General features: G+C 34.4%; 5 protein-coding genes across 15 annotated transcripts; 2 read left to right on the plus strand and 3 right to left on the minus strand.

The window, feature by feature from the left end:
• Positions 1 to 21,129: 21,129 nt before the first annotated feature.
• On the minus strand, positions 21,130 to 26,551 carry LOC114255975 (casein kinase 1-like protein 7). Its single transcript, XM_082868485.1, has 4 exons — positions 25,908 to 26,551; positions 23,976 to 24,060; positions 21,979 to 22,063; positions 21,130 to 21,332 (listed from the first exon to the last, which is right to left on the minus strand). The coding sequence occupies exons 1-4, from the start codon at positions 26,065 to 26,067 to the stop codon at positions 21,177 to 21,179; spliced, it is 486 nt and encodes a 161-aa protein (XP_082724611.1). The 5' UTR covers positions 26,068 to 26,551; the 3' UTR covers positions 21,130 to 21,176.
• A 32,227-nt stretch (positions 26,552 to 58,778) lies between these two features.
• Positions 58,779 to 92,362, plus strand: D2HGDH (FAD-linked oxidases family protein). 10 transcript variants are annotated; one of them, XR_014342949.1, is made up of 16 exons: positions 58,779 to 59,105; positions 67,668 to 68,041; positions 68,842 to 68,943; positions 70,331 to 70,378; positions 70,759 to 70,829; positions 72,295 to 72,413; positions 82,380 to 82,475; positions 82,632 to 82,741; positions 83,547 to 83,627; positions 84,525 to 84,625; positions 85,139 to 85,247; positions 89,895 to 90,000; positions 90,280 to 90,352; positions 90,452 to 90,577; positions 91,852 to 91,948; positions 92,016 to 92,362. XR_014342949.1 is itself a non-coding variant. In XM_028195518.2 (16 exons), the coding sequence occupies exons 1-15, from the start codon at positions 59,000 to 59,002 to the stop codon at positions 91,939 to 91,941; spliced, it is 1,725 nt and encodes a 574-aa protein (XP_028051319.2). In that variant the 5' UTR covers positions 58,779 to 58,999; the 3' UTR covers positions 91,942 to 91,948; positions 92,016 to 92,362. The 10 variants fall into 10 exon arrangements, 7 of the variants coding, with proteins under 7 accessions (XP_028051319.2, XP_028051317.2, XP_028051318.2 ...); XR_014342943.1 differs by having other exon boundaries at positions 92,026 to 92,362; XR_014342944.1 differs by having other exon boundaries at positions 92,057 to 92,362.
• A 5,097-nt stretch (positions 92,363 to 97,459) lies between these two features.
• LOC114255974 (putative ubiquitin-conjugating enzyme E2 16) lies at positions 97,460 to 101,280 on the plus strand. Its single transcript, XM_028195524.2, has 6 exons — positions 97,460 to 97,737; positions 97,887 to 97,990; positions 98,171 to 98,273; positions 98,374 to 98,437; positions 100,532 to 100,620; positions 100,891 to 101,280. The coding sequence occupies exons 1-6, from the start codon at positions 97,705 to 97,707 to the stop codon at positions 100,984 to 100,986; spliced, it is 489 nt and encodes a 162-aa protein (XP_028051325.2). The 5' UTR covers positions 97,460 to 97,704; the 3' UTR covers positions 100,987 to 101,280.
• Positions 101,281 to 102,287: 1,007 nt separating this feature from the next.
• On the minus strand, positions 102,288 to 111,390 carry FOLT1 (folate transporter 1). Of its 2 annotated transcripts, none has more exons than XM_028195523.2 (11): positions 111,007 to 111,390; positions 110,797 to 110,873; positions 109,957 to 110,033; positions 109,342 to 109,432; positions 108,293 to 108,386; positions 107,673 to 107,746; positions 107,353 to 107,460; positions 103,911 to 103,982; positions 103,797 to 103,817; positions 103,513 to 103,580; positions 102,288 to 102,644 (listed from the first exon to the last, which is right to left on the minus strand). In XM_028195523.2, exons 1-11 carry the CDS (start codon positions 111,122 to 111,124, stop codon positions 102,512 to 102,514), a joined length of 933 nt encoding a protein of 310 aa, XP_028051324.1. In that variant the 5' UTR covers positions 111,125 to 111,390; the 3' UTR covers positions 102,288 to 102,511. The 2 variants fall into 2 exon arrangements, with proteins under 2 accessions (XP_028051324.1, XP_028051323.1); XM_028195522.2 differs by having other exon boundaries at positions 107,353 to 107,463.
• A 1,088-nt stretch (positions 111,391 to 112,478) lies between these two features.
• LOC114255970 (Ribosomal protein L12 family protein) lies at positions 112,479 to 121,659 on the minus strand. Its single transcript, XM_028195515.2, has 2 exons — positions 120,715 to 121,659; positions 112,479 to 112,969 (listed from the first exon to the last, which is right to left on the minus strand). Exon 1 carries the CDS (start codon positions 121,349 to 121,351, stop codon positions 120,716 to 120,718), a length of 636 nt encoding a protein of 211 aa, XP_028051316.1. The 5' UTR covers positions 121,352 to 121,659; the 3' UTR covers positions 112,479 to 112,969; position 120,715.
• Between the last annotated feature and the right edge of the window lie 1,934 nt (positions 121,660 to 123,593).

Raw genomic sequence — 123,593 nt, forward strand, 5'->3', positions numbered from 1 at the left:
CCCTACCGACACTCCTACTATTCAACCGTCCTCTACTCCCTCGTGTAGACATCCTATAAAGCACAAAGTAAATTACACTTAGCGCAAAATACTATAGCCTTCTCCGAGGCACACTCCACTACTGTTAAGTCACAAGACACACTTAGTCTCAAAATTTACATCTCTACTGCATATTATCAGCTAAACATGTAAACACATAATCGAATCAAGTCCACAAAGATAGCCACTCATCCCGGAACTCTCAAGGAATTCCTATCAGAAACCACGTTGATCAGGCGTGTTTCCAAAAGGACCTCAAAGCAAGTTCACCGGCTATGAATACTATCCAGGAGACAGAATCTCATGCTCACATAAATGCAACACATAAGTCCTAACTTTCATGATATCTATATGCAACGTCCTCATAATACGTAGTAAACCCACTGTGGTAAAAACCACTTCCCACGAGCCCAAAGTATTCAAACCCGGCTCGCTCTGATACCAAGTTGTCACGCCCCACCTTTTATTACTCGAAGTCATTACCAAATTCTTTAACTTAATTCAATTTCAGAGATAACATGCGGAAATAAACTCATACATTCAATCCGTAGAAGTGATTAACAATACTCTCATTCGTATGCAAAGTAAATATTACATGAACTAACTTAATAAATTGCCCTTGGGCTTACATCATTAAAAGTACAAGAAGAAGGGTGTAACCCTTTACAACAATGGCATTCCGCCAACATAACTGAGGCCCCGTGGCCAACAAATAAGAAGATCCAAATCTTGTAGCACACCCTGCTAAACACCTGAAAAAGATTCAACAACGTGGGATGAACATATAGTCCAGTAGGGAACTCAACATGCTCCATAACAATAACAACATTACAGATAGCTATGATCATGAACACCCATTCTCATACTAGAATAATAATGTGACAGTTTATACAAAATATATATATGAATATATATATGAACTTTTCTTGAAAACAATCATTTAATTCACCGCTATAAGCGATTTATCCTTCCTTTTTCCTTTCATTAACCCCCGTTCCCAATCTTTTATAACATTAACAACTACCTAGAAAAATAGATTCACTAAGCCCATTACTCTTCCATTTGCCACACATACAACAGATGTGCCTTTTCAAAACATATTTGGCATTTCAATGCAATTCCAATTATATCATAATTATCCATGCACACCGCTATAGAAAAGATAACAACTCAACTACATACATAAAATCAATCAATGAGTCAACTCGTCCCTCCAACACTGTAACAAATACAATCCACAATGTTTCCAGATACACTGAAACAATAACAAAACAACACTGCACTACTCACCATAATAACAAAGATACACTTCTCACCACAATCTACCAGTTTACCAGGCGCTAGCTGGAAGGGTATGGTACCTTAGATTATCAGCGCGTCAGTTCTCCAGGCGCTAGCTGGAAGGGTATGATACCTCTGATTATTAGCGCTGAACACATAAGTGTGTGGAGTCCATCCCCTATCTTCTCACACACACTGGAGTACAACCCCTCTCTTCTCCCCAACCGGTATACAAATATAATGTAATTCAGCATTTCATTACATATGATGTTCAATCAACAATGGTGTAATACATACACAACAATTCAACACAACCTTATCATCCTCCACCGATGACCAAAATCTCCAGATGCATGCATATTATACATCAATTAACAGACCCAACTAACATGAGATTACAAAACTCAGCAACAACATGAACATGGTAGTTAAAGCTATACCCCACACAAGTGTGTTCAACACTCAAGATACAACATTCTAATTTTCTTATACTTGTTTCAAAATACCTTTCCCATTTCACAAAATGAATTCCACTTCCTTTGTTTTCACAAAATCATTCCCATGGACAAAAGCCATACTTCATTTGAATTCACTACATTCTTTTCAAAACCATTTCAAACTAATTATGCACATTAAGTCATAAACAATAAATTAGGGTCTTTCCTTCATCTTTCTCAATATTGACCATAAAGGCCTAATTATCATCAACAAACAACAATAACCACAATTAAGACTCATAATACCTAAGTATTTGCCCAAAGATCAAAACCCCTCAATTAATTTATTAAATCAAATAAGAAAATTTAGGGTTTCCTCTCCTTTCAACAACCACATGCTAATTAACACCCCAATTAGCCCAAATCATAACTAATGATAATAAACCAAAATTCAACAACCAACCCAAGGTTCAGTCCCATGATTTTCACAAATCCAACATGATACAATTTTTATGCAATACAAAAACTACCACATGTCTATCTATAGACGAAGCATTGAAAAGAAACAAGGAGAATCCCTACCTCGAACAAAGAACACAAATGGAGAAGATGACCCAAAATCCAAGTGCTCCAAATCCACTATTTCTCAGATTAGAATGAAGCCCAAGCCGTCCTCTATCTTATTAACAAAGGACCTAGGATAGATTCATACTAGAAGTAGATGAAAACTTAGAGAGAAGATGAGTTTAGAGAGAGAGAAGTCGGACCTAGGGTTTGGAAACTAGAAGAGGATGAAAAACTGATCAAAATCCCGTTGCTGCCTAATTAAACTGGACAGGCTCGCTCGAGCGAAGACTTGGTCGCTCAAGCGACCAGACACAGGAAAAACTCGCTCGATCGAAGAAAATCTCGCTCGAGCGAAGAAACACTGCTCTCAGGTCCATACTAAACGCAAACGCTCGCTCGAGCGAAGGGACCCTGGCTCGAGCCACTAGACACAAAACTCAACCCTCGATCGAGCGACCAAACTCTCGCTCGAGCGATCAATCCAAATTCTAGACAGTAACACCTGGTTTCTAAACCCAACCAAAACAAAACAAACCTGCCCAACACATCGGATAACTCAAAAGAGAAAATAAAGGATGACAACCACAATTATACATTGAGAGAACCCAAGGAACCTAAGCCCGGATACAACAACCAAAATGAAAAAGAGCGGGGTCGCTATACACATACTATACTATATCAATGTAATGTAATTACATTCTTTTCAAAACTCATCACCATCCCAAACATTCAATAGAATTAAATGTCCATTTTTCTCATGCAAGTAAAGTCTCGAGATCTTCATGTTAAATTGAAAGCCATGGTTGTCTAACTTGACTATACAAATTCTAACTATTAACACATTCATTTATCAAATGAATTTGTAGGTATAATTTTTTTATTTCATCATTAACACAAGACACATGACACACACAAAAAAAATATGCATTTTTATTGTGTTCAATCATATACCTACAAATCATACCTATAGCAAGCATGATGGATGATAATTTCTTAAATTTGTGCAGTCAAGTTAGACAACCAACCAAAAGAATTTGTTTATTCAGAAGAACAACAAAAATCAGTGAACTCAACACTATCATGAAGAGCCAAAAACAAAGGCATGAAATTTGTAGCGGCTAAGGATTTGCAGACCATCATTTAAAAACCAATGCTATGAAGCCACAATCTAACAAAAGCAAAGTTACTATTGAAGCAACACCATATATAACATTTTTTTTATTTGATATTTTGTGAGAAAAATCTAAAAAATAACAGAGTAACTACTGAAGCAACATTGCTAAACTCTAGTATTTTGTCGTTATTCATTACTAAAATATAGCAACAACCATATTACGTGAATAATCCGGGAAAACATAAACCAAAAGAAAAATATAAGAGACATTGCTTTTCATAATAGCTGGAAAAGAAAGCTGGAAGTTAAAGAGAGGCCAACATGAATATATCTCCAACTTTGGGTTGGTTACTTAGGTTGGTTTCAAGGTATAAATCACTCACAGTGAGTGTAGCTATATGCAAAATGCAATTCTATCCATTATCCCATCCATTAGAAAACAAAAAAGATTTTTAAAGTTCTAGGAAGTTCTAGAAAAACAAACCAAGCACCCTTGCTAGTGTTATTGCATTGACCCCACACAAAAAAATAAATAAATAAATAAAAATGAAGATGTAGAGGATGATCAAAGCCCTAACTCATTTTGACAAATTGATATGAAGAAGAGTTGCTGCAAACCTATAAAAATATAATGGATTGCAAATACCTATTTCAAAAATTCAAACTCATTTCCCATTTCAAAAATCAGATTCAATGTATAAATAAAATAAAACAGAAAAGGAAAAAATCAAGCGAATGAGGAGAGAAAGAGAAAGTTGAGATATTTATGAATTATGAATTTTGATTTTCTAATGCACTTTGATGAAAATGAGCTATACTAAGTATTTTCTGATTCTAGTATCTATGTTGATACGTATGTATTCATCATAAAATAAATAGGATTCCATAATGAAAAGGTTATTGATCTTGAGTCTTTATACCTTAATGATGTGGAGGTTTCCTTTTCTTTTTTGTGGTTCAAAATCTTAGTCAGTTAAATTTCCTAAATAGAATTATGGATTGTTAGCTTGTAATTGTTAGCCCCTGTGGCTCTGCTATGTGCATCACATTAATTTCAAGTTCTAAGATTGTGATGTCTCATGCAATTGGAGCCTAAATGCATATGTACTGCAATCCTCCATAATTAGCTACACGAAACATGAATTTATTGTTTTAAACTTGACATTCATGTTTGGACATTTTATTTTTTATTTGTAGTTTGATAAGTAATAATTCATGTTTTGATTTTGCTGCTAAAAGAAGAAAGTTCAACTAAAAATCAAACTTACATCATCCACAACATACTATTGCATAAGAACCAATGTAAGATGGAACCTGCATCACATAATGCACATTAGCCATATGCACTGGGGGGGGGGGAGAAAGACTAAAAGCAAACCAAATAAGATGTCTTCCTAAACATTATTAGCAAGCTTAGTGAACTACATGAATCTAGATGTTCTTTAGGCTCTTATGAAACAATCAATCTGAGTACCTTGCAAATTCATAAATTCACTAATTCCATAAACAAAATTGAAAAGATTTGTATTTTGAAAGATAAATCCAAAACTGTTCACTATCCAATCCAATTATGATAGACTATGAACAGAGATTTATGAAACTGATGAGAGGACCATGTGACAAGGGTTTGTTAAAAAATAAAAAAAGAAAACAAAGTTGCAATGTATATACATATATAATTTAATAAGTAACCAAAAACTAAGAGGGGAATAGGCATCTTTGCTAGGACACTAAAATAGAGTTGAGGCTGCAGAACTCCCACATATATGGATTTACTAGAAATTCTGAGTCAATATATCAAATAGCATTCCCGATCCGTTAGAAAGAAATACACTCATATGTGACATCAAACATAATTGAGAATATTGTGTGTATGGTTCTCAGATTTTTTTTTAAAAAAAAAAATAAAATAAAATAAAAAGAAAGAAGAAGAAGTTCAAAACTCACAAAAAAAACTTATCTTAATGATGTATATAAATATTGGCTTGTTAGTATTTTAGTATATAGTTAAACATCTAACTTTATTTCCTCATAAATTTATAATAGATTTATTTTTCACATGTATTATGGAGGGAATAGGACTAAATAAGGTCCAACAAAATCTCACATGTCTCTAGAATGAATCACATGTATATATATATATATATATATATTTCAAGAGAAACTTTAACCAATCAAATAGGCCATATAGGCCATATTGAATAGCTTCAGACCATGAAGCATTATAACAGCTCCTATAAAAATTTATATCAAGATTTGTTTTTAATTGTCTTAATCTATTTGTCTTGAATCATGTAGAGTGTTCATAAAAATTATTCAATTAGCTTCAAATCTCTCTCAATTTCAATTTCTTTCCAACTCTTGTTAAACAGTGGTATAGTGGGAGATATGACATTGCTATTGAACTTCCTATTGATTAAGCAAACTTCACCACGAAATGTAGATCCCCAACCATATGAAGAAGCTAACTCTTGCACTACAAATTAGTCCATAACAAGATAAAAAAAAAAAAAAAAAAAAAAAAATCTCCACAAAGCATCCGAAGAAAAAATAAAAATAAAAAAACTTCTAGAAAGATGCAGTCCTTTTCGTTTTGTTTTAGTTATATTTGTTGCCTTCTTCCAATAGGCCATCTGAAGAAGAATGGACATTGAAGGGCACCTAAACCATTCCACAAATCTACATATACTAAAATTGAGAACTAATTACAACAAAGATTAAGATAGAACACATAAACCACTAAATCAGTCTAAATCATTCTGTCTAAAAGCAAAATCGTCGAACAACCAGCAATTACAAATAAAATCATCTGTACCTCCACAAAAATCATCTACAATTTCAGCCAATAATATTGAAGGGTGGTTTGGGAATTAGAATTAGCTTCTCTTTTTTCTCTTTTTTTTATTTTTTTTTATTTAAGAACTGAAATGGCACAAAACCCTCAAACTCTAACATTTACTCAACAAATAATAACTCAAAGTGGTATACGAGTTGAAGTAATAACAAAACTATTTCTGGATAAACATCTTTGACAATTCCTGAGAAAAGGTTTACTACAAATCTGGGTTACCAATTTTCGTAAATAAATTACCAATGCAAGGTTGCAAGTAGTCAAGAAGTTGTTCTGATAATTGGCAAGTGAGAATAAGCAAATAGTGATCTTGAAAAGTATAAATGATTCACCAACCAAAGGATTGAAAGTCTAGAAAACAAAGAAAACAAGGCAAACGAAAAAATAAAATAAAATAAAAATAAAAACAAAAATAAATAAATAAATAAATAAAAAATAAAATCTAGGCTACCAATTTTCATAAATAATCACAAAATAAAGGGCAAGATAACTCCAAGATTTTTAGGATGAACTACAATCTACTGTTTAAATTAATTAGTTTAATTGTTTATACATCTCAATAAGTTAATTTTCATACAATCACATGTTTTAGATTCAACAAACACACTAAAATTTATATTCAACAAAATAATTTCTTTTATAAAATCAAAACCTAAAACTAATTTTTTAGGTCCTCAATCAAAACTTTATTTTTTCAATTGAAATCCCCAAATCAAAAACACTTTTTTTTTCAAATCTCCAAGTCTTAACCCTAGAGCAAATAGGTTCCAAACCTGGTTGAAGGAAGAGAGTTTTCTTTTTCGTCAAGTCCCTCCGCCATGATTTCGTTTCTCTCGTCTCTCTCCATTGTTCCCCTTCCGGCCGAATTCTTCCCTCTCTGTCGTTTCTTCTATCTGCTTCAACGCTCTCTCTCCTCTCTCTCTCTCTCTCTCTCAACAAAACTTTTCATTTTATTTTTCTTTTCATGAGTAACAATTTTTTTGGGACAAAATAATTTTTGTCACCAGTCACCAATTTTAGGCACGTTTAATTCTCGTATGGTGCCAAAACATTTGGCTTCTTTTTGTGAAGAAAAAATGTTCTTATTAAATTAAAAATTTCGTCTAAAAAAAATCAACATTCTAAAAGTTATGTTTGGTTTGATTTTTAAATTTTTTTTTTAAAATTGTCGTTTATCTTTAGTGATTTTTTTTTATATTATATTTGCGTCAATGTTTTGTACTTTTTAGTTGCACATAATTTAAATGCATTTAAAAAATATTTTAATACAGAATTTTACACAAAAGCCCAATCCAAACATTATTCAATTAATTTATGCACTGACTTCTTTTTCTTTTCTTTTTTTAAATTCTGGGTCATTATTGTGGGAAAAAATTAATAGCCTATTTTGTTTTTCATTGCCTCTCAATTTTCCCTCCAAAATTGGTCACAAAATTATTTCCTCACCAAAAGACAAAATTATTGACCACAAAAATAGTTTTTCTCACTAAATGTTATCAAAATATTAAAAATTATTGGTGACGAAAATATATTCGTCATTAATAATTTTATAATTGGTAACCAATTTTTTCCTCACCAAAAGTCTCAAAATTTTGGCGCCATCCAAAAAAATTAGCAGGAAAATTTTCGGTGACAAAAAACTAAAAATGTAACGCTCCAATTTTCATACCCAAAAGACAATACAATTATCATGGCCCTTTTTAAGGAAAACCAATCATACAATCCCACACTTACATTTCATAACGTAAATAGTTCCTCATGCGATAACACATTAATCCAACAACAAGTAAATAAGCAAATAAATACTCCCAAGGGTTTACAAGTTTTCAAGGCTTAAGCCCGGTTACACATAATGGTTATTCAAACCCACACATACAAAGCCCTTGGCTTACAATGCAGAGTCATGCAAAATGAGAGCATTGTACTCCCAACACACACACTTCAACGCCTTCAGTTAGGCGGAATCACCACATCTTTCCCTGCACAAAAATCCCGTAGGGTGAGCATAAAGCCCAGTAGAGAATTCTTAACAAAGTATATACATTTTACACGAGTCTCAAGAGATGAATGCATATGCCATGTCGTGCCTTTTTTGAAAATAAAACATATCTTCATCTTTTGAAAACTAACATGCTCAATGATGTCATGCAAATTCAACTGCTCAACATTTATCAAATTTTGTTCGAGGGGCGGTAAATACAACTCTGATAATCCCTAGGTCAATGTCTGCAAGTAGAACTATACAAGTACTACCAATTTGTCATTTTTACCGGTATCATCCGGAAGGCTCGACACCCATACTCTGTCATTTTTACCAGTATCAACTGGAAGGCTCGACACCTATCATTTGTCATTTTTACCAGTAATAACTAGAAAGCTCGACACCTAATATCTACACCACCTGTCAAGACTTACCACCGTATTTACCCCAAAACCATTTCATGAAAACTCATTTCTCAACATTCTTTTCTCAATGCAAGTTTTCAAATCAACTTTCAAAGTTCAATATAATCAAAAGAATTGATATGCCAATACAACAATAATCAATACATTACAACAATTCTTCCATTTCCAATTCTTCCACACAATACTACCATTGTGATTCAAAATTCTCATTTCTCCTTTCAATGTAATTTCACAAGATGAATAAATACTTTTATTTCAATTCATTCAAGGGATAACATAATTCCCACATTTCAAACATTTCCAACAACTTAGTCATTTCAAGACTATATCAACACTTTTAAATAACAATTTCCAAAACTTCAACAATTATCTTATTTCATGGAAAACCATCATTTTCATATAATAAATAAACAATTTTCAAACATCATTTATTTTGGCACACAAAATAAATATAACAACATATTCCAAAGATTTTCAACATCTTTCTTAAAAATCCCCAATTTCTAGGTTTTCTTACCAAAACCATTCATCTTCCAATATTTGAGAAGATCTCACCAAAACATCTTTCTTTCATCAACATAGTTCAAAAACCCCCAATTTCTATCTCAAAGGATCAAATAGTAAACCCATTTTCGAAATCGCTCTTTTTCTTGAATCAACAATTATTTTTCAAAACTAAACAAATGATGATTTCAAAAATCATCTTGATCTTGCAAAAACATATATATAACTCAAAGAAAATCCCTACCTCAAGCTTAGAAGAGAAGATGAGCAAAACAAAATTGAAACTCCAAAGTTGTCGAAACCAACTTCTACTTGAATCAAAACGAAGCTCTTGATAAGCTCTAGATAAGCTCTACACTTAATCTCAAAGGAGCAAGGCAAGGAGATGCTTCCAAGAGAGTAGATCTAAAGATCTTTGAACAAAAAGTGATTTTGGAGAGGGAGAGAGTGTGTGACGATTTGGAGAGGGAGAAAGAGAAGAAAAGTAAAGAAAATGTTAAGTGAGGGACCTATTTATAGTGCTAGGTCATAATGAAATAAAGTCCCAAAGTCAATCCCAAAGGATCAAGTCAAAATCCCGAAAAAGTAGGCCTAAAACGGACTAAAATCTGGAGAAAAAAAAAAGTCCGCAGGGGTCGACCCTTTCAGCACAGGGGTCGACCCTATGAAGGAATTTATGTTTGACATCATGCAAGAGGGTCGACCCTCTCCCAGATTGGTGTCTATCCTATTTTCCAGCAACCAACACACAAACATAAGAGGGTCGACCCTCTTTAGTCTGGTGTCTATCCTATTTTCCAACAACCAACACACAAACATAAGAGGGTCGACCCTCTCTTAGTCTAGTGTCTACCCTATTTTCCAGCAACCAAGACATAGACATAAGAGGGTCGACCCTCTCTAGTCTGGTGTCTACCTTATTTTCCAGTAACACTTCCAGAAACTTCACCAATAAGTAAGGGTCGACCCTTAGGAAGGTTGGTGTTGACCCTAACATCGAATTTCTAAGTTTCCAAGGAACTTTTGCCAAGAATAAGTGTGAACAACCAAACCCAACAAGTTTAAATCGGATTATACTCCTCCAAAACCAACCCATAACAACACCAAAGATTTCCAAAATAAAAATAAAAGATTCAAATACACTTTCCCAAAAGCTTTAAAGGACACAAATGCTACAAAAAATAATGACGAAAAATAATTTCGTCACCTAATTTTTTAATTATTTATGTAGATTGGTGACGAAATTTTATTTTTCTCTCTAAAAATGGTACATTTGGAGACGAAATATTATTTTCTTCATTAAAAGGTACGTATTTCGTGACAAAATTTATTTTCATCGTTAGTTTTCATCTCCAAAGACTCTTTTTATTGTATTGACTAGATCTGAGATCTTACAGAGTCTACCAACGCGAATCCAAAGAACATGAGGGATATCAAGCCGTTCTGAAGCTATTATGCTACAACTACCTCACTGAAATAAAAAAAGACCCCCAATCAGAATTTCATTAGCATCCCGGCTCAACTGATTACTGCTAACTCATGCTGAAAAACTAAACTCAACCCCACAAACTGAAATGACTGAACCACTCATTTGAATTTGAGAATCCCCATACATTGCACATAACACATAGCAGGAAAGAGAACAAGCACCCCTATGAGGGGCTAGGGTTACCATGTTCTAGCTTTAAAATGATCTAGGGTTTCACTATTCAAACAAACGGCATCATACATCCTAGAAATGGGAGAGCATCATATCCTAATTTTGAAAGGTACTATAGCTCATTATATACACAAGGTTGGCTATACTCTAGGGGTTGAAGTCAAGATGATGTTACCAACAAGTCCTTTGGGTCATAACCAATGAAAATCCTAAGAAATCAAAAGGGTCAATATAGCCTCTCTTCGAAGTTTGAGAACCTTCAGACCTTAAAAGATTATAACACAAGGCCTCCAAAGTAACGTACAGATCGGTATAGTGTCACAAAAAGTGTGCCTGTGCTCCCACCAGTATCTGGGCAACACAGGGACTTTAAGTGCACCAATGCATGCAATGCAATAAACATATAATTGAAAATAAAAGTCATATCATGGAGTTCGAGTCAAGGTTTCATAAAATCCCCAACAGAGTCGCCAAAAACTGTAACATGCCCGGGGGGTACCCGTGCGCATTAAACAGTTCAGACCCTTAGTCTCTTTCATCTAGTCTCACTAGTGCAATGTGAAACATAGATGAGAGTCTAGATTTGGCATCTTTTAAAAAATCCATTTTATTGCAAAATCTTTTGCCAGAAATGGACTGCGTCATCAGATCTCAGAATCACCACCTAATAATTTGGGAAATTAGGAAACCCATGACTCGTGCCAAGGTCACTGTTCGTCATAACCAAAGTTGTCTCGGTTCAGAACCTTAGATATGAGAGGGAAAAGTCATTAATTGAGCACCCCCGCTCACCCGATCAAAAGATCAACCTTTACTAAACTATGATATGAATTTTATTTACTTTATATGTTCATATTTTGATTATTTAATAAATCCAAAAAATTATTATGTGAAGCATACAAGTATAGACTATGTCATTTATCTTGGAATAATTTGATTTCATGTATTTTGAAAGAGTTTTGAAGATGTACAACCCAAATAAATTGAGTTTACAAACATGAAAAATCAATATTATTCCAGATTAAGCGACACAATCTCCATCTACTGGCATTCGTACAATTATATCAAGTAAGCAAGTAGCCACATGGTAGGATGCTTAAACATAAGAATAAAAACACATACAAATGGGATGCTAAAACGTAAAAACTTACATATTTACCGACGTCCCGCAAACAGCTACAAAACAAAGTTAGTAAAACATGCATGATCTTATATACAAAATCCTAATGCAATTCACTCATGAGATGCTACTAAAGATTCAGCTTCTAAGATATGGCATATGAATCATCTCAAAACATAAGGTAGCGCACATAATCACATAGGATATGATTAAATCCACAAATACAAACTTAGCCGAATTAAGATGCATGAAACATGAATGCAAAGCATGGATATAATGAAAAAAATAAAATAAAATAAACATGATGCATATCCACAAATAAGGAAAGCAAGTAAAAGAACGGAATAGAAAGAAGTGGGGTAAGAAATTATTACAACACTTTGAATAAATTATTACAAACCAAATAAGAGAGAAATGATGGAATATTACAATAAAATAAAACATAATCTCACAAAACACTCAAAATAAAAAGAAACAAAATAAAAGCTTCATGTTCTTTGGAACCGCCGGCGGAGATTGGTCAATATTGGGAGATTATGCCATATTGTCCAAAAGAAGTTAACTGGCCAACCAACTAGGCCAAGCAAAACCTGTCTTGTTGCAAACTCAAGGAAAGGAACACATAAGAAATATGTAGGTGGCTTAACTAACTACTATCGGTTAGCTTACAACACAACTAATATGAAACAAAAGCAAGAAAATAAGTAAAAAATAATAATAATAATTATGAGATAAACAAACCACTTGGACTATAACAACACACTATGAAATATAAAGTAAGAAAATAACTATGAGATAAACAAACCACTTGAATTATAACAAAACACTATGACATAAGAAACAAGAAAATAAATATGAGTTGGATTATGACAAAACACTATGAAATATAAAGTTAGAAAAAAAAATATGAAATAAACAAACCACTTGGATTATAACAAAACACTATGAAATATAAAGTAAGAAAATAAATATGAGATAAAAAATATAAGAAAATGAAAGACTAAAAATTCACCTTCCAAAGAAATATTGAAATTCTTAATTTCCAAACTTCCTCTTGATCACCCTCAAGTTTAGGAAATGCGTTCTCAATTCTCAATTCGAAACTAGAATGGAGCTATGGGTATATTTGGTGGAAAAGTGGCTAACTCCCTTATTTCTCCTAACTTTCAACAAGACTCACTCTTTTTTTTGATCAATCACTACTAAGATTTAGCTATTTCAAATTTTTTGGAGTTGTTTTGGATGTATAAAAGATGGAATTTCAGTGTGTATAAGCCATGGAATGTGTATATGAAAGATAGAAGTGTTTTTGGCTCAATACTTGAATTTTCTCTCTTTTTCTCTCTCTTTTTCTCACTCTTTTCTCTTCAATTTCATGGTCCTCCTTCTCTCTTACCATCTAATCATTCTATATAGACAATGAGGGAGAGTTAAGGTCAAAAAGAAGGTGAGAGACAAGAATATGATAGGAGGGCAAATTTTCAAAATGGTTGCATAGGATACTCCTTTATGGATGCAAACAAAACCTCTTTTTGACAATAAGAGATGATTAGATATTTATTTGGTGATATATGGGTCGGCCAATGGGGTAAGGGAGTGTCCCATACACACAAAAAAAATGCAAAAGAAAGCCTTCTTTGCCTGCTGGTTTGGAATGGTCAAATATTATTTGAGGGGAAATATAACATAAGGCAAAGCTTTGGTAGAGTAGTTAAGGTGTTGGGTGCTGAGTAGTAGGTTGGGTGTTCAAACCCCCTTCCAAGCATTCCTTAAATTCATTTTTTCATGTAAAGACGTGTCAGCGCCACATCATCAGCAAGGGCCAATCCAGTCATGCCACGTCAGCAAGATCGCCACATCAGCATTGACGGAATATTCTGCATATGGACGGAATATTCCCTGACTTTAACAAAATATTTCCTCACATAACAGAATATTCCCTGAGTTTTGAAAATTATAATTTGGCCCAGAAGTTTCAAATATTTGTGTTGTAACCCAAATTTTTCAGTGAAGCCCCCGGAAGTGCAGCGAAGGTTGATCCTAGCTAAACGAACCATTCTGGACGCAACCTTGAGGTCAGAATATTCCCTTGGAAAGGTAATTTGTGGCTGTTTAGGGTTGGAAATAGGGCTCAAATTCTAAGTTTTCTTATTGAGGATTCTGTGAGAAACACCTTCTTTTTTTGTCATCACAAGGTAATCAAAAGAAAGGGCCCAAGTCTTAAGGCCGGTCAAAATATTGTGTCTACAGCATATAGGCTCAATCTTCTATTTCCATACTCAAAATTGGCATTGCCTAGAAAAGCTTATGCCAATTATGTGTAGTACTAAGTTGCTGCCCATTCTCAAAAGCTATAACTCCATCTAGCTTTTAGTGGAATTGGTTATTCAACAATTGTTGATTTTTTCTGTTTATAGGAGACAAAGACTTTTTTATTTATTATTTTTATAAATAGACACAAAGATGGCATTAGCTCTTGTACATGGTTAGCATCTCCTTTCGATGCTTTTTCAATAAGTTTTTACTTATAACAAAAAAAGAAATTGATATGTCATTAACTCTAAACTTTATTTGGTGGCTGATGGTGGCCAATTTAGTTATATCTGGCAGCCCTTGATTCCTATCGTCTTCTTCCAGGTTCTTGTTCATCATGTAGACCAAATAGTTCTCATGTAGGCTCTTTCTGCTCATGTTGTTACTATAGCATCGCCTTCTACTGTTCAGTAAACCCATGGATCAAACTTTTTTTTATTAGCTGTGTAGGGTTTGAGCATGTTATTTTCTAGCTCATATCCTTGCTTTGAAGTGGAAATAGAATAATCCCTGGTAGTGATTGCAAGAAGTAGATACTCATAGACTTATGCCTATGCTTTCATGCTTGACATCTAGAGGTTTTACCATTTTGCTGAGCAATGATAACTAACAATAATCATCAATGCAACTCTAATTTTTTAGAGAAAAATGGGAATAAAAGGCTTATTTGATTTTCCATATTTGTCAATATAATATGATTGACTAGAAAATGTTTTTTGTGTAGAACTTTTTACATGAAAACAATGTTTTTCCTCACTTCTTTTTTTGGTGTTTGGTAGAAGCTTTGAAAACAATTTGCCTGCAACAAGACACTATGTGGTAGACATATATGCATTGTGTATATCTCACACAAAGAGCGTAGTTTATGTGCACATAATAGTCGGGAACTTATGTTGGGGCAAAAATAGGCTTTATGTAATTCTACACTAAGGTGTCTATAGATGGGGAGATTTAGGTTTGGACCCTTGCAAGTATGGCACAGATAGGCTTTTTTCACCTATGCGGTTACATATGCACTTAAATTTTTGCTTTTTTTTGTTCTTCGTGTTTGCCTTTTAAAATTATAAAAGAAAAATGAAAAAACTTTTGCCATTCATGATTAGCTCTTGTTAGTTACTTATTTTGTCCAAGACTCTTTATAAGACATCTTCTGAGCAAACCAACACTTGAAAATACTAAAAATTTGTGCCAGATAATGCTTTGTGATAAACAAATTGTGCACTAAAGATCGTTATCGTAGATTCCTAATTCACAAGTTCAGAACTCCTAGATCAATTATTAAACAATCTCACATCTCATTAATTGTCCTAACATCATTGTCATTTGTTTATTATCTATAAGTTGAAGTGATGAAAATGGTTGCTTGTTCAATAGTGCCCATTTGTTACATTACATGTTTGCATGATTGTTCATGAGGTATCCTTACTAATCATGATTTTATGGGCATGTGCATATTTTGTTGTTTATTGATCATTGTAGATGCCAATAATATTATGATGTGATGTTTGAGCATGGCCAGTATGAAAGTGCGACATATTGCTGCTGTTTTCTTATCTATCCTGCTGCAGTTTTTTCTTAGTTTAAAAGGTTTTAGATGAATATTGTGTATGGTTGTGCCTCACTTACAGCTATTTAGATCATGTTGGAAGAACATAATAGAAAAGCATTGAAGCTAAGACCTTCATCTGGAGAGTTCTTGATAGAATTAAATTTGTCACCTCATTCTAGCTTCGGTACACCCCATCACCTTGTTCCTTCTCATCTAAAATTATTGAAATTGGGAAGCTTGTTATGCCAACTACCTTGTTATCAAAGATGAAGCTAGGATTTTGTTTTAAGGAGGGCCAAGATGACTTGTTAGACAACTTTTAAGGAATTGATGTCTTTGCATTAGTGATACGCATTGATACATTGTTTTTTTCAATTTTTAAGGATTTTTCTCTTGAAATACAAATCATTTGAGAACGCTTTCCATATACATGAACAGGGAAAAAAAATGAGATGTTCCTAATATCAATAGAATAATTTCATAAAATAAGCTCCCAAATTATCATGTAATATTATTTATGGGGTACTTCCAACAAATGTTGAAATGAAAAACTTTACGAGTGAGATAATGATGACTCACCTCTGTTAGATAGTGAGACAATGATGACCTACTTCATATATTTTGCAATTACTCATTTATTGAAAGTAACACGTAAATAATATCACATGTGTACGAGCAAGAAATAATCTTCTCGTATAATCCTGTTGATCAAGTTCGCGCTCCTCCAAACGTCGTCGCTTTACTCCCTGAAAACACAAACGTGAGCTAGCCGGCGAGTGTGTGCCGGATACCTCTCCGATGCCTACGTTAGCAAAATAGACAAAAGCTCTGTGTATTCGAGAATCAAAGTTGTGTGTTACCTCTTCATAGGTGATGTTGTGAGCTTTTATAGGTTCCGTGTGGCACAATCCTAGTAGAACTCTTATTTCTCCATGCAAAGTCCTCTTAGGAATTACTCTCCTAAAAGATAATGCTTATCCTTCAACACTCCCTTCACTGCTTAAACCAAGTGAGATGGTCCTAGCTCGGTGGTATGTCCAAACGACTGGGCTAGCATTGCCATGGCACAATGACAATGTAACCAAGTTAACAATACTCATGTTACATTTATCCCGACACTTTATGTGTAACATGTACCTCGGCTTCGCCTGTAGACCGTGCTATCCATAGCGTACTTGGACCGACTACTCAATAGCAAGGTCCTGAGTAGAAGTCAAAAATACCTCGGTTCAAGATGGTTTGACCAAGCTAACTGTCACCGCGCCGACCGTGGTGACCGAGCTAACCACCAAGCTCTTTCGGACCGGGCTATCTGCAAGGCTCCTCTGGACCGGACTAATTACAAGGCCCCTTTTACTCAGCCCTTCCTACTGTGGCCCACAGAATGGCCCATTACCCAGCTCGGCCCAATTTATATATAAATTACCCTCTCAACATGGTACTCCTAAACTACCCAATATTTTTTTGTGAATGAAATAAGCAAAGCTTTGTTTTGTGAGAAAGAGGAAAAATAATTCAAAAAAATAAAGGAAACCAAATAAGAGAAAAGAGGTTGCATATATAAGTAGCAAACTAGTTTTCAGTTGTTTCCATGAAAAGTGTAAAGGCCATCACATTATATATGTTCTTTAGGACCTAATATATACAATACATAATGGATTTGTTGAACATCATGGGTGGCCATGGCCCCCGTTGGTCCCATTGTACCTTCCTCTTCATTAACACATTAAATGCCCTTGTTCCTCTGAATTTAAGTGTTTAATATTCTGTTTTAGGCTGCACTTTCATGTAGGAAATCAAATTTGCACAAAGATCGTCATTCTATTCTTCTTATTTTCCCTGGAACTATTCCTTTGTGTCAATCCTTATCTTCTAAAGCTTATAGCTTCTAGATGGAGACATCAAGATTAGACTGATGGGGTCTATCATTCTGGGAGGTGTTATCTCTAATAGGTGAATTGAAAAAGGCAAACGACCCATATGTAATATGACTAATATTGCATGTAAGTCCTGTTCGAAAATTTTCATTTCAGTTTCTGAGATTGGATGTTCACATGACACTTTGAGTTGAGAACATGGAAGCAAGGTCAAAGAGTAGAAGAAGAAATATGTCACAAGATGTGTGATCAATATAAGAAGAAATGCTCCTAATTTTAAGGTTTTCATTCTCTCTCTCTAGCCAATCTCTTTATCAAGACAATGTATTATAGTGCTTGATATGAAGCATATTTCAAGTTTTAGCTACATATAGATCTCATGGTGGAAAAAATACATTGGAGACTTCAAATTTTTTAGTTAGTGTTTTTACAAGTATAGCAGCCATAGACTATTGAGTTAAATAATAACTAAAAGCCCCATTATTAGTTTATGAGTTGTACTATAAAGTTTTATGTGTACTTCACATCACAATTTCCATAACCATTAAAACACTCGGCAGTTAATAAAGGTGGTTTTTGTTTTTTATTTTTTGAAGAAGTAATACACTAGTGGAGCCAAGTGAGTTTCTACTTTTGAACTTCTGCATATTGTGAGAGTAATGACACATTGATGGGCATCCCACCTTTTCATGGCATATGCTATTTCATGTTAAATAAAAGGAAAAACTGAACTACTGCAACATTATGTTGTGACATTTCTATTTGGCACTTGATGGTTCTTGGATCAGTGAGCTGAGAATTGGGTGTGGATTTTATGGTCTTTTGCAGTGTGCGTGACGCACATACTTATGCATTGAACATCTTTACTCAGAGCTAATGTTGCTAAACCCTTGTTTTTTGGAGCTTGGAACTGGGTTGAGCATCATGATGCAAAAAGAAATCCCTCCCTAGTCACAACATTTGCCTTCCTTTCATGTGGACACCTTTGTAGCTCCTACCAAGAGGTTGTCTGTTGTATATTAGTATTAATTTTTTTTTCCTTTATATACTTTTGTGCCATATGGAACAAAGTGTGTGTTATTTACCCACCAAGTGTTGGATTTTTTTTTTGTTTTTGTTTTTGCGCAGGTTAAATCTATTTGCGTATGTTGAATCGAGCCAGGTAAAATATAGCGACCCCGATCTTTTTCCCATTTGACTATTGTGTCCGGACATAGGTTCCGTAGATTCTGTCATTGTATAATGGTTGTTGTTGTCCCTTATTTTCTCATTTGGAATTATAGGGTGTGTTGGGCAGGTTTGTTTCAGGTTGGTTGGGTTTAGAAATCAAGTGTTGCTGTCCAGTATTTTGGATCTTCGCTCGAGCGAGCTGTTGTTTTTGGTTCTTCGCTCGAGCCGGGGTTTGGTAGCTCGAGCGAGAGATTGCGTCTGGTTTGGACCTGTAGCTTTGCATTCTTGGCTCGAGCGAGCTTTTCTTCGCTCGAGCGAGTTAGTTCGTTCTTCGCTCGAGCAATAGTTCCTTCGCTCGAGCGTGTGTCTGGTTACAGACCTGAGGGTTTGAGTTCTTCGCTCGATCGAGCTTTCTTTCGCTCGAGCGAGCTTTTGGGTTGTTGGCTCGAGCAAGGCTTCCTTGGCTCGAGCGTAGTTTCTCTGTGTCTGGTCGCTCGAGCGACCAAGTCTTCGCTCGAGCGAGCCTGTCCAGTATATATTTACAGCAGCGGGTTTTGATCAGTCCTTTTCATCTTCTTTTTGATTCCAAACCCTAGGTCCGACTTCTCCTTCTCCCTACTCACTTTCTTTCTTAGATTTGATCCACTTAGGGTGTGTTTCTACCCTAGATCCTTCATTAAAAAGATAGAGGGAGTTGAGGGCTTTCATTTAATCTGAACATTTGGCAATTTGGAGCACTTTGGTAATTGGGCACTCATCTTTGTCTTCACCATTTGTGTTGTTTTCTTCGAGGTAGGGATTTCCTACTCCATTATATAGGTTTTGTTCTAAGTTTTGGTATTTTAACATGTTGGGGATACTTTGATAAATTTTGGGAAAAACCCTAGTTGTATTATTGAATTAATTTGTATGAGTAATTCATGGAATTGGGAAAAGAGGGTTAAATTCATGGAATTCATTGATTAAATGGCGTAATTGGGTAATTGGTATCATTTGTTTGTTGACATAGTTATTTTCAGTTTAGAAATAACTGTTTTGGGCTATCGGTGGAGGATAGTCGTGATTGTTGTAGACATTGCATGTGGTTTAGGAATAACTGAAACTAATCACATTGGTTAAGTCATTAATGTTGACTATGGCATTGATACAGAAAATACGTGTATTGATTGAGCATTGCATTTGCATACATTGTTTTGTGTGTGGGAGGAGATAGGGGATGTACTCCACGGTTTAGGGGAAGATAGGGGATGGACCTCTAAACCGGATTTTGTTTGGGAGGAGATAGGGGATGGACTCCATTAGCATCACTTTTATGTGTGCTTATTTATATAGAAGTGTTTTATTGATACAGCACTAAAATGTGTATCAATCTGGAAGTATGAAGTGTTTGATTTGAGCTTGAGTCTCATTTGTTTGTTGATATTGGAAGGATGTGAATATTATATATGTGATTCACTGTTGTAAGTTTGGCCAGGTTCTGAGCCATGTTGATAAAATTGGAAAGTAAAACGTATCTTAGACAATAGTGTCATGAGATTGTAAAATGAAGTAATTGATTATCTTGGTTAACCATCTGTTGAATACTATTGCTTTATTCATTGCTTATAAGTGGTTTAGTATATTTCTACTGGGCTGTGGCTCACCCTTTATGGGAACATCATTTTCAGGTTCAGGTGATAAACTACCTCCAAGGACTTAGCTTGGGAGGGTTTGGCTTCTGGATTGGAGAAGACTACCTTTAGTTAATTGTCTTTAATTATTAGTACATGTAAACATTCAAGCCTAGGGCTTTTCTTTTGTTGAGTTAGAACTCATATTTTTGTATCCAAGTGTTGGCTTGGAAAGATGTAAGCCTGTAGGGCGTTTTATCCGATGTTACATGTAATACTTTATTTGGTAATACTCTGATGAATGAATTAATAAATTGTCTTCTTTAAATAATGCATGTCAATGATATATAATGGGTTAATTTTGAGGGCGTTACATAAAATGTGGCTATAGATTCCTTCCTTAAGACAAGTTAGGACAAGTGTCCCACTCACCTGGTTATTTATAATTTTTTATTAGTATTGTTTGCTTGATAGTTTAGAATGACTTTGATATCCTGCTTTTGGAGTAAAAATAAAAGAATTATATGTCCTTAGACCATTTTGAAATTCTAAAGCATAGCAGTTCACTATTTTAAGATCTAGGATTTACCACTGAATAATAAGAAAACAAACTTGTATTTAAGCTATCGAACTACGTGGGTTGCAGCTCTGCAAGTAATGAAATGTATATGCATTTAACTATCTGATGAATTTGAGTTTGTTGATACCTTCACGAGTAAACAAGTCATGAAACAGGCGCTTTAAGAATCCATAATCCGGTCGTTGATCAAATGTTAAAGAGTGGCAATAATGGAAGTAAGATGCAAAATCCACTGGATGCGACTTGCGTAAAACCTTTCAAAACAAATGCTGTGTCAGATATAACTCTTCTGCAAACGGTTCAAAATTAAAAAAGAAAGCCACCCCTGAAAGGAATACGTGAGTGTTTTTGTTCAAATGAAAGGCGTTCATGGTCTAACGAATAGGACAGAGGCCTTCTAATCATTTGGCATAGGCTCAACTCCCCTATTGGATGTAAATGCAATTCATTTACATGGTTTTTTTGGATTTCTATGTCGATAAAGACATTTTGAATGATTTAAAGTAGAGAAGCTTGATTAGTCCGCTTCTTTTATTTTTTAAAATATAAAAGTGATTATTTTTTTATGCTTGTTCCTTTAGTATAAAAGTTCTATTTGTTCATGAAAAGCTTCTTTCAAAAGGGCTTCTTCATTAAGCTCCTCATTATTGTTTCCAAAATAATATTTAATGTTTTTCTTCGTCTAATAGAATTTTTAAGGCTCTATCATACTTTTTTGACCTCATGTACGCCATTAAATTGTTATATAATACTCAAGAATAGCACTGGAGATGTAATTGAGTTGAAAAAAGATATATTCCAAGAAAATTTTCCAATTTATCAGATTTCCAGGGCCAAAATTTATTCTCCCTATTCAAATCACAAAGGGCACAAAACATATCACTCACATCACGAACATACCTCAATGGGAGTTGATAACTTCTTCTCACATATTTTGTCATATTTTTGCTTCTTTGTTGCAGCTCTTAGACCCTGCCATGGAAGGCTAAAAGCAGTAACCAATGAATCAGTCAGGTCATATATTACACATTTTGAAATTGTATAATCCAACCATTATCATCTCCTTTAAGTAATATGTTTTGGGTCTACAATTACAGCAACGTGGACAAGGATTCTCAAAAGCAAGCAACAAATTTAGGTTTAATACAAAAGGCAATGAACAGTGGGGCCATATTTTCAGTTGTGAACATAAGCCAAACAATGCATCAGGAACTCTTACACATATAATGGGAGGAAAGATGCATCAGGAACTCTTACACATATAACGGGAGGATAGAACAAAGAGATAGAGAGTTAAACAGTGCTCATGTGTCAGCTATCTGTCGTTTCAGATATATTGGCACAACAAAATATCCGTCTGTTTGTGGTGGGTATATATATGTACAATTACAAGTTCTTGTGATGGTCACTATTCCTAGTCAAAAATGTGGAGAAATCACCATACTTATTCTTTTTCCAGATTGCTCTACTAAGAAAGATGTTCACTCTTAAAACATCCATTATTTATAAAAGAAAACAGGGGAATGAGGCAGATTTATCCCAAACGAAGCAAGAGTTACCAGTCCCTAATGCATAAGCAGCAGGTACAAGGATGTCTTTCAAATAAGTGAGCCAATATAAAAATTAAGAATAAACAATCTATGGAACCTCCGACCCAAGTATTTAAACAAAAATAGATTGCATGGAACATAGACAACTAAACAAATAAACAACATACAATGTCCAAAACAAAAAGGATAGAACAACAAAGAACCATGAAATTTAAGCATGAACTTGGTTATCAGAATTATACCACTTTATCTAATTATATGATATTTATAACATCCTCCCTGTAAAACTGTTGATCATCTTTACATTAGTAGTTAACTATAATAATTTCATCATACAATATACCCAGCTTAATATAATTTATGTAGCCACTTTGTGCAAATAATGTTAAAAAGTTAGGCCTATACCTATCCCATCCTCCTAGACCCCCACATGCAAAAATCATATTAGAAGAAAAGAAACTTATTGGTTGAACTTCTCAAGAGAGTATTTACATTTCTACATGTATAATAGTGGATCAATAATCTTCATACAGTATAAAGGGCTCGTTTCACTTGAGGATCACATAGATCAAAATGAATGATTTTATCACCAAGCTAAATCCCAGCCCCCCTAAAAAAATCAAATATATGCAAACAAAGTCACATGCATCAACACAAATACATATTCTTAAGGCCAAAAAATCCACAAGAACCTAGACTTTTTCAACAAAACAAAACAGATTTGTTTTGTGTACTCAACAAAACATATTTTATATCTCCCAACTCCAGATAAATAAAGAAATTTCTATGCTTTAAGCGATGACAATAAGAAATCAAAGTCTTATTAAACAACTAGTCAAACAAAACAATACTTGGAGCCGTTGATACTTTAAAAAAATAAAAAAATAAATAAAGCATGAAACAATAAAATCAAAGAGAAACAGTCAAAACTAAACCCTAATTACTAAACAAATCGCTCTATAGTACACACGATGCGAAGTTATGAGGAAATTAAGCAAGCAAATTAAAATAAAATAAAATAAAATATAAAAAAACACCTAAATTAGAGTGAATTGAAGAGGAGAAAAACAGAAGAGATACTTACAGATTTGATGTCACCGTAAAAAATAACAATTTTGTATTGAATGGGCAATTTTATGTTTGTTGCCTTAATAACAATTTTATGTGGTTCAAATGAACAAAAATTTGTTAGAAAAACAAACTAGGGAATTCGGCATTCATATTGCAATAATAAAAAAAAAATATTCTAGTCCAAAAAACATATTTATTCTATCTCCAACTATGCTCATTACTCACAATCAAAGGATTTCAAGTTGAAAAGAACAATTAAAATTAAAAACAACCTACCTCGCAATAAAAACTTGTTGCTTTATTGTAGCAAGGAACTCTCTAACTCCTCCATTGTAGAAGTAAAGGGAAGGAAAGGCCAATCCTGCAAATATTTTCAGCTGTAACAGATGCCATTGAAGGTAAATAAAGTGCTAGTGAAAAAAAATCATCTAGCATAGACTAAGGATTCATCTGATGATCTATGTGCCATAGATGCTTCAACCACGTACAGGCAATTAGCATTAGGAGAAACCATCTTACATTAGTACAAGTGCAAAGGATAACACAATCAAAAACGGTAGATCATACTAAAACAAATATGATGCAAACATTGTAACCATAGCTTTACAAAAATGACAAAGACCCGAAGCAAGGTCAATTGACAAGATCATGAAAGAAAAATACAAAAAAGGATAGAACTCAATTCCCCTAAAGCTACTGACATAAAGAAATGACATGAGACATTCTAAACATCACTAGAGGTCCCATTCATCAAGAGGCAGCATTGGAGCTTAACTAAACCCAGCTTAAAAACAAACATGGAGCTCTCTTGAGATAGTTCAGTGAAAGTTTGCTCTGTTTCCAGTTTTAGTAAAGCATCCTGAGGTGGAGATTTAGCCTTTGGTCTACAGAATATAAGTACATTTGAGTGGTAAACTACTAAAAGGAACAATCAACCAAAAGAAATTGAGTCCAGCATGAAGACAAATTATATATTTTAAAAGCACGGTCAACCCTTTAATAATTACCTAATAAGTTCATAAACTTCAATAATTAATAAGTTTTAATTATTAAATGTTCTTTTATCAAGTATCCTAGTAAGAAAAGAAATCTATTTGACTAATTTTCACTCCACTTTCAAATGCAATTAATTATTAAATGTTTATCCCTCTTCTTAAAAGTATATGTTTGTAAAGAAAGAAGTATATCATTGCAAATCCTAAAAGCAATAGATTCATCATTGCTCTCTTCAAATCCATAACCCACATGCACTGACTCACATCCCCTATTACCTTTCCCTATGTGGCAATTAAGATCAACGGCTATAAAAAAAATCCCTCTTTGCTAGGTATCCTATGGACTAACCAATTCAAATCCTCCCAAAATTATCGTTCCATAGATTCATCTAATCCTATTTGGGGAACATAACTGCATAGGCATTAATTATATTTAGTGTCTCTTCTCCTAACACTAATTTCACTCATATTCTCTCCTTTTCTTTTTAACCAAACATTTCTTCTTTTAAATTTTTTACTTTTTATCTACAATTGTCTACACTCCATTTCCGCAATTCTCTTTTCCACTATTTTTTCATTTTTCCTAAATTTTTTCACCACCCATTTAGTTTCTCATAAACAAATAAAAGCAATTCCCCATCTAATCATGGCATCTACTAATTCCATCCATTTACATATATTCCGCACTTGTCAATGTATCCTACTCTTTTGAACTAGCACTTTAGTTGCACTTGTCCATTGAAGTGAATGAAAACTTGCTCACCATACCCAGGCACCAGTGTATAATTTTGATATAATATAACAGTGACCATGTAATCAACAAAGAGAGAGAGAGAGAGAATGTGAAAAAGGGGTTAAGAATTACCCGCAACCAAATTAGCTAATCCAACAGTGTTTAAAGCCAAACACCCGGGAATAGGGATAAGACTTAATTTTTGACAAACGCACAAGCATATTATTAGTTTTTTACCATTGTCGGGTATCAATTATGTAGTCCTATAACCCCAAACAAACACTAGCAAACAAACTTGCAAACCCGAAAAACCCAATTGGCAATGCGGTCAGTTTAAATTTGTATACCCAAAAAGACTCAAAATTTTCAACCCTAGTCACTAGATCCCCATAACCAATTCCAGTCACCACTACGAGGATATATACATACATATATATATACACATAATCAAAGTGATAAGAAAGGAGGAGGAGAGTATACCAGTGCAGATCCAGTCGCCGATACGGGGGAGCCATTTAGAATCGGTGGGGGTTCTGGTGTCGACGAGAAGGCGGGACTGCTTACATCTGTTGCAGAAGGACCTGAAGGCATAGTTGCGGTTCCTACATCCACCGCACTCCCAATCCCCTTCTCCTCCCATCTTCTCTGTAACCCTCTCTCTCTCTCTCTCTCTCCTAACTCAGGATTCAGGGCCACAGGATTTTGGCCTCTGCCTCCCCTTCCTCCACGACCACCTGACCCAGATCGACCTCCAATAGGTGTGTAAACCTTCGAATCAGCCATACCACCACCAACTCCATACGATTAAGTTGTTAGGGTAGAAGCTGTTAGAGTATAACAGAGAAGATTTAGGGCAGAAGCTGTTAGGGTTGAAGTTTCCTCTTGGGTAAGATCACAGGGATCAGAAACTCCCGATCCACACTAGACATGGAAGCCTTCATACGATTAAGCTCCTCTCTTCACTCCTCAAAGGGCTTCGACTGAGTAACTCGCCGAAACGGATCCCCCTGTGCAACCTCCACCGAAGCTAACCCCAACGATGCAACCCCTTTCTCTCTTTCATTCGTCGCGATAATATCACTCGTCAACCCTTCCATAGATTCAACAAAGGAAGAAGGGTTCAAATCGGCCTCACATACACAAAGGCTACTCACTGGATTTGCCTTTATTTTATTTTTTTTTTCTTCTGTTTTGCAGGTACAAAACGACGTCGTTTTCTGATTGGCGACCAAATTTTTTTGGTCGCCAAAAAATTTCATTTCCCCCCTCCTAGTTGTTCAAATTTCCCTCCCAAACTTTTGGCGACCAAAAGACCAAATTAGTCGCAGAAAAAGTACCTTCGCCGACAAACTTTTTTAGTCGCCAAATCTCAATCAACGGCGACTAAAATATTGGTTGTTGAAAATAAATTTTTGGCGACCAAAAATTTGGTCGCCAAAAAATATGTGACCTTCCGCGACCAAATTTGTAGTTAGTCGGGAAAAGTATACCACTTTCTGCGACCAACTCATTTTTTGGTCGCCAAAATATAATCTTCTGCGACCAATAATATTTGGTCGCCAAAAACAATGATCATTCGCGACTAATTAATATTTGGTCGCCAAATGTCATTTTTTTGCGACTAAAATTTTTTTGGTCGGCAAAAGTGGTCGCCAAATGTGTAAATTCTTGTAGTGTAATTACACGTAAAAGATGTGATCTAACTGTTATTAATCACACTTAAAAAATGTGATCTAAATATTTATTATCACACTCAAAACATGTGATGGAATCATCTTTTAATGACGCTTTGGAAGTGTAATTAAAAATGACCACTTTTAATCACACTCCCAAATATCACACTTTAATAAAACTTAAAAGGTGTGATTAAATAACATACATCACACAAAAAAAAGTATAATCTATTTATGATTTTGTAGTAGTGTCATTAAATGAAATACAAGATATTAAGCATACTAATCTGCATAATAAGTCAGTAAGTTTGTAGTGCAAAGTAAAGATTTCTTTATTATAATGAAGGCAATGAGCTTGAGGTGTGCATCTTGGTGCCAACATAGTTAGGATTTTGGTGCTACAGAGTGATGCTCTTTGCACTCTCCCCTTTATTGACGTACTTTTTCATACTTTGTATGTTTTTCCATCAATAAAGCTTTCTTTTGCTAATAAAAAAAATATGAGCTTGAGGTGTGGACTAACATATTTCAATTGGTTTCTGATGGAAAAATGATTCTTCTATAAGAACTGAGAAAGAAGGTTTGGTTTGAGGAAAAACAATAGAGGAATAAGCATAAAGTCTGTAGAAGGGGAAGGTGGCCAAAAGAATAAATAAACAAATAAAAAATCAATGCTCACCCAAAGATTTAAAAAAAAAATGCTATTTATTTATTTATATATCAGATGTTGTGGTGGGTTTAAGCCAAATGCATCTGACAGGAACAATCGAAATAACCACTAATGGACACTAGTACTACCAAAGGGTTAGAACTTAAAAGTCAAAATGAAAGTAAAATGTGAAAGGAAACAAGATGACCAGAGCGTTAATATTAAAGGTAATTATCAACTGGTCGTACTTTTGAGATTTAAATTCTATTGATAATAAATTTATCAATCTCTCTTGTTTTTATGAATAAATTTACATTGATAAATTTATCAGTCAGAACCTGTAGATAAATAAATCTAGTTAATAAGACTGATCGGTAAGTGTCCCTTAATTAAACCCCTGAAATTTCATTTGGGGATTACATATATGCCACAAAAGTCATCATCTCAAAAGTGAGATTATTGAGAAATTGGAATTATAAGGGGTGAAATATAGCATTTAACCCAATGTACATTTGGAGCAAGGAGAAAAAAAAGAGCCTTCATGAACCAAGACGCATCCCTTTCCTTCCCATATTCTCCACCCCTTTTCCATGACCAAACTCAAATTTTTCTATCTACTCTTCTTTTCTTAAGAGAGGAACCAATTCAAGCAAAAAAAAAGTATAGTAATCTGAAGGCTATAGGATTCAACAATTTGGTGAAAGAAGATTGCACTACTAAAACTTGTTTCCATATATAATGCACACACAAAATGCCTTGGAGACCCTAAGACATACTCCGCCAACATAATGACCTAAGATTGCATTTGGATTTATGGATTTAAAATGAAATTATTTGGGCCCTAATCATTCAAGAAGAATACCTCATATGAAAGTAGAGATATGAATTTCAGAGCTCTACCATGATGGATTACAATGCGTAACAATGTAAAAATAGTTATCTGAAATCCTTCGTACTGACGATTATAGTGGCACAAAGATATTTTAGTCTCTCAATTTATCTATATAATAGCCAACTCTCTTATATTTTAATACTAAAATTTAACTTCACTCAAATCAATGGCGGACCTAGAAATTTTATGTAAGGGGAGCACCACAAATCAAATCCCTAATTTTAGTACAAATCACAACAAATCAAAACTCCAAATTTCATATAACTCACCACAAATCAAGATTCCTAATTTTAAATCCCTAACAAATCACAACAAATCAAAAATCTTAATTTTCATATAAACCACAACAAATCAAGATTCTTAATTTTAGCATATCAAAATCTCTAATTTTAACATAAATAATCACAAATAAATCTTTTTCTAAATTTAATAAATCCAAACATATCATTTTAAACACAAATAACAATAAGTCAATACATTTATTTTTCATTTAAGAGTAAAATATTAGAGAGAGAGAGAGAGATTACTTTTAAACAATGGAGAGAAAATGTTTGGTTTGTATTTGAGAAATATGTTTTTGAGATAAAAAGTACGAAAATTTGTTTGGTTTGGTTTTTTTTCAAAAGATGTTTTGAAAAATTATTTTGAGAGAGAGTTTTGAAAAAAGTAATTGATTTGATGTGTCTGAGAGAGAGAGATTTGTTTAGAAAATTTGTAAACCAAACAAGTTTTGTAAAAAAAAAATTGAGAAAATTTGTTTAGTTTGATTACTTTTGAAAACTTATTCGTAGAGAATTTTTCTCAAAATTTTTTAAGAAACACAAACCAAACAAAGCCTGAGAATTGTAGTGTGGTCCCCTCTGTGGTGTGGTCCCGATTTACCGTGAGTCGAAGCAGTAGTGAGTCGAAGAGTCGAAAAGAAGACTACAGCAGTAGCAGAAAGCAAAGTATTGTGATATGAATAAAGAAATGGAGGACAGGATGTACATATATACATGTTAGAGTTAGAAATTGAGTGGAGAGGAAGGCTCACCCGTACGTGTTTGGTAAACACTTTTTCTTTTTGTATTTTTTTTTTTTAAAAGATAGAGCCATATTTGTTTTGTGTTTAAAAATAAATAATAAAAAAAAATCTGAAAGTCAAGGGGGGCCTACGTGATCCCCTGTCCCTTCTTAAGTCTGCCTCTGACTCAAAGCACTTCATTTAAAATCCATCTATTCAAACAGAACCAAAAGCTTTAGTAAGAAATTTTTGAGCTAGTTACATATATAAAAAGATAAACTTTAATTAGTCAAAAGCTAATAAATATTGGCTCTTGGATTAGAAAACTCTCTTTGCCAACTCCTTCAGGGTGCACAAAATCAATTACCAAATGCGTTAAATAATAAGAACTAAAGTAACGAAAAACGAACATTCAATTCGACTAATCTATATATTATATAAAGAAAATGAAGTTTTTAATCTATAAATTTTGTGGGAGTTTTAATATTTTAATATTAATCTTTTAATTTTTTGATTTAAAAAAAAATCTTAGTATTTGTTGACTTCTTCTAACTCACAAGCCTTTTTAACTTCTCACATACTTACTGACATACTATTTTCAACTTCTCCCATATACTATAGTTAGTGATGGAATTGTTAAATTATTTTTATAAAAAATCTAAAACAAATATAAATTCTTATTGAAAAATAACATATTGCAATTGCGGAAAAAAAAAAAGAAGAAAAAACTACACTATAAAAAATAATTTCTATATTAAAAAATAACGGGTTGCAATTGCAACAAAAAAAGAGAAAAAAATTACACTGTGCATTTCATTAAAATCTAAAAAAATAATTTCTATATTAAAAAAATATTTAAAACAAATATAAATTCTTATTAAAAAATAATAGGTTGCAATCGCGAATAAAAAGAAAAAAAATTACACTGTAAAAAATAATTTGTATATTAAAAAATATCTAAAACAAATATAAATTCTTATTAAAAAATAACAGGTTGCAATTGCCAAAAAAAAAATTACACTGTGCATTTCATTAATAATGCTTAAAAAATGTGTCAAGTATTTGTGTAAAGGCTTGATATGTGTTCGTTCTCAAATTATCAAGTAAATATAGATAAAACTAAAGAACTCAACTTTAATGGCTAACAAATATTAGAAGTCCAACCATTGAAGCCTAATAACTATTAATTAATAGAATTCAGCAATTAAAAGGTCTCAAACCACATCTCTTTATCTTCTCAAATGTTCCATTTTTTTGGTTCATGCATTCATTCTAATATTGATAGAGAATTTGACGTGTGGAAAAGTGAGAGACATTAAAATTATATATTGAGTTATGTTATTGTTGTGATGAAAAATAAAGATTGTCTTCCTCTTCTATGGCGATTTATTTGGCCATACCTTTAATTAAAATGTCAGGTGTGCTTCTACGTCATCATTGAACGTTGCTTTGATTTTTTTAGATAGTTTGTCTCACAATTGTTTGTGTTATGTATTTTGTGCTATGAAATTTTTTACATATGTGCTTGCTAAAGCTATTAGATAGACATAATGCAAGAAGTGCAAATTATTTAAATGTCATTCTCAGGATTAGAAGTACAAAAAACATATATAAAAAGTATATGTATAGCGATCCCAATTTTGCCCCGGCCTTCATTGTGTTCCAGACTTGGGTTCCGTGATTGAATATTGTATCCATGTCTTGTTTTTCCTCTTTGATACTTTGTATTTGAGTTTTAGAACTTGTTGGGCAAGTTTGGAGCAGGTTGGTTGTTAGTTGGGTTAGATTGTTGTTGCCCAGATTTTGGACTCTTCGCTCAAGCGAGGTGAGCTTTTTGTAATTTGCTCCTTCACTTGAGCGAAGTTTCTTGCGCTCGAGCGAGAATTAGGAGTTCTCAGGTTTTCTTCCAGATGCAGCTTTTCTGGAGAAGACGAAGTTCTGCGCTCGAGCGAGCCTTCTTGCGCTCGAGCGAGCCTTGTGTTAATTGTTTCTACGCTCGAGCGAGGGTGTGCGTCTGTTAAATACCTGAAGCTTTTCATTTTACACTCGAGCGACGCTTCTTGCGCTCGAGCGAGGACACTTGTTGTGTCTGGTCGCTCGAGCGACAACTCGTTCGCTCGAGCGAAGACCGCATATATCAATTCGCAGCAGAGATATTTTATATCACTTTTGATCTTCTTTTTCCCTAAGAACCCTAACCCGACTCTCTCTCTCTCTCTCTCTCTCTATAAATAAACCTTGATTTTGGGGTCTCTCAACCCTAGTCCCTTTGTTAAAAAGGTAGAGCACCTTGAGGGCTCCGTATTGATCCGAATAGATCGTGATGTCAGCTTGTTTGAAGTGTCTCCATCTTCTCAATGTTAGGAGAGCAAAGGAGAAGATGGAGACACTTCAAACAAGCCAACATATGGTTTTTAACCTAGGTATTGGTCATTTTGTGTAAATGGTGGAGTTTGAAGGTTTTGGGTGAAGCTAAGGTTTGAGTTTGAATTTTGAAAAAAGGGTTTTCTATATTTGGTTCCATGTATGTAGTTGAGGACTTGATTAAGATGTTGTATAAAAATAAATAGTAAGATTGGGTCTTGGGAATGATATTGGAAAAAAGGGAAGGTTTTGCCCTAATTTGTACCAAAGAATTATTTTGAACAAATAACGAAATTGGTGTGGGATAATGAAATTGGAAGGGTGTATAATTGAATGGTGTAGTTGGATTGGTTAAATCACTCATCTATGAAAATTTGATAAATTATCTGTTTGATGGATTGTATATCTATTTAGAAATATCTGTTTTGGGCTATCGGTGAATGATAGTTATGATTGTTGTAGAAACTGCATGAGGATTAGGTGAATTGAAACGAATCATTTGAATTATGTCATTGAATATGACAGTTGAATAAACTATTGAATATGTGACTTGGTTAGTCATTGTATATGACAACGCTTTTAAATACATTGTATATGTATCATTGTTGGGGAGGAGATAGGGGATGTACTCCATTGTTTGAGAGGAAATAAGAGATGAACTCCATTGAAAACTAAGTTGGCCGGAGTGTCCAGGGTGAATGTCCCGAAATCTTATATATATGGGTGTCGATTCCCTCGGATGTGAATTCCTTAAAATGGCAAGAAAATAGAAGTGTTAGATTAATGGATGTATTGAATTGTAAACCATTGAGTTGTAATCTCATTTTGGTTGATTAGATGATAATGAATTTGGTAAATAAGATTAATCCGAAATGGACGAATGGAAATGGATTGAGGTATGGTTATCTATATTGAATGGTCTTGGAAAGGATATGTGTTGGTTATGAATATTGCACATTTACTTGATGTTTATATCTTAGTTAATTCTCATATACTATTCTAACATATCTCTACTGGGCTTTGACTCACCCTACTTAGGAAACCATTTGCCACCTCCGAGAACATAGCTTGGGAGGATTTGGGGCTGAAGGCTCCATTTTGTTATTTTGTCTTGTGTTAATGTTTATTCAAGCCAAGGGCTTTATACGTATAGAGCTTAGGACTCTTTTGATGTAACCAAGTAATATCTTGGACAGATATAAGCCCGTAGGGCGTTTATTTTGTTGTAATTAATTAGTGTTACATGCTGTAGTTTCAGAATGAATATTTATGAAAGTATAATGCATGCAATCTCTTTTGTAATATAAATTCTGATGAATGAAAGTAATCTATTTCCTATTATGTTTAAGAATCTCTTGAGTTGAATTATCCTCTTTATTTCGAGGGCGCTACAATATGAATAGACAAGATTTTATGAAATTTGTTTGTGAGTCTCACTTCTTGAAAATCCTGTAATTTATTTATTTATTTTTTTTTTTTGTATTGTATTTTATTTTTAGTTTCTATACTTTTTTTTCATATAGTTTTCTTTTTTTTTTCTTTAAAAGTTTATTTTTAAAAATTAATTAATAAATAAATAAATCATTTTCTATTTCAAACAATTTCATTTTTATTTTTATTTTTATTTTATTTATTTATTTATTTATTTTAAAATAGATTTAGTTTTGGACAATTGCTTACTCTTTTTTTATATATTGTAATTTTATGCATTTTAAGTGTATGATGTTTTCACTAATACACTTAGAAATGCATTATGAAAGAAGTATCATGCCAAAATCAAGCAATAAGAAGAAAAATAAATAAAACAATACGATGAAAGTGGAGCAAAGATTAAAGATCAAAACTCCCAAAGCAAACAAGCAAACAAACAAGCAAGTACAATAAAATGTTTAACAATAGACATTTGAAAATTTGAAACAAATTTTTTTAACTTCCTTTTTGCTAAGAAAATTTTATTTGGTACTAGCTAAATAAAATGCTTTTAAAACATTTTTTTTTAATTTGAAATTAAAACTATAGTAAATTTATGTAAACATAATTGCTAACCACATTTTTTTACTTAATGTATAATATTTATTTTGACTACCTTTTTTAGGTTTATTTTTTTAAGTATTTATATATAAGTAAAAAAATGTCGTTATGCATAAATTTTTTCTTAATTTAGTTATAAATTTTGCTTGTACATTATTTTTAAATTTTGAATAAAAACAAACATAAAATAATTGATTGAAGATATGTTGCATTTGTTATATTTATTTTTCTATGTGCAAAAAAAAAATTAAATTTAAAAAATCCAATTCACATATATATAAATAATTGTAAACACAATGCGTGCATAGCACGGGTGAAACACTGGTAAGAAATGGATTTGGGATGTTCTAAATAAGTGTACTTTTTAACTTCTTATAAAAAAAAATGTGTACAAAAGTATAGAAAATGAATAAGAAAGTAGAGAGGAGATGTTAATAGATATTAATTAATGTGACCAAAGTAAGTACATATATGCAAAAAAATATATATTTTTTTAGTGCATACCAAACACCTACTTACTCATGTATGGCTTAGGAAGCAGTGAGAGCGGCTTGGGCAATGAAGTGGTGGAGGCTAGGGATTTCATACTTGATAAATTAATTAAATATTATAATATTAATTTAAATAGGTATTTAAATAATAGATTTGAGTGATTTCACCATGTTTATATAAATATATAAGACTAATCAATTTTTTTTGAAATACACTCGATTGGAAATGAACAATAAGAGTGAAATATTATAAATATAATATAAAGATAAAAAATAAATTTTAATTTGAAGATGAATATAGAAAAAAAAAAAGATAAATCCTTGAAAAAAAAAAACTTAACAAAAAATCAAGAGCGATGGTGGATTCCACAAATATAAGATAAAGATAAAAAAAAAAAAATCAAATTTAAATTTGATGATGAACTATAAGAATATAGAAAAATTAAATTAAATAAATTATAAAAAAATGAGGTAGAGAGAAATTCAGTAAACAACAAATGTAGATTAAAAAAAATCAAGTGTAAATTTAAAAATTTAAAAATAAAATAAAATAAACATAAAAAAAAATTAATATAACTCTAATAAAAGAAGAACATAAGAGGATAATAGTTTAAAATTTGGGCAAATTACAAACACCCCTCTCGAGGTTTGGTGAAAATACAGATTCTCCCCTAAGGTTTGAGAAATTACAAATTGCCCCCTGAGGATCAAATTTCCATAACAAATTAGGGGGGAATCTGTATGAAAATAAAAACCTCATGAGGTAATTTGTTATGGAAATATAAACCTCAGGGGGCGGGATGTAATTTCTTAAACCTTAGGGGGGAATCTGTATTTTCACCAAACCTCGAGAGGGTGTTTGTAATTTACCCTTAAAATTTTGATAAGAATGAAATGTCAACTATAATTTTTTAAATTTTGTAAAAAAAAAATTAAAAAATAAATAAATTCTAAAAAATAAGAACTTAGGTGTAGTAAGTTAAAAATTAAATAAGAGTTAAATGATACCTATAATTTTTTAAAATTTAAATTTCATGTGATTAAAAAATAGAGGAATTTTTTATAAGGTTCCTAATAATAGTAATTTAGTGGATAAAAGACACCAAAAAAAGAGGTGATGCATCAGGTCCCTCAACTATATCGCGCACATTTTTAATTATTTCATGGACCAAAATACCCTTCACAAATCAACACAGAAACTAAACTGGATTCTGACAACTGAGTTCTATTCCAAACATCCAACAATCTTCACGAGCAAGAGAACAACAAAATTAGGGTTTCAATATCATCTTCACCATCGACATTAGAGTTTCATTATCTTCTGTAAAAATCTTTCTTATTCCTTCATCACAAATTTCTCTTACCTCGTTTTCACTGTTCATCTTCATGTCAATTCATCTTCGTCACATTACATCTTCATCTCAGGGTATATCAGTTCGTAATTAGCGTTTTATCCTAACTCTGGTAAGTTTTTCTACAATCCAACGAGTTTCTTTTTTCTGGAAACACAGTTAATTGTATTTTATATTAACCTTCCATTAATTAGGGTTTCAATTTCATAATAAAAAGCTACATAAATTTGAAAAAAGTTATTTCTTAGTGTTTTGAACTTATTCTTGAACATGTTTGTGTGATTTTATCTGTAAATTTCTCTGGCATTAGAATTTCTTTGGTATTTGCTTGATGTATGTTTCTTCTTTGAATTTTCTCTGGCATGTTTATATTGGAAAAAGTTATTTCTCTATGTTTTGATCTTGTTCTTGAACATGTTTGTGTGATTTTGTCTGTAAATTTCTCTGCTCTGTAAATTTCTCTGGAATGTCTATTTTTCTTTAGAATGTGTAATTTTCTCAGGCATTTTCATTTTCTGTGCCTGCTAAATTTATGTTTCTTTTTTGAATTTTCTCTGACTATATTTTACATCTATATGTAATATTACTCTCTTGTTTGTGTCTAAGTTTCTCTGGCATTTATAATTTTCTCTAACCACATCACTTTTCTTCCTTGTGTGTCTCTATCATGTTTAATTTTCTCTAGTTGTGTATGTAAATTTCTCTGGCATTTTAATATTATGGACTGAAAATTTTCTCTAGAATGGAAATTTTTTCTAGAATGTGTAATTTTCTCTAGAATGTGTAATTTTCTTTGGCATTTTCATTTTCTGTGCTTGTTAGATTTATGTTTCTTTCTTGAATTTTCTCTAACTATATTTTACATCTATATGTAATTTGTAGCAATTTTTGAAAATTTTCGTTCATATTTATGTTGCTTTGGTTATTTTCTCGAAGAATGAAAATTAGTTGTGGTCACATATATTCCACATGAAAACAACTAGTATTCTCTTGTCAGTGTCTAAGTTTCTCTGGAATTTATAATTTTCTCTGGCCACATTAGTTTTCTCCCTTGTGTCTGTCTGCCATGTTCAAATTTCTCTAGTATGTTTATTTTGTTGAATTATTGGTTTCACTGTTGTGTAATTTTCTGTGGCATGTTTACGCTGCTTTGTTTATTTTATCTTACTAATTGTGGAATGGAAATTTTCTCTAGCTTGCCATGTTTACTTTTCTTTGTCATATTCATTTTATGTGCTTGCTAGATATATGTTTCTTTTTTGAATTTTCTCTGGCTATATTTTACTTCTATATGTAATTTTAACAATTATTAAAAATTTCTCTGGTATGTTTATGTTGCTTTGTTGATTTTCTTTAGGAATGGAAATTTTCTGTGGCTAGATGTATTCTACAAGAAAACAATTAGTACTCTGACATTTAAATTTTAGTGTCTAATTTTCTCTAACATTTATAATTTTCACTGGCCACCTTAGTTTTCTCTCTTATGTATAATTTTCTCTAACATGTCCAATTTTCTCTAGCATGTTCAATTTTCTCTGGGATTTAATTTTGACATCTTTATGTTTTTATCATTGTCTAGAAATAGCAAAACACCAGAAACACCGAGCAAGAAATAGAAACTCTCTCAGTCTTCTTATGATCTAAGATCAAAAAGCAGCAAAACACCACAAACTCCTTGTCAAAACACACAAGTCCAAGGTGATGAAGTAACTAGCATCAAGATGAATACCCCAACTTCAAAAGACTCAAGCTCAAGGGAGAAAAAACCTATTAAACTCCAAAGAAAAAGAGCTCATTACAACATTCAATACCGATCCAACCTCTCATCCGTTGTCTCCTTTTTTCAAACACTTAAATTTAATTCAAACCAATTTGAAGAGCTTCAAAAGACCCCATTCTAGTATTTGATCCAAGCTCTAACCACTGGAATGATGGATCCAAGGAAATCTAGAAAATCTGATAATGATGTAGTTGCAATAATCCAACGTTACAATTGAAAAACAAAAGCATTCACAGTGGGTAAAAAAAAAAAAATTGACCTTTACAACCAATGACATGACCTTGATTTTTGGTTTGCAAGGAGGTAAAGAAGCCATGTCATTAAGATACTCTAAAAAGCCAAAATCTACATTCCTAAGGAGAAGATTCCCAAAGGACACAAGGCTCACTGATCCTGTTCTTAAAAATGCCATGGTCAAAGCAATGAAAGGTAAGCAACCAACTGACTTCAAAGATGTAACAATCATTGTTACCTTGTACTTGTGTCTCACCCTATTTTTTGCAACAAGTGGGAATTTAATAAGGTGGGTTTTTATAAAATACGTAGAACCTCTGACCACAATTGTAACACATTAACTTATATGCCCTAATTAATTTTCTCTGATATCTGAATTATGTTGGTTGTTTCACAATTTTCTCTGGCCCATAAAATTATTTCTCTTTGCGTGTAATTTTCTCTGGCCCATAACCTATGTGCCTTGACTGATTGAGATCAATTTTATCTAAAATTTCAATTTATGTTGCTTCTTTGATTAACATTGTTTATTTCTGCCATTGTAATGAATTTTCTCTGGAATCTAAATTTCTCTGACCACAATTATAGTGACATTATTTTATCTGCCTTGATTAATTTTCTCTGATATCTAAATTATGTTGTTTGTTTGTTTCATAATTTTCTCTGGCCCATAAAATTAATTGTCCTTGTGTGTAATTTTCTCTAGCCAATAAAATTTTCTCTGAAATTTGTATCCCATTAGTATGATTTAGATGAATTTTATTTGGCCCATAACTTATGTGCCTTGACTGATTGAGATCAATTTTCTTTGAAATTTCAATTTATGTTGCTTTTTGATTACCACTGTTTATTTTTGCTTTTGTAATGAATTTTCTCTAGAATCCAAATTTCTCTAATACAATTATAGTAACATTAACTTATATGCCCTGATTGATTTTCTCTGATATCTAAATTATGTTGCTTGTTTCATTATTTTCTCTGATTCATAAAATTATCTCCTTGTCTGTAATTTTCTCTGGCCCATACAATTTTCTCTGAAGTTTTTTTCCCATTAGTATGATTTAGATGAATTTTATCTGCCTTATTTGAATTTTTTCTCTCAGTGAATTTTGTAACATTTTTCTCTAATAAAAGAGGCTCTTGTTACAGATAGATAACAAGGAGCTAGTTAAAAACCCATCAGAGGAGTTTTGTCTTAGTAAAAAGAAAAAGAAAGAATCAAAAAAGGCAATTGTCAAATTCAATGAGACATTAGAAGATTCATCTAAAGAAGAATGAGGGAATGAAGAAAGGAGAAGGCAATACAAAAGAACAAGAAGCAAGCAGTGCAGAAGCGGAAGCCAAAGAAGAAAGTGAAGAAGTAGAAGTAGAAGACAAAGAAGAAAATGAACAGAAAGAAGAATACAATGAAGAAGAAGATGAAGGCACTGAATCTAAATATGAAGAAGAAAACAATGTGAAAAGTGATGAAGAAGAACATAATGAGCCAATGGACCAACATCATGATAGCATTTGTGGCTCAACAATGCATCAGTCTCAAGAATTTGAGGAATCAAAAGATGCTCAAATTGCCGAACTACATCAAAGACTGAAGGCACTTTCTAAATCCAAAATAGAAGAAGAGAAAATTAGAATGAATTACTTGCAGAAAAGGACATTGTAATAAGAACCATGACATCACATAACTCAGAACTTCAAGAAAGAGACAGAACAAACTAAATGAAACTAAGGATGTTGGAGGTTCAAAAACAAAATGATACAAAAACAATTCAATGGTTAAGGTATTCAATTTCAGAGCTTGAAATTGAAAATGCTAGATTGCATGAACAAATTCAAGAACTATCCGTCCAACTAGCAACACAACCTTACCAAACACCAACACAAGTTCAACCCCATGGTCAATGAAAATCTTGAGCCACAAAAAGTTATGTCCTTGTGTCAACATAACTCAGAGAAATTTCTATTTATTACAATTTTCTCTGTCAATGGTAATTTTCTCTGGAAGTTAAATTTCTCAAACCTCATTAGTTTGAAAAGTTATGTCCTTGTGTCAACATAACTCAGAGAAATTTTGATTTATTACAATTTTGTATGTCAAAGGTAATTTTCTTTAGAAGTTGAATTTCTCTGACCACATTAGTTTGAAAAGTTATGTCCTTGTGTCAACATAACTCAAAGAAATTTCTATTTATTACAATTTTCTCTGTCAATGGTAATTTTCTCTGGAAGTTAAATTTCTCTGACCACATTAGTTTCTACTGCTTATTTCTATTGATTTCTACTGCTTATTTGATTTTTGAGGCTTGTTTAATTTTCACTGTGTATAGTTGGAATAAAAGTGAAACAACAACCAACAACCTAGTAAGAACAAGTGGCACACAAAGAACAACCAAAACAAAAGACAAAAGTCTATGGTAACTAAAAAATATTGAATCAATTAAATGTACATATTGAAATATGATATGTTACTTCAGAGAAATTTAACTTTTAATGATATTTTCACTGTTTACAGTGAAAAAAGATCCTACATCAATGATAAAGAATTTAAAGGCAAAAAAAAGGAAAGAAAAGCAGCAAGATCCAGAATTTCAATATCCCAAAGTTGTGAAGGTGACTAGAGGTTCAAAACAAGCTACAAAACAAACAGAGCAAACCACCAAAGATAAAGAAGTACTTGATACCGATGAGTACATCTTGCCTCAACCAACAAGCATTAGAAAATCTTGGGTTTTTCTACAAACTTATTGGTTTCAAAATTGGTAAAAGAACATGTAAAAGATATCTTGCAACACATATCAAATGTGTCTGGACTCGAGTAAGTACAACAAATAAAATAGAAGATAACAAACAACAATTTACCAACTTATATTGCATTAACAACTACTAAATCCCTTCTTTGTCATCTTGTAGGGCTTTAATCTGGACAAGTGAGTTGAATCTCATTACCTTTGAAGATATTGGAAACCAAATACAGGAAAAAGAAATTGCCAACAATATAAGTTTTTTATCAAAATTTCTCTGTAATGTTCCATCAGCCTTTATAAACCAATGTTACAATTATAAATGATACTTTTTAAGTCATTGATGGCTATAGAGAAATCCTATTTGCTAACCAAAGAAGAAAAGGACAACAACCAACTTCATTTTTTTTCACATGCATGAGCTTGGTATGTTACTACTCTTTTATTTGATTTTCTCTGGAATTTACTTACTACTTTCTCTTGTTAAGATATTTCTTGAAGCTAGTTATGTCACTAGTCTAATTTTCTCTAACTAGTTGTGTGCATTTAAAATTTCTCTGTGTGTATATTTCTTAAATTCTTGTCATTTCAACTTTCTCATAATCATTTTTTGATTTTCTTTGACCGCAGAACTTCATCAAGATGACAGAAAATCAAACTTTCCGAGTCTCATTATTTGACAAGCATCTTGAAACAACATGGAGGAACTACAGGTTCCTACATTTCTCAATGAATACCCGGGGCAATGAGAAGTCAATAGATGGAAATCACTGGAGCTTGCTAGTCTTGGACAAACAAGACAATTTATGGAGGTACTACAACTCATTAAGGCCAAAGAGGGATGATACACAAGACAAATATATCAAAGATGCAAAACAATTGATAACAAGTACAAATTTCTCTGATCCATGACAATGTTTATGTGATGATAATTTTCATAGAATCCCATTAATTTGTGTGTAAATTTTTCTATTTTTTAAAAATTATTTTTGTGCAGCAAGATTATGTGGAGAATTTTTTGAAAGCTTGCCTTGAAAGAGAGGCACAATCATAACCCTCTTTCAAATTGATAGACTCACAAAACACAAATTATGATTTTGAATATGTCAACAATGCTCCACAACAACATAGTGATTCGTAAGTTTCATACAACATATATAAATAAGATAATCCAATTTGAATGTTTCTTAAAACTAGCTATACCTATAATTTGTATGCAGTGTGGATTGCGGCCTCTTTGTATGCTACATAATGAGACAATATAGCAACCATGAACCTATCAGATCAAAATTGTAAACACAAGATGTAAGGTTGATGAGGGCAAAAATCATAGAGAGATTTGTGACCGAAGTTGGCCGGTCATGGACAGAACCAATTCAAATACCACCAGAAAAAGAATCAAAAGTATAATAGTGAAAGCACACTAGTGAAAGGAAGACAATGCAAACAATGTAATTAGAAACAACTTTTCAATTTGTTTTTTCATACATTGAAGGAATGATGATGTTTGACATATATGTATATATCTTTTTTTGACTAATGTAAATTTCATAGCTATCAATGGTTAAATATATTTTTTATTATAATGCATGCTAAGTGGTGATTGTCAACACAATCCACACAGAGAAAATTGTCTGCTGAAATTTCTCTAATATGATGTTATCAAAAATTCACAGAGAAATTTAACTCGTATCGTGCCAAGAGGGTACCTATATGATCAGGTAATTTGTAATGCACTGTGTTGGTACAAAACAATCATCAATTCAAAAAACACAAAGCACACAGTAATTTTCTCTGCTATTGACAAATTTCTCTAGATGAATTTGAAGCTTCAAAACACAATGCACAGAGAATTTTCTCTGCTAGTGGCAAATTTTTCTGGATGAATTTGACTAGTTTTATAGACACACTACATATAGTATGTTTCAACAAACACAATGCACACTATAATTTTCTATGTTATTGGCAAATTTCTGTGGATGAATTTGACCTCACAAAACACAATGAACATTTCAACAAACACAATGCCCATAGTAAATTTTCTCTTCTATTGGCAAATTTATCTGGATGAATTTGACTGGTATGAAATTACTAGAAATTCACAGAAAAATTCAACTCATAACGTGCCAAGAGGGTGCCTATATGATCATGTAATCTGTAATGCATTATGTTGATACAAAACAATCATCAAATTCAAAAAACACAATGCACACAGTAATTTTCTCTACTATTGGTAAATTTCTCTGGATGAATTTGACCTCACAAAACACAATGCACAAAGAATTTTTTCTACTAGTGGCAAATTTCTCTGGATGAATTTGACTGGTATTATAAACACACTACCATAGTATGTATCAACAAACACAATGCACATTGTAATTTTCTCTGCTAGTGGCAAATTTCTCTGGATGAATTTGACTGGTATTATAAACACACTACCATAATATGTATCAACAAACACAATGCACATTGTAATTTTCTCTGCTAGTGGCAAATTTCTCTAGATGAATTTAACTGGTATTATAAACACACTACCATAGTATGTATCAACAAACACAATACACATTGTAATTTTTTTTGTTATTGGCAAATTTCTCTAGATAAATTTGACCTTACAAAACATAATGCACATTTCAACAAAAACAATACAATAGTAAATTTTTCTACTTTTGGCAAATTCCTCTAGATGAATTTGATTGGTATTATAAAGGCACTCCCAATGTATATTTCTAAAAACACAATACAAAAAGTAATTTTCATTGCTATTGAAAAATTTCTCTGGATAAATTTGATTGGTATTATTATATATGCACCGTCCAAAAAATACATTTCACAAAACAAAATACACAAAGTAATTATCAAATGTATTATTCAACCAATAAAATGTATTACCCTCAACTATTTAACAAAGGTTTCTTGTATGTACTCTTATTATGGCGACCAATACTCTCACATCGACTACACTTAATCACCCTTTTAAACTCTCCAATAGAAGCAATTATGTTCTTCTTTGGCCTCCCAACTGGTCTCTTACTCAATGGAGGTAAAATCATAGCATCAACAATGTTACATACAGGTTTTTCAACAGTTGAAACTGAACCAATTGAAAACGAGTATGCTTAACGATACATATCAACATGAAAAAATGGTTCAACAAATAAATTCAAATTCTTTCCACTCCTAAAAATTGCAGCAACAGTATGTTGACATGGATACCCATTTATTTCCCATTTTCGACATGAACAAGTTCTCAACCCAAGATCAACCATAACTGAAGGAAAACAATGTACTTCAAAGACATTATCAGATGATAAACTCAACATTACATGTCCTCCCATCCATGAAAGCCTTCTCCAATACACTATCCATACGAGGACAGAGAACTTTATTCCATTTACTCGAGAGCAGGCTCCTATCAGACCTCATATTTATGATTTGTAACCGTATCATGTCCACCAAATTTGTTATTAGCAAGTTTCGACTTCTCGTATCCATGAATTGAATGACTCAGCAATATTTGAATACATCTCACCATAATGTTATAGCGATCCCGGGTTTACCCTTGTTGTACAGTGATCCGGACATGTGTCCGTGGATGTTGGTTGTTGTTTATTATCGTGTTTGCATCCTTTGTACTTTGTATATTGAGTTATGGGATGTGTTGGGCAGGTTTGTTACAGGTTGGTTGTATTTGGGAGCCTAGTGTTGCTGCCCAGAATTTTGGACCTTCGCTCGAGCGAGGAGTTGGTCGCTCGAGCGAGAGTGGGGTTCGAGTATGGTGGGTCGAGCCAAAGTGGCTCGCTCGAGCGAGCGGTTGCACCTGGTTCTGGACCTGAGAGCTGTCTTTCTTGGCTCGAGCGAGCTTTCTTCGCTCGAGCGGTCTGGATTTTTCTTCGCTCGATCGAGAACTTCTTGGCTCGAGCGAGAGTTTTCTGTGTCTGGTCGCTCGAGCGACCAAGCCTTCGCTCGAGCGAGCGTGTTTTATATCAGCGGACAGCAGCGTCTAAAACATCACTTTCTCACTTTCTTTTTGATCCAAAACCCTTAATCCGAGCCTCTCTCTCCCTAAAATTGCACTCTCTCTAAGGTTTGATCTCCATAGGGTGTGAATCTAGCCTAGGGCCTTTATTAAAAAGATAGAGGGCGTTGAGAGCTTCGATTTAATCTGAAAAAGTTTGGATTTGGAGCAAGTTGATCTTGGAGTCTTCATCTCCTTTTGGGCTAAAACTTCAAGGTAGGGATATCCTACTCCTCTCTATGGGTTTTGTCTTTAAATTTTGGTATTTTGAGATGTTGGGCTTGGTTTGGTAATTTTGTGAAAGTTTGGGGCTTTTGTGTAATTTTACAAAAGTTGGGGTTTTATTCATAATAAACCTAGATGCATGTTTGGCATAGAAAAATGGAATGGTTGTTGAATCATTGATGAAAATGGGACCTAAGGGTTGAAATGTTAATTATGGGAATCGACCTAATTACATTATTTAATTAATTGGGATAATTAATTGAGAAGAATGAAGAAATGAAATGTTGATTGAATATCCATTGTGCATTTATTTTCTGTTTAGAAATAACTGCTTTGGGCTATCGGTGGAGGATAGTCGTGATTGTTGTAGACAATGCATGATGATTAGGCAAACTGAAACTAATCAATGAAATGAGTCATGGAACTTGACGGTTGATAGAATACATTAACTGTATGTATTGGGTGATTGTATATAGAACCAATGTGTTTATATACGTTATGTGTAGAGGAGGAGATAGGGGATGTACTCCGCGGTTTAGGGGAAGATAGGGGATGTACCTCTAAACCGGATAGTGATGGGAGAAGATAGGGGATGAACTCCGTAGATACAGCTCATATGCTTGTCTAAAGAAGTGAAGATAGAGCTTATATGCTTATCTTTGTGATGTATGTGGATATAGCTTATTTGCTTATCTGAGAATGTGGATATTGTTGTTATACATATCTGTTGAGCATGTGGGTAGTGCTTATATGCCTATCTGTTGAAAAAAGGGAAATGAAAAGTAATTGGGACTTGTAAGTCGTTTGACATAAATATATGATTTATGTGATTGTATCAGTGTTGGCCATCTATCAATTGCTAATATTTTAGGCATTGTTCATGGTTGGTTTAGTGTATTTCTACTGGGCTGTGGCTCACCCTATATGGGAATATCATTTTCAGGTGCAGGTAGCATGCCACCTCCAAGGACATAGCTGGGAGGCTAAAGGCAGGCATACTTTTGTTGCTTAACTTGTGATGTATTACATGTAACTTCAAGCCTAGGGCTTAATGTGTAAACGAGTTAGTACTCTCTTTGTTGTAACCAAGTGTTAACTTGGAAAGCTGTAAGCCCGTAGGGCATTTTGTTATGATGTTAACATGTAATACTTATGTAATGGAACTCTAAGGAATAAAGGAATGTGGTTAGTTTATTTGCAAATGCATGCCTTATTTGATAGGTTTAATGTTATTATTTTGAGGGCGTTACAATGTTTCCCCTCAAAATATGCATCACTCCAATTTGCATATGGAAAACTTCTCAAGAAAACACTCACAATGTCTCCTCCCTCACTTTTTAATTCATTTAACTTGAAATGGAATGATGCCTTTGTTGGCGCATATGCACATTCTGAAAACTTGGACACAATCGTCTCCTTAACCAAATTTGTGTTTCCACATGATAACATATCCCTCAAATTTCTCTTTAGAAGTTCAAGACAAAATCCATGATAGCAATTAGGGAAAAACCTAGCAATTCCTTCCACAATACCACAATATCGATATGATATGAAACTTATCACCCTCTCCGATCCCACTACTTCACATAAATGTTCAAGGAACCAACACCAATTGTCTTTATTCTCAGCATTAACAATGGCAAAAGCAATAGGAAAAAAAACCTACAAAACAAATAGGAACAAACATATTAGATATACAAATGCAGAGAAAATTAGAACAATAAGCAACCAGAGAAATTTGACACTGCCAACATCCAAAAAAACTTCACAGTGGCCAAATCCGGAGAAAATTCACACAATGGCAACCTCCAGAGAAAATTCACTTAGTGAACAGCTCCAGAGAAAATTCACTTAGTGACCAACTACAGAGAAAATTCGCACAATGACAATATCCAGAAAAAATTCACGCATTGGCAACATCTAGAGAAAATTCACTTAGTGACCAACTACAGAGAAAATTCACACAATGACAATATCCAGAGAAAATTCACACAATGACAATATCCAGAGAAAATTAACTTAGTGACCAATTACAGATAAAATTCACACAATGACAACATCTAGAGAAAATTCACACACTAACCAAAATCCAGAGAAAATTCACACAGTGGCCAAAACCAGAGAAAATTCAAAGTGTCAGAGAAAAATCACAAAACATAACCACAAATGTAACGCCCTCAAAATAATAATATTAACCCATCAATATAGACATGCGTTGATATATATAAGTTTCACTTTCTTCTATTCATCAGAGTTTCATCACCAAAAGTATTACATGTTAACAACAAAAGCAAATGCCCTAAAGGCTTACAGCTTTCCAAGTTAACACTTGGTTGCAACAAAAGAGTGCTAACTCATTTACACATTAAGCCCTTAGCTTGAATATACACGTAATACATCAAAGAAATAAAACAACAAAAGTCCGCCTGCCTCTAGCCTCCCAAGCTACGTCCTTGGAGGTGGCATGCTACCTGTACCTGAAAATGATATTCCCATATAGAGTGAGCCACAGCCCAGTAGAAACACACTAAACCAAATATGAACAATGACTAAAAGATTAGCAGTTGATAGATGGCAAACACTGATATTTTCCCCTTAACACACTTTATAGTTTCATGACATACAAGTCCATGTTACAATCCCTTTTCCAATTCTGTTCAATTCTAAATTTATAACCATGGCTCAGAACCTGGCCAAACAACCCATATAAGGCAATATCTCATATTAAGCACTTTCCCAACTCATATTAGATAAGCGTACTAGCTATATCAACACATCAACAGATAAGCATACAAGCTATATCATCACTTCCATAGATATGCATAAGAGCACTATCACACTTCCAATGACAAGCATATGAGCTCTGTCAACACATTAATAGATAAGCATATGAGCTCTATCTATGGAGTCCATCCCCTATCTCCTCCCAACAACATCCGGTTTAGAGGTCCATCCCCTATCTTCCCCTAAACCGTGGAGTACATCCCCTATCTTCTCCAACACAACACAATGCATATAAACAATAATTATACACATCATCACACAACACATAAATTTAATGTATTCTTTCAACTGTCATACTCAATGACACATTCCAGTGATTAGTTCCAGTTTGCCTAATCATCATGCATTGTCTACAACAATCAAGACTATCCTCCACCGATAGCCCAAAGCAGTTATTTCTATACAGAAAATAAATGCAACAATGGATATATAATCAACATTTCAACTACGTGAGTGATAAATGATCCAACTACACCCTTTAACCCCTTCCCTTTCCAATTTTCACATTTTCAAATCAATCCCTCATCTCCAACAATTAATTATACAAATTAATCAATCAATGTAATTAGGGCATTTTCCATAATTAACATTACAACCCTTAGGTTCCATTTTCATTAATGTTTCAACATTAATTTCACTTTTCCATGCCAAACATGCATTTAGGTTTTATATAAATAAAAACCCCAACTTTTGTAAAATTACACAAAGGCCCAAACTCTCTCAAAATTACCCAACAACCCCCAACATATCAAAATGCCAAAAATTTAAAGACAAAGCTCATAGTAAGGAGTAGGTTATCCCTACCTCGAAGTTAGAGCTCGGATGGAGAAGAGATCAAAACCAAAATGCTCCAAAGCCCAAGATTTTCGGATCAAAACGACGCCCTCGACGATCAACACGACTTTTACAAAGGCCGAAAAGAATGAGGACACTCTAACTAGATCAAACCCTAGAGAGAAGGGAGTTTCTAGAGAGAGAGGCTCTCAAAAATGGTTTTTAGAAAAAGTAGGAGAGAGAAAGAAAAGCAAAAAGTGATTTTAAATCACCCAGCGGATAACTCATATACGTATGACCCGCTCGAGCAGAGAACACAACGCTCGAGCACCAAGAACAAAAATCTGAACACACTCGAGCGCAATAAGGCCCGCTCGAGCGCCAAGACACAAGAATAAAACACTTCCGCTCAAGCGCGAAAACCAGTCCGCTCGAGCGTAGATTTCCACCTCCCAGAACTTATACCCATAAAGTACTACCCGCTCGAGCGCCACCAAACCCGCTCGAGCGCCACCGCTCGAGCGTAAACAAACCCGCTCGAGCGTAAAAATCACATTTGCAGAAGTTTTGCAGGAACACGAAAATACTGGAGGTGTGCAATACCCGCTCGAGCACAAGAAGACCCGCTCGAGCGGATCGCCTAAAAACTGAACAACAAGGAATTGAAACCAATGCCTAACCAACCTGTAACAACCCTGCTCAAAACATCCTAAAACTCAATCGAGTGGAATTAAAGGACGGCAACAAGATGGAAACCACTACCAACTTCACGGAACCGAGTCCGGAATACAACAGAATAGTAAAGGGACAACTGGGATCGCTATAACAAAAATAGAAAATTCACTCAATTCCCACATGTATAGAAAATTCACATACTTAGATAAAATTAGATATATTTATAATTACCTTCATTCCCATCTTTTCTCGTCGCAGCAAGCATAACTCCTTTGTATCGTTTTTTTAAAAATGTTCCATCAAGAAACAGCAATGATCGACAATATTTGAAACCAGCAATGTATGCATGAAAAGCCATAAACATTCTTTTAAAACGCTTGTTATCGTCAAAATCTAACTCAAAACGACTACCTAGATTATTCTTCAATGCCTCATCAAAATACCACCGTAATTGATCGAATGACAAATAAGAATCCCCATATGTACTACATTTTGCTTTTTTAACCTCCAACTAACCACAGTTTTAACTGATTGAGACCCCATATGTGTCTTTCATTTCTTTGACAACATCCACTGGATAAGTTAAAGGTTTTGCACTTACCTCTTCAAGTATCAGCCTAGAAACTATGCTGGAAGTCATCCTAACATGTTTACTAGTACGAACCGCTACACCACACATATGTTCATTATTCAAAGTTCTTATGTAAAAGAACCCATTTATTTTTTCAACTGAAGCATGTGCACGCCACATACATCCCCTTGATTCCTTATATGCACATTTTGCCGTATCCCCCAGCTTGTCATTTTTAATATACATAAACTGAAAACCAACCTCAATAGCATACTTGCATAAAACAGTACGAAACTCATCCACACCACCTTCAAACTTTTGTCCAACACTCGTAATATTATTTCGCCAACTAGTTGACAATAACACATTTTCTTGGTGAGAACAAAACTTAGAGAGCAAATTCCTTTCAATATCCACCAGCCTATTACATTCACCATGCACAACATCTACCCAATTAGACCCTACTTCATCCTCTTGACTAGAAGTACTACACCTAATAACTAAAATATTAATTATATCAACACCACGTGCACAAACAACCCTTAACATATTCAGAAAATCAATATTATTTTGAACCATACAATTCGGATGGCCCACAATAGAATATGAAATACACATTGTCTCAGGTTTCAAATTCTTCCATGTTTTACACAAAATGCCAACCAATTCCTCAAAATTCAATTCACATGAAACATTAATGACAATAGTATCATTCCCATATTCGCACAGCAACAACACTGCACTGTCCATCGAAATTGAAAGAAAAAATAAGAAAAATAATTTGTTCAATATAAAAACACTTCACAAGAACAACATAACAATCCGAAGAAATTTCTAATAATTATAATTTTCTTTGGATTATAATAACAACCTTATAATTTTCGTTGGACTCAAATAAAAGTCCAGAGACATTTACAAACTTATATTCACCTTCAAGATAACAAAAACAAAATCACAGAAAACTTAATGAATCTAGAGATAATCACAGAGAAATTTACTGCTAACTATTAAACACAATCATAGACAAAAATCATATAGAAGATCTGTTATGAAATTGTAAGCTTCTCTGTGATTTTCACTGAACTACAAGCTTACAATTTTTCTTGTGTGATTGTGCAATATTGCACTCATATCAAAATCCAAAGAAGTTTACAAGCTTATATACACCTTTAAGATAACAAAAAACACTGCACTGTCCATCTAAACTGAAAGAAAAAACAAAAAAAAAAAAAACTTTTGCTCAGAGAAGCAAAAACTTATATTCACTTTGAACTACAAACTTATAATTTTCTCTGAATTACAAACTGCAAGTGAATAACAAACTTATAATTTTTTTTGAACTACAAACTAAAAATGAATAACAAACTTATAATTTTCTCTGAACTACAAATAAAAGTCCAGAGAAATTTAAGAATTTATATTCACTTTAAAGATCACAAAAACAAAAATACATTAACATCAAATTGACAAAAATGCTAATTATTCCACACAAACACAGAGAAACTCATAGAGAAGATCTATTATGCTCACAAAACATTCAATTAAGAAAAAATAAAAAATAACAAACTTATAATAGCATGTCCATAACAAATTACAAACTTACAATTTTCTCTATGATTTTTACTGAACTACAAACTTACAATTTTCTTTGAGATTCTATCAGCGTTAAAAACTTATAATAATATGTCCATATGAACATATAATTTTCTCTGTGATTTTCATTGGATTATAATAGCAAACTTCCAATTTTCTCTGGACTATACCAACAAAAGTGCAGAAAAAACAGAGAACAAAACTTAGAGAACAAAAAATGATAAAAAATTTACACTTATCTCTGGTTTAAAGAAATTTCTCTGGTTTGAAAAAATAGAGAACAAAACTTATCATTGATAAGCATGTTGATAAAAACAAAGCACGAAAAATGAACTCTAAACATCAAAATCAACTTCACTGTCAACTCTCTTTGAAATTTATCAAAAAATAGAGAATGAAAAATGAACTCTAAACATCAAAATCAATTTCACTGTCAACTCTCTTTGAAATTTATCAAAAAATAGAGAATGAAAAATGAACTCTAAAAATCAAAATCAACTCTATTAAGCTGGCCCCTCTCTAAAATTGATCAATAACAAAGAATGAAAAATCAACTCCAAAAGTCATAAACAATTTCACTGAGCTAGCCTCTCTTTTAAATTGATCAAACCTGAAAACAAAAACCTAATGCAAAAATACACTCGAAAAACTAATATGAAATCGGAATCTTTACATAAAATTCAAAACAAAAATCGAAATCTATATGGAATCTCCATCGAAAACATACCTGATTCAACTCCACTGAAAAACCTACACGATCAACACACTGTAACACCTATACGATCATAGCAATCTCTATCGTCAAGTCCATTGCAACACTTGCAAAATCCCTACGAAATCTCCACCATGAAGTCAGTTTCCAAAATCTCCACCGTGAAGTCAGTAATAGAATATTCAGTTTGCCAAAATCCAAACAAACTTATGTTATAAAGAAGGGTAAATTAGATATTTTATAACGTAAAATAAGGTTGAGGGATCTTAGCCATCAAAAAATATTATTGTGGACCTCTCCTCCTATCAAAAATTGGGCAGGGATCTTAGACCAATTTTTCCTAAAAAATAAGCATTTATGATATCTTGTTATACAAATTTTAACTCTATTTTGTATCTACTACTAATAATTTTTGTATTCTAAAGCTACTTAATTAAAAAAAAAATTTCAAGGAATTACCTTTTTATTTATTAATTTTGTTTGTATCAATAACCTATAAATTTCAAAAACTTTTGTATTCTGAAACTAGTAGCATCACTTTTCTTTTTAAAATCTTAGTTCACTACAACATATAAAACTTTTCGCAACAAATTATTTGGTCTCTAAAACTATTATTTTGGTCTCTAAATGCTTTTAGTGACAAAAATAAATTTGTCACTAAAAACGGTGCTGAAAGTGCATCCAAGAAAATCAAAATTGACTTTTAGCAATGAAATTTAGGCAGTTAGCAACTAAATTTATATAGTCACAAATGTTTGATTTTGCCGAACTAAATCTTTGGTTGCTAAAATTTCGTCACAAAATGTCCCAATTTGGTCGCAAAAATAAAATAATGGCAATTTTTACCACAATTATATTTGGTCGCTAAAAGATAATTGGACTTTCTCTACCATACATTTTCGTCGCTAAAAGTCAAAGTTGGGAATTTTGTAACCGTTTAATTTCATAGCTAAAAATGCACAAAAATTAAATGTCATCCAATCATATAAAAAAAGAAAAAAATTGACATCCACACATCAAAGGCATTCTATTCCTAAACAATAATGAGTATATAGAAAAAAAAAATTTATAAAAATTAAAATTCAAAATTTTCAAATTCACTTTAACATCAAAGTTAAAACTAAAATTGGTCTAATTCCCAACTTAGTTGGTCCTGGAATAAATAATTTTTAAAGCCCAAAACATATGGTCACTAAAGTTCAATCATGACCAAATTAATTTGTCTCTAAATGTTGTCAAAGAACTTAAACAGTAAACAATGACCCATTTTTATAAAATTATCACAAGTTTTATTTTTGTCCCTAAAAATTGTTTTTAGAAACTGAATTCAACTAGTCCCTAAAAATTAGTCTCTAAATCACTAGTTTCTTATAGTTAGTTTCATTTTAATTTTATTTTATGTCAATAATCTATAAATTTTAGCAATTTTTGTATTCTGAAACTAAATAAAAAAAAATCACTTTTCTTTTTAAAATCTTAGTTAGTTTTATTTTTACTTTGTGTTATATGATAATATAATCATTCATTTTAAATAATAAGGTCTTAAGCATAAAATGCACATGACTTGAATGTTTCTTTGGCAATGACATGTGTTATATATATGAATATAAAATTGAACAATCATAAAAAAAAATTCTTACCTATAATTTTTGTCTGAATACATAAAATATATTTATTAAATTAAGTTTTAAATTTTTTATTATAAATATGCAATGTGTTTATAATTTCAACACAACATAGTTGAATAATAATTTTGTTTATAAGAAATTAATCAAATTTTTATTGAAATATTTACATATTGAAATCAATCTGTTTAAAAATTACGTGATATTCAATAACGTAGTTGAAATTAACTATTAAATAATAATTAAGTAAAAAATATGTATCTTGAGTTTTTATTCTTCAAATGGGTCCAAAAGACCTTGTCTACAATGGGTTTTTGTTATATATATAACAACTATTATGAGTTGGAAACAAAATAGTTTATTTGTATATTTATTAAGGAATTTGAGATCCATTCGCTTGAAAATACTCTTTTATGCAGAAGACTTTTTACTGCAAAAGAGAAACCTATCATTTAAAAACCTATTTAATTAGTGTACTCATTACATATATGCGAAGAAACAAATTTAAACCCATGAAGCTCTCAAATAAAAAAAATAAAAATGAAAGCAAAAATATTGTAAAGTTATATAATTAAGTTTAGTTATATTTGGATTTAAATAGAGTGTCCTCCTTATATATTACAACAAAATGGAACACATAAATTAATATAATTGAAGAAAAAATAAAGCGAAAAATAAATGGAATTAAACAAAAAAAATTCTTCAAACTTGTGAATGTGTTCCAAATATTCTTCTCGATTGGTAAAATTTTTCTCAAAAAAAATGTATGAACTCGAATTGCATAGCAAAACATCACTCTTTGTATTAGTCTTTTAGCCCTTTATTGCCATTGCTACTTTTTTCTTATACGTTGTACCTGTAAAATTTTTAAAAAATGAATAATAGATTTTGGAGGCACAATTACATCTACTATCTTGTTATAATTTCAACGAATAACTTAGATTATGAAAAAAAAAAAAAACTAAATATACCAAATAAACTAAAACTAAAACAAAGAAAAAAAATTACAAAATAAAAAATATAGCAAAATAACACAATATGAGATTTCAAACATATGTTTCTTTTCATATAAAATGTCAAAAATCTTGCATAATTGGTCAAATCACCTATTAATTCATCTGCAAGATTCCTTCTCTTCTCTAATCATTTTGCTCAATTTCATATTGATATGGAAGTTGGGTTTTGAGATGTATAGGTTTGTTTTTTTTGTAAAATTTCTTTGGATAAAATATAAATCTGATGAAAGAATTTGAATTAGAGTCAAACTGATCTAATCTTTGGACTTATAATTAATATAATCCCATATTTTTTTTTTTATAATCCATTTAGTTCTTTTTAATGTGTAATGACTCATTTGCCATTATAATTTTCTTAATTGTTGCTGTTTGTTGGAATGTTACATTGAAGTGCTACATTTGAGAAGTGTTACATTTAGAAAAAGTACACTAAAGAGTTTTTAGTAGTCCTTCTAGATGTACATCATACCTGTTACATTAGAGTATTACATTGAACTGTTACATTTAAAAATTAACAAAAAATACACTAAGGAGTTGTTTTGAAGTTTTACATTGGAGTATTACATTTTGAAAAAATAAGGAGTTTTTTTTCCCCAATTTCACATCATACTCACTACATTAGAGTGTTATATTTGATAAATGGTAAAAAAGTCTTAATATGATATAAAATAAATCTAAAAATATCTCATGGAATAACTTTTGAAAACAATAGGACCTGCGGGATCATAAGAAGAAAACAATAGGACTTGTGAGTATGCAAGATTTTGAGACAGAATTTTTGGATAAATTTTTCTAAATTGGGAATAAATACATTTATCGAGGTTCATTTAATATATTAATTGTTCCTATCATTTTGAAAATTACATCTTGCATCTTTAAATTTTTAATTACATAACAAATGTCTCATTTTATTAATAAATTATAAAATAAATTAACAAGTTTTGGTAATGTTAGAAATATATGTTTAATTAACAATTCAAACAATTTTATTAGTGTATAGATAAAAATTAATTATATTAAATAAAATCTAATAAAAAGGCATTTTCAATTTCTAAAATTACAAAAATAATTTGTATTTTAAATAAATTTAAAAAATATTTATAATTTACTAAATATTATTATTATTATTTTTTTTTTTTTTGAGAACGACACTCAATAAATTAAGAATCCTTTGATTATGATTCAGTTTCATATAATGACTCAAAAATCCGAATTAAATGTAATTGAGCTAAATCGAAACTGAATCATTTGTGTGATTTGATTTAAAAAAATTTAAGGCTTAACTTTTTCTTTTCTTTTTTAGCTTAAAGGTAGGTTGGAAATTTGACTTTGACCCAATGGTGACCTCCCTTGGCCCGACCTTATAGATGCTGTTCTTCGCCATTTCCCCCTATACGTTTGGATGTGGTATTGATTTCTAGATCCCCGATGGGTTTCATGGCAAGGTACCCCCACCTAGTTTCCCTGATCCAACACTGCATGAGGGAAGTAAAATCTAACCTCTCCCCATTGCCATCCCTACTTAGAGGGTTCATTTTGATTCTTATTTTTATAAAAAAAAATAATAAATCTATATGTACAGAATTTAAATACCAAATAGGACAATGAATGATTGAAATTAATTTAACAGTCATTCTAGAAATACATAAATCAAATTAAACGCTCTGAATACAATAATGCAAAGATCGTGTCCCATTCTTTGTTTGGTTTCAGTGCCATAAACTTATTACTAGTTTACGTGCCCATAAACTTATTATTGGTTTACTTTCCAACGAAACCAATTGGATTCATCTATAAAGATGGGGAGGAGAGGGTCGATTTGAGGTGGGAAAAGTAGCACCCGAACCAAGTGGCAATATTTGAGGCGGGCAAAGTAGCACTTGAACCAAGGGGTAATATTCAACCAATTTCATTAATCTAATTCCTTGCTGGATCGGGTTATATTCTTCGTGACCACTAATCGGGGATTCTATTTGTACCTAAAAAATCATTAAGTACACTTAATTTCTGAATGCACTCTATTAAAATTATTTAGATTTGTAATTTATTCTCAATACATCTTTTTTTTTTTTTTCTAAATTACCTTTTAAAGTACACTCAAATAATAAACGAATAAAAAATCTCAAATTACACCATTTTGAGATAGTTTCATTCATCACAAGGTATATCAATTGACAAGAGTATATCAATTGACCTTAACATTGAAATTAAAGCATGCGTAGAGGCTTTGGAATGGTGCCAGTTAAGGAGCATAAGGTGTATGGTTTTGGTTTCCCGTGTTTTAGTCGGTAATGGCAGAGGATTGACACTATCAAATGGTTTGCTGGACATGTAATATTTGTAAGGTTGTGAAATGTGTGTATTAGTAAGGTTGATAGGCGCACTGTTAATTTTGCGCACACTGCGGCTAAGGCAGCTTCCCTTTGGAGATTGTTAGTGGCTGGTTATTGTGTTCAACATAATTATATAAATATATCTGGCGCTTTGCATTCGTGAAAAATAAATAAATAAATAAATAGTATATCTAAATTGAAAGCAATGATATTGATAGTAATGGTAAGTTTTGGTGGGATGGATTAGAGTTTTAGAGTGAGAAAAAAGATAATAAAAAGAGTTGAAATTGAAGAATATGCACAAATAGTTTGAATGTATCATTAAAAAAAAAAAAAAATTACGTATGTATTATCCTTAGTCAATTTATATTCAAAATATGGGTATTTACACACAAATTATAATTTATAAACTTATACTCCATTAAGTTTTAATTAAGATTTTTTGAACCTTCAAATCTCATTAAATTTTTAATAATCAGAATTGCCCTTCAAATATTGATTATTTATTATTTATAATTATATATAAATGCACATAATGATTTGACATTTATTATGATTTTTAAAATTTTAAAACATCAACTTTCAAATTGAAAAAATTGAAAAAAAATATACGTACAACAAAAAAAAAGTAATTTGGAAAAAATTGAATTATTTTTTTGTGTAAAACTAAAAATTTTGTGTCTAAAGAGCATGATGATGAAAAAAAAAAAAAAAACTTTAAGAATGAAAATTTTGATAATATTCTCAATTTTAAAATTAAATTTTATTAGATAATTGAATCAAACTAATAAATAGAATGGCAAAAATATTTAATCTCATGCTCTGATTTTTTTTTTTTTTGTTAGTAAAACAATTATCTATAACATTACTATACAAAATTAATAATATTTTTAATTTTAAAATTTAAAAAAATTAATAACATTCTTAATTTTATTAAATAAGATTTATTAATTCAAAAAAATCTTAGATAAGACTTGAGTTAATATAATATTTGTAAATAATAAATATGATAAAAATTAAAATTTAGTTTAGTGTGATATTATAATTTAAATGCAAACAGAATCCCCACGTAGAAATTAAAATATTCTATTAAAAGTTTTATCAAATGTCTCATATGGGTATAAATATTTTACCAAAAGTTTTACCAAATGTCTCACATGGGTATGGGACCCACACAATGTGAGTCCATGTGGGTCCCACACATTTGATAAAATTTTTGATAGAATTTTTAAGACCTCTAACATTTTTGACTAAAAGAGTACCTGGAAATCGGTTTGAATACTGATAACTAGGATTCGATGATCGATAGTCAAAGAGGTTTCTTGAGTAGTGCCTGAGCAGACTAGGAGTAGCTCTGCACTTCTCCATCTCCCTCACTTGTCTCGCACTGTTGTTGAATTTGCTTGTAATAATTAGATGAATCCAATAACGAACCTGATCGGATCAGTGGTGATTCTATTTGCATTTAAATAAGAGTAATGTTAGGGACACCAAATTTTCTACTAAATAAATGACCAAATGTCTCACATGGGTGTGGGGCCCACAAAATTGCGGACCCCACACCCATGTGAGACATTTGGTCATTTGTTTGGTAGAAAATTTGATGTCCCTAGCATTACTCTTATTTAAAGGAAAATGCTAGAGGTCCCAAATTTTCTACCAAATAAATGACCAAATGCCTCACATGGGTGTGAGGCTCCCAAAATTGCGGACCCCACACCCATGTGAGACATTTGGTCATTTATTTGGTAGAAAATTTGGTATCCCTAACATTACTCTTATTTAAAGGAAAATGCTAGAGATCCTAAATTTTCTACCAAATAAATGACCAAATGTCTCACATAGTGTGGGCCCACAAAATTGCGGACCCTACACCATGTGAGACATTTAGTCATTTGTTTGGTAGAAAATTCGGTGCCCCTAACATTACTCTATTTAAATGCAAATAGAATCACCACTGATCCGATCAGGTTCGTTATTGGATTCATCTAATTATTACAAGCAAATTCAACAGCAGTGCGAGACAAGTGAGGGAGATGGAGAAGTGCAGAGCTACTCATAGTCTGCTCAGGCACTACTCAAGAAACCTCTTTGACTATCGATCATCGAACCCTAGTTATCAGTATTCAAACCGATTTCCAGGTACTCTTCTATTTTTATGAAGATAACTAACACTTTTTTGGAGTTCAATACACTGAATTTTATGAGGAATTTATTGGAATTCTGTTTTATTTCCTTGTTGGCTTTTGATAATTTTGCTACTGAACCACCCATTTGGTACTTGTTTGATCTTTGAATTTAAAAAGTAAAGAGTGAAAAGAAAAGAAAAGGGTTTATGAGATAGAAAGTGGTTGCTGAATGAAGTAGGGCATGAGAGCGGTGGTGGTTTGGATTGCCATTGTTGTTACCAGGAAGAGGCAGATTATGAGCTTCTTTGGAATACCCATTTTTGCTGTGGTGTTAAAGACGAAATAGTTGTTGTGGTTTCTGTAATTGAAAGTTGTTTGTAGTGTTGATTATGGGTTTGTTTTGCTTTTCTTTTTTCTGATGAGTGAAGAGAGATGGGTTGGGGATGGAGTCCATTCACCCTTTTCTCATAAAACTTGATTACAGTCCCATTCCCCTCTTTCCCCTTCAACCGTAGCTATATACAGCTGGAATAACCCTATCCAATATTAACTAACTAACAAACCTCCTAACCAACTAACTAACCCCCCAACAATCAAACAATCTCTCAAACTAATTCTCCATCTTAAACTGAATTCCTGAATTTCAGCAGCCAACTGAGCTTACTGAATCCAAAACTTCCTAAATCATAACATTTCCCACCCCTTAAAAACAGCCTTGACGTCAAGGCTGGAAATGGGGATATTTGGTGATGATGTCCTGGTAGTCCACCCAAGTAGCATCCTCTGGAAATGAGTGAGACCACTGAATGAGGAGTTGAGCCACCGCCTTGTTGTTCCTCTTAACCATACGTCTGTCCAGCACTGCCACAGGTTCCATTTGGAAAGTACCATCAGGTGCGACTGGTGGCAATGTAGGCTGTGCGACTATGTGCTGACCCAACTTTTTCTTTAACAAAGAAACATGAAACACGAGATGGATGTGGGCAGAAGCAGGTAGCTAGAGCTGATAAGCAACCTTTCCAATTCTTGCCACAACCTGAAATGGACCATAAAATCTAGGAGCAAGCTTCATATTCCTGTGTAATGCCAAAGTAGACTGCCTATAAGATTGCAGCCGCAAGTAAACCCAGTCATGTGGTTCAAATTCACAGTCGGATCTATGCGTATCAGCATAATGCTTCATCCTGTGTTGAGCTTGATGCAGATTGTCCTTTAACATTCTGAGAATTGAAGCTCTTTCCCGTATCCAATTATCCACCTAGGCCACAGCAGAGGGGTTAGAAGCAATGAAGGTGTGGTCTGGTGGATCTTGGCCATAAACAGCATAATATGGAGTGTTTTGATGGCTGAATGATGGGAAGTGTTGTACCACCATTCAGCTAAAGAAAGCCACTTAGCCCAGTTCCTGGGACAGTCACCTATCATGCATCGTAAATAGTTCTCCAAGCACTTGTTTAAGATTTTTGTCTAGCCATCTGATGATAAGCGGAACTTAAACACAATTTGCAACCTTGCAAAGTAAAAAGCTCATGCCAGAAATTGCTAGTGAAGACTGCATCCCTATCGAATACGATAGATAAGGGCAGTCCATGTAATTTGTAAACTTGATCTAGGAATACTTGAGCAACATCTTTGGCTGTGTATGGATGTGAAAGTGCCATGAAATGGCCATACTTAGTTAACTTGTCGACGACCACAAATATAACAGACCTGCTGTGTGATTTGGGAAGGCCCTCAATAAAATCCATAGAGATATCAAACCAAACTCAATTGGGAATAGCAAGAGGCTGTAACAATCCAGGTGATTTCACATTTTCACTCTTAAACCTTTGACAAATGTCACATTCGGAAACCAACTTCGAAACATCTTTCTTTAACCCTTTCCAATACAAAGTTCTCTGAATTCTCTTAGTGGTTTTATCAATCCCTAATGCCCACCTACTACAGAGCAATGAAATTCCTCCATAATCTGGATCTTGAGTTGAGGCATGTTCCCTGCCACCAATTTGCTTTTAAAGGTCAGAATCCCTTGCTCCCAATGATAACCCATATGGGAAGTATGATCAAGAATCAAATTAGCAATGACCTGTTGCACCACTGGATCAGATATCCAACTTGGCTTAATTTCAGCTAACCAGCTAGTAGACACAAAAGTGATAGCATGCAAAGTAGCAGGGTTATCTGTAGTATCCTCACTCCTAGACAAAGCATCCGCTGCCCTATTCTCCTTTCCACATCTGTAAACGATCTCATAATCATAACCCAACAATTTAGTAATCCACTTCTGTTGGAATGGGGTGCCCACCCTTTGCTCTAATAGGTACTTTAAGCTTTGGTGATTTGTTTTGATAAGGAATTTCTTACCCAAAAGGTAATGCCTCTATTTGAGTACAGCCAAGACCACTGCCATTAATTCCTTTTCATAGGTAGATAAAAGTTGATCCCGTGCAGGTAAGCCTTTACTCCAAAAAGCTATTGGATGTCCCTCTTGCATTAGCACAGCCCCTAAGCCTTTTCCTGATGCATGTGATTCCACCACAAATTCTTTAGTATAATTAGGCAAATCCAGAACTGGTATTGTGGTCATTACTGCCTTAAGTTGTTCAAATGCCACTGCAGCTTCTGAGTTCCATTAGAAGGAATCCTTTTTGAGTAATTGATTGAGTGGAGAACAAATATTTCCATAACCCTGAACAAACCGTCTATAGTATCCTGTAAGGCCAAGAAATCCTCTTAGTTCCTTTAAAGTAGCAAGTGCAGGCCAACTAGTCATAGCTGTAATTCTGGTTGGTTCAGCAGAAACCCCTTCCACTGAAACCAAATGCCCCAAGTATTCTACCTCCTCTTTACCAAACACACACTTGGACCTTTTGGCAAATAGTGGGTGAACTCGCAACAACTACAAAGTAGCTTGCAAATGATGCAAATATTGGTCCATGTACTATTGTATACTAAAATGTCATCAAAAAATACTAAGATGAATTTCCTTAAGTGAGGCCTAAAAACTTCATTCATCAAGCTTTGAAAAGTAGATGGCGCATTTGTTAACCCAAATGGCATTACCATGAACTCATAATGTCCATCATGGGTTCTAAATGCAGTTTTGTAAATGTCTGCAGGAGTTACCCTTATCTGGTGCAAATCCAGCTTAGAGAAATACTTAGCACCACACAATTCATCAAGGAGTTCATCTATTGCAGGAATAGGAAATTTATCCTTCATAGTAGCTTTATTTAGGGCTCGATAATCAATACACATTCTCCAACTCCCATCCTTTTTCTTAACTAATAGCAGAGGTGAAGAATAAGGACTAACACTGGTTCTAATAATTCTTGAAATTAACATCTCGCTAACCTGTTTTTCAATCTCAGTCTTTTGGAAATAGGGATCCTATAGGGCCTGATATTGGTAGGTTCTGTCCCTGGTTTCAATGGTATGCAATGGTCATGAGATCTAGTTGGAGGAAGGGTCTTAGGTTCTTGGAAAATATCTTCATAATCAGCCAATAATGCTTCCAAGTCTGGTGGCAATGTATCTTCTAGTTCATTACATTCAGCTTGAAGAGAGTACACCTGAGCTACAACTCCATATGCTTGTTTCTGAATTATCTTTTTCATCTTATTAGCCCCAATGATTGTCAATTCTTTTTTCTTTCCTCCCCTTAGCACATGCCTTTTGTCATTCAACTGAAACTCCATGCTAAGATTCTTGAAATCCCATTTCACTAGACCCAATGTTGCTAACCATTGAATCCCCAAAACCATGTCACAACCCTTGAGTTGCAAAATCCTCATGTTAGCTTGAAATTCGGTACCCTGCATTTCCCATCGAAATCCTTTACATATTGCTGTGCTCATTAGTTTGGTTCCATCAGCAACTGAAACTGGTAATGGGTCTGTCTCTGAGGCCATTATCCCAACTCTCTTGATTACTTCTAGACTTAGGAAATTATGAGTACTTCCCGAGTCTATTAGGATCATGACTAGCCTTTTCTTGACATTGCCTTTTACCCTCATAGTTCTATAGGAAATAAAGCCAGACAGGGCATTAATAGAAATCTGTAATTCCTCTTTTGGAATTTGGTCTTCATCCATATCTTCACCCTCGTCTTCCACCTGTTCCTGATCTTCTTGTTCAACCTCCAGAGCATATAATTGCTTCTTTTTACATATATGGCCCCTTGTATACTTCTCATTGCATTTGAAACATAATCCTTTGGCTTTTTTTTCTTCCAAGTCCTTTGGTAGTTCTTTCTTCACAGGATTCATAAATGGATTTTGTTTGGCCTGATGGGAAAAAGTAGATTCTCCCACTCTATTCTCTTGTTATGGCTTCAATGCTATTCTCCTGCATTTTAGCCAATCCAATGGCCTGAACTATAGTAGTAGGCTTGAACATTAACACCCCTGCCTTAATGTCTTCTCTTAATCCATTGATGAAACAACTAATGAAAAAAGCTTATGGTAAATCACTGGTTTTATTTGCCAGAATCTCAAATTGTTCTTGATATTCCTTCACAGTGGTTGTTTGCCTTAATTTGGTCAGGTCACCGATTGCATCTTCATAAGAATTGGCCCCAAATCTAGAAATAATTCCTTGTTTGAACAGATCCCAATTAATCTGGCGATGGCATTTCTCAAACCATTGGTACCATTAAAGGGCCTTATCCTCTAAATGCAAAGTGGCTAGTTTCATCTTATTTGCACTTTAAACTGAGTTATAATCGAAGAATCTCTCACATTTATATAATCATCTAGTGGAATCTTCCCCAAAAAATCTTGGAAAATCAATTCTTGCATATCTGGTATTGAAGAAAGTAGATAATTGAGATGAATCTGAACGAACCTGAGAAGCTTCCATGGTTTCTGGATGATTTCCAAAAACTTCATTTGCCATTTGATCATACTTGACATTCATGGCAAAAATCAACTCCTTGATTTCATTCACATCTTTCAATGAATTTCTGATCTCTTTGATATCCTAAGCTTGCCTATCACTGCTGTCTTTAAGAGTTTGTATTGCTTCATCGATTTTTTTTTATTCTTGTGCCCTAGTCCCATCTGCCATTTCTGTGGAATCTCTCTTGCAGGCCAAGAATAGCCTTGCTCTGATACCAATTGATATGACTATGAAAGAAGAAAGGAGTAATTGAAGAAAAAGAAGAGAGAAAATGGAAAACTAAATTTGGAGTCCATTCACCCTTTTCTCATAAAACTTGATTACAGTCCCATTCCCCTCTTTCCCCTTCAACCGTAGCTATATACAGCTGGAATAACCCTATCCAATACTAACTAACTAACAAACCTCCTAACCAACTAACCCACCCCCCAACAATCAAACAATCTCTCAAACTAATTCTCCCTCGCAAATTAAATTCCTGAATTTCAATTGCCAACTGAGCTAACTGAATCCAAAACTTCCTAAATCATAACAGTCGGCTTTCGGTTGCATGAAGTGTGTAGGCAGTGTAAGAGAAATTTGTAGAGTTCTAGAGAGGGAGAGAGAGTTCAAAATAATTCTTTGGATCCTATATATATTGGTTGATGTGGGACCATGGTAAAATTGCTAATGAGATCATGCCACGTGTTCAGTAATTCTTGGCATTAGGCATTTTTCTATGGGGAATGAATAAAATTATACACACCAATTGATATATCAATTAGTGTACTAATAAATGATGTAGCATAATTTTATTGATTTTGAGTTTTTATAATTTGTATAATCAGTGAGTTCGTAGTTAGTTTTGAAATTATAATACTATATTATGTGTTAGTATACTAATTAATATACCAATGGGTGCGTGTTGCACCATTGAAGGGAAATTATATATCAGTGAGACAGACAAATTTTTTTTACACAAACATCACAATTTTTCACTTGCACTCATTACAAAATCACTTGCACCTCGCATGTTTTGGTAATTTTTTTCTCTGCCCCACTGTACTATAATTCTCCCTTTTTCTAAAGACAGTCGCTTCTCTCTCGTCAGAGATCGGATTGGTACATGTTGTTGGCCTTTTGTGAACTTACCATGAGGCCTATATCGATTATTCGATCGTTCAATGTATAGAGACTGTCGAGCATTTCATTACTTAAAAAAATTATATTGGTCGGATATTGATAATCTCTTGATCCAATCAAATTTGTATCAAGAGTAAGTATAATTTTAATTTATCAGTGGGATGGTTTTATAATTTATCATAAGCTGTTACAAACGCATAAAGTGGGTGTTTCGTAGAACTTTTTTTCAACTTAAATAAGCTTTTGGCTTAAATTAAGCTATATTGGTGTGTTGTACAACTTATGGGCATAGATTATGGCTTAATTTAAGCCAAATTCGGCTTAAAAGTTGAAGTTGCTCCCCAGGTGCTTAATTTTACAGCCTATGCGGGAAGCTGTTTAGTCAAATATGTAAGGACTTAAATGCCCCTCTTATATTTCAACTATTACCAAAAACCCACCTATATAACATTTGTTCTCAAGCACTGTTCATTCGAGAGGGAGAGACAGAGGCAATTTCCGGCATGGCGATTTTCGGCAAGTGCAATTTTCGGCAAAGACGATTTATAGCTCTCAACACTGTTCTTAACTCTCTCTCTCTCTCTCTCTCTCTCTCTCTCTCTCTCTCTCCATCGCGATCTGAAACTGGAAATCATCTCTGCCGTTCGCTCTCTCTCCGCTGCCTCCCGCACCTACATCGATGGCTGGTCATCTCTGCCGATCGCTGTTCGCCGGCTGGGTTGAAACCCTAGCACCGACGACTGCGTTGAAACCCTAGAAACAAATTGAAGAAAATTTTTAAAAAAAATCAATATTTATATTAATTAAAAAAGAAAAAATTGAATTAATAATTAATAATTTGTGTTATATATTTTTGTAATGAATTAATAAGATGTATATTTTTTATACTAATTAATAATTTTAGTGTTAATTGACACTAATAAATTAAACAAAAATAATAATTAAAAACAAAATAATAAAAATAATATTGAACAAAATAAATTGAAATAAAAATAAATAAATTAATCAAAATAATTTATTAATATTGAAATAAATTGTGCAATTTATATCCATTAAATAAATTACACAATTTAATTGTAATGAAAAAGAATAATAAATTAAAAAAATAACAATTGTTATATTTAATTGTAATAATTTTTTTTTAATAAAAACAGAATCAGAAATGCCAAAAAAATTTAATATTGTATATTTTTGTAATGAATTAATTATTAATTGATACTAATTAATAACAATTGTTGATTATTAATATTATTTGATGCTAATATTAATTGATACTAATTAATAATTTTAGTATTAATTCAGACTAATTAAGCCATTAATTGATACTAATTAATAATTTTAGTATTAATTGATACTAATTAAGCAATTAATTGATACTAACTAATTTATAATGGAAAAAAATTATTACAATAATACTTCTATTACATTTTTATCAAGTGTATCAGTTTTTATATTAGTTGATACTAATTAATACTAATTATATTAACTTTTATTAATGAAATAATTTTTTTTAATTAAAATTGAAAAAAAAATGACAAAATTATTATTTTTATATCATATAAGGCCAAAAAGTCAATTATACAGAAAAAATTATTTTACAACTTATTTACCAAACACTATTCTGCTACTTAAATCTATAATCCCACAGCTACACCAAATAGGTTACCAGCTTATACTCACAGTTGTAAGCTATAATCTGTTAAGGTATAATCTATAATCACTTTCCCACAGCTCTACTAAACAGGGCCAAAGTCCAAATGCATGTACTTGTATTTATCAATGTGCTCATGATTTCAGGAACTTTCATAATTACCAGTGATATGTTCATTGTTGAACTAGATTGTCACTGACAACCATTTAGATCTATTATAAGCTATGGGATACAATTACAGGATCCAGATATGACATGATATGGAACGTTGATACGGAAAATTCTAATAAAGTAGGATACAGATAAGTTAAGGATATGATGAGATATATGTAAATGTATATCATGTACGTAAATAAAAATTATTTTTGTTATAACATATTTGTAACAAACTATTTGTCTTTAATTGTCTATCAAATATTCTCTGTTCAAATTTATAAACTGTTCATTTCACATAGAAAGATTAAGGTTATGTTATGTGGACACAGATGTGGACCAAATTTGACATGCTTTAGTCTCACTTTTTCCAATTCTTTTTCTCTAAGTATTATGTAAAGTATTGGTAACTATTCTTTCATTTATTAGAACAATTATAAATCTGATACTACACAAGAAATGTTGCATCTTTTTAATTTCAAGATAGGTTGGATATTTAGAGTATCTAGAAGGTACTTGATACTTACACAAATTAAATAAAATTTAATTTCTAAACATGGATGCTTTTAATAAGTATAGGATACGTATTTTCAAGTATTTGAATAGTATTGGTATATGATATGGGTATGATATGGATATGACTCCTATATAGAAGTATCCATACTTCATAGATTTAAACTATACGTCGAATCATAATTTTTGAAAAAGATGTGCACTTAGCATTTTTTTTTTTTTTTGTTGACTAAAAAGTTTCAGGTTTCACATATCATTTTGGTAGAACTTCCAGACTACCTGAAACATTTCTTGCACATCCTGAGCGAAATCTTCCACCATATGTCAACTCCTTGAGGGAATACATAGGTAGTGGCCTCAGTTCTGCAAAAAAAATTGATGGACATACTCACAGAATCCATTGTAGATCCTTTGGTTCAGTGGCGACAGCAACGCAGAGGAATCCATTGTTTTCGACCATAAGTGATAATGATATCACCCACTTTAAGGAAATTTTAGGGGAGAAAAATGTAGTTCAGGACGAAGAGAGGCTGCTTGACGCAAATACAGATTGGATGCGGAAATACAAAGGCTCAAGCAAGCTTCTGCTTCAACCTAGGAGCAATGAGGAGGTTCACATCTTTCTTTTCTGGGAGTTTTAGTTGCTTGTTTTTACTACCTATTAATTGTTTGAGAGTTTCAGTTTCATCATGTTCCACATCCTTAAGATTTAGACTTTTGAACAATGGAGATTATGCTATTTGGGTGTACATGACTCTTCAAATAATTTTCTTTCAATTTATTTTATTTTTCACCCCCTTTTGTGGTGGGAAGGTAAAAAGATGGTTAGGGATGTGCATGCTTTTGTTCTTGTAAAATAACTTCAGGTAATTCATGGCTTATTCCTGGTGAGAATTTCATTTTTGAAAGACTAAGAATAAAGAGTAGAAAATCTCTGGTTCCTCAGCTTTTCCTTCAAAAATTCCATTTCAAGCTTCCTACTGTCCTTTAGTTTCATATAAAAAAAATATGATTCATTTTTATGTATTGTTGCAAAGAAATCGTAATATTTTCCAAATGCATCTTGACTGATGAATCTTCAATGTGCAAATATTTTCGATTGAGTCATGAGTTTATCGGTGTACAGTGTAAATGAAAGTCAATATGAATTGAATGGCTCCATTTTTATCTTTGGAGTGTTTGGAGGCATTAAACCGTCATCTAGGATGTGACAAGGAAAGAAAACAGGAACCTTCACTAGAACGGATGGCATGAGATTTAGTTTAGGTTTCCTGAATATGACACGATTTAATTTACTTATAATCAATTTCTGTGGCGCTGTTATTTTCTTTTTCTTTCTCAATTGATTGCTAGTGCTGATTTATCTTGCAAAATTGTTGTTATTATTGTCACTGTATCTGTTTTTTTGCAGGTTTCTCAGATTCTTAAATACTGTAATTCCAGAAGTCTGGCTGTTGTCCCCCAAGGTGGAAATACAGGTCTTGTAGGGGGAAGTGTGCCTGTTTTCGATGAGGTATTATAGTTGTGCCCGCAGTGATCAATAACCTTTCTGTAACCTGATGGCTGTGGTTACTACTAGCTGATTTAGGTGATCAATGCTTTTAAACCAAATTATGTTCATTTAACCAATTTTGATAAAAAAAACTTAGTCATTGCCAGCATCCTTGAGTCAGATATGTAGGAAAATGTGTGTAGCCTCAATATTTTGTTGGGGAAGCTGATTAAGATATTTGGTCATGTATTATGATTTAATTTAAGGTCTAATGTGTTTATTTAATACCAGTGAGGATTGGCATGGCTCTGCTTATAAAATGTGAACATAACTAGTAAACATGCTGAACTTTTTTTTAGTATTTAAAAAATAAAAATAAAAAATCCCTAGGTTTGCTTCTATGAGTACTAAAGTTGTGTTGTCCATATTACTTTATTAAGATTACCAGGGTGTCCACTTTTTAGGCTGTCAACACCAATGCTCTTTTTTCTTTTAGACAGACTTGCACGGAGAAACTTTTACTAATAAGTAAGGATGAAAGGTAAATCACCTAAGAAACTGAAGATGAGTTGTATAACCCTTAACAAATCAATGAGAGAGACGAAGCATTGCTGGTCCAGGCTGCTGGGAGGGGTGGATTTGGTGTAGACCTAACCTCTAATTCCATTTCCACAAAGTGGTTTGCCCTTGGATTACATGCTTGACACCCCATGAGTAACTGCCACAACATTATATTATTGTCGATTTCTGCATGGCTATGCATGTTTTTTTTACTGTACCACACCTTGCAGTTGTACTTGCAACTCTTTATACCTAAGATCAAATAAGCTCAACTCTAATTGTGAAATCAGCTAGAACTCAGCTGATCTTGTGCTCTCAGCCTCATGTGTGTAGCATTTTGCAGGTTAAGTTTGGGCTAGGTTGAACTTATAACCAAAATTATCCTTTCTTCAACATAATAGAGAATATAAGCCAAAATTAGGAATTGAATCTCATTGAAAATCAAACATTTGGCTCAGTTGTGCCAATCTGACCATTGTAACGTTATTATGATACAAATTAAATTCCATGAACTACACAAAAGTTAAACATATAGCTAGCTACTTTAGGTTTGGTTGTGCTTGGGAGGAGATTAATTTAGAGCCAATATACATTAGCTCACATTCAAGCTTTTCAAAACCTATCATGCCATAATGGGCCTGAGTTTCAGCTGAATGGGCTGATCTTGTAGTGGCTGGGCAGTACAATTTTCCCTATACACTGGAATGGTTGTACATGGATACATGTGAACATAGATATGTCCAGAAAGAACTAATTTCCCGTCTGATTATTGTATAAGATACTGCAAACTTTTAACTATTTCTTTTGATGTCTCTCTCTCTCTGAATGTGATCAAATAACTTTGCAGGTAATTATCAACATGGGTTCCATGAATAACATCATTTCCTTTGACAAGGTAGAAATTCACCCCTAAATGGTATATGTGTTTAAATCTTTTAAGTTTTACCCCATCACATTATATATTAATTTAATGAAAAGCTTCTTCCTCTAGGATTTTGTCAGTGGATTGTGCCGTTCGCTATCGCTTCTCCCATTTTTGTTTTGTTAAGTTCTGTTTATTTATTTTTTTGCCACTGCATTGTGTCCTTACGGGAATAGGTTTTTTCTCACTACTTAGCATTCTCACAGTTATTGTGAACCTAAGCTCTTCCAACCTTAACATTTGTTGTCTTTGTTTTGCAAGTTATGGTGAAAAATTTACTGCTTTTAATGTTGTCGAATGTTATCACATATGTCCACTTCTCTGCGAAGTGACTCGCCTCTGCCAATTTTTAGGTAAGCGGTATCTTGGTATGCGAAGCAGGATGTATATTGGAGAACCTGGTTTCTTTCCTCGATAACCAAGGGTAACTGTCTACTGACCATTACTCTTTCTTTTTTTCTTTTCTTATTTGACTGGCATATAAGATCTAGAATTCTATGAAAATAACAGGATTACATTTTAATAAATTACAACTATTATGAAACTTTTAAATCCTGCGCGGCTGTGTGTCGCCATCTCCCTTGTTCCTTTTAAAGAAAGGAGGCTCTAATCCCATTTATTTTGTCATTGTATTTTTTGATGCAATGTTTTGATGCTTAATGTGATCATCAATGATATGCTTTTTTTTTCTAATTTCAAATTTTCAATCTTAGGTGGTATTTTTAAAGTTATAGTCAAACTCATTTATGCAAACAGCTTACAGAAGAAGATAAGGAGGACGTTAGAAACATGAAGGTTTTCTGGTGAATGCTTGCCATTTAAGTTGAACAGTTTGGGGCATGTGATCTGCACAAGCAGTCACACATAATCACACATACATACACACAAATGGAAAATTTATGTCATGCATAAAATTTCATGATTATTGTCTTTGTTATTATTATTTTAAGTTGCAGTGCATATGTGCTTGCATTTAGAGTTTCAAAATTTTAGGGTGCCTACCAAGTTGACACTAGTATACACACATGAAAGTTTATGATATTAATTTATCGTGCATAGGATACACAATAGAATGCTCTTCATCGAGTTGAACTGGTAATGTAGTGTCAGCAGGCCTAAGCCAAGCTGGTTGTACAGTTGATGTGCTTGTGGGATGGAAGCTGGTTTGACCTGCCTGAACCAGGCAAGCTTTTCCTTAACCAGCGTGTTGTGGTGGTCCAGTCAGTTCTGAAACTCTCATACTGCTATATTTTTCCTTCAACATGTGATTAGTAAGGTTTGAACTCAAGTAGAGAGTGTAATAGCTTAATACATCCGCTATTAACCCAGATGAACTTATTACTGGAAGGCTGTGATGTGGTTAGCTATCATTTTGCTTGATTGACTATGAAAAAGATTGTGTATATGTGAAGAGATTAGGAAAATACATAGACATGCGTACCCATATGCACACAAGCTTGCTCTTTTGTCTCCTTAATACAAGGCACCATCAGTGATGTCCCCATTGTTCATGCACATTGCCTCCAAACATAGGATCCCCACATTTACAGATCCCCATTTAACTTAAGGATTTATTACTAGAGATTTAAAAGGGGTGTTGATGACTTGTGGCTTCTAGTTGTTTTTCTTTGTTTTCATTTGTCTCCTTTTACACTTGTAAAACATGTGTATGTGTGAAGATGAGAATTGAGAAATGATATGGTTGAATGTATGTTTCATTGTATGAGATATTGCCTGCTCTGGTTTTTGATGTTTTGCATCACACATATGTTTCTTGGTCAGTCTAGACTTTTCATATTTCAGTGACTGCTGCTTTCAGTTTTTATCATATTGCAGAGTAATTTGACAATTTAATTTTTAGACATGTAAGTAATTATTCTGCCATTCAGATTTATTATGCCACTAGACTTGGGTGCAAAGGGAAGCTGTCAAATTGGTGGAAATGTCTCAACTAATGCCGGTGGTTTGCGCTTTGTCCGTTATGGATCACTCCATGGGAATGTACTTGGTAAGGACTCTTTTTCTTATGTTTTCAGTGTACTCCCATTTCTATCAAGAAACTTATACTGAAGTCATTAAGGTGATAATTGCTTTGTTATCAGTCTCTTTAGGTATATCACTTTGTAGGCAACATGCATGCAGTAAAAATGTGTGAAGTTTTACTACAGCAATTTTGGACTCAGATAAGAGGAGAGAAATAGCCATAATTTAATATATTTAATTTGCCTTGCGTACAGAATGGCTGTACATCATCTGTAGGTTGAAGGATGAGAATTGAGAAGCAAATCTATTTTCACCTCATATTCACATTAAATTATGTATTTCCAATTTGGTTTACGGGTTACTCTTTCGAATGGATACTCATGCAGAATACCTTTATGCTTAAGGTTGTATCAAATATGGAATGTCTATGTTTTTCCCTCCACGTTGGGAACACAATTTGCTGATATTCGGCTTTTCAACAAAGCATTAGAAATCTGTATCTCTCATATAGAGAGAAGGGTTTGGGAGGATACTATCAAAATGAGTCACCAGAGCTATCCTGGATTCCTGCAGAGACTCTATCTGTGTGTCAAAGCGGAGCATCTAGTATGGTGGTTCAAGATGAGAGTTAGAATCACTGGATGCCTTTTGTGATTTAGTATATTGCCTTTCAATTTACGTGGATGGGGAAGAAACTGAGTTGTGAAGCCTCTAGGAGTGTTTTGCTAGTTGCTTGGCGTGTATTCAAGTGTCTTTCATCTTTTCCTCCCATCTTGAGTGCTGGCTTTGGAGAGAATTTTGACTATTTATATTTGATGCTTTGGCAAGTTCTCAAATGCTGTTACAAGTGCAAGAGTTGGAGAGATAGACAGCCACCTTTTGGTGCATTCTTTTGTGGACATTTATTTGTCTTCTGCCATAACATTTTGCAGTGTATTAAGTCATGCTAAGGTCAGCAGTTGAGCTTTCCACACAATGTTAATATTTGGGTTGGGAAAGTTTGAATTTAGCACTGCATTTCCCTTTTTGGCAAACATTTTGAAGGAGTGGAATATGTGCTCTTTTGAGGATATGGAGTTCCTGTATAATATATATATATATATATATTTTTAATCTTGAATTGTTTCCTTTGCCTTCCGAGGAATGCTGTATATTGCTGATGCTTTTTTTATGTTTCTGGATGATTTGTGTTTTTGGCTTGAGGTTAGTGCACTCTTGTATACTCTGTGTACTTTGATTTTGCCCCCTATGGCACTTTTTACTTATCTTTTACTTCTCAAAAGAAAGAAAATTATGGAATAATCACTCTCACTTGCTAATTCATTAATTGCTAAGCTAAGTGCTGCCGTTAATTCCTTCATCTTGTAAATTGAGTGACTGATAGGCAGTAAATTTCTCTGCATTGAACATGTATTTTGAAGCTTTGAGTAATCAGCTTAGGGTTGATAGATTATCATCCCCTATTTATAAATGAAGATTAGGGTTTACAAAATGAGACAATTACAAGTCAAGCCCTGAGGGCATAGAATAATTACAAGCCAAAAAAGGCTCAGATAATAATATAATATGCTAACACTCCCCCTCAAGCTGGTGCGAAGATATTTCTCATGCCCAGCTTGCATAATATGTCATGAAATAGTTTATTCCCAACCCCCTTGGTGAGAATGTCAGCAAGTTGTTCACCAGACTGGACAAAAGGAGTACAAATGGTACCACTAGTGAGTTTCTCCTTAATGAAGTGACGATCAATCTCAACATGTTTTGTCCTGTCATGTTGAACTGGATTGTGAGCGATGTTGATGGCGGCCTTATTATCACAGTATAACCGCATGGAATACGTCTGATCAATACCTAGATCACTTAACAATAACTTGATTCATAAAAGTTCACACACACCTTGTGCCATAGCTCTAAACTCAGCTTCTACACTTGACCTGACAACCACATTCTGTTTCTTACTCCTCTAAGTAACTAGTAGGGCTGCTCGCGGGTCGGTTTTGGCCGGGTGCGGGTCAAAACCGACCCGACCCGCACTTATGCGGTTGGGGAAAAATGGACCCGCAACCGCTCGCGATGCGGTTTGCGGTTTGTGCGGGCGGGTGCAGTTCGGTTTGCGGTTTAGTTTTTTTTTTTTTTTTTTTTTTAAACTTAAGCAAATTTGACATTTTTTGTTACTTTCTAAACACATTTTTTTTTTTTTAGAAGAGTTATAAATTAAATTACAAGATATACAATTCATGATCATAATAAATAGTCCACATGTTAGATAAGATGATATGGAACCATGCTTGAGGATAGTAATTAATCTTCCTCCTTAGCTTGCAAAAATAAACCCTTAAAAGTCAAACTAGTAACACTAATTTAAATATGCAAAAACAAATCCTTAAAAGTCAAACTAGTTACACTAATTTTAATAGTGGATTAATCTTCACTGTTTAGTTTTTAATATGCAATAATGTGATAATAGAATGACAATTCAAAATATCATATTTAACTGTGTCTACTAGACTAATGGAATATAATGATTTTTTTTTTATATATATATAAATAAAAGTCAAACCAGTAACACTAATTTAAATATCATTAGATCATGATAATGTATATAAGTGCCCATATAATAAATTTTACTTTCATCCAAAATGTAAAAATAAAAATAATAACTAGTTATCTCCATCCATCCAAAATGCAAAAAATAATAATAATTAGTTATTTTTTCTTTAAAAAAAAAAAAAAAAAGATGCGGGTTGCGGGCGGGTCGAGTTCGACCCGAACCCGCCCGCCTACCTACATCAAAACCGCCCAAAGCACTGCAGGTAGGGTAGGGTCTGGCGGTTTGTGCGGGGGGGTGGGTTTGTTGCCCAGCCCTAGTAACTAGGTTGCCTCTAACAAAAGTGCAATACCTTGAAGTCGATCTCCTATCAATGACTGATCCAGCCCAGTCAGCATCTGTATAGGCTTCCACACGAAGATGATCATACTTTGAAAAATAAAGACCCTTACCAGGAGCAGACTTCAAGTACCTCAAGATTCTCATGACAGCCTCAAAGTGAATCTGATGAGGAGCATGCATAAACTGACTAACCACACTGACAGCAAAAGCAATATCAGGACGGGAGTGAGATAGGTAAATGAGCTTACCCACTAATCGCTGATAGCTCCCCCTATCAACAGCTTCTCCTCCTTCATCATCCCCCAATTTCTGATTGGGTTCCAATGGGGTGGCACATGCCTTGCAACCAAGCATCCCAGTTTCCTTCAATAGGTCAAGCACATATTTTCTCTGTGAGATAAATATCCCATCCTTAGAGCGAGCAACTTCAATTCCCAGAAAATACTTCAAGCTTCCCAAGTCTTTGATTTCAAACTCATTAGCTAAATATTTCTTCAACAGAGGTATTTCCCCGCTATCATTGCCTGTAAGAACTGTTAGAATGTGTTAGGATATTTCCCTTTTTATTCTCATTCAGTCTGTAATGGGCCTTTATTTAGGCCTTAACTTATGTTTATGATTTAATATAAAAGGGTATGATTAACCACTCATACTCTAACCTTTTTTCTCTTCTAAAATTAACATGGTATCAGAGCAGAACTAGAAGAAGAAAAAAAAAAAAAAACAAACAAACAAACAAACAAAACCAGAGCCACAGCATCACCACCCCAGCCTGCATGCCTCCGGCGAAGCCACCTAGGGTTCCGACAGCCCCAGTCGACGGCAACTAGGGTTCCGACAGCCCCAGTCGAAATCACGACTCCAGTCGAAGGCACAACCTAGGGCTCCGACAACCCCAGTCGAAGGCACCTAGGGTTCCGACAGCCCCAGTCGGAGTCGCGACTCCAGTCGAAGGCACAGGCACATCTCTCTCTCGGCTAGCTTGGAGCCTTGTGGTCTGTCCTCGACGACATCTCTCTGTCTCTACACGTAACACCTTCGTCTTCATCTTTCTCTCTATCTTCGTAATATCTAAGCCTCTCCTTAATCTGTCTTCTATAAAAATAAATAAATAACAGAAATTTCAAAAAAAGAAAAAATGTTCTCTTAAATTTTTATTTTAAATTCATTATTATCTTCCCATCTTTCGGGTTTGTGATTCACTCTGGATGTGTTTGTGAGGGTTCCGTCGCGACGTCATTATGGCCGAATTGACTAGTGAGTCTGCTACTTCGCAGCCTGTTACACAAGGCGTGAGTCCTGTTTTGACCACTTCGATGACCGATTCCCTACACCCTGGCCAAAAAATCACCACCTCTCTCTTTAATGGTCAGAACTATCTAGCGTGGTCGCAGAGTTTGACTATATTTTTGAAGAGCAAAGGGAAGATGGGATATGTTGATGGGCGTGTTCAGGCTCCCAGTGTCACCGATACAGGTTATGATCAGTGGGAGATTACCAATTCTTTTATCATGGGTTGGTTGATACACTCTATGGTTCCGGAGATCGGTGAGGGATACTTGTCTATGGACACAGCACAGGATATTTGGAAGGCTGTGGCCACTACATATTCTCGCAAAGGTAATTTCTCACAGACTTTTGAGTTACGACGCTCTATTGACCGGTCTGTTCAGGGTGAGATGACTATTCTCCAGTATTTTACTTTCCTTAGCAATGGGTGGAAGTGACTTGATCATCTTCAGGACTACAAGCCTGTCTGCCCCACAGATTCTGCTGGTTATCGGAAATTTGTTGAACAAGTGCGGGTCTTCAAGTTTTTGGAAGGTTTGAATGTGGAGTTTGATCCTGTTCGGAGTCGTGTGCTTGGTATGGATGCTCTTCCTTCTCTCCAAGAAGCATTTGCTTATGTGCAGAATGAGGAGAGTCGTCGTTCTGCTATGCTTCCGGCTGCCTCTTCTGATCGATCTGCCTTAGTTTCTGCCCCCTCTCGAGATGGGGATCGTGGTTCTCGCCCTCCTTCTGAGAAGGATACTCTCTTCTGTGATTTTTGTCGTCGCCCTCGCCACACCCGTGAGACTTGTTGGAAGTTGCATGGGCAACCATCTGGCGGTCATGGAGACCGTTCTAGTTCTCAAGGGGGTCGCTCCGGACAGTCTCGAGGCCGTGGGCCCAATGCCCGAGCCCATCATTCTGATACAGTTGAGCCACAGTCCACAGCTACACGTGCAACTCACTTAGAGGCGGTTATGCGGATTCTGAGATACTTGAAATCTTCTCCGGGTAAGGGTCTTTATTTCTTAAAGCATAGTCATCTCAATGTGGAGGCATATACAGATGCTGATTGGGCTAGCTCAGTAACTGATAGAAGATCCACCTCTGGCTATTGTACCTTCGTTGGCGGAAATCTAGTTACTTGAAGAAGCAAGAAACAAAATATTATTGCGCGGTCTAGTGCAGAGGCCGAATTCAGAGCTATGGCTCAAGGTGTGTGTGAGCTTTTATGGATTCGATTATTATTGCGGGATTCGGGGATTAATCACACAGATTCTATGAGGCTATACTGTGACAATAAGGCAGCCATTAATATAGCCCATAATCCGGTTTAGCATGATCGGACCAAGCATGTGGAGATTGATCGGCATTTTATCAAGGAAAAGCTTACTAGTGGCACTATATGTATGCCTTTCGTGCGGTCTGGGAATCAATTGGTTGACGTTCTTACCAAAGGATTAGGGATTAAACCGTTCCGTGACATTCTCGACAAGCTGGGCATGAGAGATATCTTTGCACCAACTTGAGGGGGAGTGTTAGAATGTGTTAGGATATTTCCCTTTTTATTCTCATTCAGTCTGTAATGGGCCTTTATTTAGGCCTTAACTTATGTTTATGATTTAATATAAAAGGGTATGATTAACCACTCATACCCTAACCTTTTTTCTCTTCTAAAATTAACAAGAACTATGTCATCAACATAAACAATAAGTGCTATAGTCTTACCACGTGAGGAATGTTTCACAAATAAGGTGTGATCTGCCTGACTCTGTTTGAAGCCATATTTAAACATAGCCTGAATGAATCTTTCAAACCAAGCCCTTGGAGACTGTTTGAGACCATATAATGACTTCCGAAGCTTGCATACTTTGCCTTCTGTCCGATGATCCTCAAAACCAGGAGGAATGTCCATATATACCTCTTCTTCAAGATCACCATGGAGAAAGGCATTTTTGACATCAAACTGATAAAGCGGCCAATCTAGATTAGCTGCTAGGGAGAGAAGTACTCTGACTGAATTCATCTTAGCCACCGGTGCGAAGGTCTCTTGATAATCAATGCCATAGGTCTGAGTAAACCTTTTTGCCATAAGTCTTGCCTTGTAACGCTTAATAGACCCATCTGCTTTGTGTTTCACAGAATATACCCATTTACATCCCACAGGTCGTTTGCCCGTAGGTAACTCAATCAATTCCCAAGTGCCATTCTTCCTAAGTGCTTTCATTTCCTCAATCATGGAGAGTAGGATACAAACTGTGAGATAGGATGTTGAGTACAAGATCTCACACCCTTCCTTTTGGCAATAGATTCAAAGTTACCTAGGTTCTCATCAGAAGCAGGAGATGACAGTGGAGGAGCAGAAGTGGTCCCTTGTATCCAGTTAACTTGTTGTCTGTCTATGTCCCGGACATAAACATGCCCGTTCTTATCCTTGGTGACATTGGGTCCTATAGTCTCAGTAGAAGAGGGTGGTGCAAGAACAACTGGTTCCACCATAGGAAGCACAGTAGAAGAGGGTGGTGCAAGAACAATTGGGTCCACCATAGGGAGCACAGGACTAACGGAGTCCACCATAGGCAGCACAGGACTCACTTCACACCAAGGCTCCCCCGGAAATGAGGACGGTGACACCGGAGAGGATGAGAAAAAGGACTGGGACTCAAAGAAAGTAACATCCATGGACACAAATCACTTACGAGAAGAAGGGTGGTAACATTTATATCCTTTTTAAGTAGGAGAGTAACCAAGGAAAATACACTTGAGGGAGCGAGGGTCCAACTTACCACGAGAAGGAGTGTGATTATGAACAAAACAGACATAACCAAAAATTTTGGGAGGAATAGAAAACAAGGATTGAGAACCGAGGAGGACGTGAAGAGGAGCTTGTTTTTGCAAGACTTGGGTAGGGAGACGATTAATAAGATGGGCAGCGGTGAGGACAGCGTTGCCCCAATAGGGCCGAGGCACACTCATAGAAAAACACATGCACCGAGCCATGTCAAGAAGATGCCGATTCTTGCGTTCCGCCACCCCATTTTATTGAGGGGTATTGGTGTAAGAGGTCTGATGGATAATGCCATGAGAAGAGAAATAGTGGCCTAACCCAGAATCTATGTATTCCCCGCCATTATCAGAACGAAATAGTTTGACAGTGGCCCCAAACCGAGTACAAATCATCTTATGAAAATTACGAAACACAGAGAAAACCTCACTCTTATCTTTCATGAGATACACCCAAGCAGTACGAGAAAAATCATCAATAAATGTAACAAACTAGCGATGACCTTTCACAGACATAACACGAGAGGGACCCCAAAGATCAGAATGTATTAATGAAAGAGGAACTAAACTTTTATTCACACTGGGAGCAAAAGAAGCTCTGTGGTGTTTTCCAAGTTGACAAGATTCACAAAGAAAGTCAGACACATGATGATGTGCGAAACCAGATGGAAATAAATGTTTAAGTAAATAAAAAGAAGGATGCCCAAGACGCCGATGCCACAGCCATAAATTAGCGGGGGTAGTAGAAGAAGTGGTGGAAGAATAAGCAAGTTTGTCCGATTGATCCAGGAAGTAGAGACCATTTTCTACATTACCACGGCCAATCGTCCTCCTCGTGACAAGGTCCTGAAACAAACAATGATCAGGAAAAAACGTCACTACAATTCAAATCCTGGGTAAGACGACTCAAGGATAAGAGATTAACAGAAAAATTGGGAACATGGAGAACAGCAGATAGATGTATGGTAGGAGTGACTTGGACTAAACCTTTTTCAGAAATAGAAGAAACAGTACCATCTGCAATCCTAACTTTGTCCTGACCTGAAGAGGGCTTATAGACCGAGAAAAGATCTGAGGAGGCAGACATATGAGCGGAGGCACCGGAATCAATAATCCAAGGCAAAGACTTATGACACAGGAAAACACAAGGAGAAGATGCTAAGTTACCTGAGCAGGCAAAGGACGAGGAAGCTGTACTGAGAGCAGGAGAAGACCGGCGGTCCAACAATTGGCGCAAAGCATCCTTCAGCTCAGTATCAGAAGCTTGGCCAACAGAAGCAGAATTAGAATCAAGTGTATCAACGGCACTAGACTAATGAGCCCGGGAATAGGAACCACGTCCTCTAGACTGACCGGACCGACCTCCTCGTGAACCAGACCGATCACCTCGACCCTCAGATGGAGTCCCATGAAGCTTCCAACACGTCTCACTAGTATGCCGCGGCTTCTTGCAATAATCACAGAATACAGACTCCTTAGCAGTAGACGGAGGGATGGGAGTCAGGCTGAGGCCATCTCGAGGAGTAGACAGTAATGTTGAGCGGTCAGTAGAGACAGGGGACATCATAGCAGACCGGCGACTCTCCTCATTCTGTACATAGGCAAATGCCTCCTGAAGTGAAGGAAGCGTGTCCATACCCAGAATTCGACCTCTAACTGGATCATATTCCACATTTAGGCTTGCCAGAAATTTAAAGACCCGTTCCCGTGTGATGAACTTCTTGTACTCGACAGAATCAGCAGGGCAAACGGGCTTATAGTCTTCCAGGTGGTCAAGGCGTTTCCAGCCGTTAATGAGTAAAGTGAAATACTGAAGAACAGTCTGCTCCCCCTGAAGTGAGCTCTCAATAGAGCGGCGCAACTCAAATGCCTGTGAGAAATTCCCTTTGCGGGAATAGGTGGCAGCCACAGCATCCCAAACATCCTGGGCAGTCTCCATAGACAAATAGCCATCACCAATTTCAGGAACCATCGAATGAATAAGCCAACCCATAATCAAAGAGTTGGTAATCTCCCATTGGTCATAACTCGAGTCAGTGGTACTAGGTGCCTGTATCCTGCCATCAACATACCCCATCTTCCCTCGGCTCTTTAAAAATAGAGTCAAACTTTGAGACCAAGTTAGGTAGTTCTGACCATTAAAGAGAGAGGTGGTGATTTTCAGACTAGGGTTGGGGTTCTCAATCATGGTAGTAGGTATAATGAGACTCTTACTCATCGGTGTTTGAGAAGTAGGGGACACACTGGTGGAATCTGCCATGGATACTCTACTACCGAACCCGCAACAAAAAACTAGTGGCAATCACAAACCCGGAAGGTGGTGGTGAAAGAACAGGCACAATGACCACTATAAAAGCATAACAAATTAAGAAACCATTTTTGTTTGTCTTTTTTTTTTTTTTTAATATATTTAGTGATTTAGGTATTCATTTATATATGTATGGGTACGATGTTTATACACAACACAATATAGGTATACCAAAGAGGTATACCAAACAAAGATGAGAGAATACCAAAGAAGGCGGCTGAGTGGGGAGATCGACGAAGGCTGACGAACTGCTGGAGGAGCTCGACGAAGGCTGACGAAGGTCGATGAGCTGAGGAAGGTCGATGCAGAGACGACGGCGACTGAGTGATGAAGATGAGGTAGAGACTGTTGAGTGACGATCGTCAGAGGAAGGCGAAACAGAGGAAGACGAAGCAGAGGTAAGTTTCGAACCCTAGAGTGTCGTTGGTGCAAAGGTCGACCAACAAGGGTGGGCCGAACCCTAGTGGTTCTGCTCTGATACCATGAAGCTTTGAGTAATCAGCTTAGGGTTTGATAGATTATCATCCCCTATTTATAAATGAAAATTAGGGTTTACAAGATGAGACAATTACAAGTCAAGCCCTGAGGGCATGGAATAATTACAAGCCAAAAAAGGCTCAGATAATAATATAATATGCTAACATATTTCGCATCTTGTGAGTTGAGTGGCTGATAAGCAGTAAATTTCTGTTCATTGCACATGTATTTCGTTTGAAGCTTATTCTAGATCAATCTTTCAGGCCTTGAAGCTGTTTTAGCAAATGGCACTGTTCTTGACATGCTTGGGACGCTACGTAAAGATAATACCGGCTATGACTTGAAGCAGTTGTTCATAGGTAAAACGGTTAACATGGTATAATTATTTTTTCTTTCTTTTTGGTCTGTTCAGTAATGCGCCAGTGCTTTGTATTTTATTGCAAAATCATGTAAAAATGCATAAAGATGTAGTTACTGCAATTGTTTATGTATTGTATTCAATTTATTTGGACTAGGGAGTGAAGGATCCTTGGGAATTATAACTAAGGTTTCCATACTTACACCTCCGAAGATGTCTTCAGTAAATATTGCTTTTCTTGCTTGTAAAGATTATTTCAGCTGCCAGGTAAGATCACTTCCGTCACACTCAAATAAATTTTCCCTTCTAATTTCTATTTAGGCAAGCATATCACTTATGTGAAAGTATAGAAAGGTTACTTGAAATCTGACCATGAATTGTCTTGTAGAAATAATGATTATGCAAATAATAAAGGTGCCTCAGCCTGGTGCATATGAATTACATATTTCTAAACTTGAACTTCATAAACTGGTCTCTCCGGGAACATATATCATTTTTTATGTGACCGAAGTCAGTTTTGAATGTACTTTTAGATATTGCATACCTATTCCCATTGCTTTGGCAGAAAGATTTTTTGATAAACTTACTTCCTCACTTGAGGTGAGGGTAACTGTTAAGTTACCAATTTTCCCAAAAGCCTAAGCTGTTAGGAAATGGGCCAAACAATATATATCAAGTTATCTAACATCCTCTCTCACGTGCAATCCTGTCTTACATGTGGAGAGATAAACAAAGAACCAAATAGAAGGAGAAACAAACAAACGGGTACATAATACCCAATGCTAACGGAGAGACTTGAACCCAAGGCCTCTCTTAACCAAAACTCTAATACCACGTTAAGTTACCAATTTTTCCAAAAGCCTAAGTTGTTAGGAAATGAGCCCAACAATGTATATCAAGCTATCTAACGGTAACAAAATTCCTGATATTATGCCATTATGAATTTCCTAACAAACTTGCATCGTCTTCTATATATCATTTCATTTTGAATAATTGAAGTTAATGTGAACTTCAAATATGAACCTGATTTGCAATTTTGAGTTCATGTTGTTTTCTTTGTCTTCTACATCAGAATCTACTATTGGATGCCAAAAGAAAGCTTGGTGAATTTTTATCGGCATTTGAATTTTTGGATAGCAACTCAATGGATCTGGTAAATTTTCTCTACTGCATCTGGATACAGATATTTGAACTAAAAAATCTTTCTTTTATTTGCATTACATTATTTAACTGCATTAGAGAGAGATTCTTCAAAATGAGAAGGTTTAAGATTAGTAGGACCAATATCAGTCGGAAACATGATTTTGGTAAAGAAAATATAGTTAGAAATGCTGGAGATTGTTAAAAGGCCAAAGGTTTGGAATTCTTGATATCTAGTCTCAACTTCTTGCCTACAGAATCAGAGTATGTCTTCAACTAGTGCATACATTTTATTGATTATACCCTAATGATGCTCTGATACATTTTAGAGTATGCCCTTCAACTAGTGCTAGTCTCAAGTTCTGAGCATAACTGAGTACAATACATAAATAGTGTGCCTAGCATTGTCAATCCTCATGATTTTGGACCAAGGGCATTAAAAAAAAACAAGAAGTAATTGGTTATCTTAAATTTATTTTGGGAATCTTACTTTGTGTAAAAACTTTGCGGCTCTGCTATTTTCAAGTAAGGCCGGTGCGACTCTTATGATGATTTTTTTCTTATGTTTTTTAGATGTGAAAGGTTTACATTTAAAGTTGTCTTTATTTGGTTCGAGTAAGCTATGCAAAATTTTCAGTGAAACAAAATTGTTCTAATCTTAGGCTTCACACTGTAGCAAACATTATGCCTCCTCATTTATAACTAGATTTTAAGGAAGTCCCTTGATTTATTGGAAAAACAAGGGCCCCCTTCTATGTAAGCCTAACTGTTCTTTGCCGTCCAATTTTATTCTCCAGCCTAGTATGATTGGAGACTGTCCTGAAAATGGTATTACTTTGCTTAAAGAAAAAGTTTGCAATGTGCTGTTGCACCGTTTGTCAAGCATTACCTCTTCTATTGTGTGGAATAGGTTCTTGATCATTTAGAAGGTGTTCGGAATCCATTACCTTCCTCGATGCACAACTTTTATGTTTTGATTGAGACAACAGGCAGTGATGAATCTTATGACAGGTAAGCTATTTGCTGATAATACATTGTTTATCTGCTCAAATTAGCTCCCTTTCTATTTTTCTTTTTCTTTTTTAGAAAACTCTATTTTGTCATCTTAATTTTTTTGAAGAATTTTGGTCTAGTCAACATTGGCTCCTTGGTCCTCAATTAAAGAAAAGTTTCTTGCATGCCCCTTTCTTCATAAGATTCAAGTCATAAAATAAAGAAATAGAGAAGACCGAGTGATAGGGATTGTAAAGGCATCGGATGACCAATAAATTAAAGAAGAATTTTCAACCTTTGTTATCCTTATGCCTAATTGAAGCTTTGTTATGGTCTTTGATTAGCAATTTTGTCAGCTGAAATAGCATATCATTATTTTGTGATGTCCAAGTTCAACTTTGCCCATGACACTTCGTCTGAGTAGCTTGTGTTTCCTGTTATTTTACAGAATGCATTGCCTTATTGTATCACTTTACCATGGCTGATGTGTTGATGTTTTTTGGATTCTAAAATTCATTGTCATTCCTCCAGAGAGAAGCTTGAGGCCTTCCTACTTCGTTCGATGGAAGGTGGTTTGATATCTGATGGTGTTCTAGCCCAAGACATAAATCAAGCATTATCCTTTTGGCGTATTCGTGAGGTTCTTCTACTTTACATGTTTCTTTGTATTGACAAGTCTTTCTTTAACTATTGGGAGAGTACGGTATGTTGGACATTCATAACTTGATTATTAGAATTTTAATATTCATGTAAATGGCTTTCACTATATATTGTGCTCTCATCTGCTGTAACTTCTCTCTCACCTCTCGCTGGATATACCTTAGAGTCATAATTTGGCAAGCATTCATGTAAAATTGACTTCTCCTTCTCCATGTTGTGCTCTAATCTGCTACAGCTTCTCTCTCACCTCTTGTTGAACATATCTTAAGAGTCATGACTTGATAGTTAGTATTAAAGTATTCATGCAAGACTTATTCTCTATGTTGTGGTTGTAAGATTTCTGAATGATTTTTGTATATTCAATTGTATATCAATACAATGTGCACATCTGATATATATAGCAATTCTAGACCTAATCCTAATTCTAAGCCTAATCCTAAATAGGAAATAAGAATAAACCTAACACAATCTAAAATATTCACACAACCTAACACAATCTAAAATATTCACATAATAATATATACTATACTAATATTGTTCTCACACCCCGGCTCAAACTGAAGGTATTTGGGCAGAAAATATTGAGAGTTTGCCGAGAAGAATTGAAATCGAGCAGTGGTGTGAGAAACTCAACGAACTGGCTAACCACATGAACAACCCACAAGCTCTCGATATAAAGTAGGATCATCCAGAGGAACACCATCGGTAGTGTTAAGTTTCACATTAAGCTCAATGGGGGTATCAAAAATCTCAGTGTCAGGAAGACCAGCATGGTGAATAACCTCATTTGCATATTTAGCTTGAGACAGAAAGTAGCCTTTAGGAGAAGAAGCTACCTCAATACCAAGAAAATACCGCAATAGACCCAGATCCTTCATTTCAAAGATGCAGAAGAGATGTTGCTTGACCGAAGAAATAGCAAAAGAGTCAGAGTTAGTGATGATCATATCATCCACATATAGTAAGAGAGCAACAAAACTAGCCGAGGTATGTCTCAGAAACAAAGCATAGTCCAAAGCAGAAGGAAGAGACCCAAGCTCGGTAACACCAGTCTGAAAGCGATCATACCAAGCACGAGTAGACTACTTCAGACCATACAGAGCACGCCGAAGACGACAAACCTGTCCAAAGGAATATTAAAGGCCAGGGGGAGGACGTATGTAAATCTCCTCAATGAGATGGCTATTAAGAAAAGCATTCTTAACATCTATCTGATAAAGAGGCCAAGAACGAATAGCAGCGACAGAGATCAAAGTACGGACAATAGTCATCTTGGCAACAGAAGCAAAGGTCTTCTCATAATCAATACTAGGGAGAAATCTTTGGCAATCAAACGAGCTTTGTAGCGCTCAAGAGAACCATCAGAATGAGTGTTGACTTTGTAGACCCATTTGCAACCAACCAGATTTTTACTAGCAGGCCAAGGAACCAACTCCCAAGTACTTGTTTTCTATAGAGCAGACAACTCATCCTCCATAGCTTGAATCCAATGAGGATTCTGACAAACCTCTTTGTAAGACTGAAGTTCTGAAAAAAAGTGAATAACAGACAAAAATGTACAATATGAAGGAGAAAAGTATGTTCTAGCAAAATCAAATTTTTTGACATGATTACGGATGCAAAGGGGATACTTACGATTAACAAGATCAGAGTCGCTAGAAGTAGAAAGATCAGCAGCAGGGGCAAAGACAACTAGTGGAGGAGAGCCTTGGGACAAGAATAGACTAACAACGGAGGAGGAGAAGAGAGACCAGACTCATGGGGTTCAGTAGAGAGGGAATCATCAAGAGTACACGAGGAGAAGAGGGAACAAGCTCATGGGGAACAGTAGAGATGTACTCATCAAGAGGGATCTCAGAAAGAAATGGATCAAGATGAACCAAATCTTCTTTGGAAACTGGGGCTGTGAGAGAAGGAAGCTGAAAGTAAGGTAGACGTTCGAGAAAGGCAACATGGCGGGAGACATAAAGGTGACAAGAAATAGGATCATAACAGCGTTAACCTTTCTGAGTGAGACTATAACCCAAAAAAACACACAAGGCACTAAGTTTGGTTTTATCTTTACGGGGTAAAAAGACAAAATAAGCAGACCCAAACACACAAAGAAGGGTGTAATTGGGAAGTTGAGAAAATAGAGCCTCATAAGGAGATTGACCAGAGAGAAGGGGAGTAGGCATACGGTTGAGAAGAAAAGCAGCAGTAAGAACTGTCTTACCCCAAAATGGAACCAGAACAGAGGCAGAGAGAATGAGAGACATCTATCTCAAGAAGATGACAGTGTTTACGCTCAGCTCGACCATTTTGGGTAGATGTATCAGTACAGGAAGTTTGGTGGATGGTACCCAAATTGGCCAAATACTCACAGAACTCAGTTTTAAAATATTCTCCACCCAAGTCAAACCGTAACAATTTAATAGTAGACCTAAACTGTGTAGTGACTGTAGACTGAAAAGTATGGTATACCTGGTAGAAATTAGACTTATGAGTCTTAAGATAAACCCAAGAGGCATCAAGTTGACTAAAGGTCACCAACTCTACGGTCAGTCCTAATTTGCTGTTTGGACATCCAACTCTACAATCAGTCCCAATCTGTTGCTTGGACATCCGATCCTGCATAGAACAGATAGAAGAAGAAAAGATAACATCAAAACAAGAGGCATCAAATTGACTAATAGATAATAAACTGATAGATAACTAAGGAACTTATAAGACAGATATAATAGAGACAACAGACATAGCAGACGGTAGGATAGACCCAACAGATATACCAGACATACCAGACCCATTAGCAGCATTAACAGTAATAACAAAAGGAAGGGGAGTACAATTTAGAAGTAAGGAGAGATGAGGAGTCATAATGAGAGGCACCAAAGTCAAAAAGCCAGACAGACAAAGAGATACCTGAAGAAGACCCAAGCAAACCTGAGTGAAGAAAGGAGACAACGGAGGCAGACAAGAATGGCTGGGAGTTAGACAGTATATGCTGAAGTTGACCAATTTGAACACTCAAGGAAGCCAAGTCGAGATCAAGAGCCAAAACAGGAGCAGTATAAGTGGTGGGAGGCCGAAGAGTACTCTAAGGAGGAGCATGAAACTGAGTCTGAGACTGTTGAGAAGACGATGAAGGCAGACGTCCCTTCTTGGGACAGTGATATTTCCAATGGCTTCTCTAATGGTAGCAAGCACACTCATCTGAAGCCAATAGCCTATTTTTGGGCCTAGCCATCTTATCATCCGTCATTGTAATGAACTCATATGGGTCAAAGATCCAAACCCAGTTCAGAGAGACGATCTTCGCGATGTGAAGCTGAGCGAGAGAGAAGATAGTGAATCAAAGCAAGAGAGAGAAACACCCCTCGCAGGACCTGACAAACTAGACGAAGCCCCCACACGCAGTCGTGATCCACGACTTATAATCCACGAACAAGAGAGGGTTATGGTGCAGTAAAGACCACCTACAAATCAGCGTCGCAAATCAGATAACTAGATGGGTCGATCGAACGAAACAGACGGGTTGATCGAAACAATTGTGTCGACTCAAACAAATGGGTTGACTCAGATGACCAGATGAGTCGACTCAAACAGATGACCAAACAAGCCAAACCCAATTTCGAACTAGACAAACAAGAGAACCACAATCGATGGATTGTGATTCAAACTCAGATGGGTCGCACGAATCTAGAAAGCTGAGCCAGACAAGAATTGACAATGGCTACTAGGGTTTTGAACATAGCTCTAATACCATGTAAGATTTTTGAATGATTTCTGTTTATTCAATTGTGTATCAATATAATGTGTACATCTGATATATATAGCAATTCTAGACCTAATCTAATTATAGGCCTAATCCTAAATAGGAAACAAGAATAAACCTAAATCAAAATATTCACACAACCTAACACAATCTAAAATATTCGCATAATAATATATACTGTACTAATATTATTCTCACAGTGGTCTCATCTGCTCTCACACTTCTAGGGCGTGTCATAACTTGATGATTAGAGTTTAAGTATTCATATAACAATTGTTTTTGGGGCATGAATAAATTAAAAATAAAATAGCAGTTTTTATAAGTGAACCAAACTTCACACTGGTTCTTCATACTGCAGTGTGAACTCACAATGATAGACAATGATAGTGACTTTCTCTTTTCTAGAATTTATGCAATTAGGACAAGGATAGTGATTATTTAAATCGTCTCTCTGCATTACCTATGATATTGATACCTACATTTAGGGGAGAAGTATACTTGAGTCATTTTGAATGATACATGATAGACCCGCAACTTTCTTCTTCTTAATCTGTCAATCTAATGAGGTTTTGAAATATCTTTCCAAAACAAAATGACTCGACATGTGTGTCATGGATCTAGACACGGAGCAGCAAAAAAAAACTGAACTTCTATGCTGTGTATTAACAATAGAGTTGTTGTTCTCACTGTCCATTTGCTAGATTTTACTTTGTCTTACACACAATTAATTGAATGTAATTTTAATTGGGAGGTAAGTGAAGAAAAATCGAATCCATTTGTCATGATTTAAATATCATTTTAGAATTGAAGACCTCAATCAGGCTTTAAATTATGATCTTAGAATGTCCCTCATTGAATTTTATTTTGTCACAGGGTGTACCAGAAGCAATAATGAAAGCAGGGGCTGTGTACAAATATGATTTGTCACTTCCTGTTGAAAAGATGTACGATCTCGTTGAGGAAATGCGAATACGTCTTGGTAACCTAATTATCTTTGCTACTAACAACATTTTGCTTTGTGTTCCCATCTTGGTGCTGTGGTTTGACATTTTCTACATGGGATAATTGGAATGAGATTGGAATTTGCACCAGGGGGTGTTGTTGGTATGGCATTGACCAAGGGAAGAATGGATGATGTTAAAACAAAAAAATAATTGCCTCTACTTGTCATAAAAGACTGCTTCTACATTTGATCTTTGGTTGTCTAGAAGATAAACAATCATGTTTATCCCATTAACCTTTAATTGAAAATTTCTAGGTCCTGCAGTCAAAGTAGTGGGATATGGACACCTCGGAGATGGTAACTTGCATCTTAATATATCACTTCCAGAGTATGATGATACCGTAATTTCGATGTTCCCGATTTATTCAAAGAACTGATTATGTATTCTGAGTTTTTTTGGATCCTAATAGATATGAAAATGTTTCAGGTTTTAGCCCAAATTGAACCTTTTGTTTATGAATGGACATCTAAGCACCGTGGGAGTATCAGTGCTGAGCATGGCTTGGGACTAATGAAAGCTAATAAGATTCACTACAGCAAATCTCCTGAAAGTGTGAGTATTCTAAAGATAATGCTATAGCATATCATCCTTCATGGGAGGTTAAGTTTTCTAGCTTCTGAAGGCACTTAAAAGATGAAACTTCTACCTATGAGACTTGATTTTCTTATGCCACATAACATTATTGTCCATTTCTGATATCACTTTCATCTCCTTTTGGGGCTATATCAGAAAATGTCAGAAGTAAATAGTGAACGTCTTAATTTATTCCACCCTGCAACTTCTTGTTATGTCAAATATAGAAGAATAAACAGATTCTTATGACTTCTGAACAATCAGTTTTCCGTGTCTGAAAAAGAATACAATAATAGCCATGTCTGCCAAAAGTTTTGTCATCTTTTTTGCTTTTTGGTTGAACAGAGGTTTGTGATCTTTTCATTCACCTCAAGGATATAATATGTAGGCAAAAATATTTTCCAAAATAAAAAATAAATTAAAGTGGGCTCTATAATGGATCAAGAGGATATAAACTTTCATCAATTTTCTTTTATACACATTGAATTGAAGCAATGTTTCTAAGTTCAAGAAAATGTTTATGGGTATATAAATAATGTTCTTTTAAATTACTGAAGTTGTTCAATATGATTGGACATTTTTATGTTTGATTTATACATACGTGCTTATATTAAGAAATACCAAAGATGCTATGTGAAGGCCTAAAGAAAAATGTGTAGGGTACCATCCTTATTTTATGGTAGTGATAATAGTGGGTTATACTAAAAAATAATGTGCAGGAATGGGTGAAATGACAATAATAATAGAATTAGTAAGAAGTTGAAGTCACATGATGAGTAAGGTAGCACTAAATGGGGACAATAAGTGACATTAGGTTTAAATTTCTTGACCATGTGCTACAAAGACCATTGACCGGGAAGAAGTAATATGGATCCAATGAAAGAGGCCCAAGAATGAAGAGAGTTAAAAGGTCATTAACTAATGTACTGATTAAATATGTTTGGTGCCTGCTGTATGGGTATGCTGATGAATTCTCTAAGTTTTGACACCGTGGCTAGATAAAACTCTTGGACTTGTCTCTCAACATTTTAACCTAGCAAGTGCAATCTGTCTAAAGGTACTTAGTAAAGCAAGGGAATTGAAGAATGTTTGGATGGCAGTAGTTGATTAAGGTGGTGGAAAATAACCTTATTTACAGTTGCATTTTAATGTTTTCACTTTAGGATTGCCATGATCTGACCCTTCTTTTTCCATTTTTAGAGAGGGTGTTTGCTTATGAATATTTTTTTAAAATAAAGATTCCATTTCGACAGGTGAACCTAATGGCTTCCATCAAGAAGTTGCTGGACCCCAATGGGATACTCAACCCATATAAAGTTCTTCCCCAATCCCTCACAGCTTAAACTTGAGGTAAGGACGTTGTTTTGAGGACCTTCTTTAACTTTGAATGATCACATTATTACTTCTTAACAAGTAGTTTAATGTAGCAAGTTATATTTCAATTGGGTGTGCTACAAGATGGCGTGACTGAGGTAGGGCCAGCTGAACTACGAGGATTCCCACAGGGAGCATCCGGAGAAGTCTTCATGGTGAAAGAAAAAACAGTGTCGTTGCATTCTGTGGTCATTAGGGGTAGGCTTTAATAAATAACTTGGATTATCAGAATGTCCAATGTATCCTTATTCTTTCTTTGTTTTGAAACTGCTACCGGAATGATATTCTTGAAGCTGTTGTGAGAGGACTGTATCAGAGACTAGAGACCTCTTTATAATAATCAGACTCGGAACGATGCTCGTTCAAGCTTCTCAATTCAGTTGAAGCTCATTTATTGGTGTCAATGTGCAGTCATTGCTCAAATTACCGGTTTTCAACTTCATGGAACTTGTATACTTTTGGTTTGCTTCGGGTTCAGGGTGGTCACTTGCGAGGAACTAATGAGATTGAGGCCTTTGTGGAGTACCACCTATTAGGATTTTTCACAAGATGCGTTACATTCATCCTAGTAGAGTGTGGGCTCTATACAGGATAAATATAGTTTTTATTTATTTATTTATTTTTATTTGATGCTCTTTGGACAATGTTTTAATGGCCCTACGAGCCACATTATTAGATGGAATCTATCCCTAAATACAAGGAGCCCAAATGACGTGGGGCTCCTGGAGGCGTTTGGGCGTATTGCATTTCTTCCCATTAGCTAGTGTGATACAATTCTCTTATTACTTTTTGATACAAGTATTCAGACATGCTCTTTGGATTGTCAAAAGGTGACAGCACATATATGCATTAAGGCAAGGTTGCAAAGCAAAGTAGCAGCAAATCAAAGAAGTCCAGTATTAAATGGGTGAAACGACGAAGGTCACGCATGCTCAAAAGTAAGGTTGTAAATGAACAGAATTGTTCGTGAAGAGACTCAAACTTGACTCAGTAAGAGTTCGTTCAAACTTAGTTTGTTAGTTTTTTTTTGCATTCGAGCTCATTAAATTTTTAATAAACAGATCAAACATTTTAAAGCTCGGCTTATTAGTTGGTTCATTTAATATTTATTATTTATATATTAAATAATATAAAAATATGTATAAAAAATAAGATAAATATGTTATTTATATATTTAAAAAATATAAATGTAAATAATAGTTAACTATAAATAATACATTTATATAATAGTGGTAGTAGATTATTATTTTGATAAAATAAACTTTTTTTTTAGAATGTTTTTATATATTGTATATATAATTGTATAATCAAAGTTTTAATTGTAATTTTAGTCTCATACGCAAGTATGAATTTATAAATTTTTTAGCTCGTTAAGACTTGTAAACAGGCTTAAACTCAAGTTAAGTCTAAGTCAACTCGGCTTGAGTTCGGTTTGTTAAATTTTTATTGAAATAAAGTTCGAATTCGTTAAAATCTTAATAAATAAATTTAAATATACTAAAGATCGGTTCGGTTCGGTTCGATTTAGTTCGTTTGCACCTCATAGCCAACTTGTGATGGTGGTGGATAAAGAGAGAATATTTCAAAAAAATAAAAGATGGACACAGATCAAATTCCATGAAGTGGTAGTGAAGGCAATTGGTGGTTGATGGAATGTAGATAACATTTCTAAAGGAGGTTTTTTTTTTTTTTTTTTTTTTTTTTTGGGTGTGGAGAAATAACATTACCAAAGATTTGAAAGATACATTTAGGATTGTTGATTTGCATGTCACTGAGGGGGATGGTGGATAAAACGATTGTGGAAAAAAAAAAAGAAAGAAGAAGAAGTGTTCAATAATGCAAATCTGCAAACATTTTTTTTGATGACCGGGTGTGCGGGTCAGACACTTTTAAGTGTCTCATATCAAAAAAGAAGTAGCAAAAATTGACTTGAACTGTCTTAGTTAATTTTGCTTGTTCATACATCGAGCTCGTTTGAGAAGAAAAAGTCCAGGATTTTTTGGTTAAAATAGCTACCAAAAAAAAAATTAAAAATTAAAAAGTTAATAAGGTAAAATGTCACATTCAAACCTTAATCATTATATTTTTTCTCTCACAAAAGTCAAAAAATTTATCCCGAACAAGACTTTTTACTCCCAGGTTAAAATAGTCAAAAAGTCAACCTACGTCCCAAACAAATCTATTGTAAACTAGCATTTAATGGAAGGTGAAGCAAATGAAAAAGAATATCCTCCTCTTACGACAATAGGATGCTTTTCTTCTTTTCAATGCTTTGTTCATGTTCATGGTATTGGAACAAAAATAAAAATGTGCTTAGATTACATGTGGACGGTATCTCTCTACCTAGGTCTAGTGAATTGAAAATGGTGGGAATATTTAATTCAAAAAATTGCAGCACATATTTCATTCACAGGCATAAGTGTGTATATAATATTTTAATATGAGATAAAATTATCTTGCGTTAAGTTAGCATTTGTGACCAAATAAAAATTATAGGAGTGGACGATTTAACTAAAAAGTATGAGACTGACAATCTCCAAAACAAAATCATCAAACGTTAATTTACAGCGTGGCGCTTTTGCAAATTGTGTAAATTGCTGAGATTTCCATTAGGGGTAGAATATGCTAATCCTCATTTGCTGGACATAGTATTCTTCTATGATGCGAGAATAGCAAAGTGGGACTGATTCTTATCCCACAAATATATATATATATAATAAAAAACAATTAGAAGTTCAATTATCAGAAAATAAAACAACTTAAGATGGTTTTCTCAGAGCCAGGTTTTGGATAAGGGAAGGGATGGGTTGGGTTATCAATTTCATTTCTTAAAAACATTTTTTGGCTCAAATTTGGCTCGAATTTTCTTCTTTTTTTTTTTTTTTTTTGCTGGGTTGATGCTTTGCTTGTTATTATTATTTTTATTTTTATTTATTTTTTTCTGCAATGTATTAGCCCAGAAAAAAAAAAAATTGCATTCGAGGCAATTTTGAGCCTCATTTTCGAGGCCTCAATCACAGCCGTTTTTAAAAATATCCCAACCTTGAAATCTTTTTGTATAAAATCAGATGGTGAAATAATAATAATAATAATATTATTATTATTTTATGATCTCCATCCCCAATTGCCCTTTCACCAAAAAAAAAAATTCATTCCTTCACTTCACAAAGACTTCGATACTAAAAAAAGAAGAAGATAAATTACACTGACCAACCCCAATATTTAGAGAAAAAAATACAAACTTCACAAGTTTGACATGATTATACTACCGTCTCTTTTCTTTTAATAAAGGCTAAATGATAGAAAGTGTGTATATAAAGTGAATAAAGAAAAATATATATTTTGATGTAAAAGAGATGATATTATCATTTTTCTATCTATATAATTATCAAATTATTGATGAAAAGATAATTAAATGTTATGGAAGTTTGATGTAATTAAGTTCAATTTGTGAGTTTAATATATTTTTTCTAAATTTTAATTGAGATTAGTGTAATTTACTCAAAAAAAATAAAAATAAAAATAAAAATCCTTCTAACATATAGAAATCCAGGAGTTGCGGCATAATAATGTGCCTTCCCTTCCCACCATTTTAATTTCTCTTACATATCTGTCCATCCCACTGATTGGCCATATTACCCTATGAATTTATTTATTTTAGTTTTTTTTCTTCTCATGAATTTATATATTTTAGTTAGCAATATTAAAAGTCATTCCCCCATAATCATATATTTCTTTTCACGTGTTTTTTTTTTATTATTTTTTTTTTCAACACTCTTAACTTGAATTACATAAAAAAAATTTATAGACATTTCTCGTTCTTTGTTTCTCGTGCTCTACTACACAATGCGTACATTTTCCACTAAATTAATCATAAAAATATGTAAATTATGTCAAAAAGCCCTTAGACTTGTATATTTTTCAGTTAGGTCTTCAAACTAATTTTTATTCAATTAAGCCCTCTAACCTCTCCAATTGATTTTATGTAATCATTTTGCTCTATTTCCACCTACTTTTTGCTATTAAATACATTATATAGAAGGATACATTAGGAAAATTAATCATTGATTCATTTTTACTAATATGAAAATAAAATCACAGAACTAAGACCCCTCCCATCACTAACACAAAATTTAAGTTCTAATGTTTTAATTCACATGATACTTAATTTACTTTTCATTAATTTTTTTTAGTCATATGGATAGAAAAATAATATTACCATATTTTTTATATTGAAATTTATATTTTTTTTTATCTTTAGACTATTTGTATTAAATTTAAATATCGTAATTTTATTTTAAAAAAATAATATAATTATATAACTTATTGTATTTTTCCTAAACTTGAGAGTAGAGGTGTAAATGGTTCGGTTCAGTTGGTGTTAAGAATATATTTAACACCAAATCGATCCTTTCGCTTTTTATGATTGAGAAACCGATACAGACCATATGTTACGGTTCGATTTTATCAATTTTGTCGGTTTGATATAAAAGAAAATTCTATATGAAATATTAAAAGGTTTTATAGGAGATTATTGAATTTTACATTAAAAATAAATGAAAAAAATATATGAAAATTGCTTTATAAATATTTTTCTCCCTAAGTTTTATCACAAAAGTGTATTATATTAGTTACTTCTCATATAATGTTCAAGAAATTATAATATAAAAATATTTAAATATAATATTTGGTTGATTCAGTTTGCATCGATATAAAAAGTTTCAAAACCGAAACAGATCTATGTTACAAAAAATAGACCGAAAACTAAAATTTTGGTTAATTTCAATCGGTCAGCTCGGTTTTATTGATTTTTCTTACATCTCTACTTGAGAAAGAGGTTATGATTTACCTTGAAAGAAAGCAGAAATTAGGGAAAATTATACAATAGTTTCGGAGTACCACGTGACCATACTCGCTCACCAATTACTATTTATTGTGACTTTTTATATTTCTCAATCATCTAATATAAATAATATTCTACCTTTTCACTAATCATATTATTATAAAATACTACGCGGCGACTGTAATCTCAAATTACCAATAACCAACCTGAGAAATGAGTTCCACCACTCTCACAAATAATTAATCCAATGCCACTTTGGCCAAAAGAGTAGGAATCAAGATTTCCTCCTTAATTTCTCTTCTTAACTCTTTATTTGCTAAGTTATTGGGTCTACTTTTGAGTTTAATTTTGATGATCTGAATTGTTCATAATTTAAGATTTGTTAAGTATATCATACCTATAAAAAATCAAGTTGATCAGATATCAAAAAGCATGTATTTGGAAAACTGTTTATTAAATTTTTTTAAAAAATAGTTTGTAGTTCGATAATCCGAATACATAATTTCTGATATTTGATCAATTTAATTTTTTATAATATGATATATTTAACAAAATCTTAAAATGTGAATAATTTAAATTATCAAAATTAAACTTAAAAGTAAATCTAATGACCCAATAAATAAAAAGTTAAAGAGAGAAATGAAGGAAAAAATTGTGAAAAATGAGTTCCATCACTCCCACAAATAATTAATCCAATGCCACTCTGGCCAAAGGAGTAGGCATGGATGGGGGGTGTGGTGGGCCGAGAGATAAAGAGAGTGGGGACATGAAGAAGTATTTCTGCGTAAAGTTGAGTGTATGATCGTGTCAAATCGTCAATAAACGACACCTCCCTTCGCCCCAACCGTCTATCTCCCTCCGCCATTATTCTCGATTCTACAACCCAGCCATGACCAGCTCCTCCGCCACCACCCCTCGCAAGGTCTCTCTCTCTCTCTCTCTCTCTCTCTCTCTCTCTCTCGTATGTATTTGTTGGTTTGTTGTCTATATATGTTTCTATTGTCAGTTCATCCATCGTTTTCAATTCTAATTCTTCTTCTTCTTTTATGGTGATTGTGTTGCTTTGCTTAGTCTCTAAGCAAGATTGCTTCAAATCGTCTCCAGAAGGAGCTTGTTGAATGGCAGGTCAATCCCCCCGTTGGATTCAATCACAAGGTCACCGATAATCTCCAAAGGTCTCTCTCTCTCTCTCTCTCTCTCTCTCTCTCTTAGGGTTTCTTATTTCAAGCATCTTAATTTCACTCCCCTCTGTTTGCTTCCCACGAAAATCCACAGCAATTATCATAATTATTATTATGCTTTTAGGTTTGTTTGTGTTTATGTATTTAGATGACCTTAATTTTTTTTATGAAAAGGTGGGTAATTGAAGTGAATGGAGCTCCGGGAACTCTCTATGCTAATGAAAAGTATCAGCTTCAGGTTGATTTTCCCGAGCATTATCCCATGGAATCTCCACAGGTAGGGCTGGTGTCATCGGATGTTTGTTTTTTGCTTTCTTTTAAATTTATGTATTTATTGTGATGGTAATAATGATGTCTTGTTCTGGTTTGCTACACAGGTTATATTTCTGCAACCAGCGCCTCTGCACCCTCACATCTATAGCAATGGTCACATTTGTTTAGGTAATCTCGATAAGGTGTTTCTTCATAGATTTTTTTGCTTGCTTGCTTTTTTTAGTATCTGAAGAGGGTTTAATTTAACCTGTCATCTTCACAAATTAAGTAATTTCAATTTGCTACTTGATCTAATTATGCCTTCTGTATGGGGGTAAATGTTTTGACAATTTACTAAGTATGTAAGGAAGATGTTATTTTCAACTATGCATGGCATTGCTGCACATGTGACTATAATGACTTTTGAATATAACAACTGGTCTGGTGCATTTATTTTACTTTAAGTTCTTTATCAAGATTCATAACAACCAGGTGACCTTACTTTCAAAATGCATACATAATTGTATATGTAACAATATTTCCTGAGATAGATGGCTTAGTACTTTCTATACGATGGCTGTTTGTATTTATATCTGTGTTATCTTTTCAAAAAATGACGAATTTCAGGCTTATTTGTGTGGCTGCACTTTGAAGACAAATTGTAATGCTTGCTTCATGCCTGCCTTTTTTACTACTGAATATCTATGCTATATCTTTCATATGACGATAAGTCTTTTATATTGCTGCATAGAAAAATAAAAATTAAAAAAATGGCTCGTCAATGAAAATTGATATTTGCATTGGCAGTACCAAATCAAATAGGTGAGTTTGCAGGTAACCTTTCCTAGACATGTTTAAAAAAATTTGCCACAGCCTGTGACGTACCTGGAATGTGAAACCTTGTTGGTTTTCTGGCATTATGACTGTACATTCAGCTCTATAGACTGAATTTTTTATTTGGAATGTGCAGTTGAATAATTTCAAAAGGCATTATTGTGCTAATGTTGGCTTAATTAGGTAGTGGAGTAAAAACTGATGTGCTGGAAAGTTCAACCAACATATATTCGTTTTCATTCCTAGAAATTTCAAGCTGAAATTATCATATGAGATAGCTTAAAATAGAGTCCTCGGAATTATTTTCTCTTAATTTAGTTTTATGGTTTTGTATTTTTGGTAGATTTGGGCCCTGTAGTTTTTTATGAATTTTGTTTGCAACTGTAATTAACTTAAAGGTGGCCTCTTTTCAAGGTACTACTTATAAGCCACTTGTCAATTCTTCACCTAATCATCTTCGAGGTGGTAGCACGGGCAAGCCACTTGTTATTCGCTAATCATTGAGTGGTTGCATGATGTTTGGTCATTTGTTTTTAACTTTTTTTGTTCCTAAAGACCTTCTCATGAACTATGAAGCAGGTAGTCTGTGTAGGGTTGCACTCTCTTTTTCTAACGGTGGTGTTCTATGGATTCCAGCAATTTCAGATTTTATATTGCAGTATTCATTTCTTTACTTCTCACAGATTGGTTGACTTTTGAGTCTCACAGATTGGTTGACTTTTGATTTTGCATATTTCGGTCTTGGTTTGTGTTCATTCAGGTTTACCTTTGATTGTAGTATTGCAACCTCCAACTGACTAGATCCATAGTGTCATGTGGAGTTTTGAATGGTTGGAATTCATGCTATTTTTCTTCTATTTTAAACATAATATGTTTTGGCTGATATGGAATGAACTGGATTAATCATTGCATTTATTTTTTTATTGTTTGCACAATTCATAACTTTTGACTTCTGTTCTGCCTGTATGAGGTGCATAAGCTTCTAGAGTGTATACCCCCAGATTCTCATCTTTGTTTTTGCTATAAGAAAAATATGGAACTTTTGTATCCTGATTTTTAAATGACCTGTTGAAAAGGATTGTTTAATGATGATTCTGGATTTTTAACTATCATTTTGAAGAATAATTGGGCAGATTCATTGTGGCTCACCATTACCATTGCTTCTTTTTTTTTCCACTAAGATAAGGCAGAACCAAGGATACCTTTTCTTTTTCTTGAAGAGGGGGTTGGGGGGAAATTTCTCCAATTGTTCTGTAACATGATCATTGACCTTGATAATGCTAAAAAATTTAAATTAAGAATAAAGTTTGTTTAATTCTTAAAACTTGTATTAATGACCATAATCATATGGATTGCTGGCCCCTTTTTTTATTTTTTATGCTGTATTTTGCATCTGTATCATCTGAACAACTGAAACTACATGTATACCGGCTTATTTTTGTTTTGTAGATATCTTGTATGATTCGTGGTCCCCAGCTATGACTGTTAGTTCTATCTGTATCAGCATTCTCTCCATGCTATCAAGTTCCACGACTAAGGTCTGATTCCATTTTAAATTAACGTCTTTGATGTCGTGACCCATTCATTCTCTCCATGCTCATTATTCACTGCAGCATAAACTGAGATATTTTTATTTTTTTAACTTTTAAATATCTTTGTTTTGGTTAATAACAAGCATCCCCTGATAACCAAGTGGTCCATAAAATTGTGCATTGATGGTATATTCCTTGAGTGTGCTTTCTTTAAATTTTCTCCAACTAAAAACTATTTGAGGCTTTAATCTAATTGTTTTTTACCTTTGAGTGCAGCAACGCCCAGAAGATAATGATCGCTATGTAAAGAATTGTAGAAATGGCAGATCTCCGAAGGAGACCAGGTGGTGGTTCCATGATGATAAAGTGTAATAACAGAGCATCTTCCCCTTTTGGGTTATATGCTCAAGTAGCTTAGAGGCTGCCTCGTCTTCTTTTTTAACTGAAATTCTGAAATAAAGAAAGAAAAAAAGGGTTTAAACAAAAAGATTCTGAAAAACCAAGGGCTAGGGTGAAGGATTTAATTTATGTATTATGGTGTAAATTGGCTGGTCCTGGTATTTGTAAATGAAGAGCAAAAGTTACTTCTTTGTGGTCCACTCATTGTAAGAGATGCTTTTGACCTAAACTCAATGCCAATACATAATTCTGTTTCTCTATCATAAATTGTGCCTCTGATCTATGATCATCGCATCTAACTTCAATCATTTGTTATTATTATCATGAATCATATTTGAGTGATATGTAACTTTGTATGATTCAGATGTAGGGTTCTAAAGCAGACTCCAATAGATTAATTAATTTTAATCATATGTCATCCACACAATATCATAATAATTCAATAATTCCCGAGGCTAAAATAATGGCACCTTACAAATCCATTCCTTACATGTGTTTAGCCTTTCATGTTTGTACTTTTAAACTCAAACTTGACTTCTGAGTGACTTGGACATCTTTTGTCAATTCTCTTATCTAGATTTGTACTTGTATACTTACTCATGTAGCTCTAATCACAATCGGCTTGATAAAAATTGATGAGTGTATGTGATTCTTATCAAAACACACAAGACAGATTACCTTCCCTAGATCTTCAGAGGCTCTAGAAAGGCAAGGAATGCTCAATGAATGTTTGTGTGGCTTCAAAACTTTTCAGTTTCCCCAAAACTAGGTCAAGCTCCAAAACCCACTAGCCCTAGCCCTTTTGAGCGTCTATCAGGTGCGCTCTGACTGTGTGCCACTCAAGACTTTTATGAGCATAAAAAATGCCACCCTCTTGAGCACCCATGAGCCTGCACAAGCAGGCTTAAGTGCTCTCTCTCAAGACTTCTTCAGAGTACAAGACACACCAGCTTGAGCACATTTTGAGCCACCTTCAAGCAGTCCCTTCAAAAACTTAACCAATCAGTCCCGTTTAGAATCATTTTAGGTCATACAGCGGTTGGGGATCATGAAATGTGAGGTTGAAGACTGTATTGGCCTTTCAAAATGTGCATTCCTAGAAAGTCAATATCATATTCACCAATTTACATCCTTTTTTTTTTTTTTTTAATTTTTTTCTCTCAAAGAACATGATGCTATAGGTATGCACGGAGAGTGCAATAGGCATAAAAGGGAAACATGAGAATCATAGTCTGGAGAAAACGAGAATATCATCAAATAAACAAATGCGGACGAAAGAAAACGTTCAAAGATTGTTATTCAGGCAATGAAGATGAAGGCACAGCTAGCACCACCATCTAGTTGAACAGAGTAGGCTATGAATGAATGTGCTTTACATTATGCAGTTAAAACTTTTTTATACGCGTCATTCATGTCCATTTTTCATTTTACATTCATAATCTAAATTTGACAGTCACTTCCAAAAGAATTTTAATGCAAAAGACAAGAATAAAAAATCTCAATCATTCCTTCTTGTAAATTTTAGCATGTTGAGGACGTTCTCGTACACAATAAATGTTATTGAAGCTGCAGGGATATTTTTCAGCATATTTGCAGTGATGCCCTTGTAGAAACCCCGCAAACCCTCAAACCTGCAAAGCCCAAAAAGAAATACAATTAGATTGACACAAATAACATACAGGTTTATGACAAAGTATGTGTAAGTCAGCAAACTAGTGAACATCTCCATTCCCAAAACAGAAAGGAAACGCTCCAGGCCCCAAATTTTTTGTACCAAATAAATGACCAAATGTCTCACATGAGTGTAACTCGTGAGACATTTGGTCATTTGCTTGGTAGAAAATTTCATGTGAAACATTTGGTCATTTGTTTGGTAGAAAATTTGGTATCCCAGCATTACTCAAACAGAAAAGTCAGTTTATCCCTCCATACTAATGAAAACACGTGTGATGTTGAGACTTGAAAACCGTAAATCTCTCACAGAATTCACAACTTATAAATAAGTTATACCAGAAGAAAAAGAAGAAAAAATACAATGACTGTTAAAAGGTGTGCAAAATGCTTACAAGAGCAATTCTTTAATAATTCTACACAAGACTAATTCTAACAATTTTACAATCTGTATGTGGAAAATCAAAAGTTACATTGAATCAGAAAAAGCACTTTTTTTGCATATAAACATTTTTGCTTTCAGAGACGGTCTATATTTAGCTGTTAGGCTGATTGACTGCTGAAAGCTAGTTGCATTTTATTCTGAATATCCTGTTCTCAAACTCAAGTGCATCACCAGTATAAGACTCCTTTCAAGAAAGCAACTAAGTCTTCAGGTTCCCAAGCACCTGGGCAGTTCAAAGGGTTAACATACATCATGGCCAGGTTTTTGGGTTTTCTAAGTGTTATCCCCCAAGTTACCCAAATTGAAAACGGGTCCTGCCAAAGGTCCAATTTAAGAGTCTATACTATCCAGGCGGGCCAGGGACAGTATATAACACTGATCACCTTGCAGTTTCCTTTACGACATGCCAACTATCCATGTATATTGGAATTCCATCTTTACTCGGTCGTTGCTGCAGTTAAGGAAGCATATACAAAATTTTAGCTACAGGGAAGCTGGGGGAAAATGTTAATCAACAAGCTATGCATCAGCAAACAACTTCAATAGTTGTTGCAGGGTATTCAGTTGTCTGAATCCACCAGCATTAGCAGCTTGGTATCTGTCAACTTGAGGAAATTCAACAATGTGTACATAAAGCACCAAAGCAACTTCAGAATTATTTTCATACCTGTAAACGAGATCGAATAACCTAGAAAAAAAAAATATTGAAATCACCCAACAGAATAAAAAGCAATGAACAACAAACAGATAATGAATCCTTTATACAAATAAAAATGCCCACCTGAAACGGGTAAGTCAGAAGAATAGCAGTTAGTTTAGAAGATGCCCCCAGTGTAGCATAGTCAATGGTATTCTGTGAAATGCAATAAATAATTAGAAGGTATAGTCATTCAAGATAGAGATACAGAATACACTTGTAAATATCACTAAGCAAGGAACCAGAAGAGGGCCCTACACTCATAAGCAAATGGAAAGTCTTTGCATGAGCAAATGAAATGGAAGGTCAACGTATTTAAACAAGCAGACCAAAATTGTTACTGGAAGATCTGATACCTAATACGGGGCAAGAGCAGTGTTTTAAAAGGCTCTAAGTGCACGGAGGTGATAAGGTCTCCTATAGCCTAACTGTGAGGCGCGCCTCACCAAAGCAAGGCGTAAGTAGTAGAAGAAAAACAAAATTATAAAATAGGCAAACTTTTTCAAAAATATGAATTCCAAAAATCATAAATCAAGCTTCACAAGCATAACAGAGAGATAACCCAGGAAAAAAACATGAGAAGAAAAGAAGAAAAATAAATAAAGAAAAAATAGAGGCAAACTTTTAAAGAGTAACCCATAAAAAAAGAGAAGAAAATAAGAAAAAAAGAAAAAAAATAAAGAAAGAAAAAACAGAGGCATACCCATGAAGAGAACTCATCGAAAAAGAGAAGAAAAATTAAGGAAGATAAAATAGAGGTAGAGAGATAACCCAACCAAGAGAATCCATTGAAGAAAAGAAGAGAAAGAGAACCACCGAAGAAGAAGAGAAGAACCTGAAGAAGAAGCCGAAGTAGTGTCAACTTCTCACTTTCTGATCGCTTTTTTTAATTTTCTCCACCTAGGGTTTTTTTAATCACTTTCTGCTCTCTTTCGATCACGTTTGGTCATTTTATATTGAAGAGTTTTGATTCCCTGTGGCTGTGGGTATACCCACAAAAAAGGCACTTAATCAACAGTTGGAGTAGAAAAATTGGTAAAGCCCATTAAGCCCGTGCCTCGAAAAAAATCCCTCACCTCAGTGCCTAAGTTGTGCCTTGAGTATTGCACCTCGCCTCGACCTGTTTGAAGCGCAAGCCTGTGCCTTGTTGTGCCTTGCGCTTAGGCGCGCTTTTTAAAACACTAGGCAAGAGCCTTTTCCTTTGAATTGTTCTTACAGCAATAATAGTTTTCCAGAAACCTATTCTTGGATCCTTAATATTCATGGACCAGGTCTACCAAATTCCTTCCTCAGCCAAATGCAAAAATACTTTTTTTTTTTTGAACAATGACAAAGTAAATTGAGAACTGGCTGAGGGGGCCACAACTCATATACAATCAGAAAAATTAAAAAAGAAAAACAAAAATAAGACCCCAATACAATCAAAAGAAACATCGACTCTCAACAATAAAATGCTTTCATAAAGCATCAACTCCACAAAAAGAGCTTTCTCAGCTTCTGACATCATTCTCCAATTTTTTCCACCAGCTTTGCTTTTTGAAGGTGCGTATTTAATTTTAATGCTTCCTATACTCATCTATGAAAATAAAACTACTAACATGCTTCTTTGGGATTCGTTGTACAACGATTCATCTGCTCCTGTCAGCCTTTACAAAGCTATAACCTCAGTAATCCAAGGAAATCATGTCTTTCTCATACTGGAGGAGGAATACAACATCTCAAGGTTTTAAAAAGTGGCTACAACCGTTATGTAATGTTATTACGTAACGGTTGTAGTAGTTACCGCCATCCGTTACAACCGCTATAGCGGTGTGATGAAAATTTACATGTGTAATGGCCGTTTCGGTATTACATAACAGCTGTAACGGTACTGTAATAGCTGTAACAGTCCGTTACAAACCGGTACATACTTTTATAATATTCTGAATAACTCTCTTTCCAAAAATAAAAAAAAAAAACAAAAACTTATAAAAATAAAAAATACAAAAGAACAAATACTCAAATGATCTAAACTCAAAGAAAAAATTTTATATGAATTTTTTTTCTTTATAATTTATTTTTAAATTTTTATTTCATTAAATTATTTTGTAAAATAAAAAAATATAAACAGTGGTGGTATTTATTTTTATAATCATTTTATTTAATATTTAATTGTAAATATTTTTAATTTTGTTACTGTAATGTGTTGTCTAAAATATATCTTTAAAAATAACTAAAATCAGTAGCTTAAAAATAATTTTTATTTATAGCGCAATTTTTATTTTTATAATCATTTCATTTAATACTTAATTGTAAATAATTTTATTTAGTTAACTACAAAGTGTAGTCTAAAATGGCACAACTTTTATTTTTATAATCATTTCATTTAATAATTGTGAATATTTTTTATTCAATTAGTTCAAGTATTTGTCAAAAATAATTTGTAGACATTTAAAATCAATTATTCTTAAAGTCATTAACTATTGAAATAAAATGTAAAAACCTTTTACAGTGATTTAAAAATATAAAATATATTGGATCATATTTAAAAACTAACAAAAATTGATCAAAATCAATTTTAAACCTCAATAAATGTGATTCTGAAAAGAAAATATGCGTATCGATAAGTTTTTTTCAAATTGTGCAAAAAATTAAAAAAAATCACGGTTCCGGTTACTACAATTGTTACGCTATGGCCTTTACACCCCGCCATCGCAACCGTTTTTCAAAATCTTGCAACATATATTCACTACTAAATCTGTAGCAGCTTCTACACCCCCACCCCAACCCAAAAAAACAATGAAGAAAGTTAACATACATCATACAACAACTCTTATATTTATCCAAACGAAAAAAAAAACAACTCTTACATGGATTACGTAGAATTTTTGGTGCAGCCTTTTGGTATATATTAATACCAAATTATTGCTTAAACAAAACAATAGGTTTTTTTGTTTTTTAGTTTTATGGATGATTTATTCATTGCTGAACCTAAATGCTTTTGACATTTGTGATATAATGGTTTATTATTTGTTCTATTTCTTCTTTATAGAAGTCCTAAAAGGCCTCGTATATGTTTGTACCTTCTCCTTCTTTCTTTAATCTTTTTCTAGATTCGATCTCTGATTTCCAAACCCAACCACTGATCAATACATATTCTATCCCCAAAACCTGAATGTCTCATCCCAAATTCCTACACGTCACCCCTTCATTGTAGCACAAAACCCTTAATTTCATCCTGCTGTCAAGATATTCGAGAAACTCTCTTTCAATATAAAACAAAATTATCAACCATCCATAAACCTTAATCTTATTGAGGATAAAGTTAGTGAAGAAAACAATCAGCTTCCTTCGTTTATTGAGGACAAAAGAGCTCCTTTGAAGCAGCCACCAGATTTCTATGTCATGCTATTTTTTTTGATAAATAGATTTCTATGTCATGCTATACACAAATGGACATAATAATAAAAAAAAAATGTTGGAATGAGCACAAATTCATACAGAGAATTTGTTTTAAAACTCGTAAGCATTACCATATAAGACTTACCAGCAGTTCAGCAGCACTCAACTCCTCTTCGCTTTCTTTAGATCTAAAGCCAACAACAACTTTCCGAAGCTCCTCGTATGCTGTGAACTGAATAGCACCATGAGTAACCTGCTGAAGCAACAAAAAATTGGCAAATTGAACGAATGTAAAACATAAGAAAGCTTTTGCACTGCCCACCAGCAGACCGGCTGGTCCTCACAACTGCTTTCTACTGATGATTTAATGAATCATCTACACTTGTATGCTCAATAACATAAATTGAATTAGAATATAACAAAGGAACATAAAAGAGATATCCAGAAGAAGAAAAATTATCTTACCAGAAAGAGACCTGGCACAATCCCTTTATATAATGCGCTCCATCCTTCTTCTTTCAGTATGGTTTTTACAGCATCTGAAATATAAATTGATGCCTAAGAAATTACACATTTATAGAAACAAGACCAAAAGGTAAGTAAATACATATCCACACACACATACACATAAATGTACCTTTACAAACATAAGAATGCATGTATATATGTATAAGAAGCATGAATAAAAGACTGTGTGAAAGGTTGCCATGGAAACAAGTGGAAACTTAATGACTATAATAAAATTAAACAAAACAAGCTAAAAAAAATCTAAGAAATAACAACTTACAGTATGTGATTATGTTGAATGATAATTCTTATAAAACAAAATGTTGTATGATACAATCAAAAGCACACTTCATGAACACCAGGCACAGGGTAATAAATCTAATGAAACAAGTAAAGTGATCGACAAAAGAATATGAGTCTATGGCACATAACATAAGATGATTGCTAATTTGGAGCATAAAGAATTGTTATGCTTGAATTGATTTCTAATATTTATAGACAAAGTTGAGACTCACAAGGAAACAAGGATATCTCAGAGACCACACTACTAGGAAGTTAATGTAAGATGTGAAGCAGACCGTGGAACCCTGTATATGGATGTGCCTGATGAAGAGGAGTCTGAAGCTGCAATCTTGTTTTCACAAGCCAAAGGGGATTTGTGCAACAACAGACCTGAAATTTCCATAATATTGCCTTTTACAAAACATAGAACACAAATTGCACCACATGAACATGTAACATAGGCACTCCAAGCGACTAAAAACATAATAAGAACATATTCTGTCTTCACTTAAGTACCCACAAACTGTGGCTGCACAGCTCCAAACAAGAAAATAACCAGATACCAAGACACTTCAACAAAAACATTTCAACTGCAGTGACCCTTCAAAACTTTCCAAGGACCAGTCTCATTATGGTGTGCTGGCAATTATTCCACTTTAAGTCCCATATACATGCACATTTTCCAGAACCTTGATTTTCATTAAAATATATTTTGGTCGAGTTTCATTAAAGAGTATGAATCCAGTCTGATTCCAATAGATATTGGAAACAGTACACTCCCCACAGGTAATAAGCAACTTACATGACACTCTTGCAGAACAACAGAGAAAGTCAGCTAAATGGACCTTAGGGTATTTTGCCAAGTCAAACTGAAGTTCATTCTTGAAGGGGTTTGCTTGAATCGTGATTCTTGTGATAAAAGATTGTGGTCTGTCCAATAATCGAGTTTGTTCACTTGTTAGCCTTTTTTGATGTGATTATTGATGATCCTAATGTTTCATTTTTCCTTCATAAGTAGATTTGGAAAGCATATGTGCCTGTTAAAGTTAAAATTTTTGCATGGTCTTCGGCTCATAGGAAGCTCAATACTGATGCCATATGGAAGAAGTACTGTTACTTGTTATTTTTTTGGGTTTCGGTATCAACTCCCTTCAAGGGGGTGCCTTTGTTTTTGATTTCTAGGGATTGGAAGGTTGTCCTTCAATTGTAACTAATTTTCTTTTTCTAGTCTTCTTTGTGGACTTCTTGTTCTCCTTGGGCTATTTTTTATTTTTACTTTTTCATTCTCATTTTTAATAAAATTTTCATGTTGCCAATAAAAAATAACAGGAGTTCATATACTGACCAAAGCTCCTGCTTCTGCAGCTGAAGCGAGATGAAGACCTGGGGTTAGCTCCTGACCACCTTTTGAATACCTTTGTTTAGCTTTACTATAGCTACAAACAGAACAAACCTTTAAGTTCACGAGTTAGATGAGGATATCTTTCAAGGTAATAAATAATAAAAATCTAACTTAAACCACGTGAACCTACAGAGTACAGGCTGAAAGATTGGTTGAAGTAGGTTTTGTTTAACTTCCTCTATAGGTATTCAAACAGAATAGTAAATAGATAATTATTACAGACAACACTACATGTTATCACAAACTTTTTTTTTTTTTTTTTGATAAATACATGTTATCACAAAATTTGCTCTATGTAACATTTTTAAATGTCAAATATTGATATTAAGAAGACCATCAAAAGTTATAATCGTGATGGGAGAATCTATTCTAATAAGCTGCTTATGAATTTTGCAGTGTATAGTTCACAGATTAAATTGTGTTTGAAACTAAAAACTGTAAAATCAAGTAACCCACATAAAGCCCACTGAGACCCTGAAACACGGATACAGATACAGATGCAAACACAGACAAAGTGGAACTTATTATACAGAAAATCAAACACAAAGTGGCACTTACAAGAAGAAATACAGACCCCATGAGATAGTTGATCCAAGAACTGCAGGATAAAAACCCGCGTAAAGCCCTCTGAGACCCTGAAACAAAGAACAAAACACTAACATGATTTAAGAATGGATGAGGGAAAAAGGAAACAAATATCTCAGCATTTTTCAGCAGTACCGTCAAGCCTTCCAAATGCAAGGCTACATTACTTGTCCTCCATCACATTTAGGGGTTGATAATAAAATTGAATGAAACTGGAGTAGCAAAACCAGTTTACCCACTTCAAAATCTCCAACATATATGCAATATATCTGTTTTATGGTTGTAGGATTTTGTTTTCAGCTAACAGTAACACTGTGTTTGGGAATCTCTAAAGAAAAGAAATGATTACTTAAGTTATAAGAGAAAATAAAAGAAATGAAATAATTGTGATTTTTCTCCTTTTTGTTTAGACAAGGAATAAATAACAGAAAAGAAATGATTGTGATTTCTCTCCTTCTTGTTTGGTTAGATTTGATTAAGAGAAAAGAAAAGAAATTATTTTATTTTATATTATATTACTAAAATAATTTTTTTATATTTTCAATCATTTTATTTCTTTTATTTTTATAGGGGCAAAATTAGTATTATGAAAATAATAATTTCTTTTCCCTCTCAATCTCTCTACTTTTGATAAGATTGAAAATGCTCCACTTATCCAAACAAGTTATCTCTCCATTTCTTTGCTTTTCTCTCCAAATCACTCAATCCAAACATAGCGTGCAAGAAGCTCTAATTTATGTAGAGAAAAGTAAACGAAAACCCTAGGAAGCTCGCAAATATGAATTGAGGAAATCAGAGAAAACAAAAACGAACCTCTGTACGAGCTATAGTCCAGACGGCTTGATGAGTGTTCTTGTAGGAGGGAAGATTGGAGGTTCGGCCATCGCTAACTGAAAATAAATCAATCAATTAAACCAAAAAAAAAAAGAAAAGAAAAAGAAAAAAGAGCAAATCATGATAAAAGTTCCGAATTGACTCTGATTCAATATATATACGTAGACAGACAGACAGACGGACAGAGACCTTGAAACCTAGTGCGGACGACATCGAGGGGGTGAGAGAAAGAGACGGTAGCAAGTCCGGCCAGAGCACCGGCGGTGGCGTTCTCCCATTGCCAGTTCACCGACTTTAACGCCGACATTCGTCTCCGAATGACGGTTCCGTCTGTCTGGTGATCAGGGTGAGCAAAGGTTTTAAAACAGAACGATGACGACCCGGTTTAAGTCGCACTAAACGGTGCCGTATCGTTTTTCCAGCCTTAACATATCATAGCAGAAAATAATAGTGTCCCGAGGATTGGGTTTAGTGGTCATGTTATGGATCGGCTCAAAAATGTGTTTTACTTGGTTTGATTCTCCATCGTCCGTCGGTGTCCTTGTATATTGCCTCAGGTAATATTTTAACCGGTACGAAACTTACATGACCCTTTTTTTTAATACTAAAAAAAAAGAAAAGAAAAATTAAAATAGGAGAGCACTGTTTATAGGGTTTGGCATTGGCAATGGGACATGGTTGTGAATGATATGAGTTGAGCCAAAGGTGTTAAAATTTTATTTACTTATGAGTAGATTTTAAACAAATTTCACTCAAAAGATTTAGTAATTTAATTTTATTTGGTTTTAAAACATGTTTGATTTTAACCATTTTTTTAAATATTATTTGATGAGTCAATTTTTAAATAAGTTTTTAATTAGTTAAATTCAAGTATCTGAGATTTTTTGCAATATTAAAAAAATTATACAAAGTAGGAAATCTTGTTTCATATAAACTCCTTCCTTGCCCAGGCACTTTTGTCATCACAATTCTGTTGAATTATGTCAACTATCAATTAGTAGCTAAAACTTCATGAAATTTATTAAATGTAACTTTAAAACACAAGATAAGAAACTTGAAATAATTATATAAATATGTTTTAAAGACACGTTAACATATTCAAATACTCAAATACAATCCCATTACATTAATATTCTTTTGAAATGGGGCAATTACTAGCTTTGTCATTTTCATACTTCAACAAGGATAGTTTTTTCCAAGATTAAAAATTAAAAATTAAAAAGTATAGAATTCCAAAATATTATTTACTCTCCCTCTTTTCATACTTCAGATGTTGTGATTCCGCCTTCCAATAGCGAGTCAAACTTAGAAAATGGACAGAAAGGGTAATCAGTAAATGGACACAAAGGGTGTTCAAACTGGTTGTTGTGAAACATCTGGTTGCGAGCTTCTAATTGAGGAATCACTGTTCTTGGCTCAAAATGATTTTTGTTCTCCTTTTGGGGCAGTTAAAGTCTGTAAATATTTCTTGATAATAGTCTCCAAAATACAACATATGCCACATTGCCCAAAAACACAACTGTACACAAAAATCTGCCATGATCAAATTCAGTTAGTCAAAGGGTTGATGTAAAACCCCATATCTGAAAGAGAATGATAAGAGATTGAAATGGCACAATAGAGTCCATTTAATTGTAAGGTACCTCAAAATAGGAACAAGCTTTACTGCATCACTGAAGTTCCATTTATTATCAATTTATCACAACATACACCAGGAACCTGTTCTGTATAACATTTCCCCCTCTTGAAGGAAGCTTGTGGACGTTAAACGGTGAAAAGTCATTTGTGATGAGGTAGACAAGTCACAATTGCATGCTTTTTTGAACAAAATGAATCCATCATTGAAAATCATTTCCATGACAGAACCGTGTGATGTATAAAACATCCCTTGAGATTAAATGTGCTTCTTCTAAGTTAATGTCAGACCAAAAACCAAAAAAGAAAAGGTTAATGGAACATCAAAAAGCAGCATTGATCACCCCCCCCCCCCCCCCAAAACCAAAAAAAAAAAGAAAAAAAAAAACCTCAAGCATTATAGTTATTATCGCACAAATCTTCAATGCTTGCCATCAGTAACTCCGATGCGCCACATCACCTATTCCTGCTCTTGTTTGACAATTGATATGGCCTTTTGCATTTCCTATGAAGAAATCTGAAGAGGAAAAAAAAAACACACAAAGATTATCAGATACTGACATAGCTAAAAAGAAATGCCTTGATTTTTTTAATTGAGCACAGTAAACATGCATATAATTCCTTTAATATTGTACAAGAAGAGTCCATCCAAAACCCTCCAGCGAAATGCAAGACAAGAACCTTCAACTAGCCTAAGTACATTAGGTGTAAGAGTGATATTGGTTTGTTTTGACACCAGACATGAGAATCTACTATCAAAATTAGATTATGAATAATAAATCTAGGATACGACATACATTTTGCAACAAGGATCACCACTAAATCCATTATCTTTTTGCATTGATTATGGTTGAACATACTAGAAATATATGTAAGAAATTTAATGTATAAAGAGAAATGATTGTATTATTGATTGTTGTAATGTTATATATTACAATGATTCATGATTCCTATATATAGAAGAGGGTGAGTGTGTAGTAGGTAAGGAGTAGGTGAAGTGGAGGTGGTAGTGGTGTAGTGGGTTAGGTTTAGTGGAGTAGGATTAAGTGGGTGAAGTAGGTGGAGAGTAGGTGGATTTTAACAGCCCCGCAAACTCAAGAGGGATAGGAACTAACCAACTTGAGTTTGGAGAGAGTAACAAAACAAGAAAATACATAAAAATAAAAGAGGATAAGAGACACTGTATGGGGGTGTCATAACCATGTAGAGGACACTGTATGGTGGTGTCATAACGGTGTAGAGGACACTGGATGGCGGTGTCAGACCGATGTAGAAGACAGTTTATGGGGTCATGTCGGACCGTTGTAGCAGACAATGTTGTGACAGTTGTGGTGACAGTTTACGGAGTCTTGCTGGACCCTTGTAGAAACTAACCGGAATCAATGTCGGGACAGTTTACAGAGTCTTGTCGGACCCATAAAGGAGCTAACCGGAATCAATGTCGGGACAGTTTACAGAGTCTTGTCGGACCCTTAAAAAGTCGCACCCTCAAAAGGTGTGCCCAATCTTTCAAAAGGCGTGCCATCAAAAGGCGTGCCCAATCCATAAAAAGGCGTGCCATCAAAAGGCGTGCCCATGTTTTCAAAAGGCGTGCCATCAAAAGGTGCGCCAGACACGCGGCGATGCACGTGATCGACAGAACGCGTGTCGGCCTCTTTGTCACGGTCTTTATAAACCGAAGCGGAGGTTGAGGCTTGGAAGCAGAGACAAAAACCTGCTAGAAAAACTCTGAAAAAACTCTTCGTTTTCCGAGAGAGATTTCTGAGAGAGATACTCGGTAACACTCTGTTTTCTGAGAGAGATTTCTGAGAGAGACACTCTGTAACACTCTGTTGTCCAGAAAATGGCTTCGTCTTCCCGTGGTCTGCTCACTCTTTTTCCAGACCTTAACGAGTCAACAAGAGAGATAACTGGTGCGGAGGCCAGTGAACCTCAACCAAGCGCCCCAGGGTTTGCTCCGTTGAACTTTCCTATGCGGTCTATGGAGCAAAAAATGGCAGTGCAAACTGACATTGAAGCCAATCAGTATACTTTGAAGTCTTGTGTGGAGACGATAACGGCAGTCACAAACTTGTCGCACCGGCTGCAGAGTAGAACAAATGAGGTGCAGCAGTTAAATGCCCAACTGGCTCTACTCCAACGCATGTATAAGGATGCGCGAGCAGAGATAAGTGTGCTAAAGGCGGAAAATAAGGAGCTGAAGCGGAAGGCCACCGTGATGTTCCGATTTGGAGGTCCGCCATATGCTGCAGTGGAGGAGTATGGGGGAGTGAACGTGCTCAGCAGCGTGGAAAACAAGGAGGCAACACCGTCAAGGGCCGCCCAGGACGGAGGCAAGAAGAAGAGACCGGCAGCAGAGTAGAGAAAAATCCCGCCTGTGGATGTGGTTGTTTTGGTTGGTTGTGTGTTTGTTGTTTTTTTTTTTTTTTTTTTTTTTTGGGTGTAAAATTATGATCGGGGTTGATCCCCTGATATGAAGAAAATGAGTTTGGTGTGCAGTTCGTCTTCTTTTATTTTTATTTTTTTTTTTTTTTTTTTGTTAATAAAGTGAAAGAACAAATAAAAATAAAAAAGAAAGAAATAATAAGAATATATGGGAAATCAAAACGAGAGAGTGTTGTGTTTGGGTAATATAGTATAATAAAAAGAGATAGATATATAGATAGAAAATAAAGAAAGTTGGGTATTTGAAAAAGATTAAAAATGATTTAAAGAAAATAAATAAAAATAATTAATTTTGAAATCAAACGGAGGAGAGAGAGGGGACAAGCCCATGTGATAAAGTGGAGAGAGAGGGTGTAGTGCATTGTAAAGGAAGATTCAAGTTTGATTTTCCCGCGGGTTTGGAGTGTATGGGGGTTTTTTAATACCGTGGGCCGGTTTTGGCTATCAAAATATAATATATTATATTATATAATATTTAACATAATATTTATATAATATATTATATTTGTTTGTGGAAGTGTGCAACAGCTGGGCCGCTTTCCTGATGGGTTTGAGTGGGATGAGATGATTATGTTTTTTTAAAAAATAGACACCACCATCGTAGTGGAGCATCTCTGCTGTGCTACCCATCATCAGTCTCACACAACAAAGGAGGAGAGAGAAAGAGCCAAAAGAACCCCCACAAAACTCTTCTAATGCAGCTGCAGCACTAAAGAAACCAATAAGATCCAGTAATTCACACTCACTAATTTTCACCGAGACAAGAGAGCGACAATTTCTTCATGTCGGTCCGACATGAAGAAGACCATCAGTGGAAAATCCAGAGCATCTGTCAAGCTTGAGCGATTGTAAAGCTCGACCACGAGAATGAGCAAGGAGCTCAAGATCCGAGTCCATCACAATCATCCGGCGAAAGTGAAGAGCCTTCAAGTAACTAAACGACCTCGAAATCTCTTCCACCCAGGGAGTCACATAGCGGAACCAGATTAAACATCGCCTCTCTCGGCTTCCCCTTCAATTTCAGCGACTCCAGGTGCTGAAACCTCCGCCACAGCATCTGCGGCGTCGTGGTATAACATACAGCGATCGTAACGTGCTTTCGCGTCGTCTTGTTTGTCTTCCAAAAGTGAAGAGAGAGAGAGAGAGAGCACATGCAGCTGGTGTAATTTCTGGGTGTGTTCATGTGCGTCAAAGCACCGCACACAGTCACAGCACCGCTGGATCTTCTCCACCGCACATCTCGACAACTCCTCGTGGATGGACAAGATCAAAGGCGTCTTCACCGGATCAAAGCCCACCTCTGATTCAGACCTTGAGGCAATTGGGCACATGACATGTGGATGAAGAAAGGGCAACTAACACAACCATAGCTCTTACCTGTGATGGGTAGCAAACACCCATTACAGAGGCCTTTCCTCTGATTCATATGGAGATTCAAATGATTTTTTTTTTGGCTGAATATAGTGAGCTCCAAAGGATGTTCGTGAAGGAAGGTTGATTCACAGGCTCCATCTCACTGGAGAGAATCTCGAAAGCAGTCAAAAGCAAGAAGCAGCAAAGCATTCTGGGAGGTTTGAATTGGTTGAGATCCGGCGGGCGGTCAAGGCAAGGTTGCCGCCCGCTGGAAGGCGAAGAACACCAAGATCTTTAACCTATTGCTCTGATACCATGTAAGAAATTTAATGTATAAAGAGAAATGATTGTATTATTGATTGTTGTAATGTTATATATTACAATGATTCATGATTCCTATATATAGAAGAGGGTGAGTGTGTAGTAGGTAAGGAGTAGGTGAAGTGGAGGTGGTAGTGGTGTAGTGGGTTAGGTTTAGTGGAGTAGGTTTAAGTGGGTGAAGTAGGTGGAGAGTAGGTGGATTTTAACAATATACAATAGGATATTTCTTGGTATATATTATTTGAGGACTATAGGGTTTTATTTAACGAAACAAGAGTAAACTTTTAACTTAGAATTATAGAAAGATACTATAGACTCTAAAGTTTCATAAAGAAAGAAAGAACAAAGATGATGCGGTGCATAGAATTAGAACAAGATGTATGAAATAGAGGAGTGTATTAAGGTAGTATTTGGTTCACTAGAATGAAATGGAATGGAATGATCATTCCATGAAAATGTCTATTCCCATGTTTGGTTGACTTAAAAATATAATGTAGATACATAGCAAATGCAATCATCATTTACCATTATAAGAGAATGATCAGTCAATAGGGAAGCTAAAGGAATGACCATTCCATTTCATTGAACCAAATAGAGCATAAGATTGTCTGATCACCATTTATTGAGTAAACACCTACGATGAAAAGCTCGGCTTAGATAAATAAAGAGCATGTCACCACTTTCAAGGGTTTAAGTTTCCTCCACCATCAACAAAATGAAAATCACCCCTACCATTTAGAGCTGCATTCTCCACTTACACTTAATAACAGGTTGGAATCTCCTACATATAAAGTTGCCGCTATCCACTAGTAATATATATATACTAATCCTTACTTAAAGGGAAAGGAAGAAAAAGGGGCTTGCTGGAAACCCTCACCTTCAGCTCCATACTAATCAGGCTGGCAAGCCATGTAGGGACATCACGACTATCCTTTCTGGTTATACCGGGCTGTATATGATCCTGATCAGTTTATTTTAGTATTCCAGATCCTTACGTGCTTTTTTGTGTTATATTCTACTAGCAGCAGCAGAAGTAGATCTATTACTAAACAGGAGCTACTATCGCTCACCCAACTAGATGTCATTGATGGATGGATAAGCATAGTAGAAAAGAAAAGATAAGGGTCAATTATGAGAGGAAGGCGGAGGAAAAAGATAAGAGAGCAAGCCCCATATATATAGTTGGTGCTACTTATAAAATTGCCAACAAAATCCAAACACCCATCAAGGAAAGGATCTGCCCTCCCTGACACCAAATGAAAAAAATAAAAATGAAAAACCTCAAAGATTTGTTTTCCATACAAACAAAAGAATCCTCTACACTCTCAAAGGAATAAATGATGATTCCTCTCCCTGCACATACACCACATCAAGCACAAAGGAGCTGCATTCCACACCTTCCCCTTCGTCTTGCTCACCCCATCTCCTTTCCAGCATTGCATTTTGCCAACCACTGTTCTAGGGAACACTCATGACACTCCAAGCGAGTCCAACAGGAAAGAACACATATCCTCAGCCACCCGATAATGTAAACCAGTATATGCTCCGCCAACTCCCTTGTTTCTTTACACATGCGGTACCAACAGTGGTGAAGCAAGGGTTGGCATGGATGATTTCTATCCCTAAATCAAATTACCAATCATTAGAATCCTCTCCATGATATGCCTCCCACTTAAATAAAGCATACTTAGAAGGGACTTTAGCTCTCAAACCCCTTCAGAAGGAAAATATCCTACGTCCATCTCAATAAGCCTCCTATAGAATGACCACTAATTTCCCTACTGATTTACACAAGCAACAACAATTAGTGATGATTTTCTTTCTCTTAAGCAAGTTATAATTGAAAAACTCAGCCCACAATTCTCCTTAAAACCTAGGTATCAAGGAGAGGAAACCTGAAGCGTTATAACCAGCACAGATAGGACAATTCTAGGTGATGTGGGACACATTCCAACACACCCTCCTGGACCACAACATACAGTAGCCGGACAAACAGCACACCAATCACAGGCCCAACTAAGTTCTGATACCAAATTGAAAAGCTCAGCCCACACTTCTCCTTAAAACCTAGTTATTAAAGAGAGGAAAACTGGAACCTTATAACCAACACAGATAGGGCAACTCTAGGCGATATGGGACATATTCCAACAGTTATCAACCTCAGAATCCTCCAACGAGAGGGCACCAGGCAAAGAAAACAAAACTTAGAAAGGACTGTGAGAGCCTATGGCTCTCCAAATTCCCTTACAAGGAAAATTTCCTGTCAATCTCAATTAGCCTCCTATAAAATGGCTTCAACTCAAACTTTCCAACCTTGGAAGCTATCCACCTAATCTTATCCTCTCCCACTTGCATCAAATGCTCTTGATTCCTTAATCATCCCTAGCTACCAATTAAGTCAAGTCAAAAAACCACATTCCCGGTCACCATGTCTCCTTCTCCCTCTATACAATCAACTATCACTCCTTGCTAACCACAATCCCAAATGAAGCAGGTTAACTCGACCTCAAAGGCAAACCCCCATACCCAACATCTACCTAAAATCTCAGCCAATTCCCATTGCCTATAACAAAGAAAATACGCTTTTCAAACTTGGTCCACCCTCTCCTTATTCATTTACACACACACACCCCCCATAATATCAATATTTTGAGGTTTTTCTTTTGGACATACAAAAAGAAATACATAAATATCCCCATAAAAGGGAAAATGGATACTTATCTCTAAATGTTGCCTTCAACTTTTTGGTGGTTTTGATTCATTCATATCTAAGTTCTACCACTTTTTAGTATTAGGTTTTAGTTATCAATGATGAAAAGATTAGCATTCTTTTTTTTTTCCTGGATAAGTATTAATAACAGAACCAAGGGGATGCCACCCGCACACAAAAGAAATGAAAGAAAACACCTAATGTATCTATACAAAAACACTACCGGTACAAAAAATGATTCAAATGATGGATCAACTAAGCCCATGAATCAACAATATGAGCATTCTTTTGTTTGTGATTATTTAGATCTACATATATCACAGACAAGGTATGTAAGAATTTTATCTTGAGTTTTATCCTGAGGGGATAGTCTAGTTGGTCAGTGGGTATGCTCCCTACATGCCTAACTTAAATCTGACTCTTGTCTGCTCCTCTCATTTTCCCGGATCATGCAATTGTGTTGCTTGATCCTTAGGTTTACGCTCCTGGGGCCCAAAGGACCCTGCCTAGGACATTGTTCCCGGTTATCAAAAACAAAACACAACTAATTCCGGAAAAGTGTAACCAACATATATTTGGAGAATATTGTGTCAAAATTCAAAAGAACGAATAATTTGGAACTATTAAGAATCAGAATTTTTAAGTTTGACATGATTCTAGTTCTTTAAGATTCATAGCAATATGTATCAGATCAGATCTGATTCTGATTCAAAGGCACGAGGCAAAACACTCTCACTAACAAAACTAAATTGATGAGCTTTGCAACCATTAATTTTTGGCATCTATCCCTCCATTCACCCACAATATTCTGATAATGTTCAAATCTTGACTTTCATGTATCCCTGTATCAACCTTAGCAATAATCCTAGCATAAAACCTGACTAAGAGACTCGCCTCAAGGAAGGTCCTACTAATTAGGTACAACTAATACAACTTCCCCTTTCTTCTGTTTCATCTTCACATAAGCACATATTTCATCCAAATCAAGAAAAGATATTAGGATATGTATTCATCAATATTTCAAAGTACTGCCAAACATTGTAGAAAAGTAAAGACACTAGCGATGCCCTGATCTTGGTAAGGCTCTTCGAATGACATTAGGGAGCATAACCATCATAGCAACATCTCAAGAGGGTCCACATACAAAGCCATTACCCAAAATTAGTCATATAAATTACACTTAAAACATATACACAAAAAAAGGAAGGCAGCCAATTATTAGTTTATGACTTGCCATTATATTTGATACCATTAACACAATGCATTGAGAATAGCACTAAAATCAGATTGATAAAACAAAATAGTACACCCCATTGCATAATAAAAACAATAAAAAACAGGACTTTCCCAATAAAATTGGATGCTATAGATTTGAATTCAATCCATTAAACAAAAGACAGAAACTACATCATAAAAGAGAATAACTTCATTACCTCACTCCATTGTAACTTTGGCGCCAACCTCCTTCATCTTTTCGATAATCTTTTCCGCATCCTCCTTGGTTACCCCCTTCTTCAAAAGGGTAGGCGCCTTCTCCACCAAATCTTTTGCTTCCTTCAACCCCAAATCAGTACACGCCCTAACCTCCTTAATAATCTTAATCTTGGCCCCAGCATCATACCCTCCTTCGAGCTTCAAATCAAACGCGGTCTTCTCTGCCTTCTTCTCCTCCCCCTTGGCCCCACCACCGCCCTTCACCGCCGCTTTCATGCCGAACCCCATCCCCGGCATCATCACCACCATCACCGGCATCTCATTTATGTCCAATTTCTTCCTCAAAAGCTCCGTCAAATCGGCCACTTCGAGCAAAGTAAGTCCAGAGATCTCATCCACAATCGCCGATACTCTCTCCGGAGGACCCGTCTTCGATTCTTGCGCGGACGATGTGTAATCCCGAGCAAAATTCAAATCATTCCACGATTGAATCCTCGAGCGGGCAAAATAAGGGTTCACGGGAAAGTTTGTAGAAGAAGTTGTTAAGTGTGAATTCTTGGGTAAAAATCTAGGGTTCTGAGATGTGATTGTGCAATGGCGTGAAAGAGATTGAGAAATGATTCGAGAATACCTCATTTTTTTTTTTTTTTTTAAGTGCTTGATTGAAAACCTAGAAAGCTGATACTAGCATAGTGTATGATGGGGAGAGTCTGAGCTTGCTACAAAGTCAGTGATTTGCCATTCGTAGCTGTGATCAATGATTGACTGTGTTCAGCAACGAAGAAGAAGAAGAAGTAGAAGACGAAGAAAGTATGTAAAACCCCTGCGCTGGCTGGGTTTTAGTTCAATGCACAGGCACAGAGGTTTTATAGACGTAACTTATCGCCTGCAGTTGAATCTGTAAGAGTGAGACACCCATTAGGCACCCAATAACTTTAGAAATTCAGAAGAAAAATAATAGGTTGCATCTGATAGAATTTTTTAAGGGATCTTTTGGGAAGTGGATTATAATTTACTTTTTTCTCTCATAAAAATTTGATTATAATTATCTTTTTAAAGTAGTCTTAAATATGATTTGAAAGTATGAGTTGTATTTTGAGTTTGTGAGTTTTGAAATTATGATTTGAATGTAGAAAATTTATTTGGTAAAAGAGTTTTGAATTGAGCGAAAAAATTTTGATGTGACATATGATATTTGATACAAAAACTTATAATTCATAACCAAGCATACAACTCAAAATTCTATTAAAGCACGTAAAAAAATTTTAAAAATTCGAAAAATATTTTTTTCAAATATATAAAAATTAACATATGTCAATTGTAAAAAAAAAAAAATACACTGTTCCGGTCAACCGGCCAGACGACCGGTTAGGCTAAATTTGAAAAAAAAAAATTGAAAAACGTGCCCCACACAGATTTTTCTGCAGAATTGTGGAAATATAATTTGAGAATTCGTTGAAAGAAAACTTTGCTTAACATAAACTAATAACCATTAAGGATTCAATTCTATACATGAAAGCTATATGAGTTTCTACTATATAAAATAAGTGAATACATACCTTAATCCATGATAGTATGAAATCTTCTTTTAAGAAAGAGAAACCTTGAATGGAAGACCTTGATCTTCAAGTTCTTTACTTGTCTAAGATCTTCAAACCACTTCTCTCTCTCTAGGCGATGGAAGCCTTCTTGTGGTGACAACTTGAGCTTTTTTTTTTTTTTGATGGAGAGTATAGTTTGGGACCTTACACTATTTATACTAGTATTCTTCCCATCAAAGAATTCATTCATTCAATGAACTTCATTAAATAAATTAATATATCTTATACATTCATGATACATAATGTATCTTCTATATTAATGAATTCATTAGATAGATTAATGTATCTTACATATTCATAATAGATACATAATGCATCTCTAAGATTCATTCATAATGAATCTATCACATTCAATGCATTAACATTATCTCCATTAGTCTTCTATACATTGTATATATAGGTGCATTCATTAATGATTAGGCACTATCTAATTGATGTACATGTATATTTCTTAATGAAATGAATCTAGTATAATCATGCATAAGCCACATTAAGTCATATTTAGAAAAAATTCTTACAATCTCCCACTTGGCTTACATGATTATATTACGTCACTAGATTATCATAATATGGCCAACGTTCTCCTATTAGAAGATTGCACCATCACCATTAGATTATGTTCAATGAAATTATTAGCACCAAATCATTGTAGTCAATGATTTACACTTTGATCAAGACTGTACAATGGTTATAGTGTTAATATTTTCCATCAACATAAATAAGTGAATCTTAAATCACAGAGATGACGTTAGCAACATAATGGTGATTAATGCTAATTCATTTATAACAGTCACGTTGTTTACATTTTCTTCTAAATTGTGCACAAGTATGAAGAATGAAAACAGCAAACATAATCATTTCTAATAGAAGATGATTATAACATAACATTTATCACGAACATAATACACTCATTTCAAGTCTAAACATAATAAACTTTCTACTAAGCCTATGTGCGCAACATGTTCTTGAAAGAGCTTAGGTGTAAGACCTTTAGTAAAAGGATCTGCTAACATGAGTGTAGTACCAATATGAGAAATGGAAACAATCTGATTCAGAACTCTTTCTTTAACAATTAGATACTTGATATCAATATGCTTTGATCCTCCTGAAGTTTTGTTATTATTGGAAAACCGCACAACAGCATCATTATCATAGTAAATCTGTAAGGCTTCGAAATTGAATCGACAAGTTGTAATCCAGATATGAAATTCTTTAGCCATACTGCATGACATGTGGCTTCATAACATGCTATGAACTCTGCCTCCATAGTGGAAAAG

This window comes from Camellia sinensis, chromosome 1 (assembly GCF_055761805.1).
Source record: "Camellia sinensis isolate YWXY chromosome 1, ASM5576180v1, whole genome shotgun sequence".
Lineage (NCBI taxonomy): Eukaryota > Viridiplantae > Streptophyta > Magnoliopsida > Ericales > Theaceae > Camellia > Camellia sinensis.

Excerpts from the sequence above, each read along its gene's own strand:
- LOC114255974 (XM_028195524.2), top strand. The coding sequence starts at position 97,705 with ATGACCAGCTCCTCCGCCACCACCCCTCGCAAG. Across the intron at positions 97,738-97,886 it reads CCGCCACCACCCCTCGCAAG|TCTCTAAGCAAGATTGCTTC; the intron begins GTCTCTCTCTCT and ends TGCTTTGCTTAG. Across the intron at positions 97,991-98,170 it reads GTCACCGATAATCTCCAAAG|GTGGGTAATTGAAGTGAATG; the intron begins GTCTCTCTCTCT and ends TTTTATGAAAAG.
- LOC114255975 (XM_082868485.1), bottom strand. The coding sequence starts at position 26,067 with ATGGGAGGAGAAGGGGATTGGGAGTGCGGTGGATGTAGGAACCGCAAC. Across the intron at positions 24,061-25,907 it reads CGGCGACTGGATCTGCACTG|GATTGGCCTTTCCTTCCCTT; the intron begins GTATACTCTCCT and ends AAATATTTGCAG. Across the intron at positions 21,333-21,978 it reads AGTTATCAACTCCCATTGAG|GTTTTACGCAAGTCGCATCC; the intron begins GTATGTTCGTGA and ends TTGTTTTGAAAG.
- FOLT1 (XM_028195522.2), bottom strand. The coding sequence starts at position 111,124 with ATGTCGGCGTTAAAGTCGGTGAACTGGCAATGGGAGAACGCCACCGCC. Across the intron at positions 110,874-111,006 it reads CGTCCGCACTAGGTTTCAAG|TTAGCGATGGCCGAACCTCC; the intron begins GTCTCTGTCCGT and ends ATTTATTTTCAG. Across the intron at positions 102,645-103,512 it reads GTCGTAAAGGAAACTGCAAG|GTTTGAGGGTTTGCGGGGTT; the intron begins GTGATCAGTGTT and ends TGGGCTTTGCAG.
- LOC114255970 (XM_028195515.2), bottom strand. The coding sequence starts at position 121,351 with ATGAGGTATTCTCGAATCATTTCTCAATCTCTTTCACGCCATTGCACA.
- D2HGDH (XM_028195518.2), top strand. The coding sequence starts at position 59,000 with ATGGAGAAGTGCAGAGCTACTCATAGTCTGCTCAGGCACTACTCAAGA. Across the intron at positions 82,742-83,546 it reads AAGATTATTTCAGCTGCCAG|AATCTACTATTGGATGCCAA; the intron begins GTAAGATCACTT and ends CTTCTACATCAG. Across the intron at positions 90,001-90,279 it reads GGAAATGCGAATACGTCTTG|GTCCTGCAGTCAAAGTAGTG; the intron begins GTAACCTAATTA and ends GAAAATTTCTAG.